We start from the raw sequence: 144,179 nt of genomic DNA, 5'->3' as shown, positions 1-144,179 counted from the left end.
CTCTCTCTCTCTCTCTCTCTCTCTCTCTCTCTCTCTCTCTCTCTCTCTCTCTCTCTCTCTCTCATCGCTCCTTCTCTGGAGCCCTACTGTGATCTCTAAAGATCTTCTTTCTTTGTTCTTTTGTTCCTCTCTCACCTAACCTCTCACTGGTGTTCCAGCATCAGGTGGTCAGTTTTCCACCTCTGCCAGTGGTCTTCACCTGATTTCTATTCCTATCTAGGAATTCTTCATTCCACGTATTCTTGGTTATTCATATCTTCCTTCACTGAAGGCCCTCCAAAGGAAGATATTAAAGTAACTAGCACCGTTCCTTATCATTCAATTGATCTGTGTGTCTTTCTCAATTTGTTAACCCTTTCTCCAGACTTCTGTTCTCCTCCTCAAGTTACATCCCTTAGCTTTCCCTTTTATGCAATGGTTGCTGGTTGACTACTGTAGGGCAGATGTAGCCCCTATCTCTCTGAGAGCTCATGGCAATTGGGTCATTATTATTAATGACCTTCTGTCTTAGCATCAATACTGTGTATTGGTTCCAAAGCAGAAGAGTGGTAAGGGCTAGGCAATGGGGGTTAAGTGACTTGCCCAGGGTCACACAGCTGGGAAGTGTCTGAGGCTAGATTTGAACCAGGACCTCCCATATTTAGACCTGGCTCTCTATCCTCTGAGTCACCTGGCTGCCCCAATGAATCATCATTTTTAAGAAATGGAAACAAGGAGAAGACTACTTATAAGAAACTTTAATAAACTAGGATATTTGCATGTGGAAATCTTTCCTCTCCTTGTACACCTTCAAGTATATGCTTAGCCATTTCAGTCGTGTCTAAATCTTTGTGACCCCATTTGGGGTTTTCTTGGCTGAGATACTGAGTGGTTTGCCAGTTCCTTCTCCAGCTCATTTTACAGATGAGGAAACTCGGGCAGTGTTGTGACTTTCCCAGGCTCACACATCTAGTAAGGGTCTGAAACCAGATTTAGACTCAGGAAGATGAGTCTTCCTGAATCCATATCTGGCCCTATCCACTGCACCACCTAGCTACTTTTTTCAGTATGTAAGCACACATACACATGCACATACACATACAGACTATACACACACATAAACACACACACACACATACACATGCTGTGAAGTCCATGCCATTTCCATTATTCTGAGCTTTGACTGACATCTCCAGGGACTCTAGTTGAGACTGGAGAGCTGACAATGACAAGTATGGAGTGCATTTCCTGGCTTTGACCTCTTTTGATAATTAATACCAAACCAGAAATGTACATTTGCCTTCATGGAACAAACACAAGGACAATTTCTGCTTTAATTTCCTATTAGCCACTCCGAAAAATCTGCTGCTCAAGGCGAGCTCTCATGGAAGGAAGGGTTGGAGCTGACCATTTTAAGGAGCCAGACCCACTGTCTATCTACTTTCCAAGGTCACCTAAGGGGAATAACTCAAATTCCAGAAAGAGGCCTCAGCCTAGATGGCCCTAAGTTTAGTGAATCACAGATGGAAGGGACCTCAAAGGTCTAACCCCTCATTTTGTAGATGAGAAAATTTGAGGTATATGGAAGAATTTGGATTTTAATCCAGGTCCTCCTCCTGCAAATCTAGTGCCATTTCCCTTTACTGACCACCCTTTATCTAGTTGGATTCAGAAGATATGAATCTGGGTGAGAGCTCTAATACTTAGGACCGAGAGGAGAATTAGGCAAGTGTCAACCTTTCTGACCCTCAGTTTCCTTATCTATAAGATGGAAATAATAATACTGTACAATCTGTAGTAGAGAAGAAAATGGCAAACTATTGCTGAATCTTTGCCAAGAAAATCCCAAATGACATTGTACACAGAGACATTGTGGTACAATCAAATGTAATGGACTCTCCATTAGTAGCAATGCAGTGATCCTGAACAACCCGGAGGAATCTATGAGAAAGAACACTATCCACATTCAGAAAAAGAACTGTGGGAGTAGAAACACAGAAGAAAAACAACTGCTTGAATACATGGATCGAAGGGATATGGCTGGGGATGTAGACTCTAAATGAACATCCTAATGCAAACACCAACAACATGGAAATAGGTTCTGATCAAGGACACATGTAATACCCAGTGGAATTGTGCGTCAGCTATGGGAGGAGTTTGGGAAGGAGAGGGAGGAATAGAAAATCATTTTTGTAACCTAGGAATAATGTTCCAAATTGACTAAATAAAGAAAGAAAGAAAAAAGAAAACCCCAAATGGGGTCTCAAAGATTCAGACATGACTGAAAAAGACTGAAAAACAAAAACATAGCCATGTGGGCTGTAAATGCTTTGTATATTTATCAAGTGTTAAATGAGCAATTATTATTTCAGTAATCTCCTGGTCTTAATCAGTGTAAATTCAACTTTTTTTTCTTTTTTTCCTAGAAGGAATAAAAGGGGGGGAAAGGGGGTAATTATAAAAACACAGGAGGTCCTAATTCTTAGTTAAAAAGGAACTTCAGGAGGCAGTCATCTGGCTCTGTGAATTGAAAGCTAGTCCTAAAGACAGGAGGTCCTGGTTTCAAATTTGATCTCAGATACTTCTAGCTATGTAACCCCGGGTAAGTCACTTAGTCTCCATTGCCTAGTCTTTACCATTCTTCTGCCTTAGAAATAATACATACTACTGATTCTAAGATGGAAGGTTAAGAGTTTTTAAGAAAAAGAAAGCAAGGAAGAAAAGAAGTAAAAAAAAAAGAAAGAGAGAAGAGAGAGAGAGAGAAGGAAGAAAGAAAGAAAAGAAGAAAGAAAAAGAAAGAAAGAAAGAAAGAAAGAAAGAAAGAAAGAAAGAAAGAAAGAAAGAAAGAAAGAAAGAAAAGAAGAAAGAAAGAAAGAAAGAAAAGAAAGAAAGAAAAGAAAGAAAGAAGAAAGAAAGAAAGAAAGAAAGAAAGGAAGGAAGGAAGGAAGGAAGGAAGAAAGAAAGAAAGAAAGGAAGAAAGGAAGGAAGGAAGAAGAAGAAAGAAAGAAAAGAAAGAAAGAAAGAAAGAAAGAAAGAAAGAAAAGAAAGAAAGAAAGAAAGAAAGAAAGAAAGAAAGAAAGAAAGAAAGAAGAAAGAAAGAAAAGAAAGAAAGAAGGAAGGAAGGAAGGAAGGAAGGAAGGAAGGAAGGAAGGAAGGAAGGAAGGAAAGAAAGAAAGAAAGAAAGAAAGAAAGAAAGAAAGAAAGAAAGAAAGAAAGAAAGAGAAAGAAAGAAAGAAAGAAAGAAAGAAAGAAAGAAAGAAAGAAAGAAAGGAAGAAAGAAAGGAAGAAAGGAAGGAAGGAAGGAAGGAAGGAAGGAAGAGGAAGGAAGGAAAGGAAGGAAGGAAGGAAGGAAGGAAGGAAGGAAGGAAGGAAGGAAGGAAGAAAAAGAGAGAGAAAGAGAGAGAGAAAGAGAGAGAGAAAGAAAGAGAGAAAGAGAGAAAGAAAGAGAGAAAGAAAAGAAAGAAAGAGAGAAAGAAAGAAAGAAAGAAAGAAAGAAAGAAAGAAAGAAAGAAAGAAAGAAAGAAAGAAAGAAAGAAAGAAAGAAGAAGGAAGGAAGGAAGGAAGGAAGGAAGGAAGGAAGGAAGGAAGGAAGGAAGGAAGGAAGGAAGGAAGGAAGGAAGGAAGGAAGGAAGGAAGGAAGGAAGGGAAAAAAAGAAACAAACAAAAGAGAACTCAAAGGTTAGCCTTTGAGCTATAATTACATAACTTCTCATACCTGGACAGGAATCTTCCCTAAAATAATCTCCCAATGTAGTCATCAAATCTCCATTTTGATATCTCCAGTGATAAGGAACTCACTGCCTCCTGAGATGGGCCTTCCAACTTTGGGACAATTTTAATTGCTAAGAAGCTTTGGGGTGTTTGTTTTTTTTATTCCTAGCTGAAACATGCCTTTTTGCACATTTGATCCATTGTTTTTAGTCTCGTCTTCTGGACCAGGAAGCAAGTCTAATATCTCTTCTACTTGTCATATTGTCTAATATTTGAAGATAGATATCTGTCTTTTCTTCTGCAGACTAAACACTCCTAGTTCCTTCAACTAATCCTTGTCTGGCACAGTTCCTAAGCTTCTTGCCACCCTGGTAGCTCTGGCCCAAATATGCTCTGACTCTCTCATGGTGTTCTTAGAATGTAGTGGCTAGAGGTCAGTGCAGGATCCCAGATGTGGCCTGTCCTGCAAGAAGCACCGCTAGACCAACACCCCCTCAATTTGAACAATTGACTTTTTTTTAAATGTAGCCCTGGAAACCAGGCCTGAGTATAAAACCTGGCCAGAATAACAAGAAGCTGAGAAGAGATGCTTTGTTTCCCCTTGGTCCTACCAGGGGATTTCTGGAAAAAGCAAACTGAATTTTTGACTTCTGAAGGCTAGATTAGAAGTGAAATTCAGGGAGAGATAGACTCTGGCTCCAGGAAACCACAGTATCCTTAGCCACAGGGACCTCAGTACTGGGAAGGAAGAATCAGATAGTCTTTGGAATTCCCCTTTCTAGATTTGGAGGGTAAAAAATATCTCATAGTTTGGTCCCTCCCCCCCCCCCCCCCCCCCCCCCCGCCCTCCAAGGTTTCTAAGCTGCCACTATCCTGCAGGAACATATGGTTTAAATTCATACTGGATCAGTTGTTCAGATGCTTCTGAGATGGTCACTAGGGTCATGGTTACCTTCTCTGATCCTTTCCTTTAGCCATATTGAATGTTTGCATGTTTATTTGAGCTGTGCCAAGAGATAGGGGCTTTCAGGCAACATCTGGTTCCTGAAGAGTTTTTGATTGTTATCCCTCAACTGCATCATTTCAATCAGATGTTTGAAGTCTATAATAACCCTTTCATTCTGGTTCTCAAGACTCATGTACCTAGATGCATGCTAGGTTCACACCAATATCATGAGGTTTCTTTTGCAGGTCATTGTGCTGGAAGTCATAGATATTAACTAGCTTTTAAAAAAACAAAACAACTTATCTTCCATCTTAGAATAATTCTAAGGCAGGAGAGTGGTAAGGGCTAGGCAATGGGAGTTAAGTGACTTGCCCAGGGTCACACAGCTGGGAGGTGTCTGAGGCCAAATTTGAACCCAAGATCTTCTATCTCTCTGTCTCTCTATTCACTCATAGCTGGCTGCATTATTAAATGACTCGTAAAGCCATGCATCTAGTTAAAGCTCTAGCTAGGGCAAGGCCACATAAATTGGAATTTAAAGCACCAAACTTTTAGAGGGCCAGAACAATTTAAAGCAAACACTTCTTTAGAAGAATAGAAGGAACTGAGAGGAACACAAGTCTGAAGTCATGATGCTAGTTTTTGAGAATTTTTCCCTTAAGAAGACTCTAGCTTTCTTCAGGAACAGAGAAGAGGAGGGTTCAGGTTTCAGGGACATCATTATGAGGACAGCAAAATGCATATTTCCTTTTTAATAAAGAAATCTCCAAAGTATCCTATCCTTTCTCTTCTCCAGCCTCCTTCCTGCCCTCTTTTCAGTGAGACATCATTGGATCATTGTTTTTTAATTAAATGGGAATTTTAATGGTCATTTAGTCCAGCTCCAACTTATCTTTCCAATCTTATTATTTATTACTCTGCTTCCTTTTCTCTATAGTCTAGCCAAACTACTGTACACAACACTCTCACTCTACCTCACATCTCCATGCCTTTGCAATGGCTAGCCTCCATTCCCGAAACATTTTCTGGCCCTACCGCAGCCTCTATGAATCCCTAATTTCCTTCCAAAATCACCTCCAAGTGCCATTCTCTTTGTGAAGCCTTTCTTGAGTCTCCTAGCCACTTTCTGCCTCAAGTTGTTGTTTTTCATTGATTTCAGACATGTCTGACACTTAGTGAACCCATTTGGGACTTTCTTGGCAAAGATCGTGGAGTGATTTGCCATTTCCTTATCTAGCTCATTACTTTGCAATTATTTTGAATAGACCTAAGCAAAATATATAGATCAGTCTGATGAGAAAACAAACACACAAATAAGTATGAAGAAAAATGCCTTCAAATATAAGACAAGTCCTGTCTCTGAAGTAGACAAGTAATATCTCTTAGTGTTTTAGACAATGCTTTAAGACTATATGATGCAGAGAATGTGTCAACTTGCATTGGTAGATTAATGGCTTAGTTGCCTATATGAAATTGTAGCTCCAGTCCCTGTCCCTATATATGTACCTGAAAGGATGTAAACTTCTTGAAGGTAGGAACTGCTTAATTTTTTCTTTGAATCCTCAAAAATGACATTATGAAAATCAAAGACTATCAAAATTGAAATCAAACAAACATAGAATTGATAAATTAAACTTGGAACTTTGGGCATGGTGAGGCAGGGAAGACCCCAATAAAATAGATAAATAGCTAACCTGATGAAGATAAGCTAATTTGATAAGAGAAAAGAAAACCAAATTGTTGATATTAAAAATAAAAAAGGAGAAATTCACAATTGAAGATGAAATAAAATAAATTATGAGAAATTATCTAGCCCAATTTTAAGTAAAAAAATGACAACTTTAATGAAATAGTTGAATATTTTAAAATATGTAAAAATCAAAGTACAAAATTTGAATACCCATCTCAGAAAAATAAATGGAAATAGCCATAAATAATATTTTTTAAAACTGCAAGACCAAATGGATTTACTAGTAAATTCTAACATTCAAAGAAAATTGAATTCCAAAGTTATACAAACTGTTTGCAAAAATAGGAAGAGAGCATCCTACCAAATTCCTTTTATGATATAAATATAGTATCAATATCTAAGTCAAGGAAAGACAAGACCTAGAAAGAAAGCTATAGAATAAATATCACTATAAATTTTTTAAATGAAGTAATAATTAAGAAATTATAGCAACACATCAAAAATGTTGTACACTATGATAATATTATACTTATACTAGGAATGAAGGGTTGGTTAAAAAATACAAATGTAATAGACCTTTATAATAACAAAAGCAACAAAATAAATGATTAGGTAAATATATTGCAGAAAAACATTTTCTTAAAATACATCCATTTTCTGTATTAAAAAATCATAAAATAAATTAAATTTTCCTTAATATGATAAATAGTACCTATCTGAAACCACAAATCAGCATTATATAGAATGCAGATAAACTAAAGGTCTTTCCAAAGAGATCAGAGGTAAAGATGTTCATTACCTTGTGCTATAAATGTTATTTATGACAATAAGAGAAGAAAAATAAATTGAATGAATACTCATAGAAAAAGGAGAAATAAGTGGTATTCTAAATAGAAAGAAAACCCTATAGAATCAACAAAAATCAAGCAAATCAGCAAAGTTCAGTTGTACTAACTGTCTTTTAGGTGACCACTAAGATCTTCTCCTGCACCAGACCTATGAGGTAGATGATAGATTCTATAACCCGTCAAGAATATTTTGAAAAGGAAATGAGGAGACTAAACTATCACTCTTTGCAAATGTTATGATGACCTACTTAAAGTATCCTAGAGAATCAACTAAAAAGTGAGTAGAAATAATCAATAACTTTAACAAAGTTGTAGGATATAAAATAAACCCACATAAATCATCAATATATTTCCAACACTTCTCAGCAGCAAGAGTTAGAAAGAGAAATTCCATTTAAAATAACCCTAGACAATATAAAATATTTAGAAATCTATTTGCCAAGACAAACACAGGAATTATATGAACACAATTACAAAACACACCCCACTCAATTAAAACTAGATCTAAACAACTGGAAAAATATTAATTGCTCATGGGTAGGATGAGCTAACATAATAAAAATGACTCCTACCCAAATTAACTTACTTATCAAACTATCAAGAAATATTTTTACTGAATTAGAAAAAAATTATAATAAATTTCATTTGGAAGAACAAAAGATCAAGAATATTAAGGGAAATAATGAAAAAAATGTGAAGGATGGGGGCCTAGCAGTATCAGATCTTAAACTATATTATAAAGCAATAGTCATCAAAACAATAAGAGGCAGAAGGGAGGATCAGTGGAATATATTTGGGGTAAATTACCTCAGCAAGATAGTGTATGATAAACCCAAAGATCCCAGCTTTGGGGACAAACACCCACTATTTGACAAAAACTGCTGGGAAAACTGGAAGACAGTGTGGGAGAGACTAGGTCTGGATCAACACCTCACACCCTACACCAAGATAAACTTAGAATGGGTGAATGACCTGAACATAAAGAAGAAAACTATAAGTAAATTAGGTGAACACAGAATAGTATACATGTAAGACCTTTGGGAAGGGAAAGACTTTAAAACCAAGCAAGAGCTAGAAAAAAATCACAAAATGTAAAATCAATAATTTTGATTACATCAAATTAAAAAGGTTTGGTACAAATAAAACCAGTGTAACCAAAATTAGAAGGGAAGCAACAAATTGGGAAACAATCTTCATAACAAAAACCTCTGACAAAGGCCTAATTACTCAAATTTATAAAGAGCTAAAGCAATTGTACAAAAAAATCAAGCCATTCTCCAATTGATAAATGGGCGAGAGACAGGAATAGGCAGTTTTCAGCCAAAGAAATCAACACCATTAATAAGCACATGAAAAAGGGTTCTAAATCTCTTATAATCAGAGTGATGCAAATCAAAACAACTCTGAGGTATCACCTCACACCCAACAGACTGGCTAACAGGACAGTGAAGGAAAGTAATGAATGCTGGAGGGGATGTGGCAAACTCGGGACATTAATTCATTGCTGGTGGATTGTGAAATGATCCAACCATTCTGGAGGGCAATTTGGAACTATGCCCAAAGGGCACTGAAAGACTGCCTGCCCTTTGATCCAGCCATACCACTGCTAGGTTTATACTCCAAAGAGGTAATAAGGAAAAAGACTTGTACAAGAATATTCATAGCTGCACTCTTTGTGGTGGTAAAAAAATTGGAAAATGAGGGGATGCCCTTTGATTGGAGAATGACTGAACAAATTGTAGTATCTGTTGGTGATGAAATACTATTGTGCTCAAAGGAATAATGAACTGAAGGAATTCCATGTGAACTGGAATGACCTCCAGGAATTGATGCAGAGCGAAAGAAGCAGAACCAGGAGAATGTTGTACACAGACTGATATACACTGTGGCACAATCAAATCTAATGGACTTCTCTACTAGCAGCAATGAAATGACCCAGGACAATTCAGAGGGACTTATGAGAAAGATTCTATTCACATCCAGAGAAAGGACTGTGGGAGTAGAAACACAGAAAAAAAACAATTACTTGATCACATGGTTTGATAGGGATATTATTGGGGATGTAGACTCTAAACAATCACTCTAGTGCAAATATTAATAATATGGAAATAGGCCTTGATCAATGACATGTAAAACCCAGTGGAATTGCTCATTGGTTATGGCTGGAAGGTGCAAGGAAAGAACATGAGTCATGTAACCATGGAAAAATCTTCTAAATTAATTTAATTAAATAAATAAACTTTTAAAAAAAGACTATTCCTAAGTTAATTTATTTCTCAGTTTCTAGAAGTCCCTAAATATAAACTTTATAAAAACTGATATCAGTTTTTGAAAAGGTAAGATATATGCTTGTCTTAAAACACATTTAAGGCATCTAAATGGGCACAGTGGATGGAAGAGTATATCTGGAATCAGGAAGACCTGATTCTTATATATATTAGCCATGAGCCATTTAAGCTGACTAAGTCTCAGTTTCCCCATCAGTAAAATGTGTAGTATAATAATAATATCTACCTCACAGGGAGGAGCAAATGAGATTTTATATCTATCTCTGTCTTCTACAGATACATAGTTATAATTTTGCAAGCTTTAAAGTGTTATATAAATGTTAACTATTATTACCCATTACTAAAAGCAATAGAAAAAATGTTTGCTTACTTTAAAGTTTTCTTTAGGTACTTTCTTTTTACAGGCACCTAGGAACCACAACGGATAGAGTGCCAGGCCTGGAGGAAGGAATTTTCATCTTTCTGAGTTCAAAACTCACCTCAGACACTTACTAGCTGTGTGACTCTGGACAAACTACTTAACCCTGCTTGCTTTAGTATCTTTAGCTGTCAAATTAGCTGGAGAAGGAAATTTCTTTGCCAAGAAAACCTCACACAGAATCACGAAGGCTTGGACATGACTGAAAATGACTAAACAACAATTTCTTTTTATACAGATATGACCATTATTGCTAATGATCTTTATTTAAGACAGTATACATGACCTCAACTACATTTTAGCTTTGAGTATACCATAGAGAAGGCATAGAGAGGGAAAAAAATGATACCTTAGGTATAAATGAAGAAGTTTAGATAGTTTTTTTTAAAACCATATTCTCATCTTCTTTATTTCTTTTTCATGGTTACCCAATAAGCAACTAGAACGGTGTAGTCTGACATTTTCTTCATTTAAGTACGGGAGAACATAAAGAGAAATCTTATGGTGCTGGTAAGAGCTTTTAAGGAGATGATGCCTAGAATGTTCTTCCTCTTCTCCGCCCATGGGTTTCCCTGTCTTCTTTTAAGTGCCAACTAAAATCTCATATTTTACAAGAAGCCTTTCCCAAGCCTGTTTACTTCTGGTCTTGTTTCTTTTGCTCCCCCCCCCCCATTTATTCTGGATCTAGCTTGTGCATATTTGTTTGCTTCTTGTCTCCCCCAATGTATTATGAACTCGAGAGCAGCAACTGACTGTTGACTCTTTTTATACCCCTAGCACTTAGCACCGTGCCAGCAGGTTATGGAATAAACCCACACAAATCATCAACCTTCCTCTATATTACCAACAAATCTCGGCAGTAGGAGAGAGAACTAGAAATTCCTTTCACATGAACTACAGAATGTATAAAATATTTAGGAGTCTGTTTGCCAAGGCACACACAGGAACATTGGGAAGAGAATTACAAAACACTCACTCCCCAAACAAAGCCAGGATAAAATAATCAGAGGGATATTAATTACTTATGGTTGGCCTATGCCACTATAATGAAAATGACAATATTACCCAAATTAATTTACTCATCTGGTGCCATACTAGTCAAACTACCAAAGGAATACTTTTCAATTTTGAAAAATAGAAACAAAATTCATAAGGAAGAATAAGTAGCAAAAGATTTCAAGGCAGATATTAGAAGAAATATGGGAAGGAAGGGAAGCCACTAGTACTACAGAGCAATAATCACCAAAACTATATGGTACTTGTTATGAAATAGAGGAATTGATCAATGGAGCAAATTAGGTGGATACCGTAAAGAACCATACAAACATGACAGAATAGTATTTGATGAAGTCAAGCACTCTCAGCAACTGGAATAAGAATTCTAGTCAGTAAAGACAGCTGGGAAAACTGGAAAGCAATCTGGTAGAAATGAGGTTTTGATTAACCTCTCCTACAACAGAATAAGTTAAGCTCCAAAGAGAAACATGGCAGTTTTAAAAAGGTCACATCATAAACAAATTAGAATAAGGGAGGAAATATCTTTTGCAACTATGGATAGGGAAAGAATACAGGAACAAAAAAAGAAACAGAAGATTGCAAGATAATAATTTAATTATACAAATTTAAACTATTTGGCACAAACAAAATCAATGAAGTTAAAATTAGAAGGGAACAGATTAATTGAGAAAAATCCTTGCAGCAAATTTCTTCCCAAATATCTGATATCTAATCTACATAAAGAATAAATTCAAATACATAATAACAAAAAAAAACATTCCCCAATAGATAAATAGTGAATGGATATGAATGGAAATTTCCCAAAGGAAGAAATGCAAATTATCAAAGCCATATAAAAATATTCCTAAACCACAAATAATTAAGGGAAATTCAAATTAAAACAACCTTGAGCTTCCATTTTATTTCTCTCAGGTTGTTAAGATTAAAGGAAAGTTCTCTCTTAGAACTGATACTCAGACAGAAGGTAAGGGTTTTAAATAAATGCTTGGACGAGAACAGAATGAAGAGCAGAAGGAAACATAGAGAAGCAGGATAGCTTTGCAAATCACATGTTGAATTTTTGCATATTCAAAAGGAAAACCAAGCTGTACTTGACACAGATTTGTGGTTTCATGTGTACTTCTTTTGTTTTGGGTATATTTTGCATATGGAAATGAGTACATGAATGACTGAATTAAGTACATTTTTTAAGATCTTATATGCCAAACACTGTGCTAAGTGATCGCGGATAGAAATAAAAAAGCAAGACAGCTTCTGCTTTCAAGGAGCTCACATTCTCTGGTGGAATAACAACACACACACACACACACACACACACACACACACACACACACACATGGTTTTGACTTCAAGATAGAAGGAAGGTCCTTAGAATGCATTGGCAAAGCAGATGGTAATGATTCTCTTTTAATTTAATTTCCAGTGTCAAACGATTTCCATTTCTGATTTTGAACCATTTGACAATGCCAAGGACTGAAGAAGGGCCAGGGGGTATTTGAGGATTTTCCCTTTTCCAGGTCTTCAGTAGCTTGGGTTTCTGAAAAGATGGGGACTAGCAATACAATGGACCAGGACAATCCTGAATGTTATCCATCTCTAGAGAAGAGATTGTTGGAATCAGATGCAGATCAAAGCATACTAGCTTTCACCTTAATTTAGTTATGACTCTATTTGAAGGTTTTGGTTTGATAGGAGTATTCTCTTACAACAATGACCAATATGGAAGCATGGTTTCCCAGATCAAATTGCTGATCATCTCTGGAAGGGGGGTAGGGAAGGGAGGGAGGGAGAGAGAAAATTTGGATCTTATAATTTGGAAAATGTATGTTGAAAATTGTTATGTATAATTGGGAAAATGGGATATCTTTGGGGGGAAAAGCTGTAAGGCTGCAGTGCTCTAGAAGTAGTTGCCAGGTTGAATCTACAACAGGAAATTACTTCCCTGAACAATGGCTGGGGGGTGGGGTGGGCTAGAAGCATCACTAGTGATCTGGGGGACATTCTTAATCCTTGGGCTCTTAGCCTCGAATATCAACTGACCACTGGTTGAATATTTGTATATATGGTAGTGAGGAGGGTAGACTGGTTCTCAACTGAAGCTGCTCCCACTGATTATGTTTGGTAAGTGGGAGGCAAGCTGGGCTTAATGGGCTGGGGTGGAGGGGTGCTGCCATTTCCAAGGCTCTTGGGATCAAGGCCTGGAGCTGCTTCTGCAGGAGTTTATGGAGAGGTGATAGTTGAGATGGAGTTGATAGTTGTACTGCCTCCCATATAGCTCTTCTTGTCTTTTCCTTTAGATGTCTTAATTGCCTCATCAGTGGCAGTTGGTAGAAATATTTGGCATCTGATAAAAATATTTTTACATTCAGAATAAAAGAATTTCATGACATTTAATTTTTTTTAAAATATATTTTATTTGATCATTTCCAAGCATTATTCGTTAAAGACATAGATCATTTTCTTTTCCTCCCCCCCACCCCCCATAGCCGACGCGTAAGTCCACTGGGTATCACATGTTTTCTTGATTTGAACCCATTGCTTTGTTGATAGTATTTGCATTAGAGTGTTCATTTAGAGTCTCTCCTCTGTCATGTCCCCTCAACCTCTGAATTCAGGCAGTTGCTTTTTCTCGGTGTTTCCACTCCCATAGTTTATCCTTTGCTTATGAATGGTGTTTTTTTCTCCTGGATCCCTGCAAGTTGTTCAGGGACATTACACCACCATTTATGGAGAAGTCCATTACGTTCGATTGTACCACAGTGGATCAGTCTCTGCGTACAATGTTCTCCTGGTTCTGCTCCTCTCGCTCTGCATCACTTCCTGGAAGTCTTTCCAGTCTCCATGGAATTCCTCCACTTTATTATTCCTTTTAGCACAATAGTACTCCATCACCAACATATACCACAGTTTGTTCAGCCATTCCCCAATTGAAGGGCATCCCCTCGTTTTCCAGTTTTTGGCCACCACAAAGAGCGCAGCTATTTCATGACATTTTAAAAGAAAAACATTTACAAAACACTTTAAGCAGTGCAAGTATCATAGCTCCATTTTCCAGATGGGATAACTGAGACTCAGAAAAAATTAAGTAATATTGCCCAGTCACAAGGCTAATTGGGGTCAGAGCCAGGATTCCAACTCAGGTTTTCTGACTCAGCCTAGTCAGCATAGTATTCATTCCATTACCCTCAAGCTGCCTAATATATAAGATTGTTTTTAGGGGGCAGCTGGGTGTCTCAGTAGATTGAGAGTCAGGCCTAGAGACAGGAGGTCCTGAGTTCAAATCTGGCCTCAGCTACTTTCCAACTATGTGACCCTGGGAAAGGCACTTAACCCCCATTGCCTAGCCCTTTTGCCTTGAAACAATACACAGTATTGATTCTAAGATGGAAGGTAAGTTTAAAAAAAAGATTTATTTTATTTTGGAAAGGAATATTAGCAGTAGCTAGCTTGCTGACACATAGCCAGAACTTTTGAATGACCATTACCCTTGGAATGAAATTTATCTATTATTGTACTTCTCAAAAACAAAAGGATATAGAAAAAACGTAGTATAGAGGATAGAGAGCAAGTCCTAGGTTCAGGTAGAGTTTTGTTCATGTTTTCTGCATTTGACACTTGTTACCTATGTGGCCATGAGAAACTCACTTAGTTGATCTGAGACTCAGTTTTCCCATGTGTAAAATGGGGATAATGAAACAGTAATACCTAACTGATTGGTTGTCATAAGACTCAAATGATATACAAAGGGGGGCAGCTAGGTGACTCAGTGGATTGAGAGCCAAGCCTAGAGATGGGAGGTCCTAGGTTCAAATCTGACCTCAAAAACAGTTGTGTGACCCTGGGCAAGTCATTTAACCCCCATTGCTTAGCCCTTACCACTCTTCTGCCTTGGAGCCAATACACACTATTGACTCCAAGATGGAAGGTAAGGGTTCTAAAAAAATGATATACAAAAGTTTCTTTGAAAATATTGAAAGTACTACCCTATTAGCCCAAATATAATATGACCTGAATATAATGCAATCCAAAGTATTTTGAAGGGTAACTCAGAAAGAGGAAACACTCATTTTATTTTCTCCTTTTAAATTATAACTTTCTCTTGTGAATAAAGCAAGCACTTAACATTTGAAGTTTTTTCAAGATCCTAAAAACAAGTTAAAGAAGTTTTAATGCCAACACTTTTATTAAATATGTATTATTTTTATAGATACTGTGTCAAGGAAGTTCATGCCCTCCCCCTCCTGAGTAGCTTGACCTGTCCATCAAACATTCCTGACATAACACAGTTGCACCAGGTTTGCATCCCTGTATGTGCTGTACATCAATAAAAGCCAAGGGATTGGGCGTGAGGGGAGAAGCGAGAAGAGAACAAAGAAGGAAGAAGTAGGGAACAGAGCAGGCAGGTAAAGGGGGAAGGAGGAAGAGACTTGCAGGCTAGGCACCATGTGGTCAGGTTACTTAGAGTAATAATTGTCTACCCTTTCTAATAAACTTTATAAAATATGTAGCTGGTAGAAATATTATTTCGATTCTTACAATAATTGTGAGAAACTACCTTCCAATATTTAATCATGTTCTCCTAGCTCTTAGATTTCCTCATCTCCCAAAGTGGAAACATCATTCGAGTCCTCACCATTACTTTCTTCTTTCCACAAAACACCATCTTCACTACCATTCATAATGTTTGATATACAACATTTTTAATATCCAAGCATTTGTCCCAAATATTTTGTCCCAAGAGGTTTTGATCCAGTTTCCTAATACAGTGACCAATGGTTTCTTTATTTTTCCTGATGGAGCAAATTCATGGTTTCTGGCCAGCATCCACTCATTATATTCTTTCCTTAAATGATCTTTGAATGGCTTATTAATTACTACATCTAACTCTTGTAATTGCAATGTCATTCCTCCTGGAATAACAACTAGGTTTGTGCTCATTTCAGCAATTCTCTTTTTCACATTCACAACATGTCAAGTACGAGCATTCCTCTCTGATGCATTAACGCACTCTGAAGCCTACCCCAGACCACATCCAACCAATCTAACACAAGTTCTTCACTCATCCATCCCTTTTCCTGAACATGAAAGATCACTCCTGATGGTAACTTTTCCTTAGGTGATATTTTACGCCTTAAAATTACATAAGGAGTCAGTTTTTGCCTGTCAGCAGTGACTGCGAGCATCACAGTCATTCTAGTTTTCTCATTTCCAGTAGTTTTAATCAACAATGATTTAGTGCCTTTTGTATGAATGGTGACAATTGCCAGAATATCAAAACAAATAGGCATTTGGTCGGCATTTCTCATCGCCCCAGGAGACAGCCATGCTTCTTACACATGCTGAGGCACACAATGCACAACTTATGGTTTCAAAGCTGGAAGTGCTCAAATATAGTGTGGATGTGATTTTCAGAGGTACATATTGGGAGAAAATCTGCACTATATTTGGGCTAATATGGCACATGAATACCAGTTTTTATTTTTTCAAAGGAAGGCACATAACATCCTTCAATATTATTCCTCTGCAATGCTCCAAAATCTATTTTTTTCTTCCATTTTATAACTTAGCTTTTTAAAGGGCATAGATGCTTCTGAAAATTTCATGATCACCAAAGGAGAGGATGGTTTAAACCAGAACTCATAGATTTCTTCGTCAAAGAAATGCAGACATTACATTTCAAGGGACAAGAAGATAAAAATGTGTTATAAAAAGCAACAACTCCCCAAAAGATTATTTGGCAATAAGAATCTAATGACCAATTTAGAATTTGAATCCATCAACCCAGAGAACTTAGTAATTTAGAATTAGAGTCTCCCTATTCATATTCCCATTCTATTATTTTTATAAAATAATTTTCTAGATTGACTGCACCAAGTTTTTCTTTGTGAAAAGAAGACTTAGTAGTTAGAGAATCTGAGACTGAGCCCAATTACTTATTAACTGTGTGATCTTGAGCAAATCGATTTATTTCTCTGGTCATCAGTTTTCTCATCTGTAAAATGAAGCCATTGAAGGTTTTGAACATAGTAGGTGAAAGAAGTAGGGAGATATAGTCAGAAAAAGTGAAGTTAGAAGAATGCAATGATTTTGGGGAAAAGATCATAAACTGAGTTGTAAACATGTTCAATAATGGGACACCCAAATAGAAGTGTTCCATAGGTAGTTGGAGATATGGCTCTATAGCTAAAAACAGAAGTGAGGACTGGAGACCCGACAATTATTCACATAGAATTGGTAGATGAATCCAAAAGATATGAGGGAATTAGGAAAAGATATCCAAAAAGAGAAAAGAGAAGTGAGTCAAGGATTAGAACTTTACAGAATAACCACTTTAAGAAACTGTTAAGAGAGAAGGGTCAATGAAAGAGAGAGAGAGAAGGGGCAATTATAAAGTTAGTAGGAAAACTAGGAGAGTATAGTTCCTGTGACATCATTTTCCTTCTTTAGCCTCATTTTAAAGATGGAGAACTGAAGCAAATAAGGATAAAGTGATTTGCCTAGGAAATAGAGCTAATAAGTGTTTGAGGTCATATTTGAACCCAGGTCCTCATGACATTAGAGCTAGTACTCCATCCATTGCACCACTGATGCTATCAGCTGGAGTTGGAGAACTTGGGTTCAAATTCTGACTTAGCCACTTAGCTCTGTGACCTTGGACAAGTTTTCTCATCTATAAAATGAAAAGGTTGGACTAGAAAGAACAAGTTCCTTTCTAGATATAAATCTATGAATAAGTAGGCATATTATATATTATATCATGTAAAATTATATGATCTTAATTCCATTTTAAAAAGCTTATCTTAGTATACTGATTTCATTGATCCAAAGTATTTATCTTTTATCAATTTCATGATAAAATTTCTTAATTTTATAAGAAATTTGAGATTTGAAGAAAATTCAATAGATTTTCCAAGTTGATACAGCAAAAACAATTATAGAATCTCCATAAATGTTAAATAACTGAAGCAAGTCTTTTGGAAACACAATTGTTTTTTAAAGAAATAGAACTATGTGAAATAAAGAAGTAACATTTTTCAACATTTCTATGGAAATGAGACCCCAATGTTATAGGTACTTCCTCTACTGGTAGAAATCACAACCTATTCACAACTCATCCTATGTGAAGTCTGTGCTCTTCCACAGATTCTTTATCAAGGATCTCACAAAAATGCTGGAGGGTTTTTCCCCCCATAGATGTATTTTAACATTTTGTGCATACTATGGGCATAAGTTGCCTATCTGTGGACTTCCATTCTCTTTGCATGATTTCTTTTAAGTTTATTCATTTTCTGGTTGATTTCCCTTGTGGTCAGTTAGTCAATAAACATGAAACACCAGTTATATGCTAGACACTATGCTAAGGTCTGGGGATAGAAAAGGAAGTTAAAAAAAAAACAGTCCCTATCCTCAAGGACCTCATAACTCTAATGGCAGAGATCACAATCAAATATATATAAATAGGCCATATAGAGGATAAATAGGAAATAATTAAAAGGAAAGTACTAGAATTAAGAGGGTTTGGGAAAGACTTCCTTTAGAGGGGGACTTTCGCTGAGAATTAAAGGGAGTAGAAGAACCCAGGAAGAAGGAATAAAGCAGAACATTCTAGACATATACCATTTCTATTTAAATCTTCAGGCATTTATTAATATCTACACTGTCTATCATACATACTTTATCCTAGGCAGTTGAATACAAAGACATCAATGAACTTGTGCCTGCTTTCAGAGAACCTATATTCTACTGAAGCAAACATATGTGTGTGTATACACATATATGTAAATACAAAAGATATTTTTAAAAATACAAAGCTATTTGCAGTTGAAATGGGGAGAGTTATAATAGCTGGAAGCTAGAGATTCTGGAAAGGCCTCCTGTAGAAGATGTTATCCAAGTTGGGTTTTGAAAGAAGCTAAGGATCTAATATAGCTGAAAGGAAAAGCATTTCAAGTAAGTACACAATTATAGATTTGAGAGAGGGAATGTTATATACAGAAAATAATAATTGGGTCAACTTGTCTGGACCCTTGGTGATGAACCTATGGCATATGTGCCATAGGGAGCACTCAAAATCCTCTCTGTGAGCATGTACACTGTTGCTCCAGCAGAGTTCACCAGTTCATTACTAGAAAGTCAGGAGGATGCTCCCCATCTCCACCTGTGCCTGAGGACATCTCACCTGTCCTGCTAAAGGGTTTGCCATCACTGATCTAGCCTATATTAAGGAGAGTACTGTGCAACAAGCATGGAAAGATAGCCTGGAGAAAGATTATGAAGGAATGTCAGAGAGAAAAATTAATCCTTTTTACTATGGACAAAAGGGAGCCAAAGCAGTTTCTTTCATGATGGATGATCAGATTTTTGGCTTTAGAAAGTTTATTATTTTAGTTGTTCTGTGGAAGATAGCTTGGAAGAGACAGAGAATGGAAACAGGGTACCAGTTAAGAATATGTTTATTGCAATGATCCAGGTGAGAGTTCCTGAACTAGAGTAATGACTACAATAGTAGAGAAAAGGAGGCTATAGAGATGCCATGTAAGTAAAATTAATAGGACTTAGTAACTAATTGAGTGTGGGAGCTTGTTGGTAGTGGGAATTTGATAATAAAGGGTCCAGGTTGACTCTCATATTTCAAACTTGGAAGACTTGGTACTCAATAAAATCAGGGAGGGAGGTTTTGTGGGGGAAGCTATTGCATTCCTTTCTGGACATGTTGAACTTAAGATACCTGTAGGGCATCTAAGAAAACAATTTCTAACAAGCAGTTGGTGATGTTGGATGAGGGTTTAGGAGAGAAATGAGAACTGTATCTGTAGTTATGGGAGTTATTTGCACAGAGGTAAGTGAAAAGAAGAAGACCATAAAGCCCATCAATTGGAGAATGGCTAAATAAATTGTGGTCCTTGAATATAATATAATATTACTGGGCTATAGGAAATTGCAACCATGATGAAGAGAGTATAACTTAGCAAAGCAGTTTAGGGCATGGATTATAAACCATAAAAAGAGACTGAGAGGCAGTGTTTGTTGTGTTTGGGGCTTTTCTTTTTATCAATGACTTTCTTGGGATGTAGGTCTCATAGCAGAATCTCTGGGTCACAGAGCATGGATATTTTAGGCACTTTATTTGTATAATTCCAAATTGTTTTCCCAAATGATGATGCCAATTCACAACTTTACCAAGGATGCACCAATGCATCTACCTTTCCATAAATCTTCCAACATTGACCATTCCTGTTTTTCTTCTTCTTTGACAATTTGTTGGTTGTGATGTGAGATCTAATGACTTGTCTCAATTTGTATTTTTTTTATTATTATTAGTGATTTGAAACATTCATACAGTAGCCAATCTGCAATTTTTTTGAGAACTAGCCTTGTCCTTTGATAAATGTCTATTGGCCTTAAATGTTTCCGTTTGTCATCTACATATCTTGGATGTAAAATTCTTTTCAGAGAAATCTGATTCAAAAGGAAAAACATTTATTAAGGTACTTAATATTCACAAAGCATTGGAGATAGAAATACAACCTTAGAGATGGTCTTTGTTTTCAAGAATCTTAGATTCTAATAGGAGGAGACAACCCAATTTGGGGAAGGAAGTTTTGACCTAGGAAGTCACAGAGAATGTGAGTGGAACAATATGAAAGTAATTCAACATACCTATTCTAGTAACAATGTCAGTATTGATTTATAAAGATGAGATCTAGAATAATAGGGCATGAATTTTTCCAATAAAGATCTTTAATTGTAATAAAAAGAATATCTAATATAACAAAGTAAGGGAGTTGGAATAGATGATCCCTCTCCATCCTGTTGCCATTTTATTTTGACTTCTCTTTAATTTCTTCTTAATTTAAAAATCTCTGGAGCCTTGAGTTCTCAGATCCCTGTTTGGTCTGAGTCTGAGGACGACTTCTTAAAGAAAAGTTACCTCCCAGCTCAGGAGAGTAATATACATGTTACCCTTCCATACAACAATGCTTAGCTCTGCGGTTTGACTTGAAGCTCTCCTTGTGAAATCCTACCATATGTACCACCACCCTTTGAAAGCTGAACTTTGTTCTCCATGGGGTGCTGGCCAGCAGCTAAATTAGATTGCTGGTGGGTGTTCTGGTCTTCTCTGAATTGGCTGTTCCAAATATACTTCAGTTCAGGCAATTACAAATGAAGATGAAGCAGCTGTGTACAGGCTTACCACTTCATAGGCAAACCAATCCTTTAAATCACTTGAAAAATGCTGCTGAACAGGACCACTGAGATCCCAACCAGGTAAATGGTTGTTCTATTGATCTTTAGCCAATTTTGCCTTTCCTCAGGGAATGAAACTGTACTCTGTCACCCTTGCTGCTTTTCAGAGCCAGATAATCTCTGCTGCTATCCCAGAAACATTAATGGAATCCTTGGGTTTTTCCTGTTCATTTGGAGTTGGGTGCAGATAAGCTCAAGCTGAGAACTAGTCCCTGGGACTTCTAGAGATCTCTCACTCCTTCTTATCAGCCCTCTTTGTCCTGCCCACCCCCAACCTTTAGGATACTGACTAAGTACAGCCCCTACCTGCCCTAACTTACACTAAAAATCTTATATTATGTTTCAGGAGCACCCAGTGGCTTACCAAATTCTCTGCTATTTCCTGGATGGGAAATAGCCTGTGAATACAGAGGGCAACAGATGTCTCAGTGGAAGCTCTTCCCCAAGGGACCATCTTCTGATTTCCCTGTTTCTGTTAATGGCTATGTCGCCTGAGGCTAACTTTACCAGTCAAACTGACTTTTTCCTCTGCCTCATCCATGGGGCTCCATCTCTCACCTTATGCTTTTGTACTTGCCATTTCCCATGCCTAGAATTTACTTTCTCCTCATAGGCCTTCTCCTCTCGCCAACCTCCTTTACTTCCTTCAAGCTCTAACGCCACCTTTTTATACAATGCCATTCCCAATCTCTCCAATCTCTGATGCCTGCCCACCTGAACTACCACATTGTTATGGAAGGCATGATCTGAATCTGTCTTCCTTAGACATTGGGGTCTGAGTGTTTCATTATGGATAGAGGATTCATGCTAACTGGTTCTATTAATAAAAATGCTTCTACTTGATCTTCAACATTTGATTACACACATACATACATACACAGTTGGTTAAAAACCAACACTAAAGTAACCTGTGACTCATTTTTGCATAAAACTGTCCACTTTGATGGAGATTGTTTTCTTAATACTTCACATCAGGGAGAGGGGTGGAATTGATGAGTGCTAGAGAGAACTGAGAACTTGGTCTTCTGGCTTCCAGCTTCCAGAAGGCATGAGGTTCTGGACTCTGGCAAGAAGCCAATGTGTAGGGGAGCTGGAACCTTCTATTTCTGTTTCATTATTGACTTGGATAAATGGGCTTATTCATTATTTACTACAGGTGTTCATTGTGGGATTAGTATTTGGAGTGAAGGGAGTCACACTGTGAATATATAGCCTGGGGCTCTCTTTCCCTGTTAAGGGATAGCTGTCAGTAGCACAGCCTGAACCTAAAAATTATTTCCCTCAGATCCGTGGTGGCAAACTTATGACACATGTGCTAGCGATTGCACTCAGAACCCTCTCTGTGGGCATGTGCTCCATCACCCTAGCACAGAGTTTGCCAGAGTTCATTACTAGAAATCCTGAAGGACCCGGAGCCAGGCTGCTCCCCTTCCCTTCTCCACACATGCATGAGAATAGTTCTCACAACACTCACCCCTCTAAAATGTTCATCATCATTGCCTTAGACTAATAATATTTAAGGGGGCAGAAAATACAGTACTACCCTGGTATCCCTTCTCTATGAGAATAGCTGAGTGGCCAGTCTCTGACCATAATCTCTTACTTCTTTTCCTGGCAGGAATTAAAATATTTCTTGGAAAAATAATGGAGAAGAAGATTTTACATACATCTATTCATGCCTTCCTATAAACCACATCTAGGCACCATATGGACACATGTAACCTACACAGACAAAAAACACAGCAAACATACCTTTCACATTAGCAAAACACCTGGTCCTAAGTCATTTACCAAGGTTTCTGATTTTGTGCAAAGTGAACACAACACTCACAAAATAAAGAAAAAGCCAGGTCATCCACAAGTTCAAGTAGTATGATAGACTGGTCCAGAAGTCTTGCTTCTGTAGAATTTTCTTGAGGCGAGTGAGGCTCAATGTTTCTACCAAAGAATATGGAAAAAGTGGGAAGATCCCAAACCAGGACAGGGTTGTTCTACACAACTAGTTCTTATGGTACCTATTAAAATAAAGATGACTAGGTGCCATCTCTCTGTTCCTATTGAAAGGTAAATTAGCTCTGCAAAGAGGTATATACTTCTATCAGTACAGATGTGGCATGGCTCTGACAGCTACTTTGGGAGATATATGCTACTCCAGGTGGTGAAGAGTGCCTGCCAACTTGAGTCTACATCAGTGTCAATCGAGTCATCAGCAATTGAAACAATACTGATTCAGTACACTCTTCCAGTGCCCCATACTTGAACTCTTAAAGTAATCTTTGATGCCTCCCTCTCTCCTTTACAAGTCCAAGCAATTCTTGTGTCATTTTTCTTGGATCTGCTCTTTCTTTACTATTCATACTACTACTTCCCAAGGCCATGATAATGATCCTTAATGAGTTTCACTGCCTCCATCTAGCCTACTTCATTCCAGATATTACTTTTTTTTTTCTTTTTTTCTTTTGCACTTTTTTTAAAAAATATATTTTATTTGATCATTTCCAAGCATTATTCGTTAAAGACATAGATCATTTTCTTTTCCTCCCCCCCCACCCCCCATAGCCGACGCGTAAGTCCACTGGGCATTAGATGTTTTCTTGATTTGAACCCATTGCTTTGTTGATAGTATTTGCATTAGAGTGTTCATTTAAAGTCTATCCTCTGTCATGTCCCCTCAACCTCTGTATTCAGGCAGTTGCTTTTTCTCGGTGTTTCCACTCCCATAGTTTATCCTTTGCTTATGAATGGTGTTTTTTTTCTCCTGGATCCCTGAAAGTTGTTCAGGGACATTACACCGCCCCTAATGTAGAAGTCCATTACGTTCGATTATACCACAGTGTATTAGTCTCTGTGTACAATGTTCTCCTGGTTCTGCTCCTCTCGCTCTGCATCACTTCCTGGAGGTTGTTCCAGTCTCCATGGAACTTCTCCACTTTATTATTCCTTTGAGCACAATAGTATTCCATCACCAACATATACCACAGTTTGTTCAGCCATTCCCCAATTGATGGGCATCCCCTCGTTTTCCAGTTTTGGGCCACCACAAAGAGCGCAGCTATGAATATTTTTGTACAAGTCTTTGTGTCCATTATCTCTTTGGGGTACAGACCCAGCAGTGCTATGGCTGGGTCAAAGGGTAGATATTCTTTTGTCGCCCTTTGGGCATAGTTCCAAATTGCCCTCCAGAATGGTTGGATCAGTTCACAACTCCACCAGCAATGAATTAATGTCCCTACTTTGCCACATCCCCTCCAGCATTCATTACTTTCCTTTGCTGTTATGTTAGCCAATCTGCTAGGTGTGAGGTGATACCTCAGAGTTGTTTTGATTTGCATCTCGCTGATTATAAGAGATGTAGAACACTTCTTCATGTGCTTGTTAATAGTTTTGATTTCTTTATCTGAGAACTGCCTATCCATTTCCCTTGCCCATTTATCAATTGGAGAATGGCTTGATTTTTTGTACAATTGATTTAGCTCATTATAAATATGAGTAATTAAACCTTTGTCAGAGGTTTCTATGAAGATTTTTTCCCAATTTGTTGTTTCCCTTCTGATTTTAGTTATATTGGTTTTGTTTGTACAAAAGCTTTTTAGTTTGATGTAGTCAAAATTATTTATTTTACATTTTGTGATTCTTTCTATATCTTGCTTGGTTTTAAAGCCTTTCCCCTCCCAAAGGTCTGACATGTATACTATTCTGTGTTTACCCAATTTACTTATGGTTTCCTTCTTTATGTTTAAGTCACTCACCCATTTTGAATTTATCTTGGTGTAGGGTGTGAGGTGTTGATCTATTCCTAGTCTCTCCCACACTGTCTTCCAATTTTCCCAGCAGTTTTTATCAAATAGTGGATTTTTGTCCCAAAAGCTGGGATCTTTGGGTTTATCGTATACTGTCTTGCTGAGGTCGTTTTCCCCCAGTCTATTCCACTGATCTTCCTTTCTGTTTCTTAGCCAGTACCAAATTGTTTTGATGACTGCTGCTTTGTAATATAGTTTGAGGTCTGGGACTGCAAGGCCCCCATCATATGTGTTTTTTTTCATTATTTCCCTGGATATCCTTGATCTTTTGTTCTTCCAAATGAACTTTGTTATGGTTTTTTCTAAATCAGTGAAGAAGTATTTTGGTAGTTCAATGGGTATGGCACTAAATAGATAAATAAGTTTGGGTAGGATGGTCATTTTTATTATATTGGCTCGTCCTATCCATGAGCAGTTAATGTTTTTCCAATTGTTCAAGTCTAGTTTTAGTTGTGTGGCGAGTGTTTTGTAGTTGTGTTCATATAGTTCCTGTGTTTGTCTTGGGAGATAGATTCCTAGGTATTTTATTTTGTCTAAGGTGATTTTGAATGGGATTTCTCTTTCTAGTTCTTGCTGCTGAGCTGTGTTGGAGATATATAGAAAAGCTGATGATTTATGTGGGTTTATTTTGTATCCTGCAACTTTGCTAAAGTTGTTGATTATTTCAATTAGCTTTTTGGTTGAATCTCTAGGATTCTTTAAGTAGACCATCATGTCATCCGCAAAGAGTGATAACTTGGTCTCCTCCTTGCCTATTCTGATGCCTTCAATTTCTTTATCTTCTCTAATTGCTACTGCTAGTGTTTCTAGTATAATGTCAAATAGTAGAGGTGATAATGGGCATCCTTGTTTCACTCCTGATCTTATTGGGAATGCATCTAGTTTATCCCCATTGCAGATGATATTAGCTGTTGGTTTTAGATATATACTGTTTATTATTTTTAGGAATGACCCTTCTATTCCTATGCTTTCTAGTGTTTTTAATAGGAATGGGTGTTGTATTTTATCAAAGGCTTTTTCTGCATCTATTGAAATAATCATGTGGTTCTTGCTAGTTTGCTTGTTGATGTGGTCAATTATGTGGATGGTTTTCCTAATGTTGAACCAGCCCTGCATCCCTGGTATGAATCCTACTTGATCATGGTGAATGATCCTTCTGATCACTTGCTGGAGTCTTTTTGCTAGTATCCTATTTAAAATTTTTGCATCTATATTCATTAGGGAGATTGGTCTATAGTTTTCTTTCTCTGTTTTTGACCTGCCTGGTTTTGGAATCAGTACCATGTTTGTGTCGTAAAAGGAGTTTGGTAGAACTCCCTCTTTGCTTATTATGTCAAATAGTTTGTATAGTATTGGGGTTAACTGTTCTCTGAATGTTTGATAGAATTCACAGGTGAATCCATCAGGCCCTGGGGATTTTTTCTTACGAAGTTCTTTGATGGCTTGATGGATTTCAATTTCTGATATAGGATTATTTAAGAATTCTATTTCCTCTTCTGTTAGTCTAGGCAGTTTGTATTTTTGTATATATTCATCCATTTCTCCTAAATTGGTGTATTTATTGCCATATAATTGGGCAAAGTAATTTCTAATGATTGCCTTAATTTCCTCCTCATTGGAGGTGCTGTCCCCCTTTTCATCTTTAATGCTGTGAATTTGCTTTTCTTCCTTCCTTTTTTTAATTAGATTGACCAGTACTTTGTCTATTTTGTTTGTTTTTTCAAAGTACCAGCTTCTTGTCTTATTTATTAAATCAATAGTTCTATCACTTTCGATTTTATTAATTTCTCCCTTAATTTTTAGGATTTCTAATTTGGTTTTCTGCTGGGGGTTTTTAATTTGATCGCTTTCGAGTTTTTTCAATTGCATTTCCAATTGATTGATCTCTGCTCTCCCTTGTTTGTTAATATGAGCTTTCAGGGATATGAATTTGCCTCTGATTACCGCTTTGGCTGCATCCCAAAAGGTTTGAAAGGATGTTTCGCCATTGTCATTTTCCTTGATGAAATTATTAATTGTTTCTATGATTTCTTCTTTAGCTAAACGGTTTTGGAGTATCATATTGTTTAATTTCCAATTGGTTTTAGATTTGGTTTTCCATGTACCATTACTAATCATTATTTTTATTGCCTTGTGATCTGAGAAGGCTGCATTCATTATTTCTGCTTTTTTGCATTTGTGTGCTATGTTTCTGTGACCTAATGTATGGTCAATTTTTGTGAATGTGCCATGTGGTGCTGAGAAGAAGGTGTATTCCTTTTTATCCCTATTTATTTTTCTCCATATGTCTATTAATTCTAATTTTTCTAAGATTTCATTCACTTCTTTTACCTCTTTCTTATTTATTTTTTGATTTGATTTATCTAAATTTGATAATGGTTGGTTTAAGTCTCCCACTAGTATGGTTTTATTGTCTATTTCTTCCTTCAATTCTCCTAGTTTCTCCATTAGAAATTTGGGTGCTATATTATTTGGTGCATACATGTTGATTAATGATATTTCCTCATTGTCTAGAGTCCCTTTTAACAAAATATAATTACCTTCCCTATCCCTTTTGATCAGGTCTATTTTTGCATTGGCTTTATCAGATATCATGATTACCACTCCTGCCTTCTTTCTATCAGTTGAGGCCCAGAAGGTCTTACTCCATCCTTTAATTCTGACCTTGTGGGTGTCAACCCGCCTCATGTGTGTTTCTTGAAGACAACATATGGTAGGGTTTTGGATTCTAATCCATTCAGCTATTCGTCTACGTTTTATGGGTGAGTTCATCCCATTCACGTTCAAAGTTATGATTGTCATTTGTGGACTCCCTGGCATTTTGATTGCCTTCCCTAATTCTAACCTTTTCTTCTTCGGCTCTACCTTTTAGTCCAGTGATTTACTTTGAATCAGTCCCCCTTGTCCCCTCCCTTGATGTTTCCCTTTTTAGTCCCTCCCTTTTTGTTCTCTCCCCCTCCCCCCTCTCTTTCCCTCCCTTTTTGTTCTCCCTCTCCCCCTCCCCCCCTTGGTTTTCCCTTCTCCTTACCCTTGTTGGGTAAGATAGAATTCAAGATCCCAATGGATCTGGATGTTTTTCCCTCTCAGAGTTGATTTCCCTGAGATTGAGGTTTAAGTAAACCCCCCCCCCTCTCTTCCTCTCCTTCTTATAGGAGTTTTCTTCCCCTCCCCTTCCCCTGTGAATCTTTGTGTGAGAACCATTATTCTATTTGGTCTTTCTTTACCCCCTATTTATACATTACATTTTCCCCACATATTAGTATACATAGGTTGATATAAATGTAGTCCTTATAGAAGAGAGTTTGAGTAAAAGAAGATAACATTTTTCCCCTTTCCTTAATATTTACCTTTTCAGGTATTCCTTGCTCTTTGATTTTCGGTATCAAACTTTCCACAGAGCTCTGGTCTTTTCTTTGCAAAAAGTTGGAAGTCTTCTATTTTGTTGAATGCCCATACTTTCCCTTGGAAGTATATAGTCAGTTTTGCTGGGTAGCTGATTCTTGGTTGGAGACCCAGCTCTCTTGCCTTTCTGAAGATCATGTTCCATGCCTTACGATCATTCAGCGTAGAACTTGCAAGGTCTTGTGTGACCCTGATTGGCATTCCTTTATATCTAAATTGTCTTTTTCTGGCTTCCTGTAGGATTTTTTCTTTTGTTTGATAGCTTTGGAATTTGGCAATTACATTCCTGGGAGTTGTCTTTTGGGGGTTTAGTGTAGAAGGTGTTCTGTGAGCTCTGTCGGTGGATGTATTGCCCCCTTGTTCTAGAATCTCTGGGCAATTTTCTTTGATTATATCTTGTATCACCATGTCCAGTTTGGTGTTTATTTCTGGCTTTTCTGGGAGTCCAATTATTCTTAAGTTTTCTCTTCTCCCCCTGTTTTCCAGATCTATCACCTTGTCGGTGAGATATTTTATGTTCTCTTCTAATTTCTTGGTGTTTTGGCTTTGCTTTATTAGTTCTTGCTTTAAAGCCTGGTTTTCTTTTACAGTTTGGTCAAACTGGTTTTGTAGATGCGTGAATTTCTTTTGCATCATTTCCCACTTTTCCTCCCAGAGGGCTTCCATCTTTTTGGTCCTTTCTGATTCAAATTCTTCATGGGTTTGTGGAGAGTTTCTATTTCCTTTGGAAGATTTTGGAGAATTTTCTTGTATATCTTCTTCTATCTGCTCTGTATTTTGTATTTTGGCTCCATAGAATGTGTCCAGAGTCACCCCTTTCTTCTTATTTTTCTTGGTATTTTGGGGCTTCTGTGCTTCTGTGGAGTTTGTCATCTCTGAACGTGGAGGATTGGCTTTTCTTGTCTTTGTCTGGTGATCAGAGGCTTTAGTCCTGGGCAGATGTTGGTTCTATGAGCGTTCCCTGGGTTAAACTGAATATGCCTCACTGGAACTGGAATGGAAGGGTAGGACCACGAGGCCACACTCTCCCCCTGGCTCGATTTCCGGAAGTTGCCTTCAGAATCCCTGGCCGTGAGGCTGTTTCGTCGGCCTGCGGGGGGATGGGCTGCCGCTTCCCCAAGCTCCGAGAGCACAGACTTTCACTGAGACTTGGATAGCAGGATCCAGCCCGTGAGGCTGTCTTGCCCGCCCTGAGGGTTGCTGTTGTTTTGACCAGCTCTCTGCAGCGGAGGCCCCAGGCAGTAACTTTCCCCAGGACCTACCGGCTCTTTGCAGCGGAAGCCCCAGGCAGTAACTTTCACCCAGACTGGGACTTGGGTAGAAGACCCTGAGGGTTGTTGTTCCTCAGACCCTGCTCTCTGAGCCCGGCGCGGCTGCCGCTTCCGGGAGCCTTGGACTCTGCGCTCCTACCCCTGAGGTCCGAGGGATCTCGGGTTCTGGCTTTTAAGGGGAGCCGTACCTTTTGAACCGGGTCCAGGTCCAGGAGGAGGGTTCCCAGGGTCTGTGCTGTTGATCGTTTTGAATTTCGGCGCCTTAGGAGCTTCTAGTTTGAGATCGGTAGGGAAGGGTTTTCCGGAGATCTGAACTTCAGCTTTCTCTAAGCCGCCATCTTAACCGGAAGTCTCCAGATATTACTTTTAAGCCTTTCTTCTATATTGCTGCCAAATTAGTCTTCACAAAAGACTAATTTTGTGATCTTAATCTTTTGTTCATAGATCTTTGATCACTCCAAATTATTTACTAACTAAAGTCAAAACTTGTCTGCCAGGATTTATGGTTTTGTAGAATCATAGCATCTCATTGGTAAAAAGGATCTGGACATGCTTTAACCCAAACCATACATGATTAAATATTCTCTCTATAACATTCCTCCCAAATAACCATCCAGTCATCACATCAATGCCTCAAATCTGGAAACAACTTGATAACTTGATAGATTTTTTCATTTGTAATCTAGGTTTCTATTAGTCTTGGTTTTAGGAAGATAAATGTAATAATTTGAAAAATTTAAGGAAAAGATACATCTTTCACTCTCCCTTCAAAAATCCACCCAATTGCATCCCACTCATTCTCAATTACCTTGTTGTTTACTAAAGAGAGCCCAAAATATTCAAAGGAAGGTCATTGCAATTTTGGACAGTTCTAATTGTTAGACAGTTATTTATGTAATGGGGTCACATCTTGGAACATGTGCAGAGCTGGCCTTCTTCTAGTCCTGTACATGTGTGACTCAGCACTTGAGAGCTCTGGGAATAAGCCCCTAAATGATTTTAACCATGTGTAATTCAGCACTGAAGGGCTCGCTCTTTTAAGAAAAAACTTGACTCATTAATTTAGAGACCACTGATCCAGATTTTTGTGAGTCCAGAACTGAAAGGTGTCCATCAGTAGAGAAGGAGAAGGTTCTTACTATCTGAGGTTCTAGCAGAGATTATTGTTACAGATGTATCTGCTTCCTAGAAATGAGAGAAATATAGTCTAGGTTCTTCCATATTTCATATATGAAATAGCCTCATGTATCTAGCTCTTATTCAACCATTTACCATCTCAGCTGCTTCTTTTTCATTTTTAATCTAGGTTTCTATTAGACATCGTTTTAGGAAGATAAATGTAATAATTTGAAAAACTTAAGGAAAAGATATATCTTTCACTCTCCCTTCAACAATCCACCCAATTGCATTCCACTCATTCTCAATTACCTTGTTATTTACTAAAGAGAGCCCACAATATTCAAAGGAAAGTCATTTTAATTTTGGACAATTCTAATTGTTGGGCAGCTCTCTTCTTTATGTAATGGGGCCACATCTTGGAATGTGTGCAGAGTTGTATCTTGGGGATTTTCCAGTCTTCTCTCCCCAGGACTTAGTGTCTGTCACTTTGAGGTTCTTTAGCTACCAGAAATATTACTTTCCACATTTGGTTGTCTAGCCAATGGCTCTACCCTTGTTTCATGCCAGAATAAGTTCTTAAAGCAGCTGTTCACATTATCTACATTTTCTTTTCTCTGTATTTTGTCCAATCCTGATCAGTCTGAATATTTGAGATTTTTTTTCCTATTTGGATATTATTTCCTAATTTACTAGATTTTTTTTTTCATTTTCAGTTTTTTTCGGGTTTCTATTTGATCTGGTTTTAGGAAGATAAATGTAATAATTTGAAAATTTTAAGGAAAAGATGCATCTTTTACTCCCCCCTTCAACAATTTACCCTATTGCATTCCATTCACTTTCAATTACTTTGTTGTTTGTTAAAATTAAGTTGCTTATTTTAAATAAAATAGGCTAAATATTGAGGTTATAGTTGCATCTGTTGTGACTTAAATTTGAATTGGTTTCTGCCAGGTGAAGTACAATTTTACTTTGTTTGCAAAATAGGCATTTTGGGAATTGCCCAACTTCTGGAGGCACTGAATATTCAATACACTTGAGGTGCCACTAATGAAAATTCAGGCATCTTACTCTGAAAATTTCTCTTATTTTCATAGTCTCTGAATTTTTTCTCCTAAACAGACTTCTAGTACTATCTTTTTTGTCTTCTTTCTTACTGCAACTAAGAGAACTTTATCTGCTATCTCTCTAGTTCCCCAGTTGTGGGTGAGGGAAGAAAATCCTGGCTTCTCTGTTGCTCTGGTGAAAGCAGCTATCACATCTTAGCAGTCCCCTTGCCTGGAATGCAAAATTGACCAAAAAGAATTGGGATATTTGGAAAGTGGCACAGGAGAGCAAGGAAGAAACTTACAAAAGAGAAGCATCCAGGAGGAAACAGGAAATTCAGAAATGAAGAAGGGAAAATTTGAGTAGCAAAGTGGAACCGAATGGACAGATTAAAGATATTTCTGCATTGGCTCTATTTAATTGAACTTTAAATCTGTACTGTGTACACAACACTGGGCTAGGTTCTGGAGAAGATATAAAATTTAAGTAATAATAAAAAGGAAGCATCCAATATTTTAATTCTTCTTATGACTGATGGATTAATTGCTAAAGCACCTGGGCATTTTAACTTTTCAAATTAAATAACCAATTTTACTTGTATAAGAAACATTATAATCTTGGAGTTGGGTTTTTTTTTTCCTGTAATACAGTTTGGTTGTCCTGAAAAAGTAGTCTCAGAAATCCAGTGCTGGGAAATAAAAATCAGATAGGAATAAAAAGGACTGAAACAATATAGTTTGGGAAAATTTGGACAAATGAGCATGTCATTAATTCAACAAATATTATTAAACACCTTCTGTATGCAAGATGATTTGTACTAGCAGCTAGGATGGGATGGTGTTCCCTGTGGCTTTGAGATGGTTGCCTCTTTTAAGAGGAAAGCTGCCATAAGCTGCAAGAACCTGGGCAGGTACATATTGATGTTTTCTCTTGCCCTGATATTTGTTGACATTTAGTCATTTTTCAGTAATGTTTAACTTTTTGTAACCCCATTTGGAGTTGGGGTTGGTTTTTTTTTTTTAGTAAAGATACTAGAGTCATTTGCCATTTCCTTCTCCAGCTTATTTTACATATGAGTAAACTAAGGCAAACTGGTTTTAGTAACTTACCCAGGGTCACATGACTAGTAAGTATCTGAGGCCAGATTTAATATTTCCCAGATATAAATAGCCCTAAGCCCACAAAACTACAATGAACTCTAGTTGGAACTCTTTATATTCTCTTAGTTTGAGATTCTTTCCCTGTTTGCGAGTCCAGGGATGGTGAACCTTTTAGAGACCTCATAGTGTGCCCTGCCCCACCCCCAGACAGTGTGCTATACCCTGTCCCTCAGACTGTGTGCCCTGTTCCTGTCTCCTCACCTCCCTCTTACCCCAGATAGGGGAGGGAGAAAGTGCTCCCATTGGGCTGCTAGGCAGAGGGGCAGGTAAAGTGAAAAAAAAAAATGTTCGTAGGCATGGTGCAGAAGGGGAAGGGAATGATTCTGCCCTGAGTTCCTTTGGCTTTATAGTGAACTCTGGTGGGTGAGAGGGTGTGTGTCCATAGAGAGGGCTCACCATGCCCTCTTTGGCACACATGCCATAGGTTAGCCACCACGATCCTAGTCCATATCTTTCATTTACTCCTCAAATCTGTTGATCTTGGTATTATGTTATACAAGGAGTGCTGAATTGGAAGTCAGAGGACATAAATTTGAATCCTAGAATTTCCTATTTCTACTTGTTTGTCCTTTGACTAGTTATTTGACCTTTCTGGTCCTCAGTTTCTTCATCTGTAAAATAAAGAATTTGAACTAGTTGACCTCTAAGGTCTCTTTAATTCTAAACCTACAATCCTCAGGTCCCTGGCTTAGGACATGCTATATCTAGAAACCAACCCAAGGCTCTTCATGACTTAACCCTTTTGTAGCCTTGATGCCATGCTTTCTATATATCCAGGCTAGAAAGGCTTCCTGGGGGACCCTCATCACTTGACCATTGGCAGGTGCCAGTTAGGGTGTAAAGCACAGTAAAGAATAACAGATTTTTAATACAATAGCTACTTTGAAGGATCTTGTGGTCTGGTGGAAGAGAAAAATAATTATCTTCAACATTATAATCACAAGTTTATAGCATATAAGGTTTGCAAAGCTCTTTAAATATTTTAACCCATTTGATCCTTACAACAAGCTTATGAGGTGGGTGCTATTATTATCATCAATCTTGTAGCTGAGGAAACTAAAGCTGAGAGAAAATAACTTGTCTAGGGTCTCACATATAGGATTCAAATCCTTGTCTGAGATAGGATTCAAACTTAAGTCTTCCTGACTTCAAGTCCTACACTCTATCTGCTATTCCACCTAGTTGCAAACTTGCCTTATATCAAGTTGCCACTAAGGCACTTTCCAATAATAGCCTTGACAAAGTCCCACCTATAATGTCTTTCAGACTGCTGTTAAACTCTCTAATTGGTAGAAAATTGTAAATGAACAATTAGAAAATGATTAAATATATTAAAAAGCATTTATTAAGCACTTGCTAGGGGCAAAGCAGTGTACTAAGTTCTAGTGACTCAAATATAAATGAGGGACATCTAGGTATCTCAGTGGGTTGAGAGCCAGGCCTAGATATGGGAGGTCCTGGGTTCAAATTTGACCTCAGAAGCTTCCTAGCTGTGTGACCCAGGGCAAGTCATTTAACCCCCATTGCCTAGCCCTTACCACTCTTCTGCCTTGGAACCAGTACACAGTGTTGATTCTAAGATAGGAAGTTAGGGTTTAAAAATGTATTTGTCATTGCTCTTAAGGTGCTCATAGTTTAATTGGAAGAGACAGCACATTTACAAGAATACAGTTCAGGGCAGGTAGAAAGGCCCAGGAGTGCCCAAAGTGTAACAACAGGTAGATTGGCAAGGTCCAGAGATATTTAAGATGCATCAACAGGTCAGATAAAAATGCTTGGGTTCTTGAGGACATGTGCTAAAACTTTAGGACAGAGTGGCAGGGCATATTGTGAAGTTAAGTTCATCTAATTAGCATGATGAGACATATTAATTCTAATAATATTTTAACTATCAGGGACAGGTCAAAAAGGAGGCAAAGGGAAAGAACATCCCCCTTTCCTGTCTATCCTCCCTATTATTTGTTATAAAGGCAAAGGCTTTAAAGACTTATCCTTCTAATTGATGAAGAGCAGTGAATCCATTCTATCACAAAATGGCTCTTGGACAATGCTATAATTTTTTTTTATATTCTTGGGATGCAAAAAGAGAGATCTCAGGGAGCACATGTGAATGGCTGAAATGAAGGGAATGGGAGGGACTGAGGAGAAGGCAGTAAAACAATCCTTGGATTTGTAATCTGAGAATCCCGAAAGTTGGAAAAGATGGAACCCAAGGTTCCTTTTTTCTCCAAGTTTGAGGTCCTAAGATGAAATTATAAGACTTCAGGACCCAGAACAGCTCCTACTGACATGCTAACCCTAAAACCTAGAATCTAAAGGTGATGTGTGGAAATGGCTTTCCTTTACTACTTTCTTCCCCAAGTTTCTGGGGATGGGAAAGAGGAAAGATTATGGGAAGAGGTTTGATGGGAGTGAGAAATCAGTAGTGTAATTAAGATATTTAATATCAATCTGAATCTTGACAACTTAGTAAGAACTCTTCCTCTTATATCATTGTTGCTAAAGAACTACTGATGCCCTTAACCACCCATCCCCACCATGTTTTCACCTAAAAACACTTTGGAAACAAATAAGGATGTTTTGTGGAATATAATGAGGGGGCATGCTGGTAAATGTTTCTCAACAGGCTCTCTAGACAATCAACAGAATGACTTATTGAGCCCCAATTTGTAGACTTTGCTGATTGCTGAGATATAAATGCTAACTTAACAACCTGAAGAGCCTAGAGAACTTAATTCCTACACATCCTTGGATACAAAGTAGTATTCATAAGTTCTATTGTCATGAAAACAAAGCCATAGGAGATGAGAGGTAGGGAGTAGGAACATGAAAAACTCAGACATTAAATTAAAAGAATGAAGAGCTGGAAGCATTTGCAGCATCTGTGATTCATGACTACATAATTATAAATTTAGGGCTGGAAAGGATCTTGGGGGTCATCTAATGCAGCCTCATTTTAAAGGTGAGGAAATGAAGGTCTGGAGAGGTTGTGGCTTGCCCACAGTAATACAACTAGTGTCAGAGATAAGATTCGAACTGTAAATTCAGTGTACATACCTTTGATAAAAAGATGACAAGTTTGAAACTTATATATAGTCAATCCTCAATTGTCTAGTGGGTAACATTCCTAGAAAATGGTGAGAAAATCAATAACATGAATATGGATGTAATGAACCAATGGAAATTGAGGGTTAGGATTCTGTGACCATCAATAACTGTAATTTTTCACTAGGGATCACTGAAAATATACTTTTCTGCCTATTATTCTTTATAATAAAACATTAATTCTAATAATATGTGATTTCCCTAATGGAGTAACTATGAAACAAACCATACTTTTCCGTAACTATGAAACAAACCATACCTTTCCATCTCTAATCTCTTTCAGTTCTGTGGATGAGCTGTTTTCAGAATCTTGGGGTGACTCCTTGGGTTCTATCTGAGCTCAGATCTTTCTCATTCTGGGCCAAGCTGAGCTTGAGCTGAGCCCAGTGGCAAGGACAGCCAGGGAGGCAGGATTTGCTTGGTCACTTGAATGTAGGTGAGGGAGAGAGTGACCAACATCTCATTTACTCACAAATTTAGCATGCATATCCCCAACTCAGCATAATGTTTTGCACATGTTCTGACTTCCCTACCATCCCACATTAAATCACTTATTCATTCTTATATTAATGGCTTGGGGGCTATCCTGAGTAGAGTCCAAATGAAATTAGAATTCCAAATAATAAGACCTTCTCATTTCTCATGTTTGCAGATGACACACAAAGCCCCCAAAGCTTACAGGTACTTTTCTCCCCCCCCCCTTCTCCTCACTGGTTTATTTATTTCTAACTAAGGTTAAATTAATTCTTAAATAAAATTTTTATTGTAATAATTTAATTATTCTTGTTTTTTAAATTAATTAAAATAAATAAATAAATAATTTATTTAAAAATTATTTTAAAAAAATAAAATAAATAAATAAATAAAATAAATAAATTAAGAAAATAAAAGTTTAATTTAATTGAAATCTGGCTAATTGCTAATGCAAAGCACATCACTGGGTGGGGGGGCATTCAAGTTAAAAACCTAAACCCTTAAGATTACCCACAGAATCCTGAAACTAATAGTTTCTATCCCTAGGGACCCAGTCACATATAGCTGGAAGGAGAAGCCAGAAAGGGGGTACTACAGTCAGAAAGAGAAGCATCTGACGTATAGGAATGGCTATGAACTGAGGAAGGCATTTTGTTTCAGCAGAAAATGAGATAGGCTTTGAAATAAAAGGACCTAGATTCAAAGGGTAATTTTGCCTTTTACTACCTGCCTTGGTTTTCAGCAAATTGTCTCATTTCTATGAGTCTTATAAATTCCAGTTATCTGTAAAATGAAGAGGTTGTCTTAGAAGGTCTTTTAAATCCCTCTTAGTTTTAAACCTATCACCCTGATACATTTAATGCAAAGAGAAAAAGATGCCCAACAGATCAATTATATATAATTTACTACCATTTGCCATCAGATGGCAGTGTTTCAAAACACTCAAGTGGTTTCCAAGCTTTCCCATCTGGAGGCAATCTATCTAAACCAACTGAATTCAGAAAATCACGTTTTAGTGCTCATGCCTAGGCTTCTCTTCTGATACCATTTCTTACCTTCTTCTGGCAAGTCAACAGCTATACCTACTTTGGGTAAATCCCTATGCCCGGACTTTAGGGGTCTCTGATAGCTTATGATCTGATTAGGGAGATAAACCATGGACTCATACTAGCACCATGGACAGTGCCAGGCACACCATAAATAATTTCAACTGATCCTTTAATTTCACTAAGACCAACACCTGATTCAAAATGTCTAGTCCCAAATTGTTGCCTGAAGGCCGCAAAAGGTTAAGTGATTTGCCAAGGTCACATAGCCAGGATGTGTCAGAAACAAAGTTTGAATTCAGGTTTTAATGTCTTTGAGGTCTGCTCTTTATCCACCATAGCAGTGGTTTCCCAAAGAGAGGGCAGGCAGCAGCCTGACCCCAGGAGTGTTTAATCAACCAATTAAGTGGGTAGGAAAGGGGTTCACTTTACTTGTCCCACAGTGGCAATTTCTGGGACTTGACTCTACCACCTTCCCTTATCTCCCAGCATTCTCCTACTCTATCCTCTTCTCTGCTCTTCCCTTTTCCCTTTTCACTCCCTTCCCTTTGGGAAGTTATAACATATGTTAACATAGAAATAACTCAGAACTACCAAATTAGTCAGAAAATCCAAGTCTTTAATCAGGAAAGGGATAAGTCCAATATTTGGCCCTTTACTCAGTCTGGCACCACAACTTTCACAAGGTTTACACCCTGGACTCTGGGCATATTATCTTTGGGAGTGACACGACATAGAAGACAACTCCAAGGAACAAAAGAATTTGGGGGACCTATATATCATTTGGGGGATCCAGGGGCAGGGAAAGATGACTGATTGACATTATCATGGTTACAAGGAAATGGAAGTGTTCAAACTATACTGACAGAATACAAATTGGAAAAAGAATCATAGCTAGAGGCTAGGGTATAAGGGAAGGGGCTGCTTACAATGGATACTAAAAGGGTGGTCCGTGCCCTGGTGTGGGTCTTTTTGGGAAAGGGTCTCTGATACAATTGGGTTCATTATTCAGTCTGAAACTGCTGGCCTGAGATTCCCTTCAGGGTGGATCTTCACAGGAACTGGGAACAAGAACAAACTTTGGGGTTTCCAAATTGCAATCTAGTAGGGAAACTTGACATTCATCAGCTCTTACTAGGCTACAAGGTTGGGGTTTCTAGATTCCATGTTGACACATAATTAATACCTAGGAACCCATGGCAATAGCTATGTAGGTGACATTAAGAAAATTCCCTGGCCTTCTAGATTCCTACCTCCCCCAGATTACTACATAGGTATGGCAGGAGCCCCTCAGAAAGCATGAGTTGATTATAGAGACTACTTACTAGGAGCTTTCCCTTTCTTCACCTCTACTTTTTCCTTTGTGTGGGATTAGGTAAGTCTCAAAAGGTCAGCAGGCCTGTATGGGTTATGATCATTATATTATTTTTCTTTGAAAATTCCTCCTTCTTCCAAATTTTCCTCCTAACTGTTGAGGGAACCACTAGGTCTCACAATCTTTTTTTTTTCCTTCTGTTTAAAAAAATATTTATTCAGTTACATGTAGAAGCAATTTTTGACAACTGTTTTCTGACATTTTAGGATTCAACCCCCCCACACACACTACTTCCAAGACAGTAAATAGTATAGTTTATATCAGTGAATTCATGCAATCCATATTTCCATATTGCTCATGCCGTGACAGAAGACACTTATCACACATATAACAAAACACTAAGGAAGGAAATAAAGTGGAAAATAGCAGGCTTTGATCTGCAGTCAGACTTCAATAGTTCCTTATTTGGCTTAAAAAAAAAATTGTATCAATAGCCTAAAATTTCTCCTGTATCCTGCTTCCTCCTAGCAGTCTTTCCATATAATCATAAATCAAAACATAAAACATGGCACTATATGCAATGTACCACACCTGTAGATTCCTCCATCCTTCTCCATCACCCTCCCTCCTCCTCACCTCTGGGTAGTAGGTCTCACAATCTTGAGATTATCTCTGACTGCTCACTCTTTCTCACTCAATATATTCAATCATTTTTCAAATCTTATTTTTCCACCTTGTACTACATCTGTCAGTCAGGTGTCCTCTCTATTTACCCAGGCCCCAGGATAATTTAATCATTTCCCTGGACTACTGAAATAGCCTTTTGATTGGTCTCCCTGATTCAAGCCTGTCCCATTTTAATCCATCTTCCATTCAGCTGCCAATGACTTTCCTAGAATGTAGATCTGCCCCACAGCTCCCTACTGTGGGAATTTTAGTAGCTCCCCATCAAATCTAGGATCAAATATTATCTCATCTTTATCCCATCCCTCTTTAATTTCTATCCTTACATGAGTTTTGTAATACATATACCTATATTATTTATAAATAAATATGCACATATTTATTTTGTGCTAAATTTCTTTTCTGAAAGGAATGCATGATCAAAAAGGTTCAGAGGTCACTATATAGTACACCCATCTCCTCCCAAGACATTATTATTTGAATGCAAGTCAAAAACCACAAAGCTGAATGATTTAAAACAAATGGAAGATTTCTGTTCACCCCACCTCAGTGAGTGCATTGTAATTCACAAACAAAAATGACGAGACTGTGCCATGTGCAGTGGGACTTACACTTTGATTCATTTTTCAACTCAGCTGACCTCACTCTTTTGCCAGATCTGTTGGTTAAGAAGTTGTAATTTGAAGCCCTGGAAGTTCACTGGCCTGTACCAGGGCTCTAGGGCCTTCAGTCTTATTGGCAAGTACTTGAAGCTTCACCACTGCCATCTATTCCACCCCCACTAAATCCAGAGCAAGCAGAGATCTTTGAAGTAGAAATAGATATTTGAGTACAACAAAGGCTTTTTTCCTTTGCCCATTAAAGAAAGAGAAAGGGAGAGTCATTTCAAAATCAAAGCGGAAGGCTGGCTGAACTGCTGGTGATATGGAGTGAATGGCTTTGCACAAGGTCAGAGCTTGGGGGTGGGGACTTGCCCTGACCCCTAAGGCACTCCCTCCAGTGCATTGTACTTTGGGATGGGACACCAGTCCTAGGAGAACAACACTCCTTGTTTCTTCAGACAGACCTTGCCCTTTGCTATTGTGTGGGCCCTAATTGCTTGCTGATCAGTGGGCCACTAAATATGGCAGCCTCCAATCAACCAGAAAGGACCTGGGCAAAGTCAGTCTTAGAAAGCCGGGTTTTACTAAGAATATGAAAGTGAGCTTTCCTGTGGGAATCTGGAGTCCAGTATTCTTCTTGGCTAAGCAAACAAATGCCAGAGACTTTCTTCTTTCGGTTTTAATTCCTCTGGCCATTCACCCCAAGCTGATTTCTCCAAAAAAGCAATGGAAATGAGACAGCAAGCACACTGTCCTCAAATTACTGATCTGAAGACCTTGATTATGTGTGCATAGTGCCCAGAAAGAGAGAGAACAAAAGTAGTCAGTGTGGTCTGGTTAAGAATTCTATCTTCTTTTATTTTCATCCTTAAATCCAGATTCATATTCCTTCTGCAACCTCTCACCCTGGTAAGCCCTCCATCCTTAAGCCTCTCTTCCAATTGGTGATTCCCTGATCTGGACTACTATTTCATGAAATTCCCAGACCATACTGACTTAATTTCTCACTCTATGAATGTTGTTCTTCCTTCCTTCCTTCCTTCCTTCCTTCCTTCCTTCCTTCCTTCCTTCCTTCCTTCCTTCCTTCCTTCCTTCCTTCCTTCCTTCCTTCCTTCCTTCCTTCCTTCCTTCCTTCCTTCCTCCCTCCCTCCTACCTCCCTCCCTCCCTCTTTTTTTGTTTCTTTCTGTCTTTGTTTCTCTCTGCCTGTCTTCTGTCTGTCTGTTTCTATTTCTGTATTATCTCTGTTTCTATCTCTCTACATTTTCTTTCTAGCTATTTATTGATCTATTATCTCTGTTTCTATCTCAGAAAATTATTGGACAGTGTCCAATATCATTCTATCTTTCCCCTAAATATCATCTATATCTAACAATTACAAGCTGCTTCTCAGCTTGAACTGTGTCTTGGAGGGGCAGACTAGGGGGGAAAGGAACTTCTCTCATGCCATCTCAGCAGTGGCTTTGTGTTAAATTGATCAGATTCAGTACTTCTATTCTTCCATACTGAGTGTGATCAGAAGGGCTCCAAATTGTTGATTGTGACACCCTGGGTGATTGGAACTTCCATTTGACTTCCATTGACTTCCAGTCAATTCAACAACATTTGCTAAGAACATGCCATTTGTAAGGCACTGGGAAAATGAAGACCAAAATGAAGTAGTCTATCCTCAAGGAATTTATATTTTACTGAGGGGATATAGTGTTTACACAAATAAACACAGTACATAGAAATTGAGGAGATAAGGAGCACAAATACCCGAGATGATCAGAGAAGGCTTTCCAGAAGACTCTCTGAGCTAAGTCTTCATGATTCTAAGAGATGTTGGCAAAAAGAGTGCATTTCAGTCATGGGAAATTACTTGTCCAAATGCATGGAGGTGGGATTAGGAATATGAGTGCAAGGAAGAGTAAGTAGTTCAGTTTGGCTAGAATATAGAGTTCATGAAAGGAAAAAGGTGGAAACAAATTTAGAAATGTAGGTGAGAGCCAAATTATGAAGGGCCTGATAGGTTAAACTAAGAAATTTTCATTTTGTCCTAGAGGCAAAGACTTTTTGCATTAGGGTGGGATGAAGCCAGATCTATCCATTAGGAAGATCATCTCAGCAACATCTAGCATGTAGATTGGAAAGGGGAGAAACTGGAGAGATGAAGTCCAAATAGGAGGTTATTGAAATGGTACAGGCAATCAGTGATGAGTCTGAACTATGGTGCTATGTATGACAGAAGTGGACAAATGTGAGAAGTGTAGAAGCAGAATCAAGAAGACAAACTAATTGGTTAAAAAGGGTTAGAAAAGGGAATATGCATGAGTTGCCAAGCCCTAGTTTTCTGGCTCTTGGAATGTTATCTGAGGCCCTAGCTGAGGGGTATTTGGCACTAATGAACAGTTTAGAACTTGTTTTGCTACTGAGCTTGCAGAGAAAGTCAGTCTGACTCTCCCTCCTTTCCTCCCTCCCTCCCTCCCTCCATCTGTCTGTCTGTCTGTCTCACACACACACACACACACACACACACATACACACACATACACACACATACTTCCCTAGTTTCTTCCTTTCAGGGAGAACAAGTGCAATGCCAGAAGCCAGTAGAGATATTCTTGGATCTTTGATGCCCTCTGATGGATGATGTGAGAAGCAATTCCAAAGTTTATATTTCAGAAGTTTGAATGATGGGTGTTAAGAGATTTGCCTAGCATTTTCCTGTAAAATCACATTATGAAAAAAAAAATCACATTATATTCAAATGGAGGTTAGGGTCCCAAGATAACTTACAAAAGGCTTTATAACCCAATAACAAGCTAATCTATCTTTTCCCGAGTTTTATGTTCTGGAGCCAGAGAATCTGGGTTCAAATCCTGCTTCTAACTTTGGGCAAGTCACTTAAGCATCTTTGATCTCATTGATCAGTTAATTTGAGTTTTGGTCTATGTCACTTCTGATGTCTTTTTCAACTAAAACTATGATTTTATGACCAGAAACTCACATAGGTTTAGAAGACAGGAAAGGTCGAAGTGGAAGGAGAAGAATAAAAGCAAAGTTGTTGGTTTTTTTTTAATCTTTTCATGGGTGCAGAAGTGGTCCTCGGAAAATCTTTTAAACAAGTCAAGTTGGTCTTTAGCATTTTCTTGTTATTTTTTATGCATCCTACTATTTCTGACCAAATCTTTTGTGCTGCCTTAAACTCCTTGCTTTACTCTACTAAGTCCTGCCTGACCCTTTCAAGAACTTCACACTAGAATGACAGATTTCTCCTATCCTTTTTGTTTTTATTTTTTAAATTTTTAATTAATTAAGACTATTTTTCCATTGTTACATGATTCATGTTCTTTCTCTCACCTCCTCCATCCCCTCTCCCAGAGCTGATGAGCAATTCCACTGGGTTTTACATGTACCTTTGTTCAAAACATTTTTCTATATTATTCATATTTACAATAGAGTGATCTTTTAAAGTCAAAATCCCCAATCATATACCTACCAAACCATGTGATCAATCATATGTTTTTCTTCTGCATTTTTATTCCCACAGCTCTTTCTCTGGATGATCTCCCATCCTTTTTTAACATGAAGTTATTCTTCCTCCTCCCCTCCTCCCCCTCCAATCTCTGAAGACCATGTGTCTTATATTCCCTTCCCAATCTATCCAGGGTTCTCTAGTTCCCTGAGGAACTTGGAGGTATCTTTTCTCTGCCTTTGGCTAGAGCTCCCATTGATTTCACTGCCCCAATTTTAGGGGCCAGTAACTAGCACTCCAGTTCCATTTGTCATTTAACATCAGATTAGCTTTTACAATGGAATATTTACTTCAAAATATAGCAAAAATAAATATATAAATATTTCCCCTCAACACTTCATGGGCATAATCCCTACTCTCTAAAGAGAGGAGGAAGAGTAGGTTCATAACTTAATTAAGTTCTTAAGCATTAGTCCCACCAAATTCAAATTCAATGCCCCATTGGGCTACTTCTTTGGACCCTTGCTTCTTGGGGCTTCCTTGTTCAGATGGCTATAGCATCCAGCCTGGAATCCTAGAACTTCAAGACCTTTGGCTAGAGCTAGCTGGTGGGACATTCTACTCTGTACCTGGAACTGAAAAGGACATGTGACAAAATAATCTTCCCAAACTATGAAGAACATTGTCTCTTTACACACACACACACACACACACACACACACACACACACACACACAATTTGAAAGTCTGTTCATCATGGCTACATTTAGAGAAGGGGGTTGGGTAGCCTTCAGGACTTTCCTCTTTACTGCATGATATCACTTGCCATTAGTGAATGAGCATTTCCCCCGGACCCAAAATACAGAAAGAGAGTAACTGTGCTTAATTAGTAGAGTGAATTTAAAGACTTAGATAATTTTGGCTATGTAGTCAATAAAAAAGGATGCTCTTAATCATATGGTAGATCAATGCAGAATGTCCATTCCTGTGCTGATTTTCCTGATTCCCAGGAGCAGATTCCAAGCATCTTCCATGTGAGTGATGCCATTTTAGGGACTCTGGGCTTGGGCCAACCCCTTGTTATACTCCACTTAAAATACTATTCTGGCAGTATAACTGATCTTACTTAAATGTTAGGAAGAAAGGTTTGTTTAATAAATATGTAGCTCCCCTTCATTCTTCTGAGGTTCCCCAGAGGAATTCTGTTCTCAATAAGCCATTGGTAAACCATGGGGATTGGGATTCTTATTGCAGTCATTCTCAAGACCCTATCTATAAAGTCCCTGGACACCTATCTAGTAGGTATCAACCATTTTATTAACCAATTAGATTTTTTACAAGAGGTATTTTCTAATAACAATAGTAACAAAACAATCTACATTGAGAGGAACATTGTTTTGTGATCAGTAGGTCATTTTCAGTTGTGTCAGATTCTTTAAGACAACTGTATCAAGGGAAGATAAAGACTGCAAAATGATTGACAGGAGCATGTGGCTGGAATCTTATGAGCCTGGGAGTGTTGGAATCTTTGGGACTCAGTTGAGAGAGAAACTCTCCCTATGCAGCTGAAAAGGAAAGGAGAGAAAACGTGTGGCTGAATCTGTCAGAAGATCAATTCCCAAGACACTAGCCTGTGAAGAGCCTTTGGTTGTGGTGAAGATTTATTCTTCAGTCATCTGCTGGTCAGGGATTGAGGAACTATCTTTGAAGGACCATCCTGGGAACCTATTTCCTCCCTGACCCCTAACCCCAGGAGTTCCTCTCCCTCCCCCTTCTGACATATGCCAGGAGCCATAAAGACCCTAACCCCAGAAGTTCCTGTCCCTCCCCTTCCTGACATATGCCAGGAACTGATAACACCTCAGCCCTAGGAGTTCCTGTTCACTCACCCCACCCCAGGAATTCCTCTGCACTACCCCTACCACAAAAATGTATAAAAAGCCTACAAACCCCAGACTCAGGGCCAGCCACTTTTAGGGCTGAGCCCCAAACTGCAGTTTGGTTAATAAAACTCCCTTCTGTGTGTTACATCTGGTTTCATCTTTGGGATCAATATCCGGGCACTTCATCTTTAACTTGGAGGAGTTATCATCTGTGGACATTTCACCTTGGATTCCTGTTTTAGCTCCCAGAGACTCTATTGTAAGATCCACCTTCCCTGCTTGATTTGCCTTTAGGATATTAGTGTTGTTAGGTAGAATTATTAATTTAGGAGTTAAAATCAAGGGTTTAAAGATAAGATCACCTTATCTCTCAATCTTCTTCCCCAAAACCCTCTCACCAATCTCAAATAAACTCAAAATATTTATATGTTAATCCTTATGTGTTTTCCCTTTCTAAAATCCCATAATAACACCCCTCATGGGGTTTTATTGTTAAAGACACTGGAGTCATTTGCCATGTGTAAGACACACATATAGAGAATGCATGGGACTGAGGATAACCTCCAACTTCTGGCCCCTTTAAAAAAAAATTCTATTCCTAGAGTTAAGCATGGTACTTAAAAAATAGTAGACCCTTAAAAATGTTTGCTGAATTGAATTGAACATTTTTCGTTCCCCTAATGTTGATATTTTCCCCAAATTAGTTTATTGGTTGATAGCAATTAGCTTTTACAAAAGGATATTTACTGACTGTATAGCAAGGACAGATGTACAAAGTATCCTTCCCCAAACCAGGATGTGCATTCTTCCTTCTCTCTCTATTAAATCCCTAGAGATAATGGTTCCAAACTTTAAATGGTAAGAATGAATGAATATCACCCCCTCTCAGTTGGGTGCATTCCACCTTGCTGAATGGAATTAAAGTTTCCCAGGAAGAGTACAGTCACACTTGAAGCAAAGTGTACTGAAACATACATATTGGTTACATATGTATCCAAAGGGTAACCCTTGGCACTGGGAGCCCTTTTCTGCCTCTTCAGAGTCCCCATTAACTTGACTTTTGGGTATGGCATAGCTAATGGATAAATTTCTCATTTCATTTCAGGACACAATATTTTGACTTCTCCCATGACTGACAATGGACTGGGTCAAGTAGATTGCATCTCTTGAACTCAGCTATTGTCATTCAATGGCTCTGCATTTTGGAGAGGACCTTTGATGGCATTTCCAACCTCCTGAAGCTCATAAAACTTCATCTGTTTCATCTTTGCTTTTCATTCACGTAATATCAGGAAAAAATAAACCCAAAGAAACAAAAGAAATGGAAATATCAACTATTCACAACCATAGCAGTGGATGGGGAGGGACGAAATGGAGTGGAGTAGATTTCCCATCTAGAAGCTAGCCACAAACAGGCCTCTCTAGAAGACAGCCAAAGGGAGAGGGATTATAGGCTCAAACTTTTTGTATGTACATTCAGTTATGACTCAGCAGTAAATTAAAAGGCTTTTTAAATACTGTGCAATAAGTCAATAGGAAAGAGGCAGAGAATACTCACCTTTGCTCTTAAGTAGAAAGAAGGGTTTTATTTCACACACACTTGGATGAAGCTGGCTCACCGATCCTCCACTTGAGATGAAACCAAGCACAATCTATACACAAGTTCTGTCAACCCTGAAAAGCGCAGAACCACCAAGTAGTTAGAAAGAACAAAGTCTTTAATCAGGAGAAGGAAGACAATGCTCTTTCAGCCACTACACAGAGTCATGGGTCATGTGCAAGATACCCCACAGAGACAAGCTAGGGGACTCTGGGAACCCTGTTTCTGGGGAAAAGCACCTCAAAAGGAGATTTTTCCAATGAATTGAAGAACTTGGGGTCTAATATATCTTTTGGGGAATAAAGAACAGGAAAGACAATTGATTGTCTTACAATGGAAAATAGAGAAGGAGGATTTCAGTCAGGGGCTGGACTACCTGAGAGAGGCTTAGATACAATGGGAGAAACTTCCAAGATAAAAGGGTGCTTAAAATTTGCTTATATCTACTAGTTCTATCTAAACTGAGACCTTTGGCTACTTTTAGGGTTTATTGTTCAGTCTAGACAAGGATCAGTCTGGGATTTCCCCAAAGGCAAATTCTGAAGGGACAAAGGTAAATTTGTGGGTTCCATAAAACAAAGTCATCAGTTCTAAGGAATGATCCTTCACCCACTACAAATGTCTGTATACATATATGTTCCTCATGGACATTATAAAAATAAGAAACCAAGCTTCTAGGTTGCAGTTGTTGCTGATGTCTGAGAGAACCTTATATTGAAAATAATACTAGTAATTTGAGATTCCTTCCTCCAATTGTTTAATATCTTCTCCATTTTAAGATATCTTGAAAATCCAACCTTTCACATTTTCAAAATCACATTACCCTATGAATGACAGCTATTCTCAGCAATAAAGTGATCCAAGACAACTCAGGGTCTCCTGATGAAAAATGCTATTTATTTACCTCCAGGGAAAGAACTGATTGAATCAAAATGCAAATTGAAACATATTTATTATTGCCTTTTTTTTGTATGTGTGTTTTTGTTTTGGTCTGTATTTTCTTTCATAATATAAAATGAAAATATGTTTTGCATGGTTGCATATGTATAACCTATATCAAATTGTCTGCTGTCTCAAAGAGAAAGGAGTGTAGAGAGAGAGAGAGAAGATTTGGAACTCCAAATTTGTAAAACTGAATGTTAAAATTTATTCTTATATGTAATTGGGAAAAATAAAATCCTATTAAAAAACTAAGCAAAACTCCAAAATTATCATATCTATAGGACTGGTCTGTCCAATCACTTTTTCTTTAATTGATTTTTTAGGTGTCTTTTCTACTTCTTCAGTTAGTATATTGGGTACCTTAGTTGTCCAGCTTTGTGGTTACACTGTTTCTGATCTGAAGAAATCATTATAGAAACACTGAGTGTATAGCAGAATACAGTGAATACACTGAATATATATATTTCATTTTTCTATTTGCCACCCTCCTCTAAGTTTTATCTGTGAGTATATTTCAGATGATTTGGTTTTATTGGATTTCATGCTCAATTTTTTGAAGATTTATTTTCTATTTCTCCCTTCATTGCTTTTTTGCTTTTTGTTATTTGAAAGGCTACAACTAGTGATGGCATACCTTTTAGAGACTGTGTGCCATGCCTCACTCCACCCCAGAGACCGGATGCTGGCCCCCCTGCCCCTGCTTCCTTGTTCTAGACAGGATAGGGAGAAAGGGAGAGGAGTAGCCTGGGTACTCCACTCAGGGGAGGGTATATGCTCATCCTTTGGCCTACTGGGCAGAGGATTGGGGATGCACACTGGAGAAGGAGAAGGAGAAGGGAGCAGCTCTGCCAGAGTCCCTGTGCCTTTCTAGTAACTAATTCTAGCAGGAGCCTGTGTACCTGCCCACAGAGAGGTCTCTGCCATCTTTGGCACATATGCCATAGGTTCACCATCACAGGGTTATACTATATTTCTGGGGCATTTCTATAATATATTTATGTGACTCTGGGAAAGCCATTTCAGTCTGTTTGCCTCAGTTTTCTCATCTATAAAGTGAATTGGAGAAGGAAAAAGCAAACCACTCTAGTATCTTTGCCAAGAAAACCCTAAATTGGGTCCTAAAGAGTTGGACCTAACCAAAAACTATTTTTACTGGATTTTTTGGTGGGATACTTCTCTCAGTGTGTACAAGCTTCTAGTCTTTTTCCTGTAGCCCTAAATTGGATTAAGGCATTTACCATAGATTCTGTATGGACTTCTCTTTTAGCTTGGTATTCCTTTTAGATCTTTGCTGCAGTGCAGTTGTGAGGGCTCAGCTCCTTGGCAACTGTTCACAGTCATCTAAAAGGAAGTACTACCTCTTTTAGACTTAATTTCTACTACTATTCCACTCTACATTCTGAACATTCCAGATCCTCTGGATTACTTCTGATTCTATTTCTGTGCTATTATTTTTTGAACCCTTACCTTCCACCTTAGAATCAATACTTTGCATTAGTTCTAAGACAAAAGAACAGTAAGGGCCAGGCAATAGGGGTTAAGTGACTGGTGCCCACGGCCACACAACTAGGAAGTGTTTGAGGCCAGATTTGAAACTACGACTTTCTATCTCTAAGCCTGGCTCTTAATCCACTGAACTACCCAGCTTCTCCCTCTGTGCTTTTGATCAGGCTATAGTCTATGTTTAGGAAGCCCATCTACCCTCTGTTCCTTCTTTGAATTCCTTCATTTCAGTTACTATGGCCTCCTTTCAGGTTTTCTTAGTTTCCTTTTCCAGTTTGTTTTTCAGAAAAAGATACTGAGGCAAATAGAGTTAAGTGACTTTTCAAGGGTCACACAGTTAGCAAGTGACTGAGGTCAGATTTAAAATTGGGAAGATGAGTCTTCTTGACTCCAAGTCTAGTACTCTATCTGTTATGCCAGCTAGCTGCCCCTTTGAATTACTTCTCCTTCAAAACTAAATTCAAAGACCCACTCCTTAAGAGTGTCCTCCCTGATTCTTCAGTTTTCCCTCCTTAGATCTCTAACAGCACTTTGCTTGAAGCTCTTTTGTAAACTAGAGATATGAACTGGATCTTTCATTTCATTGGTCTGGGGAACTCCTGGATGAGTAATTCCCCCTGTTGATGTAGGTCAACATTACAACTTACAGCTTTAGAGTTACCCAGAGTACTGAGAAGTTAGGTGACCTCCCTATGGCCACAGATACTACTAAATGCATTTCTCCGTGATTTTGAAACATCAGCAGCATCTTGGAGGATTGAAATTAACTGAGCAACTCCTATTAGAGTAGTCTACTTAGTAGACAGTGATATTATCCAATATACTCAATGGAATCTGTCTTACTGTCTGGGGTTAATAACCTTGCGTTTCAGAAAAAAGTCTTATGGGATTACTTATTGCATATTTAATAAGTGGTTTATCTTTCATAGTCAAGAAAAGCCAGAGCTTACTACTTATCCTGATTAAAAAAAACAAACAAGCAAAAAACAAAATACAAAACTCTAAGGGGGCAGCTAGGTGGCTCAGTGGGTTGAGTCAGGCCTAGAGACAGGATGTCCTGGGTTCAAATCTGGCCTCAGACACTTCCTAGCAGAGTGACCCTGGGTAAATCACTTAATCCCATTGTTTAGTCCTTACCACTCTTCTGCCTTGTAACTAATATGTGGTATTGATTCCAAGATGGAAGGTAAGAGGTCTCCTCAGAGTATCCTCAGAAGGTCAAGGAAAAGGGGGATCAGCTTTCTCACTCACTAAATCTGATTCAGGGAAATTGCCTCACCTAGATCACACTATAGAGCTCCTCGCAGTATACTCCAACGTCAAGTCTGCCAAAGCTGCAAGCATGCCAAATGCCGTCAAAAGCTTTGACAAAGAATGTTATCCACCTCCAGAGAAAGAACTATTGGACTCAGAATACAGAAGAAAGCATATGAGTTTTCACGTTCATTTATTTAGTTTTATTTAGGGATTTTGGTTTTATATGAGTGTTCTCTTACAACAATGACCAACATTGAAGTATGTTTTGCATGATAATCCATATTTAATTTAGATCAAATTGCTTACTATCTCTGAGAAGAGGGAAGGAAGGGTGAGAGGGAGACAATTTGGATCTTAGAATTTCAGAAAACCTAAGTTGAAAAACATTATTATATGTAATTGAGAAAATAAAATATCTTTGAATAAAAAATAAATAAGAAAAATAAGAGTTGAGCTTATTTAGAAAGGTTAGTATAATAGAGACAGAGTCAAGATGGCGATGTGAGTCAGCGAAAGTTCAGACCTCTGAAAACCCTTCCTTACAGATTACAAACTAAATGCCCCTAGGGGGCTGAAAATCAAACCTAACAACAAGACAGAGCCAAGGAACCCTCCTGCTGGACTCAACATAAAAGCTACATCCCCAAAAGCTGGAATTAGAGAACACTTGGGTTTAAGGGGAAGGAAGAAGGAAGGTCCTGGGTCTCCTCTCCCACCTAGAGCCCTAAGCCTCCAGCAGCAGCTGGAACCTCTGGGCAGGCAAGGGTACTGGTGTGGAGGGAGTACCTTGTGGACAAATCTGTGCCAGGCCCAGAGCATCAAACAAAGGTGGTGGGAAAGCAGTTAGAGAAGAAGCACAGAGCTCAGAGCAGGCAGCCTAGTTGCAGCAGCAGAGACACTCCATATTGCCCCCCCCCCGAGGTTTTGGCCTCAGGGCACATCCAGCTCAACCCAGCTGGACTTAATCCCATCAAAGCCTTTGGAGGGCAGGGAAGCTCAAACTCCAACACCCTCCCCAACAGACTGTGCTGAGAGATTTGCTGACAAAGCTCCAAAGGTGAAGGCTGACACAAAAGACCAAAACCACAAAAAAATGAGAGGAGCAAAAGTGCAGGCAACTATAGGGAGTAAAGAAGGGGGTAAATATGAGCAAACAACAGAAAATGAAAAAAGAAATAATCTCACAGCTTCTATCCAGGCAATGAACAAAGAGCAAACAGAACAGAGAAGGATAAGGGAACACCAAGCAAAAACAAACAAACAAACAAACAAACAAAAAACAGGAACCCCAGCAAATTGGGTACAGGCTTTGGAAGAACTCAAAATACAATTCAAAGCACAATTAAGAGAGGCTGAAAACAACCAGGAAAAGAACTTAAAAAGCAAGATAAGTCATCTGGAAACAGAAAACAGTGTCTTGAAATCCAAAATTAATCAGTTTGAAAATGAGGCAAAGAATATGAAAAATGAGGCAAAGAAAATGAAAGATGAGGCAGAGAAGATGAAACATGACCTCCAAAGAAAATCAGACCAGAATGAGAAGGATGACCAAAAAGCCAGGGATGAAATCCAGTCTTTAAGAACCAGAATACAACAACTAGAATTAAGTGACCTCACAAGGCAGCAGGACACTATAAAACAAAATCAAAAGAATGAAAAAATTGAGGAAAATTTGAATCACCTCATTCACAAAACAGAAGATTTAGAAAATCATACTAAGAGAGACAACTTAAGAATCATTGGTCTATTGGAAGACCATGACAAAAGAAAAAGCCTGGACATCATTCTACAGGAAATTATCCAAGAAAACTGCCCCTATATTCTAGAACAAGAGGGAAAAGTAGAAATGGAAAGAATCCACAGACCACCTCCTGTACTTAATCCCCAACTGACAATACCCAGGAATGTTATAGCCAAATTCAAGAACTATCAGACCAAGGAAAAAATATTACAAGCTGCTAAAAAGAAGTCATTCAGATACCATGGAACCACAGTGAGGATAACACAGGAGCTGGCTGCATCTACACTGAAGGACCGAAAGGCTTAGAATATGATATTCCAGAAAGCAGGGGAACTAGGTCTACAACAAATAATCAACTACCCAGCAAAACTGACTATATTCTTGTAGGGGAAAGTATGGTCATTTAATGAAAGTGAAGACTTCCAAGCATTCATGGAAAAAAGACCAGACCTGAACAGAAAAATTGATGCCCAAGCATAGAACTCAAGATAATCACCAAAAGGTAATTCAGAAAGGGGAAACAAACAACTTATTTAAGGGACCAAATAAATTAAAATTATTAGTATCCCTATAAGAAAAGATATTTGTAACTCTTAAAAATTGTTTTTATCACCTGGGTAGCTAGAAGAATTATACTTACAGGGAACAATGACAAACTATATAGGATGAAATGCTGATATATATATAACTAGAGGTAAAAAAGAGGTTAATACTAAGAGAAATGGGGAAAGAGACAAAATGGGGTAAATTTATATTTCATAAAGAAGCTCATGGCAGGAGTGGGGAAGTACACAAATAGAGTGGATAGGTAAAGAGGTTGGAGATAGTAAATACTCAATTCTTACACGCGTTGGAATTGACTCAGAGAGGGAAGAACAATCAGATCCATTGGGGCAGAGAATTGATTTGAATCCTATAGAGAAGTAGAAGGATAACAGACTGGTGAGGAGGGAAATAATACAAGGTAGGGAAAGTGAATGGGGGGTTTAAAAAGATCCTAAAGAAAAACAGGAGATGAATAAGAAGGGGGGGGAGAAGGGAAGCAAAATAAGGGTGGGAATTAGGAGGACTGAGTAAAAACAAAACACTGGTGTAGAAGGGAATAGTGAAAGAAGAAAGGGCAGGAAGAGGAGTAGAAATCAAAATGTTGGGAAATCACAGCTGGTAATCATAACTCTGAATGTGAATGGGATGAATTCACCCAGAAAACACAAGCAAATAGCAGAGTGGATTAGAAACCAAAACCCTACCATATTTGTCTATAAGAAACACACATGAGGAAGGTAGACACATATAGGGTAAAGGTAAGCGAATGGAGCCAAATCTATTGGGCATCAACTGATTAAAAAGAAGGCAGGAGTCACAATCATGATATCCGACAAAGCCAAAGTAAAAATAGATCTAGTTAAAAGAGATAGGGAAGCTAATTACATCCTGATAAAAGGCAGTATAGACAATGAGGAAATATCAGTACTCAACATGTATGCACCAAATGGCATAGCATCCAAATTTCTGAAGGAGAAACTAGTGGAGCTCAAGGATGAAATAGATAGAAAAACTATACTAGTGGGAGACCTGAACTTTCTGCTATCAGAACTAGATAAATCAAACCAAAAAATAAATAAGAAAGAGGTCAGAGAAGTAAATGAAATCTTAGAAAAAATAGAGTTGGCAGATATGTGGAGAAAAATTAATGGGGGCAAAAAGGAATACACCTTTTCAGCAGCACATGGTACATTCACAAAGATTGACCATGTACTAGGGCATAAAAACATGGCAAACAAGTACAAAAGAGCAGAAATAATAAATGCAACCTTTTCAGATCACAATGCAATGAAAATAATGATTAGTAAGGGTACATGGAGAGGCAAATAAAAAATTAATTGAACATTAAATAATACGATTCTCCAAAATTGGTTAAAGAACAAATAATAGAAACAATTAATAACTACATTGAAGAAAATTACAATGATAAGTCATCCTTTAAAAATCTATGGGATCAAAGTAGGGACATTAATTCATTGCTGGTGGAGTTGTGAATTGATCCAACCATTCTGGAGGGCAATTTGGAACTATGCCCAAAGGGCAACAAAAGAATATCTACCCTTTGACCCAGCCATAGCACTGCTGGGTCTGTACCCCAAAGAGATAATGGACACAAAGACTTGTACAAAAATATTCATAGCTGCGCTCTTTGTGGTGGCCCAAAACTGGAAAACGAGGGGATGCCCATCAATTGGGGAATGGCTGAACAAACTGTGGTATATGTTGGTGATGGAGTACTATTGTGCTAAAAGGAATAATAAAGTGGAGAAGTTCCATGGAGACTGGAACAACCTCCAGGAAGTGATGCAGAGCAAGAGGAGCAGAACCAGGAGAACATTGTACACAGAGACTAATACACTGTGGTATAATCGAACGTAATGGACTTCTCCATTAGTGGTGGTGTAATGTCCCTGAACAACTTGCAGGGATCCAGGAGAAAAAAACACCATTCATAAGCAAAGGATAAACTATGGGAGTGGAAACACCGAGAAAAAGCAACTGCCTGAATACAGAGGTTGAGGGGACATGACAGAGGATAGACTCTAAATGAACACTCTAATGCAAATACTATCAACAAAGCAATGGGTTCAAATCAAGAAAACATCTAATGCCCAGTGGACTTACGCATCGGCTATGGGGGGTGGGGGGGAGGAAAAGAAAATGATCTATGTCTTTAACGAATAATGCTTGGAAATGATCAAATAAAATATATTAAATAAAAAAATAAAAATAAAAAAATAAAAATAAAAAAAATCTATGGGATACAGCCAAAGCAGTACTTAGGGGGAAGTTTATATCCTTGAATTCATAATTTAACAAATTAGGGAGGGCAGAGGTCAATGAATTGGGCACGCAAGTTAAAAAACTAGAAAGCGAACAAATTAAAAATCCTCAGATGAAAACTCAATTAAATATCCTAAAAATTAAAGGAGAAATTAATAAAATGGAAAGTAAAAGAACTATTGAGTTAAAAAAAAACAAGAATAGAAGCTGGTACTTAAAAAAAAACAAATAAAATAGACAAAGTACTGGTTAATCTAATTTTAAAAAAAGGAAGGAAGAAAACCAAATGAACAGTATCCAAGATGAAAAGGGAGACCTCACCTCTAATGAAGAGGAAATTAAGGCAATCATTAAAAACTATTATGCCCAATTATATGGCAATAAATATGGCGATCTAGGTGATATGGATGAATGTTTACAAAAAGTAAATTTCCTAGATTAACAGAAGAAGAAATCGAATACCTAAATAATCCCATATCAGAAAAAGAAATTGAACAAGCCATCAAAGAACTCCCTAAGAAAAAATCCCCAGGTCCAGATGGTTTCACAAATGAATTCTTTTTTTTTTTTTAAACCCTTACCTTCCATCTTGAAGTCAATACTGTGTATTGGTTCCAAGGCAGAAGAGTGGTAAGGGCTAGGCAATGGGGGTCAAGTGACTTGCCCAGAGTCACACAGTCACAAATAAATTCTATCAAACATTCAAGAACAACTAACCCCAATATTACACAAACTATTTGACAGAATAAGCAAAGAAGGAGTTCTACAAAATTCCTTTTACACCACAAATATGGTACTTATTCCAAAGCCAGGCAGGTCAAAAACAGAGAAAGAAAACTATAGATCAATCTCCTTAATGAATATAGATGCAAAAATCTTAAATAGGATACGAGCAAAAAGACTTCAGCAAGTGATCACAAGGGTTATTCATTATGACCAGGTAGGATTTATACCAGGAATGCAATGATAGTTCAATGTTAGGAAAACCATCCACAGAATTGACCATATTAACAAGCAAACTGACAAAAAGCACATGATTATCTCAATAGATGCAGAAAAAGCCTTTGACAAAATACAACACTCATTCCTATTGAAAACACTAGAAAGCATAGGAATAGAAGAGCGTTTCCTAAAAATAACAAACAGTATATATCTAAAACCATTAGCAAACATCATCTGCAATGGGGATAAACTATAAACCTTCCTAATAAGATCAGGAGTGAAAAAAGGGATGCTCATTATCACCTCTACTATTTAATATTGTACTAGAAACACTAGCTGTAGTGATTAAAGAAGAAAAAGAAATTGAAGGTATTAAAATAGACAATGAGGAGACCAAGCTATCACTCTTTGCAGATGAGATGATGGTTTACTTCAATAATCCTAGAGAATCAACCAAAAAGCTAGTGGAAATAATCAAAACTTTAGCAAAGTTTCAGGATACAAAATAAACCTGCATAAATCATCAGCATTTCTATATATCTCCAACTCATTTCAGCAGCAAGAATTAGAGAAATTCCATTCTAAATCACCCTAGACAATATAAAATACTTAGGAATCTATCTTCTGAGACAAACACAGGAACTATATGAACACAACTACAAAACACTCTCCACACAATTAAAACTAGATCTAAACAATTGGAGAAACATTGATTGCTCATGGGTGGGACCAGCTAACATAATAAAAATGACAATCCTGCCCAAATTAATTTACTTATTTAATGCCATACCCATTAAACTACCAAAAAACATTGTTACTGAATTAGAAAAAAAAAACACAACAAAGTTCATTTGGAAGAACAAAAGATCAAGGATATCCAGGGAAATCATGAAAAAAATGCAAAGGAAGGAGGACCTGTAATCCCAGATCTCAAACTATACTATAAAGCAATGGTTATCAAAACAATTTGGTACTGGCTAAGAGACAGAAAGGAGGATCAGTGGAATAGACGAGGGGTAAATGACCTCAGCAAGACAGTCTATGATAAGGCCTAAGATTCCAGTTTTGGGGACCAAAACCCAGTATTTGATAAAAACTGCTGGGAAAAATTGGAAGGCAGTATGGGAGAGATTAGGTTTGGTTCAACATCTCACACTTGAATATAAAGAAGGAAACTATAAGCAAATTAGGTGTATACTTGTCAGATCTTTGGGAAAAGAAAGACTTTAAAACCAAGCAAGAGCTAGAAAAAAATCACAAAATATAAAATCAATAATTTTGATTACATCAAATTAAAAAGTTTTTGTACAAACAAAACCAATGCAACCAAAATTAGAAGGGAAGCAACAAATTGCAAAACAATCTTTATTATAAAAACCTATGACAAAGGTCAAATTAATCAAATTTATGAAGAACTAAGCCAATTGTACAAAAAATCAAGCCATTCTCCAATTGATAAATGGACAACGGACATTAATAGGCAATTGTCAATTAAAGAAATAAAACTATTAATAAGCACATGAAACAGTGTTCTAAATCTCTTATAATCAGAGTGATGCAAATCAAAACAACTCCACTGGGTTATACATCACCTCACATCTACCAGATTGGCTATTATGACAGTAACGGAAAGTAATGAATGTTGGAGGGGATGTGGTAAAGTTGAGACATTAATGCACTGCTGGTGGAGTTGTGAATTGATCCAACCATTCTGGACGGCAATTTGGAACTATGCCCAAGGGTGCTAAAAGACTGTCTGCCCTTTGATCCAGCCATAGCACTGCTGGGTTTGTACCCCAAAGAGATAATAAGGAAAAAATACATGTACAAGAATATTCATAGCTGTGCTCTTTGTGGTGGCAAAAAATTGGGAAATGAGAGGATGCCCTCCAATTGGGTAATGGCTGAACAAATTGTGGTATATGTTGGTGATGGAATACTATTGTGCTCAAAGAAATAATAAACTGGAGGAATTCCATGTGAACTGGAATGACCTCCAGGAACTGATGCAGAGTGAAAGGAGCAGAACCAGGAGAACATTGTACACAGAGACTGACACACTGTGGTACAATCAAATGTAGTGGACTTCTCCATTAGTGGCAATGCAGTGATCCTGAACAACTTGGAGGGGTCTATGAGAAAAAACACTCTCCACATTCAGAGGAAAAACTTTGGGAGTAGAAACACAGAAGTAAAACAACTGCTTGAATACATGGGTCGAAGGGATATGGTTGGGGATGTAGATTCTAAATGAACATGCTAGTGCAAACACCAACAACATGGAAATAGGTTTTGATGAAGGACACATGTATTACCCAGTGGAATTGCGCATCAGCTACGGGAAGGGTGAAGGGAAGGAAGGGAGGTAAATAATATGATTCTTGTAACCAAAAAATAATGTTATAAATTGACTAAATAAATTAATTTAAATTTTAAAAAATATACTAGGCATATGAAGATTACTGATGGTGAGGGTAATCTTGGCTTAGGCACTGTATGTGATCAGCTATGTGATCCTGGGTGAAGCACTTAATTGTAAATTATTTACCTCATTTGTAAAATGAACAGGCTGGTGTTGTCTCATTGAACATTTTTTCTTTTTAAAAATTTTATTTATTTGATTAATTCATGTATAATATTTTTACATGATTACATAATTCATATTATTTCTCTCTTCCTTCCTCCCCCCACCCCATCCCCAGAGCCAACAAGTAATTCCACTGGATTATACATGTAGCATTGTTCAAAACCTATTTCTATGTTATTACTATTTGCAATAGAGTGATCATTGAAAGTCAACATCTCCAATCATAACCCCACAAAAGCATGTGATCAATTATATGTTCATCTTCTGTGTTTCTACTCCCACAGTTCTTTCTCTTGATGTGGACAGCATTCTTTCTCATAAGTCTCTTAGAATTGTCTTGGGTCATTGCATTGCTGCTAGTAGAGAAGTCCGTTACCTTTAATTGTGCCACAGTGTATCAGTCTCTGTGTACAATGTTCTCCTGGTTCTGCTCCTCTCACTCTGCATCACTTCCTGGAGGTCATTCCAGTTCACATGGAATTCTTCCAGTTCATTATTCCTTTGAGCACAATAGTATTCCATCACCAACAGATACCACAATTTCATTAGCCATTCCCCAATTGAAGGGCATCCCCTCATTTTCCAATTTTTTGCCACCACAAAGAGCACAGCTATGAATATTCTTGTACATGTATTTTTTCCTTATTATCTCTTTGGGGTACAAACCCAGCAGTGCTATGGCTGGATCAAAGGGCAGGCAGTCTTTTAAAGTCCTTTGGGCAAAGTTTCAAATTGCCTTCCAGAATGGTTGGATCAATTCACAACTCCGCTAGTCATACATGTGTCCTTCATTGAACATTTTCAAATAAAGGCTAGAGGACCATGTGTCAGGCATGACCAGGGGATAGTGGTTTTGGAGGTAAAAGGCATCTTAGTGATCATTTGATGAAATCCTCAGCATTTTACAAAGATGAAAACTGAGATCAAGATTGGTCTGGTGACTTATCCAAGGTAACACAGTAGTAAGTGGCAGGGCTGGGATTCGAACCTAGGTCTTCTGGTTCCACATCCGGGACACATTTCACTGTAACTACTGGCTGCAGAGAAATATCTTATTTTAGTCAAGTCAACAAACATTTATTAAGCACCTTATGTATACCAAGAATTGTACTAAGTACTAAAGGTTCAAGGAAAAGCCAAAAAGAACCCATGTAGTCTTGCCCTCAAAGAGCTCACATTTTAAGGGGGAGACAATAGGCAAACTGTATACAAACTATTTATATACAGGATAAATAGGAAATAATCAGTATAAGGAAAGTACTAGAATTAAGGGTTATTGGAAAAGGCTTCTGTAGAATGTGGGATTTAATTGGGACATGAAAGAAATCAGGGAAGCCTAGAGGCAGAGGGTAAGGAGAGAAAGCATTCTAGGCAAAGAGTGAATATGCCCAGTCAGGAGAATTGACTTGTTTGAGGAACAACAAGGAGGCCAGTGTTACTACATAGCAGAATACATGAAGGGTAATAAGATATAAGAGCAATAAATTGGGAGGTAGCTGTTATTATTATTTCCATTTTATAGATGAGGAAACTGAGGCAGGGACACACAACTAGTATCTGTGATTTGATCTCAGGGCTTCCTGACTCCAGGTCCAATGTTCCATAATAAGTAATACTATTCACATACTACAGGTTGAACTAGATTATCTCTGAAGTCCTTTCCAATTCAGGTACTGTTGTATTGTGATGAGATAATCTCTTTGGTTTCTTCTCTAACATTTGGTGACTCTAGGATTCTGTCATTTATAGGTAAAGAAGTAGCTCTTATCCCTTTAGAAGTCTCAAGAAGTCTCAGGCAAGGATACAGATCTGTCTGGAGTGTTTTGTGCTTTCTTTCCACCAAGGATGAAGAGCCATTCTTGGATTTGGCACAAAGGTTAAAGAATTGTTCAGGAAAATATGGACTATTTGCAAGTAGAGCTTAAATCTTCTTGATGTCCAGTTTTGAAACCAGGATCAGTTCATTCTGGTGGGGGTTTACCCAACAGCCGGACTGACGATTGCAGTCAAGGATTTTATTCAATAAAAAGAGAATGTGGGCAAGGCAATTCATTATAAACATGGATATCACCTCCTTCTAAAAATGCGATGAGCTTGCTCTTCATGAGAATTACATAGATTCTAAGAAAGCTGATTTTCTCACTGCGTGTACTGTCAAACCTGACTGGTATGCTAAGTTTTGCCAAACTGCTTTTTTTTTTATCCCTTCCTTTTCAAAAAATCTTTATTACAATAGATTACACTGGGGAGTAGAGGGCAAGGGACATATTTGTAAATGAAGATGATCCAACAACAAAAAGATTATCAATAACAAGTAAGATTTTTTAAAAAGCTGATACCTTAGTATTCTACTTAATTCTTTTCTAAAATGCGGCTAAGATGGTGAAGGGTCTGCTATGTGGGGAGTTCGTGATGTAGGGGGATTGCTTGAATGAAGAAATGGAGGTATTTCATCTAGAGAAGAGAAGACAATGATGACATGAGGATTGTCATTTGAAGGAGACTTGTTTGGCTTTGGGCTCAGGAGGAAAGCAATGGATGCAAGTGACAGGAAACAGATTTTAAGTTTGATGTAAAGAAAAACATCCTGGCAATCAGTGACATCCAGCAGTGTGACAGGCTACTCCAGGAGGTAGAGGATTCTCCTTAGGAGGTCTTTAAGTAGAGGCCTATAAATGAATGGCCACTTATCTGGGATGGCATTGAGGGATTTTTGTTCCTTTGTGGGCCAGACTAGGTGCCTTTCTAGGTGTTCCTTTCTTATGCTCAGATTCTGATTCTGAAACTACTCTTAGCCAAGTAGTAATGGGTCTTGTCTTCAATACAACAATACCGACCCTTTTCCCATTATAGTAAGGCTCCATTCAACTTCTACCCCAATTCCCATTGCCATGCAGTCTCCTATCCTGTCTTTCTTCTCAAACAATGTCTCTCAAAAGAGCTATAACCTAACCATTACCTGGGTATCAACAGCAGCAACTGTGCAAATGATGTATGGAAAATTCCTTCTACCATATTCCCCTCTCCACTGCCATTTCAGGAATTAAGTTAAATGTCAAGGAGTGTAATAGAGGGGTTTTATGTGGGGAGAGAGGAGAGGGAGAGAATGGAATCTTCCCTCCCTCTAGGCAAGAACAAAGGGAGGAGAAATTGATGGTGGTCTTGACCCAAGAGATAGAAGGAGGGAGAGTCTATTGTTTTCTCCCTTTCTAATCCTCTTTAGTTATGGCTTCTCACTAAGCCTGGGGTTCACTCCCCACAGTTAGTTTTTCTTCTAAATATCAGGCTTCTTTTATCTGGGGAGAGAGACCCCTTTTCAGTTGTAGCTGCCCTTCCCTCAGTCTTGAGTCAGTTGAGTTTGCTAATAAGTTTATTCTAACAACAGGGATAAAAGAGAAGGTTGAATATCTGGTAAATGGGGGTCAGGAGGGAAGGGGGAAAAAGGGGTTCCCTAGCTGTCTAAACTCTTCCCCCCAAAGTTAGGTAATCCAGACTTGGTGTCCTGAGCTGCTGAGAGGTTCAGTATTGAACCCTGACTGTTGACCCAGAACAGCAGGTGTCCTTAAGTTCAGGGTAAAGTGAGATTGGGATAAATCTTCTAGTAGATTCCTTTTCTCTCCAATTCTCTGTCCACTCATTGGTTTGGGAGATTGGTGATTAGATTCAGGGAAAGGAAAGATTTCTGAGATTGGGATCCAGTTAGATATTGACCTTCTCCTCAGAAGGTCTCCAGTCAAGAGAACACAGACCAAAAGCCTCTTTCTGGGTTGTTGCTTTCCCAAGGTTCCAAATCCTCTCTGCCCATCTCCCCTTGCTGGTGATGGAATCTTTCCAGTTTCTTCTTTGCTTTTCAATTTCCAAAAGTCTCTGGGTTTGTCTCTCTCACAGTAGTCATCTTTTTTTTTCTTTAAAAAAAACCACATTCCTTTCATTGATATCTTTTTGTGGTGATATCATCCTTTTTTTCCTCCCTTCTCCAGCAAACTATTCCTTAGAACAAAGATTTAAAAAAAAAAAACAGCAGGTCTGGAAAACCAATGAATGTTTCAATTGTGTCTGATAATATTTGCAAAAAGGAATCATCTTTCTGATAATCTGCATATTCCCTCAGACAGAGCAAGCTCAACATACTTTTAAAAATATGGCTATACGCAGCTTCACAATGTCCTTTTTGTTGAATAAAATAACATAGAAGGGAGAAGGGATAGGCAGCTTCTCAAATAGAATTTGCTGAGGCAGAGGGGATGCTGAAGATAAGTCTTACCTGATGTATAATTTCTTTTAGGACCAGCCTTATAATTAGCTACCATTTATCTGCCTGCTTAATGCAACCTGCCAAATTATTTATCATATAACCTCAAGACTGGAAGGAACTTAGAGATGTTCTAGAACAAGAGTTCTTAAACTTTTTCTTATGTCATGGACTTGTTTGGCAGATGGGTGCAGTCTATGAATCCCTCTTAGAAGAATAGTTTTAAATGCATAAAATAAAATAGAAAGGATTGCAAAAGAAACCAATTAGATGGAACTATAGGTATCAAAATAATAAGAGTTTCAAGTTCATAGGCCCAAAGTTATCTGTCAATCTCTTATCATCTATCGATCACCTTATTTTTCAGATCAGTAAATTAATAAATATCTATTAAATGGCTACCATGTGTCTATGCCAGGTGCCAGGCATACAAAGACAGGAATAAAATAGTCTCTTATGCCAAGAAGTTTATATTATTTTAATAGAGAAAACATATACATACAAAAGAATATGAATGTTATTTCACATCCAGGGGGCACTAACAGCAACAGGGAAATAGGAAAATAAAGAAACTGATATCTAGATAAATGAAATGACTTGCCCAGAGTCTTACAACTAGTTAGTGGCAGAAGCAGGCTTCAGCCCACTACCACAGAGTTTGTTGCCTTCCTTTTCAGAGATCTAAGGCTGATCTGGAGGCACTTAAACTGAGAAAACTGTTGCTTATTCTTAATAGAAGCACCAGAGGGCGCTCTCATCATTCCAAAAAAGACCAAGTCTATTTTAAACATCTAAAAATGAATTTGTGTTTTTGAAATTCTCTTTTATCTAGCATTTTTTAAAAGTCTGAACATGCTTTAAGGGAAAAAAAAACTCTCTTTTTCTTCAAAATCTCTCTTTTTGAGCTCTCCTAGCCTGATCATCCTTAGTTTCTTGATCAGCTGTGATGCAGATGTTGGGGGGGGGGGGTTGGACTCTTGCTGAGCATGTACTATATAAAAGGGAAATTCAACATCCTGGCTGAGCCAGAGCACGCACAAAAGATGCTAAACACAACAGGGTTTGATTATTTGTTGCTGCGGACACAATGCATGTGGCTCCTGTTTCCAGCAGACTGTATCTATAAGCTCAAAGAGAGATAAAAAGGGGAAATGAGCATGGACACAGGAGTCTGGGAAATAGAAGAGGGAAAGGGCAGAGGAGAGGGGTCATGTGAAAATTATCATCTCTGTTGGAGTGGTGGCTACCACCTCTATATAATCCCTGTTACTTGGAGGCTGAGGCGGATGAACCACTTGAGTTTGGGAATTCTGAGCTTCTGGAGGACTAAAGCCAATCAGAGCTGCCCGAATTAAGTTTAGTATTCATCTGATGAGTTACTATGAGGCTACCTAAGAAAGAACAAACCCGGCCAGGTCAGAAATGGAGCAGGTCAAAGCTCTCTGTATTGGGGTTATATCTGTGAAGTAGATTTCAATATTTGGGAGAGTCAGTTCCCAAAACAAATGAAACACCCCTGAGTCAGTCCCCTTCCTCTCCCTTTTCTTACCTGCTTTTATACTGAATGAGCCTGAAGAGGAATTTAGGACTGACTTACTGAAATGCTATCTCCTAAATCCCTCCAAAATAGATGGAAAAGTGGACTGTCTCCTTGGTGTCATTTTTTTCATCTTAAATTTTTTTATTTGTTAGTTTACACAATGCTGAGCCTTTAGTTTAGTAGACACTGAAAAAACTAACTCATCATGTAGACAGTGCTAAATTTAATGTGGTTCATAGTGTCCATTTTCACCTCAGCTCACATAATCCCCCATTTTTCCTTTTCAGTTAAAATTTCCTTTTACATGTGTCTCAAAATAAGCCCCACAGCAACTATAGCCAAAACCAATGTTTTCATTCCAGCTTTAGATGAAAATGCTTATACTGAAGCATTGAGACTTTTCCCTTTGGTCTTTGAATTGCTGCATCAGAGTCCAAGTGAACCCACCTTCCTCATCTCTAGTGTGTGCCCAACCACAGGCTTAGGAGCCTACAGTGATGAGATTATGAGTTTCTAAGAAGGTTTCCCCTATCCTGAATTTATCTTTCCTAAATTGTCTGAAGTTCTTCACTTCTCTTTTCCGGAAGTTTAATTTTTTGTTTTGTTTTACCAATTAGGAACTTAGCAAACACCCTCTTTTAAAATATAAACAAATTTGAGACAATTGGGAATTATCAGTCATTTGTATCTTAGTCTAAATTACTTTAATCAACTGAAGGAATGGAGGTCTGGTTTTGAGGAAGGCAGTGAGTAGGAAGGGGAAGGAAGTAATTTTGAATTCTAAAACTTTGGGGATCAGAAAACACAGGGAGGGACCCAGTGGTTGGCTTTGAGCAACCAGATGACTGCTTGAAGACTTTGAGAGGCTAGAGGATGGAGAGTGAGGTGAACAAGAGGGTAGTGAGAGAGCCTGGGAGAAAGGACAATAAAAAGTGTGAGAAAGAACATAGAGACAATGCTAACTGTTTGAACTTGCATTTCTAAATGGTTTAGAAAGCCCTTTCTTCATAACAACCAATGAGGTGCAAGAATTATCATTCCCTTTTTACAAATGAGATTAAAATTTGCCTAGTTTAAATTTTTAAAAAAATCATCACCTACTTCACAATTTGCCCTGTGTCAGCCTGGGCTGTAGCAGAATATATACCAGAAATTCCTGCTACCAGGGAGGCTGACACTGAAGGGTCTTTTGAGTTCTAGAGTTCTGCACTAGGTCTGGCATCAGTATCATAAGCTTCTAGGAAGAGAGGGGCTTAAGGCTGCTTAAGGAGGAGGTGGACTAGCCCAGGTCATAAACAGAAGAGGTTAATATCCAATGAAGATAACTCTGTGAGTAGCCAGTTTGCTTCTAAACTGGGCAAGTTAAGGAGATGCAGTATGAATGGGGGGAAAATACTCTGTGCCCAAGAAAGAAGTCATTACATGTCTTCCCATTTGGGGGTTCAGTCCAGTCACTGCTTCTGTTTCTGTTTCTCTCCAGGTCTCATTACTCCAGTCCTTCCCAACAGTTCTTGAAGGGAATGCTTGGGCTATGAGTTCTCATACTTGGTTTCTTCAGCTAAAGGTAGACATGCCACTCAAACTCATCTTGTTGGCACTCCATTGCTAAAGATGCAGCTTTAGCCCTCCAAATTCTTCCTCTTCCTAGGCACCCTCTCAGATTCTCTCAACAGGAGCATGGAAATGGCCTGAAGATCTGGGCGACTTAGGAATGGCAGAAATAAGTAAGACATAGTTTTGTATATACATATATCTTTTTATTTGGCAAATGACACCTTCTCTAATGGAAGTGGGGGAGGGAGGAAGTTAAATGGATATTTTAATGTAACAAATTAACAAATAAATTTTTCCAAAAAGGTACAACCTGCTTCTGAGTGAAGCTGGTGATCAGCATGAGAGCCTTGGATGATTTGAATGACCTTCCTTTAGTGCAGAAGAGGAAATTAGGGATCAGCTGCATGCTTTGTCAGTCCCTCAACCAGTGGGACATATTCCTTTGGGTAAATAATGCCCCTCTCTTACATCAAAAGTATGACAGACTTACTTACAGGTCTGTCCCAGATCTAGCCTAAAAGGGGCCTAAAGAGGGCATCTAGTCCAACCCCCTCATTTTACAGATGAGGAAACTAAAGCTCATAGAATTAAAAGACTTCCCCAAGACTATAGCTATAAAGTAGCCAAGCTATCTTGAATTCAATGTTTGATTGTCATATATATATATATATATATATATATATATATATATATATATATATATGGTCTCAAGTAGTAGAATGGAGGGGGGGGCAGTCTCCAAGGAACAGGTCCAAAGATGGAAAGTATGTTATTCATTAAAAGTGATAAGAGCATCCTTCTGTATACATTTCAATAAAGAGAGCCCCCTGTCTGGTGTGTTGTTAGAGTCATTAGTTCTTTGTGTTAGATTTTAGAGGGACCCTTTAGACTTACCCAGGTTTGTGTCAACTAGTATATAAGTGGTACATAGTCAGGGAATAATGGTATCCTGATGGCCACAAAAGGATAATCGTTCTTCCAGTAAATTCCAGATGATGTCACAAGAGGCCTGTAGCTCAAATTAGAGGACATACCTGTAGGCTGCATCTGGGGTCATGAAAGATATTAATGAAGAGGAAGCAAATTATGAGTCAGTTACAAAGTATGGCTCATAGTTCTTAGTTCTTTTTTGTTCTTGCTCCCCTCTGCTCCCCACCTCCTTTTCCTCTCCCTTCTCTTTTCTTTCTTTCCTATAATAGCCCTTAGTTGATGTGGGACTTTATGGAATTTGCAAATCAGCTTAGATGTCCCAGAGATGTCACAAACTCAATATATCCCAAACAGAACGCTTTATTTTCCCTCCAAATAGTTCCAAACTCCCTTTCTTTTCCCTACCTAATGGTGCCACAATCTTTCCAGTCTCCCAGGTTTGTAATTTGGCATTCTCTTCTACTCCAAAAGTATCAAACTTGCCGTCCACACATTCTGGAGTATAGCCCAAACCAGATTAAAATATAACTGTGAGATATGTAGCAAAATAAATAAAAAGATAACAAAACATTGATAATATTAATATGCAATGTTCTATCAGTATATGACCCATATGGATCATAATGTACACTTTAGTAACCCCATTTCTGTATGAATTTGACACTACAATTTTTGCCCACTCCCCCTAGTTGAACAGCTTGCTATTTCTAACCAACTGCCAAATCTTGCTATTTCTATCTTTACAATGTCTCTCACATGGTCTTCATTCTCCTTTATTCTCCTTATAATTTTGTTCTTGATTTCCTTTGAACTTCAAAACCACTCCTCTCCCCTCAGCATTTTAGCTCCTCTTTATGTATTATCTTCTCCCATTAAAATGTAAACTCCTCCTTCTGGGCCATATAAAGAACAATATGGAGAATGAGATTTTTTTCTGATTCCCATTATCTCTCAAACCTCTTTAAAATAGAAATTGTGGGGGGCAGCTGGATGGCTCAGTGGATTGAGAGCCAGGCCTAGAGAAGGGAGGTCCTAGGTTCAAATATGACCTCAGACACTTCCCACCTGGGTGACCCTGGGCAAGTCACTTGACCCCCCCTTGCCTAGCCCTTACTGCTCTTCTGCCTTGAAACCAATACACAGTATTAATTCTAAGACAGTAGGTAAGGGTTTAAAAAAAAAACAAACCAAACAGAAATTGTGTACCAAAGATAAAGAAACTTCATCAACTTCAGTGGTCTGGGACAGTGAGAACTGAAAAGATGTTTAAAAACAACAAGCAAACCCCAAATTCATACACTGATACTTACTCAGCCTGAACTCACTTAGCAATCCTCTCTTATCTCTTGGGCTACTAGATACACTACCAGATCAAAGGCCAGTTCACAGGCTAACAACAACCCCCCACACACACACACACACACCCCAGACTCAGTCTTTTGAGTGTCATAGAGATTTCAACTGCAGGGTATAGAAATTCGCCCTGGCCACAACAGACAACCAGGTGGCCACAGCTCCACAGGAGCAAAAGCACTGAGTGCTCCAACCCCATAACCCCAGGGACACATAGGTCTGAACTGCTAGTACCAGAGCAGATAACCCTGTAGCACCACATGGAGTCAAAAAATGAATGATAAGGAAAATTGAAATTAGCAAAGATCTCAGGAAGAAGAAAATTCAAAGACCTTGAACATAAGCACATAAAACAGGTGGGGTGGGAGAGGGGTTGGAGAGGTGGGGGGGGGGGAGTAACAACAGAAGGAAATATGGCCTCCAGATCTAGGAAATAAATGAGTTCAGGCACTTATGAATACATACTGTGAAACAAAGAAAAATGATCCACACTTAAGGAGATAGAGAGCTCTGTGGGATGTGAGAAAAACGTGGAACTATAACGTACTTTCCTGAGGGGTTTAAGAGAGAAATGAGAATTGTGAGAGCAGAATTTATGTCCTGCATAGCAAAAACAATGGGCAGAATAGGATGATTGGAATCTGCAAAGGGAAGCCTCAGCAAAGAATGTAAATACCTTGTGACCATCTTTCTCTTTGCTTCTTTGTATCCCCAGGGTCTAGTATAGCTCCTGGTATGCAGTAAGTGCTTAGTAAATGTTTCTTTCTTTTCTCCTTCCATATAAGACACCTGCCTGGGTCTCTGCACCAAGGGATTTCTAGATAGTCAATATGGGACCCATTTACACACACACACACACACACACACAGAATTCTATCCTGGTATATGCTGTTTTCTCTTCTTACCTTTAAATTATATTATTGCAACAGTTTGCTACTTGATCTCCCACCTCAAATCTCTTCTCTCTTTTAAGTATAGATCTGATTCTGTCATCCCTCTTAATCATTCAATTGCCTCTCTATTGCTTCAGGGTTCAAATATAAATTTGTCTTTTTTATCTTTATCTTTCACAACCCTTTTCCCACCTATCTTTCTGTTCTGCTTTACAGTCAAACTGGTCTCCCTGTTCCTCAGTAGATTGATATTGATTTGACCTGAAGTCATGAAGATTTTAATTCAGATCTGGCCTTAGACACTTAACATACATGATCATGGGCAAGTCACTTAACTTCTGCTTGCCTCAGTTTTCTCATCTGTAAAATGAGGATAATACCACCTCCAGAGAAAGAACTATTGGAGTCTGATAGATGCGGATCAAAGCTTACTATCTTTCACATCAATGTTTTTATGGTTTTATTTTGGGGTTTTGGTTTTGTATGAGTGTGCTCTTGCAACAAGGACCAATATGGAAGTGTGTTTTGCATGATAATAAAAATAAAAATTTTAAAAAGAGATAATAATTGCATCTGACTCAGAGTTGTTGTGAGAATCAAATGAGGCATATAGTAAGCATTATATAAACATTAGCTATTATTTGCTATTATTATCCTCTGTCTTTGTACCAGCCATCTCCTGTTTCTGGAATATATTTCTCTCTACTCACTCCCACCTCACAGAATTCCTCTCTTCATTCCAGATACATTTCAGAGGCCTCTTTCTATACAAATTTGCCTGGTGCCCCTTCCCATTGGTAGGTATCCTCTCTCCCAAAGCAGCTTCTATTTAGATACTTTGTATTTATCATCTTCATACTTCTTCCGTATTTTTTATACATTCATTTTTGTCTCTCCCACTGAATGTAACTTCCTTGAGGGGAGGGATTGTTTCATTCTTTGTATTTGTATCTCTCATGCCTGACCACTAGTGAGGCTTATTGATGGGTGCGGAGTTTATGCCACTCTTTTATTTTCTTTCTTCCCTTACAATAGTTGCTTGGACATATCATATAATTCTTGCAAGTGTAGTATTGATGCTCATATGCTAGGTTGTTCAATTAAAAGACTTTCTAGGGTTTCTGGGTAGGGCTTTGAGTCAGGAGTATGTACTAAGGCCCAAATTCTCCCCTACCCTCTACAAAATGCAGCAACATAATCTGGACCTTTTTTTCTTTCAGCCGTCTGTGACACAACCAAGTTTTTGGACAAGGAAGTCCCTTGATGAAGAAGCTGTTTAGGGAGAGCCATCTGGTGGTGATGTTCAGGTTGGATTGGAAAGTGGAGACACAGAGGGCAATATTAGAAGATTTCTATGGTCATGAAGACCTGACAATACAGTCCTGTATTATGATCAGAGCAATAGGGATAGAGAGGAAGTGGGAAATGGGAAGGACATTTTTAAGGAGTAAATAGAAGGGACGTTTTGAAGAATCAATCTAGGTATCTTCTTCCTACACTTAATATTGCAACAACTAAACAAATAATGAGAGCTTAAAAAGAAGTCACGTAGGGGACAGTTAGGTGACTCAGAAGATCGAGAGCCAGGCCTAGATGGAAGGTCCTGGGTTCAAATCTGGCCTTAGACATTTCCTTGCTGTTTGACCCTGGGCAATTCACGTACCCCCCATTGTGTAGCCCTTATCACTCTTCTGCCTTGGAGCCAATACACAATACTTCCAAGATGGAAGGTAAGGGTTTTGTTTTTTTTTTTTAAAGGTCAGGCAGATGAAGTTAATTGATGGATTCCAGAAATTTCCTAAGGCACTTAGACTTTACCTGATCTCTTGAGGTAGTGTGGTATAGTAGACAGAATGCTTGGCTTGAGGTCAGAAAGACCAAGTTTCAGATCTGCTCTTATACACTAGGTGTGTAGCCCTGAGTAAATCACTTAACCTCTCTGGGTCTCATTTTTCTCATCTGCAAAATAAAGGGGTTGAACTTGACTTCTCAGGCATATTCCAGCTATAAATCAATGGTCCTTTGGGAATGCATAACATTCCTACAGGAAAGGTGATTTGTTTACTCAGAAGGACAGCTTGTTGACAATCATTATTCTAATAATACCCATCTGTACTTGTTCTCCAATCTTCCTCTCTACTAAAGCAAGTTGTTTTGTTAAAAATTAGCAGGAAAAGGTTGACTCTCAGCCCTTCTCCCAAAGAAGCAGATGTTGCTAATCAGATTCTATCTGTGCTGGAGACTATTCCAGACTGAGATTCTCAGTTGGTGGGAGCAGTTGTGTAATGTGCTACAACAGCTGGAATGTTTTCTTTTTCTATGTGGGAAGGGTCTTTTGCTCAGGACAAAGCAGACATAGGAGCCAAGCTGCTTTTATGGAATCCTAGGGATTGTATACTGGCGCAGATGGTGCCATGGAAATTAGGAAGTGAGAACTTTCTCCCTTTTCCCCTTTTCCCATCCAGGACAGACTTCTAAATTTTCAAGGGTTTACTACCACTCAGGTGGCGAGAATTTACTGCTTCTTGGGAAAAGACTGGACAGCTTGAGGAAGAATGAATGATGATATGTGTATTGTTTGACATTCTGGGCCCCTAAACTATAAATTCTAGAAAGTATCCCTTGTCTTCTGTTAATCACAACACAAATAGATCACTGATGAGAAGAGGAGGAAAAGAGGGAAATTACCTGCAATTCAGGTATTGAACTATATACATACATATATATACACACACACACACACACACACACACACACATGCAGACACACATCTAGGAAGAAAGAAACCAGGCAGGATTCATAGTTGTCTATTCTCTTCTTGAAGATGGCCAGGAGAAGACTCCACACCCTTCTTTAATTAGTTGTCAAAGGGTTTTATATCCCTTTTGGCTTAAAAGTCCTTTCTGATGTTCAGTCACAATCTCTTTTCATTTTAGCTCATTTCCTCTTTACCAGTCTTCCATGGACAGCTCTTCATCAGCCTTCTCATGAAAACTTTTCCTAATATAGGCACAGGAGGTAGACAGCCTGCTTGGCCATTTGAAAGCCAGTTTCCTAGTGCTAGTGGAAGCAGCTGCAAAATGATTTGTCTTGCATTAGCAGCTAGAAGCAAACACCCTAGCTCAATGGAAAGTCTCAAGTTTCTAGCAAGCAACCCAGTATGCTGCATATTTGCCCTTTATGTGCAAGACAAAATGATTCTTCCAGATGCTTCTGCAAAAGCTAGAGACATCTTAAAGTGAGCAGCCATCTGAGATGGACTTGTCTGAATCTTAGATCCTGAAGCTCACCTGCTAGTTAGTCCTTGACCTATGATTACTCAATCAACCAATGAACATTTATTAAGTGCTTTCTAAAGTGTCAGGTACTGTGTGAGGTATTGGGGAATTCAAAGACAAAGTGAAAAAAATCTCTATTCTTAAGGAGTTATGTCTTTGAGGTCTCTTCTGCACTAGATATGTGATCCCAAGATCCTCTGATTTGGCTTAATCCATATCCAAAAAGATTTCCCATTACAAAATATTCAACAGGTGGTCCCTCAATCTTTGCTTTAAGACTTCTGATGTGATGGAAACTACTATCTCACAAGTCTAGCTTACATCTCTCTCTCTCTCTCAATCAGTGTGTCTGTGTCTAGATAGCTATCAATAGAAATCCATATATGTATACATACATATATTGTTTGTCCTTTGTTTTTTAAGAGGACCAATGATATCATGGGGTGGCGTTTTGACACATATAATCTACTACTGTACACATACATACATAAATACAGATGTGCATGTGTGTGTATACATATACATGTTGTGCAATGTGAATGGTTCAAGATAATGAGAGGGCTTCAGCCACCCAATATCTTTATCTCCCTAGCCTTGACTTTTCAGATGATTGTTCTCTTTTAGTCTATGTTCTCTTTAGTCAATAAAGGTCCTTATTAAGGAGAACTATGGAATAGACTCTGGGTTCTGGGATCTATTTTCATATTTTTAAGTACCACCTATTATATGAGGTACTTAGCTTTGTCAAATAGTTTTTTATAAAAGATTCCTAGCCCATAGATCCAGAGATTGTAGATCAATCAACAAGCAATTTATTAAGTGTAGGTAAGTCAATCTAATCTTCTCTTCATTTTTAAGGCTGGAGAAACTGAAACTCAAGGAGATTGATGTGTACAAGTGAAACAGGTAGATTCAGAGGCAGGATTTGAATCATAGACCTCTGACTCCAGACCCATTGTGCTTTCCACTGTGCAAAGTTGCTTTATTATATTAGTCCTTGAGGTTGCATGGAAATTCCATTCTTAAAGAATAAAATAGGAAATGCATTAGGTCAAAGTCTGTATCTGAATAGCTGGATACAATTGTCACTAACTACATAGAACATCAGTCAGCTGCCAAGACAGACTTGACAATTCCAACCAACTGCTCAGATCCACTGAATAAATTGCCTTGTTAAATCATGTCTATAACTGAGAAAAAAAAAACTTTCTTCCTCATCAGCCCCCGCCCTTTCTCCATCCATCACATGGGGATGCCCCTAAAATATTTCAGTTTCAGTAAATTATCCTGTGAGTGAACAACTGCAAGGATAAGAAACAGCTGGAAGCTGTAATACAATGATAAGTCTTTATCTTTGAATAATTTGATCTGGGAAGTTCACTGTTCCCAGGGACCAAGTCATAAGCCTGTCTAGCTCCCCACAGTCTATGTAAATAAAATACTGAACCACACAACCAAATCCATCAGTTTGACTTAAAACAATTAACACTTAAGGAATCCAACAATAAAGACAACAAAATCAGATAAGACTTGTTCAGTGTTGGGTTGATACAATATACAATTGCTCAGTTCCATTCTGCATTTCTCAGTGTGGTATCATTTATTATCTCAGAGGCTATAGGATCATAGATTCAGAACTAAAAGGGGATTTAAAAGGCTAGATAGTCCAAACCCTTTATTTTATAGATAAGGAAACTGAGATCCAAATAGATTGTCTCTTGCCCAAATACACAGATAGTAGGCATCAAAGTGAGGATTTGAACCCAGATCCCCTACCTCAAAATACAGTGCTCTTTTTGGAATATGTGAAATTTCTTACATATAAGTAGTATATAGTACATGTATTGGTGTGGTTCACATGCATATACACCTAGAAAGAGGGTTAAGGTCTTTATTATCTATTTGCCCAAGAGATCTAGTCTTCAATTGATGTGAAGGGTACAAGATGGTTGGTTACTAATTTGTCACAATTTTTGATTGTGACACTAAAGAGGGAGAAAAACATGCTGATCCTCTTTTGGAACTTGTTCATATCTAGGTCACATAGAGGTTAGTAATGATATTGTTGTATGGAAGAAAGAAAAATGATTTTAAAGTCAGAGAATCCGGTAAGGAATAATCCAAAGAGTTTTTGGCTTCTTTATTAGATGGTGACTTTGTGGAAGACAGTTTCACCTCTCTGGGTCTGTTTCCTCATTTGTTAAATGACAGAGTTGAACTAGATGACCTCAAAGGTCTCTTCCAGCTCTAAATTTATGATCCTTTGTTTTCTGTGAAGTAGTAGAAACCAGAGCAGACTGGGAGTCAAAAGATCCAAATTCTTGCCCTGCTGGATCATAGCTGGAACAGATCTCAGATGCCATTTTATCCAACCCTATACCTGAAATGAAAAAAAAATTAAATAACTGAGCAAAATCAACCCACCATAACTACCACATCTGTCAGAATATTCAATGTTTAACTTCAATAATCCCTCACCACTACAAGGGAAAGTAGCATTTTAAAATAATTTAAAAATAAATATGACTTTATTAACTGCATTTAAAAAATTCTGGGATAATATAGGTGTTAAGCAGATGTCTCAGACAAGTCAGGAAATTTGGGACTAAAAGATTCTTCTTAATCTCCTAAGTAAAACCACAACTCCTTCAATTTAAGTAGACAAACTTAAATGAGGACCTTGGAGAGAAGAGAGAACTATTTTTAAGTTTTTATTTTTCAGTCAATTAGCATAATAATATCATTTAATGAGTTGAAAGATCCTAGAATCTTCTTCTCTTTGGGATATCTTAAAAACTGACTACTATTTTCTTTGAGATTTTCATCATCATGTCCATCATGAATTCCTTCTGCAAGTCCTTAGTAAGGTCCTTCTGCTCCTCCTGACTTCATCTTCTTAAATGCAATGGCCCTTTTCTCACATAATGCATTGTCTGTCTACTGAGGCAATGATGTTCAAATGGGGTAGCTCTGCTCTCATTAGAGTATCATAGATTCAGAGCAGATAGGGGCCTTAGTAGATCTGTTCTATGTCATAGCTATGTGTTGTCCTCCAATTTCATCTGCAAATATTCTTGGAATGATTTGTTTTGACTCTCTCATTACAGATGTTATTCAGGCTGCATCATTTCCCTCCTTAATCATCTTTAATTCTTTTTGGACTAGACCTGTGATTTGAATATCCCACAAGGAAACTCTTTTTGCCCCTGCAAATTGGCACCTGTTTTGAACTTAGGACTTTCCCAGTGGGAACACAGAGAGGCCAAATGACTTGACGACATACTGACTCTGTTGTGTCTGAGGCAGAACTTGAACCTCCAAGAATGTCTTCTGACATTTTGTGATCCATGTTCTGCCTCCAAATCCAGCTAGGCCATGATGCTATCCTTGAATTCTTTTTGCTGCTTTGTATAGTGATACTGCTGCTCACAATCTTCCATCATCCCCAAGTAAATAATTTTGAGCTATAAAAGCATTATTATCTTTTACTGCTTCATATCTCTTTTTTAGCAAAGAGATGCTGGTTAAGGCAAATTCTGAAATCTTTCTATGTTCTTCTCATTGTGGTGACTGTTCTACACTAATTTAGAAAACAATGATAAAGTCTTAATATTTGTTAGAGTGAGAAGTGGGTTAAAATAAACTATACTGTAGAGATTATAATCACATGTATTGTTTTCTTTCATTTTTATTTTATCATCTAATTTGAAGTTTATTTTGGTCTATTCTCTGAGCCTAGGCATGTTCCAGGAATTGAGCATTTCCTCCCTCTTCTGCTCCCTGAACAAAGGAGAAATTCTCTAGGTAAGGTGGGAATTCTCTTTGCCCTGGATCCTGATTGTTTCCACTGGTAAGGTATTGACTCATGTTCATAGTTAAATTACATGCTTGAGCTATCTCCTTAGACTAATCCTTCAAGAAGGAAGAGAGAGAGAGAGAGACAGAGAGAGAGAGAGAAGGAGAGAGAGAGAGAAGGAGAGAGAGAGAGAAGGAGAGAGAGAGAGGCATAGAAGGAGAGAGAGAGAGAGAGAGAGAGAGAGAGAGAGAGAGAGAGAGAGAGAGAGAGAGAGAGAGAGAGAGAGAGAGAGAGAATGGAGGGAGTGAAGGAGAGAGAGAGAGAGAGAGAGAGAGAGAGAGAGAGAGAGAGAGAGAGAGAGAGAGAGAGAGAGAAATGGAGGGAAATGAATGGGAAAGGGAGGAAGTGAGGAGGAAGATAAGGAAAGAGATGTCAAAAAGCAAGGAGAGTGGAAGGGAAAAGGGAGAAGGAACAGAGATCTTAGGTGTTGGATGAACTAATTATCCTAGGTAGAGGACTGTGTCTCTACCCATCCCTTCTGGGAATTACACACATCAAGGAACTGATGCTAGATGAAGACATACATCCTAAGACTCAGAGGAATGCCTGTGTAGGTACATGAATTCTTTCTTTTTTTAATCCTTACCTTCTGTCTTAGAATCAATACTGTCTATTACTTCCAAGGCAGGAGAGTGGCAAGAGCCTAGTAGGCAGTGTGGGTTAAATGACTGTCCAGGGTCACACAGTTAACTAGGAAATGTCTGAGTTCAGATTTGAACCCAGAACCTCCCATATCTAAGCTTGGTTCTCAATCCACTGAGTCACCTAACTGCTCCAAAATCACATGAATTCTTAGGAGAGAACATGCTAACACCAAATGGAAGCATGGTCTTAAAGCAAGAGGTGAGAAAAAATGTTCAGCTCAACAAGGGAAAAGGAGAGGTCTTGAAAGAGATTGTTAGGCCACATCATCTGCATTCTCTCAAAGTTGAAGAAGAACCAGGAAGTCAGGGATTGAAGAACTACCTGGACTTAATCCTTTTCTAGTACTATGAGTCATGTGGACTGTAGGGGTTGAGGGAAATGGGGACCACCAGAAGAAAAGGTTCCTTGTATGAGAAAGCCTCAATTCTACATTGTCACTAAAGTAAAAGTGACTATATGAGAATCAAAGTGGTGGCCATCAGAAGGAAGATTTATTTTGACTCTTCATGGACTTTAGCGTAAATCCTCTGCATTTTTTGTTGGGTTAAATAAAACCTTTCCTTGAGTAATAATTAATATTTCTAAAACACTTCAAGTTTGTGAGAGGTCCTACATATATGATCTCAATGAATTCTTACAGTTATCCTGGGAGATAGGTATTATTATTATTTCCAAAGTATAGATGAAGAAATTCAAGATGAGAAATATTCAGTGATTTTTCCCAGCACTGCACAGCTGTTAAATGTCTGAAATAAGATTCAATCTCTTTCTACTTTGTGTCCTTAATTCCTTTTCCATGTTTTCCTCATATCATATCATGTCCCTACTTAATTTTTTGTTAGCCTGAATACTTGCATGACTAGAGGCTCTTTCAAAGAAGAATATGAACCATATCCTTATATTCTCAAAGGAAAACACAGATGGAGGCCTGATTGAAACATGGGTTGCACTGAAATGACTCCCACATCAGTAACCAGAAATTTCCTGTCTCTTAAAAAAAAAAAAAAGCAAATTTTATCTTTTTGTGATGTTATTAGATAGCTTCCAATTTCCTTCTTAAAAAACATAGTTGTGATCTGAAACAATGAGGGAGGGAGACTTCTGAAAACCCTTCAGGTCTTTCACATTTTGATTTTCAAGGAAATTTTCCCACATCTTCTGAACTCCATTGATTCTCCTCTACTTTAATGCACATGAGAACATATACACACAAACATAAAGATCCACGTGTGTGCACACACAGACACACATACATACAGCTCAAAGGTTTGATTGATTTCAGTGACCAGTGAAAGATAAAAATACAAAATATTATTATAGAATGTTCAGATTTAAATAACACCTTTACTGTTGTTAGTTGTTCAGTTATGTTCTACTCTTTGTGACCTCATGGACCATAGCACCCAAGGTCTTTCTATCCCCAACTATTTCCCAAAGTCTGTCCAAGATCATGCTCCTTGCTTCCATGACACTATCTATCCATTTCAACCTCTACTGTCCCCTTCTCCTTTTGCCTTCAATCTTTCCCGACCTCAGGTTCTTTTCCAGTGAGTTCTGTCTTCTCATTATGTGGCCAGAGTATTTAAGATTCAGATTTAATTGATCTTCCAGTGAATTCTCTGAATTGATTTTTTTACATATTGAATGATTTGATCTCTTAGCTGTCCAAGGAGCTCTCCAAAGTCAGCACCAGCAATTTGAAAGTTGATTTTTTTAAGGAGAAAATAATACTTGTTAATTATCATTCTACCATTAAAAGGCCACTATTTTCTTTTTTAAGACTGGAGCAGGCATTACTAGGCTCCTCCCTCTTACCAGAGCCCAAATGTTGTGGTTGTGGTAGAATCAGAAACAACGGAATAAGCAGCAGGCTAATAGAGCCTTCTGAGACAAAGATATATTTTCTGCCAAAGTCCCATTATGGAGTGCTTTGGTGTCTCTCTCCAAAGAAGAAGCAGCAGCTTCATTCTCTGCCATAAAAAAGGCTTGTGGATATCCTGGTTGTCTTTGAGAGTTCTTCTGCTGAGGAAGTAGACCCTTTTTAAGTGTGGATAGTCAGGCAATGAAAATGAAATCTTCTAGATAGGAACAGATGTCTTGTATACATTTTCATGAGTCTCTCCTTGAATTTCCTGGCAGAAAAGGAATTGGGGCCACTGCTTGACTGAAAGGGTGTGTCTAATATGGAGACAGTGAGTTATAGAAACCCAGACAGCATGTTGCGGTTTCTGTGGTTTCTTCAGTGGGCTTAGAAAGTCTGGACTCTACAGTTAAACACTCTTTCAGACTTTAAGTTTGGCCAACATAATGGGAGGAGGGAGAGGGAACTGAGTTTGCTTGCCAGGTGAGATTTCCAGCTTCTCACTGCTCTAGTATGCATTCATGACCAGCCAAGCCTCATTGCCTTTCCCCATCCTTTTAATTTTGTAGACTTTTGCTTGAGCTATGAAGTACTAAATTCTGGTAAAAATGTTATTTCTGAGCTCCCCTGAAGAGTTGGAAACTTACTCAGGGTGGTCACCTGATATGCCATGAAGATAAGATGGGTCAAAAGACTTCCCTTTAGTCCCCTTTGGAATAAAATGGGTAGATAGTCCCACACACCCTTCCTACCTCCCCCAGCATTAGCATTATTCAATATTGACAGAGTCCAAGTGTGGGGAGCAATAAGGCCTTACCGTGTTTCTGAGAAGAGGAATGAGGGATTTGGAAATTAAGGAAGGGAGAAAAACAGGTCTTGAACTGAAGGAAACACCAATCAGCGTCTAACAAGGAAGTCAATATTATGGACAACAAGAATCAGAGGCAATACAGAGTAAATCATAGGCAACATATTCTTCTCTGTATCTAGTTGCTCAAGGTCCATGTTCAAGCAAACTGGACACATGGATAGAACAGTCCAAGACACTCAAATTCAGTTTCACGTCTGGGTCAGATTCAGTACTCAGAGGCCAGAATAGAAGGTAAGATCAGAAGACTTGAAGAGAGATAGGAACAGGGAGACGTACTGGAGTCTGGGGAACCCTTCATACAGAACAGCTAAGGACTTTGCCTCAAAAGTCTTAAACTAAAAGCTACCATCAACACTGGTTTATATGAGGAAAGAAGCATTGCTATGGTTATATTTAAGGAAGTGGGGAAATCCATGAACATCAAGTCTTACTTGCCTCTAAAGAGTCAGTTCCCCAGCAATAGCCATACTGTGGTGCCTTGAATATTTGTCCTAAGCTGACTCTTGATAGTTGCCTGGCTAAGTACTTTACTCCATTGATGAATCCTACTCACCCCCCCCCCCCCCAACATCTTCATGTTCAAATGAACAAAACTTTTTCAGGAGATTTATTTTTCCTCAAAGGAAATCAGTTTTGCCATCGGGACACTACTGTGTGAACTGGTTCACTGAGTGAATTAGAATCTGTTTTGAGAGGACACATAGATACAATCTTGGACTCACTGCTGTTATTATTGCTTTTACTGTTTTATTTCTCTTTTCCTCCCCAACATTACTTCCTTTGTAGCTAAATAGAAAACTTTCTTCTTGTCAGAAAATCTTTCCACATTCTTTCCCTCATTGGTCATCTCTAGGCTGAGTATCAATAATAATCTTTTCTATGAAATATGCCATTTTACTTTCCTATGAGATACACTTCTTTGTTTTCCTCCTTGAGAGATATAGCAAAATTAAATCTTGAGAATTGGTGTTGAGGTTGGAGGCAAGAAACGTTTTCATCCCATTACTGTACTCCTCTAACTTCTGACCATTTTGAGATGACAGTGGGTGCAGTGCCAAGAAGGAATGCAAGTGCTCAAAGGATGAGTTAGGCAGTTTATTACTCCTAGGAATACAAATGTGCAGCTCCATTGCCCATCAGTCCCATGGGTGAGCACAGGCAACAGGGTTGGGACTGGCATGTGGGGAAATATGTAACTACTTGAAGACACAAAACTCTGGGTCTTTTTCTGTTATTGTTGCTGGGCATATTCACAAAGACCTTGTAGGAGGAACACATTAAGGACAGTCAAAAATCAGGTGGTCTGAATTGCAAACCCATTCCTTTATCAATCACCAGGGTAATATGATTAGAAAAGTTTGCCAATATTGTGTTCATGGATTACATTAATATTGATCAACTAATTATGACCAGAAGATCCATGCACTCCTTCCATAAATCAAGCTGACTAAACTGGTTGTGGGACACATAGGAACTTTATGGTATGTGGGTAGATCAATCAGTCATTTCTGTCAGCTAGGAACTAGAAATAGGCTAGCTGTCAAATCATTCCCATTCTACATTCTTCTTAGTGTTTCATAATCAATTTCCTTTAAATAGTAGTATGGTATTAGGGAGAAGGGGGAGGAATGAGATGAAGAAGACCCCACAGTCTTCTTCCCTGGTAGCATATAGTTTTTTAAAGAATTCTAACAAAAAGGATAGTAGCAAGAGTTAGTATCAGTGGTCTGATTGGTAGTAAACTCATGAGATAAACTAACTAGAGCCACAGATATTCCTTATTAATAATATCAATCAATTGATAAACATTTATCATGTGCCTACTTTCTACCCAACTTGGTAGAAATGAAGTAGTCCCTAAATGCAGGGAATTTACATTCTAAATAATATTTCAGATCCTCAGGGATCAGTGATGTCATTTGTATGATCATTCCTAACACCAATGCAGATTGTCACCCTGCCTTGTTTTCATAAACTGTGTTCAGAAATTTCAGTGGCTAAAAATGATCTTCAAATGCTGGCCAAGTTTTGATGGTGAGCCTCTCCAAACATTGTCTGTCTGGTCTTTGAGCAATAGATATTCATTTGTCTATGGATAGAGCCTCCCAGAACTTAGTCTTCATTTTATGACAGCCCTAAGTTCAATTTCCCCAGGAGGGAGTTGATGAGTTATTCATTTACCTAAAATGCTTTTTTTAAGTTGGTTTATGGGCTCCTTTGAGTCATTTACACCTTCTACATCAGGGAGAAAGAAGAAAAATGGTCTTGTACCTAATGTACATGTTAGTCCCTTGAGTGCTTATATGAGAACTGGAGATTTTCTTCCTCCTTGCTTCTTTTACTCACAGTTGAAGACTCTTAAATGTTCTCAGTGCATGCATAGTAGGAGATTTTCTCAGAGAAGCAAAAAGAAAAACTCATTCTCTTACTCTATCCCCAGGATTGACCCATAAGAGCCTTGGAAGAGGTGTCCTAAACTACAAGCTATACCTACTATGTGCAAAGTGCTGTACTAGGTGCTGGGGGATATACAAAGATAAGTATGGATGCTGACCTCATGGAGGGCAGAAGGGGAGAACCTTGTGAAATCTCATGGGTAAACTTCCAAAGACAATCAATAAATTAATAAAAAGTTTACCTTTTAAGAGCTATTTAGAGATTTCACATGTATTTTCTCCACTTATCATCACAATAGCACCATGAGGAGGATAGATATTACTCATCCCATAAGATATATTATAAAAATCAAGAACATAAAGGTTAAATGATTTACCTGAGGCCACACATAAATAATGGTAGAGCAAGTATTGCAACCAGATCTTCTGTGACCTATGTCAGTTCTTTTGTTGTGAAACCATATATGTCACTGAAAATGGAATAAAAAGGGGAAAAGCATATTGGACCTCTGACTTTTTTCAATCATAGTGGGGTGCCAATGAAATACTTTTCCATTTTTACGATTTTTATAAAATTAAAAAACCAAACAAACCTTGAATTCTCTTGACCATAAAGATTAGGCCATGTAGATTACACCACGGTCTAGGAACTACCCCCATACTATCAGAGGAGGAAGGAATGAGTATAGCCCTAGTTGTTCATGGAGAAGACACATAACCATAAGGACTTTGCAGCTGTTGTCCAGCTGTTGTGGTTCAGGGGTGAGAAAATATTTATGTAGAATTGACTTCACAAGTGATTGCATTTGGGAAATATGAGATTTTTGTGGAGATTATTGCCAGAGAACTGCATCTGCAACAACAGTTTCATAACTCTGGCTATCTAGCATAGTTGAGTTGTAAGTTAGTGTCAAATGATACAGAAACAGCTCCATGCCTTCTATAGGGGACTGAAAATTATTTTGCAGTCAAAGAATAGGAAAGAAGGAAGGAAGGAAGGAAGGAAGGAAGGAAGGAAGGAAGGAAGGAAGGAAGGAAGGAAGGAAGAAGGAAGGAAGGAAGGAAGGAAGGAAGGAAGGAAGGAAGGAAGGAAGGAAGGAAGGAAGGAAGGAAGGAAGGAAGGAAGGAAGGAAGGAAGGAAGGATATAAAAAGAAGATGGAAAGATGAAAGGAAAGACAGAAGGATGGATGGAAGGAAAGAAGGGTGGAAGGGAGGAAGGAAGGATAGAAGGAAGGAAAGATGGAAGGATGAAAGGAAGGACAGAAGGATGAATGACTGGAAGGAAGGGTGGAAGGGTGGAAGGGAGGAAGAATTGAAGGAAGGATGAAAAGGAGGGAGGGAGGGAGGGAGGGAGGGAAGAAGGAAGGAAAGACAGGAGGATGGATGGAAGGATGGAAAGGAGTATGGAAGAAAGGAAGGAAAAACAGAAGGATGGATGGAAGGAAGGGAAGAAGGATGGAAGGAAGAAGTGAAGGAAGGAAAGAAGGAAGGGAGAAAGGGAGGAAGGAAGGAAAGAAGGAAGGATATAAAAAGAAGATGGAAAGATGAAAGGAAAGACAGAAGGATGGATGGAAGGAAAGAAGGGTAGAAGGATGGAAGGGAGGAAGGAAGGAAAGATGGAAGGATGAAAGGAAAGACAGAAGGATGAATGAATGTAAGGAAGGGTGGAAGGGAGGAAGAATTGAAGGAAGGATGAAAAGGAGAGAGGGAGGGAGGGAAGAAGGAAGGAAAGACAGGAGGATGGATGGAAGGAAGGATGGAAAGGAGTATGGAAGAAAGGAAGGAAAAACAGAAGGATGGATGGAAGGAAGGGAAGAAGGATGGAAGGAAGAAGTGAAGGAAGGAAAGAATGATGGAAGGAAGGAAGGGAGGGATAAAGAGAGGGAAGGATGGAAGGAATGAAGAATTGTAGGGAGGAAGGAAGAATGAAAAGTAAAGAGGGAGAGAGGAAGGAAAGATGGAAGGAAAGAGAAGAAAGGATGGAAGGAAGGATGGAAGAAAGGGGGAAAGAAAGAAGGAAGGGAGGGAGGGAGGAAGGAAGGAAGGAAATAAGGGAGGGAGGGAGGAAGGAAAGAAGGAAGGAAGAAAGGATGGAAGGAAATATCTTTTTCAGACAGGATTCTGAAAAGAAAATTTTTTCTTTAAGGAAGGAAAGGCTGATACATTTGTCTTAGACCTCTGACATTCTAAAAGGACTGGAAGAAGGGAAAGGAATAGGCACTAATCCTCATAACAAACCCTGAAAGGTAGATTCTATTATTATTCTTATTTTACAGTTGGAGAAACTGAAGCAAACAGAAATTAAATTAATCCACTTATCAACCAATAAACATTCATTAAGCAATTACTATGTGCCAAACACTATGCTAAGTGCTTCATAAATATTATCTAATTTTATCCTCATCACAACCCTGGAAAGTAAGTGTTATTATTAATCTCATTTTATAATTGAGGAAACTGAGGCAAACAGAGATTAAATGACTTGTCCTGAGGCACACAGCTAGGAAGTGTCCAAGGCTGGATTTAAGCTTACATCTTTCTGACTCCAGGGCCAGAACTTCGTCTACTGTACTAACTAGATGCTTCAAAGCTGACTGTAGCTAATCTGTGGGCTTTAAACTAAAAGAGAGATAGTAAATCCCATTCTTCTGGGTAAGAGCTAGGTCCTCAACTGATAAATGAGATCTTCTTTATATGAATTTTGTTTATACATGTTCCCTCCATAGGTTTTCCCTTTATTCATCCTCTCTTTTCAATGATAACATATGAATTTCTGGGAGAATATATACTCCAAGTTTATGATAGTTAATAGCTAACAACTGATAAATTGATATTGGGGAAATATTAACATTGGGGACACAAAAGATGCATAATTCAATTCAGCAAATTTTTATTAAGTACCTACTATGTCTAGGCACTGTACTAAACACTAGGGATCTAAATAAGGGGGTGGGGGTGGGAGACAATCTCTGCCCTCAAGGAAGGACAGCTAGGTAGTGAAGTAGATTGGACCTGGAGTAAGTAAGAAGACTCATCTTCTTGAGTTCAAAAATGGCCTCAGATACTTATTACTTACCTAAGTTTCCTCATCTGTAAAATGGGCTGGAGTAAGAAATGGCGAACCATGCCAATTTCTTTGCCAAGCAAACCCCAAAAATAGTCATAAAGATTTAGACATTACTAAAATGAATGGATAGCAGCTTTATCAATACTTTTCTTATTATATTATTTCATTCAATGCCTTTGCTTTGAATTAACAGAAGAAAGTAAATGTAGTCATGAAGATTTGAACACAACTAAAACAAATGAACAACTTTATTGATACTTTTTCTTATTATATTATTTCATTTGATGCTTTTGCTTTGAATTAAGGTAAAAAAGTAAACTCATTAGTGGTTATGAGTCATTGTTTTGAGTGGGCTATGGACATACAGAATATCTTTATTTGCCTTGTTTGGAGGCAAACAATATATAGCTGTATATGTTAGTAGAAAGCAAACTCTCTGAGCCCAGGTTTGGTCTCACTTTTGCATTTGCATCTCCACTGTCTACTACATAGTGGACACAATAAATTTTAATAAGTTGGAATATCCCAGGTACAATAGCAAAAAGCCCAGTCTCCACCCAGAGCTTATATTCTCTCTGAGAAAAGTAAAACATTATGCAGAGAAATAAGCAGGAGAGAGAAATCACTATCAGGAACAATCCTCATGGAGGCACCTAACCTGAAGAAAGTTAGGGCTTTCAGCATGTGGACACGAGGAAGGAATTATGGGGCCTACACAGAAGACAATCTGTATAGAGGCAAAGAAATGGGAGAGGTTCATGAAGGAAAAGTCTTCCATCTTTGAAATCACAGATTTGTTTGAAAAAAATATTTTGCCTGTGCTTTTTATTGTTGGGTTAGTAACGATGGAAAATGGATAGAGCATATTTGAAATAGGACTCATACTAGGATTATTATGAATTTAAATTTCATTTCTTTGGATTCCAAATATTTCTCAAAAATTTTAAACCAATAGTGAGTGACTTCTTCCAAAAGGCTCCTCTCGGGGAAGAACTTGATCCTCAGTTTAGATAGATTAGTGTCATGTAGTGGAAAGAATTGTGGTTGGAAGATACATCTTGGATGCCTGTGTGACTGTGGATGAATTGCATGAGTCCTTTGAATATCAGTTTCCTTATCTGCAAATTATCATAACAAAAACACTTGTGCTCTCTACCTCAAAGGTAGGGGAAGAAAACACTTTATATTTTATGAAATTTAATAAACGGGGGTTATCATCCTTCACGCTCTCAGTTGATTCAAGTACATTTGCGTCTCTTGGAACCACAGTCATAGAATTATTAAAGCTGGAAGGTTCCTTAAGGCCCCCTCCAATACTACCATAGAACAGATGTACAAATCTTGACCAATAGAACCTCAGGAAAATAAACTCAAGAAAGGCAAGAAGGGCTCTTCTTGAACTGAGCTCCCATTGAATAGTAGAGTGCCTTACTTTTTCCTTGCTTTGAAGTTCCAGAATGAGTACTTTTCTCTTGAGAGTTAGCTCTAGACTTTATTTAAAAAATACATTGAATGGGGAGCAATTCCCCCTTCCCACTCTGCCCTCCTTATGTGGTTTTGGGCAGAGAGCCCTGAATCAGCATTACTCACTTGGAAAAATTTTGTTCCTTAAGGCTTCAGGAAGCCCCTGGAACAGGCTGTGGCAAACCATGAAAGCAGTCATGGGAGCTGGAAAGATCAGGTCTATTCTCTGATTTGCTGAATCAAATGGTTAAGTTGTATGATGGATGAATGGTTTTTCAGGAAGCCACTCTTAAGCTTAGAGAGTTCAATCACTCCAAGTTGCTTTTCTGTTTTCTTTTTTTTTTAATATAGAACACTGCAAAAATTGCATGTCATCTTTGCACAAAGGCCATGCTCATCTTTTCTCTGTCATTCCAGTTTTAGTATCTATGCTGCTTAAGTGTGCTCAAGCTTCTTTGGCATCAGGGCAGTTTGTGTCTGCTATAAAAAATTAACTTTATGCAATAAAAATGATGTGTACAAGTTGTAGAAAAGGCAATAATGGAAATAAAACATTTTCTCCATTGAATCATTGAGGAAGGGAAAAAAAGTTGTTTTTCATTCACTCGAAGTCCTTTGATGTGTTAAAAAATCTAATATTAACTTTTTAATTTATTTTATTTTTTAATTTTTTCCAGGGTTACACAATTTCTGTTGTCTCCTTCCCCTCTTCCCTCCTCCCTTCCAGAGCTGACAAGCAATTTCACTGGGTTACACATATATTATCACTTAAATCCTATTTCCATATTATTCAATATCTAATATTAATTTTGTGCAATAACTAATCAAAACAGCAAGGAATGTGGGAAATTTTAGGACATCTAGTTAGTTATTCGCTGCTTTTTTTCTCTCCTACGTCAGGAAACTTTTGGGGACCAGAGGAAATGTGAAGAGGAATTAAGCACCAATTTAGCACATGGGATAGAGTGCTGGGCTGAGAATCAAAGAGATCAAAATTCAAATCCTGCCTCAGATATTTACTAGCCATATGATCCTGGGTAAGTCAATTAATTTTACTAGACCTCAGTTCCCTCATTTGCAAAATGATAGTGTTGAAAGCAGTGATCTCTAATGTCCCTTCCATCCCTAAATCCATAATTGCATGATCATCAGCCTTTCCCACTGCTTCTCCTTCACCTCCTCTTGTCCATTGGTATCATTCTCTACAAGCTCACACTGCAATTATTCAATGAGTAAAACATTTATTCATTCACTCAAAGATTTAATGGATGAATGAGCGAATGACATTAATCACCTGCCACTTTCAAGTAACTATACTATTGGAGTATACAAAACAATATGGCACAGAACCTTCCTCAAAGAGTTTATAATCAATGTCAAATATAACATAGTCATTATCATTAACAAACAGTACCACATAGGTAATTCCATTTTCATTGGAAAAATATAATTTTCCAGCCTTCCCTAAAAGGAAATGCTTTGCACTATTTCTGCCCCAAAGCTTTCTATTATATGAGAATTGAGACCATTTGATGTACAAGGTAACAGAATTTTTTTGTTTTGGTTTTATCACCACCATTTCATTAAAGCAAGGAGTCACATCAGCTAGCTAGAACCTGCCCTCAGATTGAGACATTATTTACAGTCCTGGTGCTACTCTAGTTACTTTCTGCTTTGTCTCTACAAAATTCTCTATTTTAGCTTTAGTTCTGGTGTTTGCTGAACAGTTTATTTTCTCCTATTATATTTGTTTATATATATATATATATATATATATATATATATATATATAATTTTACCTTTTCTTTTCCCCTTCTGTAAAAAAAAATGTCTTGTTCATTGTCAAATTTTTAAAAATGCTACTTGCCGCCCATTATTTTTTTGTGACCATGGAACTGGGGCATATGGAATGTTCAGGAAGGATTAGCATCTCTGATCTGAGGACTTTCTTAGTCCTTTTCAGCGCTGCTCATCCACCTTTGGAGTTGGCCTTTTACCCAACTCTTACCTATGGCTCTGAGAAGCTGTGCCATGCACAAATGATCACATTTCAGCAAACTGTCTCAGAAGATGGGCTAAACAAGGGTGAGGGAAACCAATAGTCCTCAAACCTTCTGTGAGTGAAGAGGATGTTTGTTTACCCCAGATATTTGAAGACTTCCTCTGGCAGAATGGACCGATGACAGTAATTTGTTCTAATGGCCATGAAGGTAGCTGAAATAGGTGCTGAGGAAAGCTTAGAGCTTGATCAGGCATCAAAGTCACTAAGGTCTTCCACTGCATGCAGGTCATCATCATCAGTAGCCCTGACTTTTGACTTGCCACTGGACTTTTGTGACTGGAAGAGAGAGCGAGACTACTGATTCTATGCAACTCTGCCTCACTAAACCCAATTTACTCTCAAGCCAAGCCATCTCTCTGTGATGTCATCTGTCTTCTTTTTTTTTTAACATTATTTTATTTGGTCATTTTCATACATTATTCATTGGAAACCAAGATCATTTTCTTTTCCTCCCATCCCCCCCCCCCCACCTCTCCCCTAGCCGACACGCGATTTGTCTGGGTATCACATGTGTCCTTGCTCCGAACCCATTTCCATGTTGTTGGTATTTGCATTAGAGTGTTCATTTAGCATCTCTCCTCAATCATATCCCCTCCACCCCTGTAGTCAAGCAGTTGCCTTTTCTAGGTGTTTTTACTCCCACAGTTTGTCCTCTGCTTGTGGATAGTGTTTTTCCTCCTAGATCCCTGCAGATTATTCAGGGACACACTAATGGAGAAGTTGTCATCTGTCTTCTTGGAAATGACCAACTAATGAATGCCATGGGACTCTACTCAGAGTACGTAATGTCGTGGCTAATAGAATGTCTTTTTGTTGATGAAATGATTGGCAGCTGTCCCCTTCAACTCTCTATGAATATTTCCATATTATCTCTTATAAATCAGCTTCTCCACCTGAAAAAATAGGAATGAGCAAAACTGTTCCACTATTGAATTGTGAATTAGGAAATATTGGTGCTTCCTGGCACTAGCTTCCATTGATAAATTCGTCTGTGGGCCTCTGTCTTATCCCCATAAATTACCCATTGGCCTCATGTTCCATTCTCCCTCTGTCCTACCACAACTTGCTTTTAGGGTAGAATCGGATGAGTTAATTTGCAATTAGGTATTAAAGACTCAGAAGGTTTTAATGTGTTGATCCTTCCAAGAACATATCACACTCTCCTAAGAATCTCCCAGAGTGGCTGGAAATCTCATTTGACTTGCAGGACTGGTATGAGGAAAGACTTTTACAGACCGTTAAATACCAGGGAAATGTGAGCTGTAGTTTTTGCCAATGCTACTGTTAGACATCATTATATTCAATGTATGAACTGGGCTCTACATCATGCCTGACTAGTGGGTGTCCATCCTCTACTTAAATACCTTCAGTGATAATGAACTTATTGTCTTAGGCAGCCTCTGTTTTCAGACAGGTCAAATTGTTAGGAAGTTCTTCCTTTTATCTAGCTGAAATGTGTTTCCTTGCAACTTTTACCAACTGGCCTTTGTTTTGCCCTCTGAAATTAAAGTAGAACAAAACCAAACCCAAACCTTCTAATTCCTAGTTCATAAGCTATGAGTTATGCTCATGTTGTTTAAGGGTGGGAGATGCATCATGACAGGGGTACAGGGAAGAGAGAACCAGAAAATGTAGGTTCTTGTCCCAATATAGGAACTTGGGTAGGGAATTTTAAATTTTCTCTGCTTCAGTTTCCTTTTTGGAAAATGGAACTGTACTAGGTGACTTCTAAAGTCCCTTCTAATATAGATAGACATTCTGAGATTCAATGATTATTTGAATCCATAAGTTAATTGGACTTTATGATTCCTAGTAAGCACAGGACAAAATATCTGTGTCCCTCATCCAGAGCAATTAAGTGTGAGGTTGTTGGTTAAATGTCACAATAATGGCGGTAGGTGATGGAGGGAAAGGATGCTCAAATTTATAAATTCTACAAGCTAAAGGAGATTCCTGGGAAAGAGGAAAGAGAAATTATATAATGAGTGTACAAACCAATCAGTCAATTGTCAATTGTGTTATTCAGTCGTTGTAATTATGTCCGACTCTTTGGGGTTTTCTTGGCAGAGATACTAGAGTGGTTTGCTAGTTCCTTCTCCAGCTTATTTTACAGATGAGGAAACTGAGGTATACACGGTTAAGTAACTTGCCCAGGGTCACACAGCTAGTAAGACTGAGGTCAGATTTGATTTCAGGAAGATGAGTCTTTTTGACTTCAGGCTTAGCACGCTATCCATGTCAAGTTGCCAAGTCCGTACACACTGACGTAAGTGAGATCAGTCCCTAGGTAGGTATGGGGAAACTCTGGTTTTGGAGTCAGAGGGCCTAGGTTTAAATCTCAACTCATCTCAATAGACACCTAAGAGGTTGTGTATTTCATAACAACTTTGAGTCAGAAGATCTGAGTTCAGATCTCCTCTCTGATTCTATGTTACATCTTACATTCTTAATCTAACATTAAGAAATTCACTTAATCTTCCTGGGACTCAGGAGGTTGCACTCAATGTCCTCAGAGATTTCTTCTAGGTCTAGATCTATGATCCCATGATAAATCTAGAGATGGCTAAGTAATTCAGTGGATAGAGTAATGGACCTGAAGTTAGGAAGACTCAAGTTCAAAGCCAGTCTCTGATACATATTAGCTGTGTAACCCTGGGCTAGGACCTTAACCCCTGTGCCTCAGTTTCCTCAACTGTAAAATGGGGGTCATAATAGCACTGAATTGACAGGATTGTTGAGAGGATCAAATTAACTCATATTTGTTAAATGCTTAGCACAGTAGCTGGGACATCATAGGTGTTCAATAAATGCTTATTTCCTTCCTCTCAGGCTGCAGAGCTGCTAATACCTTCTGGTGACATTATTTTACTACTCCCAGTAGAGTTTCTCTCTACTGTCTCTTCCAGAGTCACTGTCTCTGAATGCATGATCTCTGTCAGAGATTGTTTCCAGTGGATCATCTCCACAAAACACCACACTGCCATATATATTATTTTTGCTGACTGTTGCCAGGCATGGCTCCAGTGGACATGTGATGGTGGAGCTCCTCTTATTTTCAACTTTAATTAGAGTCTTGTCTATAATGTTTCTCTGGAGAAGAGCAAACTGTCCAGTTTTTTTTTTCATTTAAAAGTTTTGAAGCTTTATACAGCACTTTTAGAAGAAGCAGTAACCTTTACATTCAGTCAAAAGATCAGAAAATTCCTCCCTGGACAACAGGGTGGGTTTTGCCACAGAGATGACCTTTGCTATTCTAAAGAGTTTAATGCCTGGGACAAAGAGTCTGCTGGAGAAAAAAAAAAGCCTCCTCTAGAGAGGTGCTGAACACAGCTAAAGGTTAAAGAAGAGGGAAAAAAAGAACAATACATCCATCCCTACCTTCTTCCCCAACTCGAATCCAGGATTACCAACTGCCTTTTGAACAATTGGAATTGTTATCTCATAGGCATCTCCAACTCAGTGCGCCCATAACAGAATTCTTTATCTTGCCTATCCTTCCCATCATGCTAACTTCCATGTTATTGTGGAGGACGTGGCCATCCTCCAAGTCTTCGAGGTTCAGACTTGGCATCCTCCTAGACATATCCAACATATGCAATCCATTGTCAATGTTTTCATTTCTAGGTTCCCAGAACCTCTCATCTATCTCCTGTTTTCTCCATGTACATAGCCATGATCCTACTTGTCTCTTTTTCCTACTTGCCTTGACTATTTAAGTAAGTGAGATGTCTCTCTAACTCCAGTCTTCCCATATTCCAATCCATTCTCCATGCATCTGCCAAGGTGGTTTTTCTACCTTAGCTTAGATCTAATTATGACCCCCTCCTGCTCTGTGAATGGGCTTACGAATACTTCCATCATAAAAACATGGACTCTTTTGTTGTGGCATTTAGATGTCTTCATAAACTGACTTCTTTCTACCTTTCCAGTCTTCTTATATTCACTTCACTGCCCTCAGTGAAATCTATAATCTGGCAATACTGGCCTATTTTTAGTTCTGTTGGAAACAGCAATCCATCTGCTATCTCCTTTGCACTGTGGTCTCCCTTAGCCAAAATGCTTTGGATCCTCACATCTGCTTCTTAGCTTCCCTGGCTGTGTTCAAGATTCAAGTCCTACCTCCTCCAGAAGGCGTCTTCCAGGCCTTCCAGATGCTAATAGCTTCCCCTCTCAGATTGCCTTCCATCTAGTTTGTGTGTGTCTGGTGCGTGCTAATTATTTACATGCCATCCCCCACCAGTAAAATGTGAGTCCCTTGAAGGCAGGGGTTGTTTTTTGCCTTTGCATCCTAGTGCTTAGCACAGGGGCTGGCACATACTGGTATTTATTGGCATAAACACTGACCAGATTCTGGTTATTGACCAGCTCAGGGAATGTACGCACATCAAGGGCAGCTGCAGAGCAAGGAGAGCTCTCTTTCATTTCTTTCCCTAACAGGTTAAGAAAGCAGTTTCTTTTAGAAAGCATAAGACACTGTGTCTTCACTTGGCAGTTAGGAATGATAAGTTTGGGGTCAGCCTAGAAATCTGGCACTCTGTGGGGAAAAGGGGAAAAGTGGTCACTGTGTCTGTTGTAGAAAAACCAACATGGAACCCAGAGGCGCAGCCTGAAGCCGAAGTCAGCTTAGTGGTTAGTGTTTATGTCCCTGCCGGCTCTTGCTGGTGGTTAGAAAAGAGAAATAAAGTTCTCCCCAAAGGATGGTGTGGGACTTCAGTTCAAGTAGAGTCAGGATCTTGCCTGGGCTGAAGCTTCCCTGGACTGTTCTTGATGCAATCCCTTTCCTTCTGATGGAATTGACACAGTTGTGTCTGACTTTCCTGGCAAGCAACTGGGTGGCTTTTTCCAAAAGATGTTTCAGACCGTTAGTAAATTCCCAGCCTCTCCATGTCTAATCAAGGAAAGCAGTCAGTCCATTAGACATGAATTCTCCAATTCCTGAATTGGTGTGTGTGTGTGTGTGTGTGTGTGTGTGTGTGTGTGTGTGTGTGTGAGTGAGTGAGTGTGTTAATGTGTACGGGTATCTTTTCACACTTAAATGGAAATGCATACTTGGGAACAGGAGCTGTATGTACAAATCCCTTCTGCCAGCCTATGTGGGAAAGTAATGAATGGGGGCCGTTCTGTGTCAGGAGGCATGACCGATTTTGGAGGAAGGATGCTGTCACTCTGGCATCCGAGCAGCTTTATTTATGACACGCCAAAGTATAAAACCACAGGGCTGGCTGTAGCCTGGCTCTCCAGCCCTAGTGATCGCCTGCAGGGACCACGCAAACTGAAGCCTCCAGAGAGGTCGTCTTCTCCAGGGTGCTTGGAGGCTCTTTTTGAGAACTATGGCAGGGAAAGAGCTCCTCCATTGGCACCTGCTGGCTTTGTTTCTCCTCCCTTTTTGCCTGGGTCAAGAAGAATACATGGAGGTGAGCGGAAGAGCTAATAAAGCGGTGGCAAGAATAGTGCAAAGCCACCACCAGACTGGCAGGAGGGAAAAAGTGAGAGAGCGGAGCCATCCTATAGAGGGGACTGTGGATAATAACACGTCTCCAGGCCCAGAGTCCCTGAGGCCAGATGTTCTGTCGCACCCTGACTTAAATGATCTGGCCCAGATCACCTCATACAGGGTCCAGGTACTCTGAATTCCTCTTCTAAGCCTAACTTTGAAGCTTAATGAGGTTAATAACTTTATTTATGCTGATAACTTTAACATCTTTTTTCAAAATCTGTATTATTTCAGCAGAGGCTGCTAGTTATTTTATTTTATTTTAATGTTTCTTAAGCTGCTTATGGGGATGGGAGGTGGCTAGGTGGGGAGGTGGGTCCCAACAGGATGGTAATGATGTGGTTTGACTTTTAAAAAAGACAAATGGTCAATTCACTGGGATGGGAAGGATTTGATACAGAATAGCCTCCTTTTGTAGAAGGCAGACAGCTCCTTGCTATGCAGTCATTTGAGTCTTTGACTTTCTCTTTCTCCCTCCCCCCTCTCCTTTGACTGTCTCTCTCTCTCTCTCTCTCTCTCTCTCTCTCTCTCTCTCTCTCTCTCTCTCTCTCTCTCTCTCTCTCCTCCTCTCCATCTGTCTCTCATCTCCTTCCTCTGTCTGTCTTTTTCCCCTTCTCCTTGTTTCTGTCTTTTTGTCTCTTCTTTCTCATCTCCGTCCTCTCTTTCTGTCTCTCTGTCTCTTTCTCATCTCTCATCTCCCTCTCTCTCTCTCCCTCTCTCTTTCTCTCTCTCTGTCTGTCTCTGTCTCTGTCTCTCTCTGTCTCTCATCTCCCTCTCTCTCTCTCTCTCACCTCTCTTCTCTTTCTCTGTCTCTCATCTCCTTCCTCAGTCTGTCTGGTTTTCTCCCCTTCTCTTTGTTTCTGTCTTTTTGTCTCTTCTTTCTCATCTCCGTCCTCTCTTTCTATCTCTCTGTCTTTTTCTCATCTCTCATCTCCCTCTCTCCCCCCACCTCTCTCTCTGTCTCTGTCTCTGTCTGTCTCTGTCTGTCTCTCTCTGTCTCTCTCTCTGTCTCTGTCTCTGTCTCTCTCTGTCTCTCATCTCTCTCTCTCTCTCTCTCTCTCTCTCTCTCTCTCTCTCTCTCTCTCTCTCACCTCTCTTCTCTTTCTCTGTCTCTCATCTCCTTCCTCAGTCTGTCTGGCTTTCTCCCCTTCTCTTTGTTTCTGTCTTTTTGTCTCTTCTTTCTCATCTCCGTCCTCTCTTTCTATCTCTCTGACTGTCTCTTTCTCATCTCTCATCTCCTTCTCTCTGTCTCTCTTTCTTACTCCATCTCAGTCTCTCGGTCTCTGTGTCTGTCTTTCTATTCACCTCTCTCTCCAGTCCTGTATCTGAACTGGATGTTTGGGCAGAAAGAGGGAACTTTCAACATCTTCAATCAGAGGAAACACTCAAGACAATTCTAAGAAAGTTTCCACTCCACTCCCAGTCATTTAAAAAAATGATTGCATATAGTGCCATGCATCTTTTGGCAACTACTTCTCTAGGTAATATGATGGATATGCAGACCATTGAACCCCAGTGCTTATTTTGCTCGAGAAGTACCAAGTAAAAAAGTGAGGGCTAGTTCTCAAGTGCAGCCTTAGGGACTTGAGTTGGCATTTGCCAATCTGGTCATTAAGGAGGACTTCCCTTCTTTAGAGTTCTTGCCCCTCAGAAAACTTCACTAATACTTTTGGGTCAAGAAAATGTTTCCTTTATGGGGATAGAACTCTAATGAATGGGACATTGACAATAAAGCCTTGGTCATTTGGAATCCAACTTTTGAATTAATTGAGGCATGCGCTATATTCATTTTTTTAAACCCTTAACCATTTGTTTTAGAATCGATACAAGTGTAAGTTCCAAGGCAGAAGAGCAGTAAGGAGTAGACAACTGGAATAAAAGTGACTTGCCACTAGTCACATAGCTAGGAAGTGTCTGAGGGCAGATTTGAATCCAGGACCTCCCATTTCTAGGCCTGACTCTGAAATCACTGAGTCCCTTTGAAGCTTAATAAGGTTAATAACTTCATTTTAATAACTTTAACATCTTTTTTTAAAATCCATATTATTTCTGTAGAAACAGTTAAGGATTTTATTTTTTAAAATGTTTTCTTTTTCTTTTTTCTTTTTTTTTTACTTGAGTATTTTTCCATGATTCTTGTTCTTTCCCTCCCTTTTCTCTCCCCCTTCCTAGAGCTGACAAGCCATTCCACCGGGTTATACATGTATTATCACTCAAAACCTATTTCCATATTATTCATTTTTGTAATAATCTTTTATTTCAAAACCCCACATTCAATACCCAGTAAGCAAGTGAAAAATTAAATGTTTTCCTTCTTCTTAAAATGTCTTCTAAGCTGCTTATGGGGATGGGAGGTGGCTAGAGGGGGAGGTAGACATCTTTTAGGGCCCCTTAGCAATACCTCTTTTTGTATCCCCAGAGCTTAGCATAGTACCTAACACAGAGTAGGCATTTTAATGTTTTTGGATTGATTGATTACATATAGTCAGCTATAATGAGGAAGCTGAAGGTCAAATTATTCCAATTTATGAGCTATTTTAAACAAAACAGTTCACCGTCTTTTAGTAGAGAAAGGTCCTTTTTCTTTCACTAAATAGCAGCAGATTGGAAGAAAACACACATTGTCAAATGCCTATTTATTATGTGCTAGACATTGTACTAAGCATCTTGCAAATAACTCATTCGATCCTCATCACAATGTGGGATTCCAGGGTCACAGCTAGTTGTCCTCTTTAAATCCAGGCATAATGAGAACTGTAGCTCACTAACCCATCTCCAGGTATGGAATTAGCTGTGTATGCTCTGGAGCTCCAGGATTATATAGCACAATGAAGCAGAAATGGATTTGAGATTTTAGCAGCCTAGTTTGTTGTGGTTTGTCATGTAGTCATTAACCTTGTTGACCCACATCTGCCTCATTCCACTCTGGAAACTCAAGAGGACCCTGTCATCTCAAGGGCAAAGCCATAGAGAAAGGGAGAAATGAATTAGCTAGTAATTCACTCATATCTTATGTTTTTCATCAAAGATGTTTTATTTCCTCAATTATATGTAATAACAATTTTCAACATACCTTTTCCTGAAATTATATGATTCAAATTATCTCCCTTCCTGACTTCCCTTTCCCTTCCCAGAGATGGTAAACAATTTTATCTGGGTTATACATGTATTATCATGCAAAAGATACTATTTTATTGGTCATCGTTGTAAGAGAATATGCATATAAAACTAAACCCCCCAAATAAAAACCCAAATAAATTAAAGTGAAAAATCCCATGCTTTGATCTGCATTTTGACTCCAGCAGTTCTTTCTCTGGAGGTGGATAGTATTTTGTCAATAAGCCCCTCAGAATTGTCCTGGATCATTATTGTATTGCTGAGAGTAGCTAAAGTCTTTCACAGTTGATCATCGTCCAATATTGCTGTTACTATGTACAATGTTCTCCCAGTTCTGCTTATTTTGCTCAGCATCGGTTCATGTAGCTCTTTCCACAGCTGATAGTAATTAAAAATGCAACTAGCATATGTTGACTTGAGAGAGGAGATTTCAGCTCTCTAGACTCTTGGCAGTGCCCAGATAAGCCCTGGGTTTGAATTCATGTGGCTATACATTTTAGAGCTGAAAGGAAATCTTAGAGGACCTTCTCAGTCAACCCCTTCATTATTTGGATAAGAAAATCAAGGTTCTGATGGGTTAAATGACTTGTCCAAAGTCACATGTGTTGTATTTACCAGAGGTGGGATTTGAACCTAGATCCTCTGACACTCAAACCAATTATCTTTCCAGTGTTGGAGAATCAGGAATTGAATGCCACTCCTTAGCCAAATTATTAAACTTGGGTTTCATTTTCTTCCCTTCTACAATGAAAGGGCAGTGGATAGAGCACCAGACTTGGAGCCTGGAACTTATTTTATGAGTTCAAATCTGGTCTCAGATACTTACTAACTGTGTGACCTTGGACAAATCACTTAGCCTCAGTTTTTTCCTCATCTATAAAAAGGAGGAAATGGCAAGTGCCTATGCCAAGAAAATCCCAAATGGGGCCGTAAAGAGTTGGGCATGATTGTAATGGATGAATAACAAAATGAAAGGGCTGTACCAGAAGATCACCTCAGATTCCTTCAAATTTTGTCATGTAGGTGGTTACTCAATGGGTAGCAAGTAAGCAGGGAAATCCTTTCTTTCCCTGAATGACCCAGAAAAATAGCCAAGCACCCAAATAAGATAAGAGTAGTACTTGGCCATGTCCAGGGTCCAAGTCAAGCCCAGATGAGTAGTATGGTTTCTCTACCAAACAGCAGAACAGGATTCCAGACTCAGTGAACAATCTCATTCATTGGGAGCTCTTCTTGTCACTAATTCTACTTTCCTTCCTCCCTCACTAGGGCCCTAGAAATAGAGTTGTTGTTTTATATGAATAAATAAATATAATATGTATAATATATAATGTATATCATATAAATATACACATCACATATTATACATAGAGGCATTCCCTCACTAGGGTCCTAGGAATAGAATTGTTGTTTTATACATAAATATATTTTTATTATATATAGGTACTCTTTCACTAGAGTTCTAAGAATAAAATTGTTTCATATAACTATATATAATATGTAATTTTATGTATATTGTGTATAATATATATTATATTATGTATAGATACTCCCTCACTAGGGTCCTAGGAATAGAGTTTTTATTTAAATATATGTATATGATATATAATAAATATACATATTATATATTGTATTATATATAGATACTCCTTCACTAGGGTCCTAGGAATAGAGTTTTTATATAAACATATGTATATACTATATAATATAAGTATACATTATATTATCTATAGATACTTCCTCACTAGGGACCTAGGAATAAAGTTGTTTTATATATAATATAAATATGTAATATATGTATATATGTACATTAGTCTATATTTAGTTTCATCATCATAAATTATATAAGAAATATAAATATATATACACATATGTTTATATGTGCACATATATCTTAAAGGATTGATTTATAATCCTGGGCATATGGCATATATTTCCTTGCCTCAAGCAGTTAAGAGGAAGCCTGCTGGGAAGTCCATAGATGGTCTAGGAGATCTCCTGAGTTCTATTTAGCTGCAAGGCTCTTCCAAAAGTCACTTAAGAGCTTTTACAATTGTCCAGAGCCTTGAAAGGAAAGAGTGGAAGTGAGAAAGCTTTTGCATGAAGATGTCACAAGATCATAGGTTTAAGACTGAAGGGACTTTAGAGGTAATTGAGTCCAACTCCCTCATTTTACAGATGAAGAGACGGAAGCCCAGAGACCTTAAGGGATTTAGTCATACAAATATTAAGTGTCAGAGGCAAAATTTAAAGCCAGTTCCTCTCATGCCGAATCCAATCCTTCGTCTGGCTGCACCCTGCTGCCTTAGTGTCCTCCTTGAGCCATTTCTGCAAAGTTGTGCCTCAAAAAAGAACTGTGTTTTCCTGCTTCAGCCACTGTTTTCTCAATATAATGCTATCCTCATCTTTCCTGCTTTCAGAGAAAAAAACTTTCTTCCCTAAGTCTGGGGGCATTTCAAGATGCTTTAACTGAGACCCAGGTAAAACCTTGTAAACATGTAAAAAGAACGTCCTCTTGGAGCTGCTGTTGCCACTCTTCCAGTCCCAGCACCTCCTGGCTGTTTCCCTTAACCATCTGCTTTTGCTACCAACCTGAATTCCTAGTGGCTAAGAAAGCTGGCAAAAGCCCACCAGGGAAATCTGGATAATTACTTTTCGGATTAGTGGGATGACTCAGTTGACATCTTTAGCTTTCCAGGCTGCCCCAGATCTCCCTAGTGCTCCTTAACCAATCAAATATGGCTGATTTTTTTCCTCACCAATTTGACAACTGGGGCCTGGCAGGTGGCCACTTTCACACAGGGTTGGTGCTGGCTGGATTAGGAGAAATTTTCTCTGGCTCACTGGAGGGCTGCTTCAGGACCTGGAAATAATGTTCTTCTCTCTCTTGGGGCAACTTAATAGCAATCTTTAAAGCAACAAGGGGGAAAAGATGAAGGAGATAGGAGAAGTCTGTCTCTATTTCTGAATAAAGGCCTGAGGAAATTAGAGAGGACATCACTGATTTTCAGCTCAGAATGCCTCTCTCCAGAATCATTAGGATATCATTATGATAAAGAAACAGCTGAGAGAAATTTGGAGTTCAGTCTCTTTCTTTCTGTTTCTTCTTGACCAGAAGCCCCTTAACAATAAACATTGTTTTAGAGAAATCAATGTATTATTAAATGTATTATTAATGTATATTAATGTATTATTAAAATATACATAGGAAGTTTTTCGTCAGACAATTTTTCACATTACACAGTTGATGAGAGTTTCGTCAACTTGGGTTTGATCCTAATGAATTGGCAAGTAGCACTAATTCTCCAGCCACTCAAATTCCTTTTTGGAATCATTCTATTCATTTTTTTAAAACACTTGCCTTTTGTTTTAGAATTGATACTAAGTATTGGTTCCAAGGCAGAATGGCAAGGGCTAGGACATTGGGGTTAAGTGACTTACCCAGGAACACACATCTAGGAAGTATCTGAGACTTCCTGTTTCTAGGTGGCTGTCCATCTGCTGAGCCACCCAGCTATCCCTCACTCTATTAATTTACAATCAAGATAAAGAGACAGAAATGATCACTAGTTGATCAGATCATAGAGATCATCTGTCTCATCTAGTTCATTTATTACTCCCTGAGAAAACTGAACCTCAGGGAGGGGAAGATACTCTTTTAACGAGAATGTCCTGTTTTTAATGGCAGAACCAGGATAGGACTTGGACATTTAAAAGAGAAATCACCAAGTGAAAATTAGAAGACCTCAGTGGTCTCCTTTTGAATTTGAAGCTGCTTTGGAGAATATAGTGAACTTCTTTCCTCAGGGAAATAAATAGAATTCATTTAGTATAGGATGGGTTTTTTAAAAGAGGGATTTTTCCCCTTGGGGGTTTACAAACCACTAAATGCGAATGATTATTCTAATCCACCAAGATTTTTTGGCTCTGGTCTTTATCATCTAATGCACTAGCTCTCCTTCCAAGCTTCATTTCACTTAACAGATTTTTATAAGTGTTCCATCTATGCCTTCATCAATAATTCACTAAGTAGGCATTTATTAAGTGCTTACTACTATGGAAGAAAATATCTAGGACTCTTTAGTTGTGCCAAGCACTGGACTAAGCATTGAGAATACAAGAAGGAAATAGCAAAAACAGTCCTTGCCCTCAAGGAGCTTAAATTCTGAGCTTCTCCTAAGTCAAGGGTTCTTGACCTGGGGTCTATGAACTTGTTTTTTTTTTTAACTTTGTCAATAAAAATATTTGGATATAATTGAAAAAATAGAGATTTTTATTATTATTGGGCAGATGATTGCAAATAGTTGAGAAATACCCAAGGACCTATTTCTGGAGCTTAGTGGGGCTCTATAAGCATCCATTAATATTAATGCCTCTTCCATCTGGGAGGGTCATGCTTCTAGGCTGGTTGGCTTCAGGGACTGTTGGCATTTGGGGAAGAAAAAGATCTCAGGATTCTGGTTTAGGTCTGGAAAGTATAGCAAGTTCATGTGCCCTCTCCACTGTTGTACTCCTTCTCATTTTAGACATGAAGAACATGATGTTTAGCCAGAGAGATTAAGTCACCTACCCAAGGTCACACCTGGAGCCAGGAACAGGGCTGAGATCTGAACCTAGGTCCTCTGGCTCCAAATCCAATGCTCTTGGGGATCCCAACAGACGTTCACAATCCAGGAGGATTGCTGATATCAGTGGCAAAAGGAGAAACTTTCCAATGGACTCCTTTATAAGGTCACAGGATTTAGAGTTAGAAGAAAACTTAAAAGGTCATCTAGTGCAACCTCTGCATTTTAATAGATAAAGAGAGTGACCCAGACAGGGAATGTGACTTGCAAAAGACCATAAAATTAGTAAACAACTGAATTGGGATTCACTTGTAGCTCCTCTAACTCAAAATCCAGTTTTCTTTCTGCTACCTGTTGGTTGTCTTGTTCTCTTTTCTCTTCCTGGGGTTACACAGTCACTGGAATGACTGCCTCTTCCCTCTGCCATATTTGTTTTATTAGCTTGGAATTAGACCCCAAACTATTTAGATGCCAAAACCCCATAGAAACCAAGAATGAATGGGAAACCTCCATTGAATCTTCTGTTTTGTATCTTTTTAAAGACATCTCAAGCTGGATCACTTCCACCTGACTGCAGCAAGTGCTGCCATGGAGATTTTGGGTACCGTGGCTACCAAGGCCCTCCTGGACCCCCTGGACCTCCTGGAATCCCAGGTAAGGATGAAAAGTAGAAAGCACTGCATTATATCGATCTCATTCCTGACAGAACTAGAGGTTGAGATGCTCCCTACCTTTTGATCTAACATGTTTAATAGTACATATATAATTTATATACTAATGGTATATTTTATTTGTTTTTTACATTTATTTATATTTATATACTAATAGTATATAATTTTATGTTTATATACTAATAATATATATATGTTTATATATATATAGTATGTAATATATATATATATATATATGTGGGCAGCTAGGCAGCACTTAGAGTGGCAGGCTTAAAAAGCTTCCCAACTCTGGCCTCAAACACTTCCTGGTTTTGTGACCCTGGCTAAATCACTTAACTCTGTTTGCCTTAATTTCCTCATTTGTAAAATGAGCTAGAAAAGGAAATGGCAAGTCACTCTAGCATCTTTGCCAAGAAATTCCCAAATGAGGTTATGAAGAGACCAAATCTGAATTCAGACACATACTAATTGTATGATTCTGGGCAAGTCAACACTGTTTGCCTCAGTTTCTTCATCTGCAAAATGAGCTAGAGAAGAAAATGGCAAACCACTCCAGGATCTTTGCCAAGAAAACCCCAAATGGCATCATGAAGAGTCAGACACGACTGAAACAAATGACAACAATAACAAAACAACAACAATAACAACCTATGTATAAGTCCAGCAGATAATGGGTCAGGCAGCAGAAAATAAGTTTTAAAGTGGAGAACATACTCTGCAGCAGACACTGTTCTGTTGGATCTACTCTCACACTACCTACAATTATTCTTTGTGGCTAGTTGTGTGCATGGCTTATTTTTTCACTTAGAAAATAAGCTCTGAAAATCAAGAGACCAAATCTTATGCTCATTGTATCTTCTATAATTCTTAGCATAGTTCCTTCTATGTAGCAGGTGCTGAAGTAATAAAACTAATTTTTTAAAAATCATCTTATTTATGTTTCATTCTTACATAACATTTTGCTCTCTGTGTCCCTCCATCATACTTAGTCTGGACAGCTGTATCTTTTGACAAAAATGAAAAACCAGAAAAAAAGATCAGTCTAACAAAATCATTCTCTAGGACTTCTCACCTTATCACCAGCATTTATAAAAATATTGAAAGTGTGCAAAGTACTTTTAAAATATAATTTCATTTTATCCTCATAACAACCTTGGTAAGTGGTCACTACTGGTGGCCACATCTTACAGATGAGGAAACTGAGGCAGGCAGAGGTTAAATGACTTGACCAGGGTCATAGAGCTAGAAATTCTCAGGAAGGAGATTTGAGCTCAGGTTTTTCTGACTCTGGGTTGAGGATGTTATCCACTGTGTCACCTCTAGTTGCCTCTGTACACTGTCTACTAGTAAATTCCATGCCCAGAGTCTCTAACAGATTGCCTCTTTGCTTCTTACCAATTTGTACTTACTATTTGCATGACCCTGGACAAGTCACGTCCATCCCACTGGATCTCAGTTTCCTCATGAAAAGAAGGCTGGATTCGATAATCTCTTAGGTCTTTCTTCCTCCAACACTCTCAGTCTACATCTTGGTTTTAAAATGAACCTGCTGCTCCCAAGCATGCAGGAGTCACCACTTAGTGCATCAATGTCTATAAGAAGCATCGTTTGGTTTGGGGAGTGCCTTACTTGCCAAACTATGTTCAGAATGGAAGAGTCTAAGTGTGTCCATACTATCTAATCCAATCTAATCCTTATTTATAAAGCACCTACTTTGTGCCCAGGGCTACTCTAAGGAGATACGGTGAATAAAAAGTCCTTCCTGCCTTTGAGAAGTTTACAGTCTAATGAGAGGGACAACAGGCAAAAAGAGGCAGGAAAGGGAGAGGTGAGGCAGGTCAAGATATCAGGGTGCCCAGCATGGGAACATCTTGTTTCACAGAGTTGAAATCAGGCAGGGCAGCAGATGCAGAGTGGAGTGTTAGCACTTAAGGGGAGGCATTCCCTTCCCCTCCCAGAGGGTCTCTGGAGACGTCAGGCTATGGCATGAGCTCTGTGGATATTGTACGACAGTGTGTTTCCCATTGGCAGACCATCCCGTTTTCAAGCACTTCTCCCACCAAAAGAGAAGGAGGTTGAAATTCTATCCTCAAAAAGACCCCAGGGATGGGACTTGGGAGGCTTCTTTCTTTTCAAAGGGCTGTTATTAAAAGGCACAATCCCTGAAAGGTCAAATACTGTCATCAATTAATTCGTTATGTGGAAGCATTAGGATGGCAAGATTTTTGAGCTGAAAAGAACCTTGGAAATCACCAAGTCCAACTCCATTATTAATGAAGGGGTGGGGGACAGTGGATAAGAGCACTGGACTGAGAGTCAGGAAGACCTGAGATCAATTCTGTATGATTCTCGGCAAGTTATTTAACTTCTTTCATCCTTAGTTGGCTCATCTGTAATATGGAAATAATAATACACTTACCTCTTAGGTTGGTGTGAGGATTGAGTGAGGAAATATATGTTCAAAACTTTGCAAACTTTAAAACACTATATAAATAGGGGCAGGTGGGTGACTTAAGAGTCAGGCCTGAAGGTTCTGAGGTTCTGAGTTCAAGCCTAGCCTCAGACACTTTCTAAGTGTGTGACCCTGATTAAGTTACTTAATCCCCACCATCTTACCCTTACTACTCTTCTGCCTTGGAACCAACATACAATATAGATTCTAGAATGGAAGGTAGGGTTTTTTTTAATTTTTAATCACTATATGATTGCCGATTATTATTATTCAGAAAAAAACTGAGATACAGAAAGAAGGGATTTGCTTCAGAGATAGGATTTGAAGCCAGATTTTCTGATGCCAGATTTAGCAACCAGTCTACTATAACAAATACAGCAACTATAGTAGAGAGAGAAAAAATACTGAAAACCAACCTTGGGGAGAAAAAAGAAAGATGAGGGAGTAGTGAGCAAGATGCTGGAGAGAATACTGAAATGGAAGGAGGGTACTTGCACATTTTTTTCAAGGGTGGTTCTAGACAAGAAGTAATTTGGGTTACTCTGTCTAAGCATTTTTTAATAGCTAAGAAGAAAGAACAGTGAGCATTTTAAAAAGTACTGTTAACATATGTTCTCTCATTATATCCTTACAACAATTGTATGGAGTAGGGGCTATTATGATTTCCATTTTATAGATGAGAAAATTGAGTCTAGTAAAGGTATAGTAACTTGTCTAGAGTTACACACTGAATAAATGTATGAGACAGGATTAGAACTCATCTTTCTGACTTCAGGTATAATACTCTTTCCACTTTGACACATAGTTATGCTCTAAAAGGCCTCTCTCTATTCCGACATTCTTTTTTTTATTGAAAATATTTATTTAATTAATTAATTTAGAATATTTTTCCATGGTTATGTGATTCATGTTCTTTCCCTCTCCTCATCACCTCCCCCATCCAACAAGTAGTTCCACTGGGTTTTCCATGTGTCATTGATCAAGACCTATTTCCATATTATTGATATTTGCACTTGGAGTCTATATCCCCAATCATATCCCCATCAAACCATGTGAGCAAGCAGTTGTTTTTCTTCTGTGTTTCTGCTCCCACAGTTCTTTCTCTGGATGTGGATAGTGTTCTTTCTCATAGATCCCTCAGAAATGTTCTTTCTGATAAGTCCCTCAGAATTGTCCTGGATCATTGCATTGCTACTAGAAGAAAAGTCCATTACATTCAATTGTACCACAGTGTATCAGCCTTTGTGTACAATGTTCTCCTGGCTCTGCTCCTTTTGCTCTGTATCAGTTCCTAGAGGTCGTTCCAGTTCACATGGAATTCCTCCAGTTCATCATTCTTTTGAACACAATAGTATTCCATCACCAACATATACCACAATTTGTTCAGCCATTCCCCAATGGAAGGGCATCCCCTCATTTTCCAATTTTTTGCCACCACAAAGAGCAAGGCTATAAATATTTTTGTACACATATTTTTCCTTGTTATCTCTTTGGGGTACAAACTCAGCAGTGGTATGGCTATCTATTCCAACATTCTATTCATTGAGAGGCTGTAATGTTCCTAACTGTGTGACTTTCTAGACTTCTATGTGTGACTTTAAGCAAGTCACTTTGAAGCATGAATACTTTCATTTGTGATGGGGAGATAAAATATTTACATTACCACCCTCTAGTGTTGTGAAAATCAATGATAAAATGTTTTTAATGTAGTTTAACCATTAAACACCATATAGATGTGAATTATTTGTTATCTGTAATCCCCCCCCCATATGATAGCTAAAAGTTAAACCTCGACTAGAGTTGATTTATATTTTAACAGGAGTTAAAAATTAACAGGAGTTAAAACAGGAGTTTAGCTTAAACTAAAATGATTTTACAGCCAAAGAGGCAGACTATCAGGCATCTGGAACCAGGTAAGGGGTGGTTTTTAGGGACCACTTTTCTGGTGTGGATGAGTGTGATACAAAATGCACTGCAAGGACTTGATTTACAAGGAAACATCATGCAGGAAGGAAATGGAACTTTGACTGACAATGGGTGATGGGACTAGAACTTCTACCTAAGAAAAGCAGACGGGAAGTTGAAAAGGAGTTCTTATTCCCTTCTGAACTGAAAGGGAGAAGATCATTTCACTGAGCTTAACCTGCTGTGATCCCTCATTGATCTGAAGAACTCAAATTAGCTATCTTTCCTCAGAAGTGATGGATAGAGACTTTTTCCCTTTGGGGAAGACAAAAGACTATCCACCCAGAAGATTTTCCATTGATATATTTAATAGCTGTATCTCTCTATATTAGGAAATTACACCAGCCTAACTCCACAACATCCTCAGGGACCCAGGTCCCCATACCTGAGCCCTCAAACCCCTGAAGGGACTTTAGGTTGAAATAGAAATACCAATCATGAATCTCCAAGCAATAAATAGATCTTACAAATTACAGAAGAACTAAACATCTCATTCTTTAAATGTACTAAGGGGATCAAGATAATATCCATTCAGAAAAGAAAACAGAAACCAGAGACTGAAGGGGATTTCCTCTTTACCTTTCAGGTGTGGACATTAATCCAATTTCACCTTCTCTGGGACAACTCTGCCTGGGAGAGAAAGTGGTGTTTCTCTTTATCTATTCCCTCCTTCTCTAAGACCTGTCAAGCTTTGGCTCCTGATCCCCAGCTAGTACATGTACCACTGAAATAATATATAACCCCAACCACACCCAACTCTGGATGTATGTGGATTCCTGGATTTAATGTGGCATGTACTAGATGATACCTAGGTGGCATAGTAATGAGCCCTGGGCCCAGAATCAGGAAAACCAAAGTTCAAATTTACCCTCAGATACATGTTGTATGACCCTGGACCAGTCATTTAATATCTATTTGCCTTTATCCTCTGGAGAAAGGAAATGACAAATAACTCTAGTATCTTTGCCAAGAAAAGCCCACGGATGGTATTGGCATTCTATGGTCCACTGAGTCACAAAGAGTTGGATGTAACTAAATACCTGAAACACACTGGATGACAGCGGCTGTGGTGACAGAGCCAGCCTGGGCTCAAGTTCTACCAACCCATGAAGGCTGTGTGAATCTGAGCAAGCTGTGTAACCTCCTAGTGCTCTGGGCAATTATCTAAAACTATACAAGTGGAGAACAGTTTGCTTTGGGAGAAGTTTCCTTATGAGGAATTCTTAATGTCAGTGAAATCCCCAGGTCCAACTAAAAAAAAAATATATTGGATGACAAGCTTCCCTTTATGACTTATGAGACTGATAATGAGTATCCAGTTGGCAAGTACAAATGCTCTCAAACAAATGCTGTTTGGTTATTTTAAGGAAATCATGGAAACAATGGCAATAATGGAGCCACTGGTCATGATGGGGCAAAAGGTGCTTCCCTTTACATAAGCTCCCATACAACTGTTCTCTCCTTTCCTGCCTGGGACGTCACCAATCACCTCCCTTTCCTTGTGGTGCCATTGTTGTTGTTCAACCCCTCCAATCCCCTCCAATTCTCTGTGACCTCATTTGGGATTTTCTTGGCAAAGTTACTAGAGTAGTTTGCCATTTTCTTTTCTAGCTCATTTGACAGATGTGGAAACTGAAGTAAATGGGGTTAAGTGACTTGCCCAGGGTCACACAGCTAGTAAGTGTCTAAGTGTCTGAGACCAGATTTGAAATCACAAAGATGAGTGTTTCTGACTCCAGGTCCGGCAGTCTATGTACAGTGGCACCCCCTAGTTGCCCATGTGGTGCCCACTCTTATCCTGTCACCTTCCTGACACTGTCACTCTGTACCCCAGGTATATAATTTCCTAAGGGTTGGAGTCCTGGGAATTTCAATCAGGTCAGTCTTTGAGACTCAAAGTCTAATGGGAAAGAGTTGTTTTCCTCACAGGTTTTCCATTCCACCTAAAGAGACAGTTTCCTCTTTTATTTAAAGTTTCATTTTGGAAACTTTTTGGTCATCATCCATATTGGCCACAGACTTAATTCATTCCTGGAAGAACTTGGAAACTGCTACCATATATTACTTTAAAAGATGGAAACAAAGTTAAAGTGTGAATAACTCCAAAAAATGAGAAAATAAATTCAGCATGCATTCCATTCAATTAAATGGCCATTTATCAATTTTTTTTTCATGTTCAAGGCAGCCGGGGGAGCAATGGTGGTAGGATGGTTTCTAGTTCTGGACCCATCCATTAATATTCTATGACTGCCCATACTCCATATGAAGACCTGAGAGACAGAACTGGATGCTACAATTATAGATTTAGAAAGGAACTAAGAACCCATCTCATTCAACTTCATTTCACAGATGAGAAATTAGTGCCTCAGGGTCCTGAAGATAGTAATAGTCATAGGCAGGATTTGGACTCAGCTTGTCTGTCTCCAGAGTCAATATTCTTTCTACTGTGCCACAATGATCTCTAAGGGCACTTTCCATCTTTTATATTGTATGTTTATGGTTCATTATATAAATATTTACAGGGTGTTCAGAGATTAAAAATAACATAGTTCCTGCAGGCAGAGTTTACAGCTTAGAAGAGGTTCTAAGGCAAACACACAAATAGCTAAACTGAGGCAGAATGGGATAAGTACTTAAGGAGAATTTGGAGTACCTTATTAGTTGAGAACAAGTAGAAGCCCTGGAAGCCTGCAAATAATTATTCATATTTCCATGTGGTGTTAAGGGGTCCAGAGTGCTTTCCTCATACCAATCATCCAAAGAGGAAAGGTTTATAAGCATTGTTATGCTACCTTGATGCCTAGCATGATGTCTGGCACATAGTAGGCACTTAATAAATGTTAATTGATTGATGACCATTTTACAGAGGAGGAAATTGAAGCTCATAGATGGATTGTTTTGTCCAGAGTTCAACAGGTGGTAAATGTCAATTCTGGAATTTCAAGACAGGTTAGGTCCCTTGATTTAAACAACAGCAGGGCTCTTTTGTCTAAAACAAGATTAGAATAGAAAGTACAATCCATATAAAGATGTCACTGGAGGGTACGTCCATTGGTGAAATGAAATAGAGATTTAAAGCACTTTTATAAAACTGTTTTTAGGGCTAGTAAGAGTTCTAGAGCTTGAGTCATTTGGACTGGGGTAGTGTTTGGATTTTTCCCCCAGCTCAACAGTGGATTAGGTTCTTAGCCCTTGATGGTTTCTGGGCATTTTTGTTCTTGGGTGAGATCTAGGCAATACAGATTTGGAGAATTATCTCTAGAAGGGTGCTACATTTGTAATAGAAAGATCCATTTTAAGCAGTTAGCATGCTTGTCATTGGAACTGTTTTGAAAGAGTTGTTTGAAGCATTTTCGATTTCTGACATTTTGTAGGAGAAAATTCATCTTGTCTGTTGGCTTCCTTAAGGAAGGAAGACTTATGAGACTGATATTGAGTATCCAGTTGGCAAGTACAAATGCTCTCAAACAAATGCTGTTTGGTTATTTTAAGGAAATCATGGAAACAATGGCAATAATGGAGCCACTGGTCATGATGGGGCAAAAGGTGAGAAAGGAGACAAAGGAGATCTGGGCCCCAGAGGAGAGCGAGGACAGCATGGCCCTAAAGGAGAGAAGGGCTATCCTGGCATTCCTCCTGAGCTACAGGTAGGTGATCTTTAAGGATTTGGTAAGGTCTGGGCAGTGGGAAGAATGCTAGAGGAGGAACCTGGGAGACCCATCTCTGTTCCCTCCCTCCATCAACCCCTGACCTTGGAAAGATGGGCACATGGTACTTTTCCACTCCAAAGTGCAGGGCTTTTCTGAGAATCTATCTAGTGTGTACGTAGTGTGCATTTAATAAATGCTTGTTGATTGAGCAATTGATGTAATATAACTACCAAGATAAAAGATTTGAATTATGCCTCCCTCTCTTGATGTCAACAAAGATTATGTTGCTTTTTTGTTCACTACATTGACTCATATTGAGTTTGCAATTAATTATAGACTCCTTGACAGGCTAGATGACAAGCCCAAGAAGATAATATTTTATAGAGATACAGGCAAAATCAATCACATCTTTAAAAAAAAAACAGCTGCTAACAGAGAGGATAGAGAAGGTACAGATAGATATCAACTAGCTTATAAAGTTGGATGAGAATTAATAGTGAGAGTTAGCAAATAAAGAAGCTGACTTGATCAAAGGTTGTGCATCAGCAGTGTGATGACTCCTTAAGCTCTGGGTTTCTGTGGGAAATTGCATGGTGGGAAGTAATTTAGAACCTTGCTAAACCTTCTGGGTTTTGTAATTTTTGACTCATCTTGGTAGCCAAAAAATCTGTTGGCGATGGGGGAGTCAGAGAGAGAGGAAAGAGGGCCCTTGTGGGTGGGAGGGAAGGGAGTGTGAAGCAGAAGCAGCAATGGAAACCTGGCTGGGGGTGGGAGGGTGAGAGTGGAGCCGGCACAGCTGTGCAGAACTGGAGCTGATGTGGCAGAGCTACATGGTCTACGATTCTGTTTTCTCTTTCCAGGCTATGGGGAAAGGTAGTCAAGAGAAGGGGGCAGCTAAAAGCATGATTGCAAAGCCAACTATTTGTAATTTCTCTCTTTACAATTGGTTGCCACTGATATTGGCTTCTAAGCATGTTTCTTTATTCTCCTGTAAATTGTGTTATGGAACTAACTTTTCTTCTTATGCTTCTAGACTTAACGAGGAGTGTATATATTTCCTTGTTTTCATTGGTTTGGGGCATGAGTATTCAGGGGACAGATCTGGAAATAAGAAAGATTTTAACTTCTCCTAGTACAAAGCTGAGATCCCAAATTTCAGTCTTTTGTTAGAGACTGTCTAACTGGGAGCATAATTAGGAGCCATTCATTTGTTGCATAGCTACAGTCTCAAGGATAGGATTAATGTGAATCTAGGCTTTTCAAAGACTCCATTGTACTAATTAGGGTTAGAGCTACATTAAGGGAGACTCTCTGTCTTTCTCTTTCTCTCTATCCTCTACTTATCTTCTTAATGCCTTCTTCCCATCCTTTCTTCATCCCTCCCTTTCTTCATCCCTCCCTTTCTCCCTCCCTTCCTCCTTCCTTTCCATCCTTCCTTCCTTCCTTCCTTCCTTCCTTCCTTCCTTCCTTCCTTCCTTCCTTCCTTCCTTCCTTCCTTCCTTCCTTCCTTCCATCTTTTTGTACCTCCTTCATTTCTTCCATTCTTTCATCCTTCCTTCCTTCCTTCCTCCCGCCCCCCCCCCCCCTCCTTCCTTCCTTTTGCAAGCCAACCTGCAGACTGCAAAGCCGATGGCTCCTCCTGACTGAGTGTGGAGACTTAGGCAATAATGATAAATGTGAGACAGCTTTCATATTCAACCCACAGCACAGGTTTCACAGGATAAACTGTAATGCCTTGGCTGAGGCTTAGGTTTATTTTATACCCTCATGATCACACATCTACTTGGCACACAATTCATTCTCTACATACATATTTAAATAGAACCTAACAACAGATGTGAAGCCTAAGGAGATAGTCAACAAAACATTGTTGCTAAGTGCAGGGTCAGAGGGTAGAATCAACATTACACAGATTTGCCAGAAGTTTTTATGCAAAGAAAAGAGGGTCCTATCTAAGTGAGTATATAAGAATCTTTAGGTTTAATTTTGTAGGTGGAATCTCCTGGTAATATTCTGGGGGGTCATCTGTATTAACCCTGCAAGTATGTTGCTCTCATCTATTTTTCCTGGGGCTAAGTAAGAATAATAATCATAGCAATTCCAATAATAAGAGGATATTAATTAGGAAAGTTACTCAGGGGGGTTTCAGTGGGTGTTTCCATCCTTTCTGGGGGCTGCTTTGAAGACCCCAGTTTTCATGTTTGACATTGTCAAACAGTGTGGTCTTCGATGGCTCCCGACACCTTCCTTCCTTTCCTTCTCCTCCTTCCTTCCTTCCTTCTTTTCTTCCTTCCTTGCTCTCTTCCTTCCTTTGCTAAATAACTTGATTAATTTTTTCCCCTTTACTTGTGATTTCAGGAGTGAGTAGCTTTCCTGTGAGCAAGCTCCTTCTCCTAATGCAGATTGGCAAATTCTAGTCTTTGAGAGTTTCCTGAGAGCATTGAGAGTTAAATGATTTAACCAGAGTCACACATCCACATTGGTGTCAGAGGCAGGACTCAATCCCAAGTCTTCTTGACTCTAAGGACAGCCCTCTTTACCCAATGAACCAGATAGCTTATCAATTAAATTGCCTTTGCTTATTTGTATATTCTTTCCAAAGTCTCTATTCAAGAGAAGATGCCTTTAGCAATTTATAGAAGCCTTTTTAGAAGGTCTCAGGTAAAAATGCTATTAATAGCTACTTTTCTGTTTTGCCTATATTTTTTATCTTTTTTTCCATTAATCAAACTTCAGACACTTCTTGACATTGGCATCCTCTCAACAAAGGCCTTTTCATTCCAAGTTCAATGTTTATCCCATTAAACTAGTTTGCCTTAGCCAGTGTATTCTATTCATCAGAATACCTTTCCAAAGTCATTTTATTCTATGAAAAAAAAGGAATTACTTAGAATTCATAGAGTATATAGAGAATATATAGAATAAAAGAAATAAATAGAAATAAAAGAAATTTGTAGAATTTGTAGAGTGTATATATAGAATAAAAGAAAAATATATAGAATAAGAAAAATTTAGAAATTGTTTTACACAGTCACATTGCTAAAACAGCAAGTAAATCACTTCAGATTGTTTTAGATATCAATGCATGATAGTATCACTGGTATATTAAAATTATTCCCTATATCTACCTATGATCTAGTTACCTATAACTTCCATGTTTCCATAAATAATGTATACCTGATTAAAATCTATCCTAGCCCTAAAGGTTGGTATGTAAATGACATCTCTGATGCTGATATAACATAAAACAAAAGTTGTCCACATGTTATTCTGTGATGAAATGTCTACATTGGTGGAATCACTCCACTAGGTTTTAGAGAAACAAAACCAAATAAGAAACGCACACCCTGACTTAAGAAATTTCCAATTCTTAATATATTTGTATAAAACTTTACAATTTTCAAAATGCTTTTTCACATATGATCACATTTGATTTTTATAACAACTCCATGCAGTGGAAAGGGTCAATGTTATTATTATTCCTGTAGGTAGGCACCATCCATATTATTGTTCCTGCCTCACAGATGGGGAAATTGAGGTTCAGTAAGGGTAACATATCCATGAACATGTAACTGGTCAGTGTTGGAATCAGGTTCTGCATCCAAAGTCCATGTTCTTTTTATAATACTACATTCAGAAGATCTTAAATATACCTTAGATGCCATCCTCTCTTTCCAATGCTGCCCCTCTAGAGGAGGACCTCATAACCCCTCCCTATACTACTTTGATCTTGACATTTGTGTTGTCTCCCTGCACAATCCATCCTTCATTTTACCACCAGACTCATTTTTATGCATGTATCTGATGGCGTTACTTCACTGCTCAAAAATCTCCAATAGCCCTCTTTTGCCTACCAAGTGAAATTTAATCTTTTGTTACCCACATTCAAGGCTTTTCACAATGCCATATATAGTGCTCTGGTCAAAATGGACTATTTTGCTGCCCTCACTTCCCTTACTCCTAACAAATATGCCCCACTCTTTGTCTCCTCCTACCTGGGTATTTATTATTCCCTATTTCTGAAGTATCTTCCCTCTACTTCTTTCCCTTTGAGAGGCAGCATGACATGGTAGGAAGTACGCTAGATGTGAAGTCACGAGAAATCCAGGTTGGTAACCTACTCTCCCATTCCTGACATTTTTCTTGCTGTCTCTGAACCTCAGTTTCCCCATCTGTGAGGCAGGAACAATAATACGGATGGTACCCACCTCATAGTGTTGTGATATAGCCAAAAGTAGTTCTCTCCAGAACTCTTTAAAGAAAAGTCATTGTGAAAAAGCTGTATCATTCGATGGAAAATCAGAGTATCCCAGTCATGGATAAAAGCCCAGAATCAGAATCAGGAAGATGTGGGTTTAAAAGTGCTGCCTCTGATCATTCCTGGCTGTACAGTCACAGGTGAGGTCCAGGCAGCTCTCTAATATGATATGTGACATAGGAGCCAGGCTGCATCCAGAGAAGGGAGTTTGCATAAAAGGAGACAGTAAATCAGAGGGGAGTTCCAAATACAACAGTAAAAGCATTATGTGGCAATTATTATTTGATGGTTAAATTTGTACCGTTCTTTTAAATCCCAGCTCAGATCGTGATATCCTGCCACGAAGCTTTCCCTTTTTTCCCTCCCCTGCCCTAGTAGCAACTTCTCAGATCTCACATTTTTGCTCCTCTCAGATATACTTATCATGCATTATTTCACAGCATAGTTATCAGTGTTGGCATTTCAGCTCTCAAAAAACTATGACCTTCTTGAAAGAGACCATTTTTAAACTTTTATTTCCTTCAGAGTCAAGTCTGGCACCTATCTAGATGGTATCAAACATAGGAAACAGTAAATATTTGTTGATAGAAAAACATGAGTGAACTTTCTTGCTATATTTGGAGGCATTGGACCTGGGTTCAAATTCACACTCTCTCACTGACTACTTGGGGGGCCTTAGACAAGTTGCTTAAGCTTTCTGGGCTCCAATCTCCTCATTTGTAAGATGAGGGGGTTGGACTTGAGGTAATATAGGCCCCTGAATATAATGCTGGAAGTGGAGTCAGAATCTTTCTCAGACACTTTATTGGCTATATGCCTGTCCCTAGACATGTCAATTAACTGCTCTTTGCCTCAGTTTCCTCATCTGTATAGTTACGGGATTTGGATTCCATGGCCTCTAAGTGCTCCTCTTGCTCTGAGTTTATGATTTTGCTAATTGAATAGTGAAAGAACTGAAATGTGGTTGAGCCCCCAGGATCCTTTTCATGTCCTTCCTTTGTCCATTCCTTAACCAAGGCTGTTTCCACAGATTGCCTTCATGGCATCCATGGCCACTCACTTCAGCAACCAAAACAGTGGAATAATCTTCAGCAGCGTAGAAACCAACATTGGAAACTTCTTTGATGTCATGACGGGGAGATTTGGGGCCCCAGTGACAGGTGAGTGAATTCTGCTTTGTTTTTTTAAAGGTCAGTAAGATAGGAAGGAATTCTTTGTCTCAATCAATTCTATCTCCCCCAAAAAGCCATTTATTAACAACTTTTTGATGGACCTCAATATAGAGGAATTATTAGGACCTGACTGTTAAGACCCAAAATCAATCACAAAATTTGAGGGGAAAAGGACTTAAGGGGACATCTAGGTCAACCCATGGCCCAACAGGAATATTCTCTATAGTAGAAGTATCAAACACCTACCATTCCTGAGTGTGAGAACCAGATTACAATATTATTAGGAAACACTTAATAAAATAAATTAAAATACAATACAATATGAGCAATGTTAATATGTGGCTTTCTTTTTTTTAACTGAGAATACTGATCATAACTGAACATACAGACTCACAAGTAAATGCAAAAAAGCAGAAAGATTAAAGGCATCTTTTTCTGACCATAATGCAATAAGAATTGCATTTAAGAAAAGATCTTTGAAGTATAGATTAAAATGTAATTGGAAGCTAAATAACTCAATCCCAAAGAATGGGTGGTTCAAAGAACAAATAATAGAAATAAGCAATACATAACAAGAAGACAATATACCAAATTCTGTGAAATATAGCCAAAGCAGCACTTGGGGAGAAATTCATATCTCCAAGTGCCTAAATCAATAAAAGAGAGAAAGAACAGATAAACAAACAGGGCATTCAATTAAAAAATTATGAAATCAGCAAATAAAAAAAACCTGCAAATGGAATCCCAAAATAAATTCTTGAAAATCAAGGAGTAAGTGGTTTTTCAAGCCAATATATGACTACAAGGATTCTTATATGATTTAATGACCCTTATTCTATGTGGGCAGTTAGGTGGCATATTGGATAGAATAATGGACTGCCTATGTTCAAATCCACTCTCAGATACTTACTGGGTGTGTGATCCTGGGCAAGTCACATAATCATATTTGCCTCAGTTTCCTCATCCGTAAAATGAACTGGAGAAGGAAATGGCAACTCCAATATCTTTCCCATGAAAACCCAAAATGGGGTCATGAAGAATCAGTGTGATTGAAAGAACTCTTCAATAACAATTCTATTTGAGTTTAACACCAATGGTCTAGTCCATAGCAATTTCTGACAAATAAATCATTATCCAACCTCTGCTTGAAGCCCTCTAATGAGGGGGAATCTCTTACCTCCTGAGATGGCCCATTCCACAGATAACCAGACCTGATATTTCTCATAAAAAAGATAAGCCGCCCCCCCCCAGCACAAAAGAAATGGGAAGTAGTCTTCGATTTCCTCCAAACCTATTAAAGCGTAAGGTAAGTAAGTGATCATTCTTGTTTTCTCTCCACCTCCATCTCCAACCCCTACAATAAAGTGTTTCTCTTTTTCCTTCCCTGAAAATGAAGTTTCTCTACTTCACTGAATAGCTTCTCTATTCAAGAACATTCAGCAGCTCTTTATTGTCCACTTAATTAAGCTTAGAATCCTTACTCCACCTTGGTCAAATTACTGTATAGCTTTAGATTTCTGTTTGTTTATTTTCAAAACTTAAGGAATAGATGAGATGATCCCTGGGATACCTACCAGCTCTAAAAGTGTCTGAAATTTTCTTGGCTCTGCTACCTACTGTGTGACATTGGGTCCAAGTTTGCTCAAGATAAAATAGCATAAGAATACTTGCATCACTTATCTCATGGGGTTATTGCCAGCAGAGGTGTAAACCGGTAAGGTAGAAACTTTTGTTTCAAAGACAGAGAATTTAGAAAGTACTTCCTAGCACCATCCCAGAGAATATTTAGCTGGCTGGTGTAATGGATAGAGTGCTTGGTCTAGAGTGAAAAATGACTAATACTATCTGAGAGACCCTGGGCAAGTCACTGAATCCCTGACTATATTTCCTGATCTAGAAACTGGACATAATAATAGTACCCATCTTCCAGGTTTGTTGTGAGGACAAAAAGGTATAGCAATGCCAATTATATTCTTCCCTCCTTGCCCTGTTTGCAAGGATTGTGAGAGATTCGATTCAATAACCCTAAACAAGCACTTACTAAGTGCCATCAGCAGTCATGTAGCCATCATGACCCTTTTGGGCTTAGACTATTAAACTCTGTAAAAAGCCAGTAGATGGGGCAGCTAGGTGGTTCAGTGGATAGAGTACCGGGCCTGGAATCAAGTGGGCCAGGGTTCAAATTTGGCCTCAGACACTTCCTAGTTGTGTGGCCCTGGGCAAGTCACTTAACCCCTATTGTCTAGCTCTTACCGTTCTGCTTTGGAACCAATACACTGTATTGATACTAAGATAGAAGGTAAGAGTTAAAAAGAAAAATCCTGCAGAGCAATCTTCCTGCCTTTTCCAGTGTATGCCTACTTGGACACACAAATGTGTGCCACCCAAGACACTCTGGTCTGTTCATGTAACTTGAGTAACGAACCTCTGACTGTGGCTGACTTGAAAATACTTCTCTCCTTTTGTCACTGCAGCCCAGCCCATGCACTGACATACATGGATGTTATGGAGATTTCCTCCTTAATCCCAGATCTCTGCTTTTATGTTCTTCTCAGTTTAGGTTTTAGAAACCAGCTTTAGAAAGTTTCCGTTGACTTTAAATGAATGACATGGAATTAAAGGAAGCCCTAGGCTATTTTCCAGGAAAAAACAGTCCTCTGGCACATATTTAGTTTTTTTTTTAAAAAGATAGTGATCTGGATTTGGATAGACAGGATCCTTTGTTGGATCATTTAACCTGGCTGCTGTGTGATTTCTACATCTTTTCAATATACAAGAAAACACACCAAAAACGTTTCTTACAGGATTATTTATAGATTGTGTTTGCTGGAAGGAATTTTAGAGCCCATCTAAGTAGAACCTTCTCATTTCCCATTCTTCATTTTCCAGATGAAGAAACTGAGGTTCAGCATGGTGATAGTGTCATTCAGACCTTAGGACCCCAAACCCCATGCATCCTAGGATTTTTCAGGACTTTTGGTTCTAGTCTAAGATCTACAGAGCTTTTAGTCATCCAGTCCCTCATTATTAAGCAATTTCTAAGTGCTTGTCAGGCCAGGAGATCTCTATTGCCAGGCTCAAGATAGTTCCCTTCGCTTACCATGAGTAAGATTTAGTCTATTGGCAGAATGGGTTCCACAGAAGATGTAGGGGCAGGAATCTGTCTGCAGATGCCAATGTGAGGCAGCTAGATGGCCCAGTGGGTAGAATGCTGGGCTTGAAGTCAGGAAGACCTGAGTTAAACTGCGACCTCAGCTTAGGCACTGATTACTACTATCTGTGTGACTTTGGGTAAATCATAACCTCTGCTTGCCTTAATTCATTGAAAGAAGGAAATGGCAAACCCCTCCAGTATCTTTGCCAAGAAAACCCCATAAACTATATAATCCACAGGGTCATGAAGAGTCAGATAGGACTGAACAACAATACAATATTAAATTTAACAAGGTAGTAAAATTTCCCTTTTTATGTTCCCTTCTGAACATTTTTTTCTTTTGTGTAATTTTTTTAAAATCCTTGATGCTTTTTCTTTTTTTCTTTTCTTTGGCCATCTCTCTCCCTTCTTGTGACATCTTTTCTAGGGGTCTATTTCTTTACGTTCAGCATGATGAAGCATGAAGATGTAGAGGAAGTATACGTGTACCTGATGCACAATGGCAATACGGTCTTCAGCATGTACAGGTACCCTGGCTTAGTTCATCAAGGTCTTCAAATGTATTCCTATTTAATGCCTTGCCAAGACTACCTTGTGAAGATACGACTCTTTTCTTTGCAGGTTCACCTACATTTAGAACATTTTTTCATCATAGTTTGATTTCATCTGAAAAGTGCTTGTTCTTATCCTTGGCCATTTGTCAATTGGGGAATGGCTTATATTCTTATAAATTTGACATAGTTCTCTACATATTTGAGAAATGAGACCTTTATCAGGGAAATTTGCTGCAAAATGTTTTTTTCCAGTTTATTGTTTCCCTTTGATAATATCACTTGTCAAGAAAAAGATTAGTAGTAATGCTAGATAAATTTGCTATCATTTCTCACTTTAGCTATCTTTCTGTGTTCTCTTCCTTCAACTTTCTCCCTCCTTTTTCCTATTGAAAAACACTTGTTCATTTTCCTTCTTCTGTTTCTTTTCTTTGACCAAGCCATCTGGTTTCCAGTTCCCCTCCCCCAGCCTAACTCCCTCCCCCTCCCCCCAGCACCCAGGGATCTTTTTCTTTGATTAAGAACAGAATCACCTCTTAACGTGACTATTTATTAGCCCCAACCTGGCCTTCCTATCTCAAATCTTTCTCGTCTCTAACCTTTCCTCTATTATATGGCTAGCAGATTGATTTTCCTAAAGTACAGATCTGTTTGTGTCACTTTGTGGGTCAATAAACTGGAGGCTATTATCTCTAGTATCAAATACAAACTCCTCTGATATTTAAAACTTTTTATTTACAGTCTAGCTCCAAACTACCATTCCAGGCTGATTCTACATTATTCCCCTTCACACTCTCTCTAGTACATCCATCTTAGCCTTCTTACTGTTCATCTCCCATTCCCATGCCTTTTCCTGGAATGCCCTTTCTTCTTATTGCTAACTTTTAGAATTCTTACTTTCCTTCAAAGTTCTGCTCAAATTCTTCTTCTTTTCTATTTGCTAATCTTTTCCCTGCTAAGGACCACCCCACCCCTCTCCAATTATCTTGTGTTTATGTCATGCATATTTTATATACAATTATTTTTAAGTGTTATCTATTAGCATTCTCTCCCTCTATAGATCCTAAACTCTTTGTGGGACTTTTTCACTGTCTTTTTATCACTCCTTCCTCCTACAGTCAGGTTCATAGTAGGTACTTACTACTTATGCTTTCATGATTTTGTAATTATGTTAGCTTAGGAGAGTTCCTCTTTGGGTTAAGGATTAGCATTTTCCATAATTGGAATCCAGTTAGTCCCATTTAAGTTCCAGGACCTACCTTGGGCCATCTGGCACTTCTTTAGGCAAGTTGGTGCTGGGCCATTAAGGTGAAGTGTATTCCTGAGAAAGGACACTCAGATTTGGGTGATGAGATGTGAGTTTCCCAAGACATAGGGCTTTAAAAAGCTAGTGTCTAATATTATTCCCTCTTCTCTCTGTCAAAGAATAAAACAAGTTAATACACACTCACACTTTCCCCCAGATAGAAATATTGAAAATCTTTCCTATGCAAAATTGAAATAAGTCTATAGGCCTTCGACTCAGAAAGCACAGAACAATTTCCTGATGGTTTCTTTTTCATTTCAACTGATACCTTGAGAAAATTGCCAGGTTGTTTTTTTCTGACCTGGTCTGTATGGGAGGGCTGCTTTTTGAAATGCCAAATGACAGTAAGATCTCACCTTCTCCTCTGTAGCTATGAGTCAAAAGGAAAATCGGATACATCAAGCAATACTGCCGTGCTGAAACTGGCCAAGGGAGATGAGGTTTGGCTGCGGATGGGGAATGGAGCTCTGCATGGAGATCACCAACGCTTCTCCACCTTTGCAGGCTTCCTGCTCTTTGAAACTAAGTAAAGAAAAAAAAATGAAGAAAGCATCTGCATGGGGGTGGGGGGAAGGTTTTGTTGTCCTGGGGTGATAATTCTTATGATATTTCTTACGGTCTGAGGAAGATTTGAGAGTTGTGGAATAATATGTCAGGATCAAGAATTACAAGACAAGCATCATCATAGGCAGCCAACACTTTGGGGGACTGATATAGGTTTAGGGGCCCAGGATGATACCACCAACCTGTGAAACAGTCACCAAAGACAGCCTGTGCTAAAATGCTCTGCATTGTACTCATATTCCATAAAACACCGAAAAGAGAATTCCATTTTGCCAGGTGGTAGGGGTAAAGAAGACTATTTAAAAGTCATTAGGCAAGAGCATCGAAGGGTCAGTCTACCCTGTCTGAGGCCTCCGCATTGATCATTTCCGTATAAGCCAATGCTTGTAATAACCATATCCAGATATCTGCCCCTACCAGACTGGCACGCTCCTAAAGAAAGGACAAGAAAAACAGAAAGTTCCTAAAGATGAGTTCTGGGAAGATTCCGTATCAAGATATAAGCTGTTTCTGTGAGATTCAGGTCCAACTCATTTCAGCGCAAAACAGAAATGAACATGGTGCTCGTGTATCCTGCTAGACTAGATGTCTGTGTCTTAAGAATCAATCAATTAACAAGCACTTAGTAAGTACCCCCTATGTGCCAGGCACAGTGCCCAGTGCTGTAGATACAGGGTGGGAGAAGAATGAAACAATCCCAGAAAAATGAATTTAAATGTAAATGAAAGAAGAAGCTGGCAAGAGCTTAATCAATAAAAGTTTATAGGTCTAATAGGATTTGGGGGGGGTGGTGCGAGGGGAGTGTTGATCAGCCTAGCCCTTCTGGGGGCTCTGGCACATGGAAGCTAGTCAGTTCTTTCTCATCAAGCCAGCAGAGAGAAATCCTTATGACCTGGCTTTTGTAAAAAGATGGGGATGCAGGAGTTAGGGAAGGGAGTTGCCATATTCCAGTGACTTTTCTAGAAATGGAGGTTCAGAAGTAACTTGAGTTATTGAATGTCTATATTTTAAATCATCTCGACTTTTGAAGGTCTCAGATGAGAAAGAGAAAATGGCAACAAGTGAGATGGAGTTGTTTGGGGCCAAAAGACTAAACTGTAGGAGAAAGAGCAGGGACTTTGGTATTGATGGTGAGTCAGAGCTGTAGGAAGCACCTAGACTCTCAGGACCTACATACATGCCAGGCAATTTGGCAGATTCAGGGAAAGTCCATCAGGAAGTGATTTTTTTAAATCTTATGGACTGCTAATCAATGAATATAGCACAATTGTTTAAGAGTCTTAACCTTTCTTAACCTTACATTCTTTATCTGTAAGACAAGGGAATTGGACAAGATGGCATCTGAGGTCCCTTCTAGCCTTAGCTCTACAAACCAATGAAGATAATGAAGATAATTCAAGGTAGCTTTTATTAGGACTCTTAATGTAGTGATATTATTTTAAAATATTCTCAAGGCCTAATATTCAATTTCTGTTTTTTGAACATTATTAATTTAAATTTTTTTGATATCTTTTGTTTTAATAGCATCTTTATTTCTAACTAGAGCCCTGACTTCTCTCCTAGCTATTGATCCAAATGATGTAACAAAAAAAAAACAAAGAAAAGGGAGGAAAAAAATTAACACAATCTTCCTTTTAAAAATTAAAAAGAAAAGAAAACATTACTATACCAAAATTTTGCCTTTCCAGTGGGTTATAGTTTTTTTAAAGGATCTTTTACATCATGATCCAGACCTAGGGCCATCATATAATATAGTTCTGATAATTGACTCTTTAGTCTTAGTGCTGGGGTTTGGTATCCATTCAAAGGATTTGTGTGTGTGTGTGTGTGTGTGTGTGTGTGTGTGTGTGTGTGTGTGTGTGTGTGCGCGCGCAAGCGCGCCCTAAGAATAGATATTGAGTGACTCTAGCCTAGGGAATTAGGTGAGAGAAGCAAGAGTACAAACATACAGTCTCTAGGTACTGCAGATAACATAAAAGTTTGTTTTTTTCCAAAATCACTTTAATAACCACTGCCAATAGATATCTATCTATCTTTTCTATATATAGTTATAGAAGAACCTCTCAGCATGCAAAATGCAACTAAATAATTAAGCTCATAAATCCTAATTTCATTTACATTTTAGAGTAAGGGAAAATAAAATATGATTATAAAGCAAATAGAGGAACAACTTAAAAACAAAATAAAACATCACAATTCACCAGAACCAGAAATGCATGACTTGCTTTTGGGAGACCATCCATTGATTCCAACAATGACTCCAAGGTCTCATCATTTCTGGGACTTTTTTTGCAAAAACTGCTTTCAGAGATAGTTTATGAGCAATACACAAACCAGCTAATCTTACCACTTTCTAGTCAAGGCTGGACTTCTTTCTTAAACTTAAGAGAGAATATTATCCAACTTGGCTTTTGGATTCTGGAAATCATATTCTTCTAAAATTCAAAGCACATATATTTGCTACCACTGAGAGCATCAAAAAAATGTGCCACAAACTTTGAAAGCAATGTCAAAGAGTTTCCTAAATGAACAGAAGAAGGATGACAAGGCATTGGATTTCACAAATAGTCATATTTGTGCCTGATTTAAGATATACTGGATGAGGTGGTACACCTTCTGCTGCTGGAGAGGCAGAGAGTAATGAATTGATTGAGTTCAGTAGTTCTGAGTTGCAGTGGGCTAAGCCAATCAGATGTTCAAACCAAGTCTAGACCAAATATGTTGAGCCCCCAGGAAAATGAGTGGCCCACCAAGATACCTAAGGAATGGCACACCAGCCTAGGCTAGAAACAGAGTAGCTCAAAGATCCCAGATTAATCAGAATTGGCACTAGGCTGTGAGTGGTCACCATAATTCTAGCCCAAGTGAGACAAGGAGATTTAGCCTAACGAATAATAATAATAATAAGTAAAAATAAAACTACAAAGGGAAAAGGAATGGGAGGTACACAGATGATACAGTATCACTGAATTTGAGAGTTAGAAGGGACCTTAGCAGTCACCTAAGTCTAATCTATAACTGAAAAAGAATCCTTCCACTATAATATTCTAGATACAACCTAGGAAGATAATTTGAAAACTTTTCTTCTATTGTTCTTTCCTCTAGCCAACACATATACATATATTTGAGTTACTCCACAATTATTCTTGGGTCTTGACCCTAATACACAATTGTTACTTCTTATAGTCCCATTGGACTCATTCCAGGAATTGTGACAACAGAAGGTTGAAAGCCATTTTCTTCTTGCTCCTTACCTCACTTGATATATATGTACACATGTACGCATATATATGTGTATTTTTTAAAATCTGCATAAATTGGTAATTTTCAAACTGAATGGAAATTTAAATTCACTAGAATTCTAAGGAGTCCTTGAGTGACTGTTTTTTAGAATGAAAAACCAGGCTCTAATTTATTTTTTGTATTCATCTGGCCTTTATTTTTTAAATGAGGGTGTGTTTTTATTGCTTCCCTCTCCTACTGGGGGGAGGGGGGGACCAAAGCTGGCTTTCCTAAATTATGGTCTTAAAACTAGTAAAAGCTCCATAGACATGCTGCCTGGGAGTAGAGGGCCACATCAGGGCTATCCTAGTAACTTTCCTAATGTCCTTTTCTCTTTTATGTTATGCTCCTTGAGTTTCTAGCTAGACTTACTAAACACTTTAAAAATCTTTCCTTTGACCCATAAAAATGTGCATGTTCTTTCTTCATCTATATATGATGATTTTAAAAGTGAAGGCATGTTAGCCACAATATACTTGACATACTATTTTTGTGAATTTTTCTATGCCAATACTGTAGAAAAATTTCTTATGAATTTGCAGTCAACAAGTGTAATAAGAAGTTCAAGAGAGCCCCAAGGGGATCTCACAATCACAAAGTTCACTGCATTATAACTAAAATGCCTTACTGAAATTTTGGGTTGCCTCCAGAAGAAACTTTTGATGCATGTTCATGATAAATGTGTCCTACAAATGTTATGAGCCAAAAATATATAGCAATGCATGTCAAGTAAATATGTATCAACAAATCCACTGTGTTCCATTTTTGTTTAATGTACTATTTCTTGATATTTTAAATAAATACTCAGTTATGAAAAATGGTTAACTATAGCATTGTTTACTTAATGTTAAAATAATTTAAGAATAGGATACACCTAGGGACCATAGAATGCACCTGTAGGTATAGGCTATGGGAGCGGGGTTCCCAATACAAAATATCTACAGATCACTATATCATTTTAACAAATAGTTGAAACATGACAAATGTTTATTTTTAAGATTGTAACTTCATTTCTTGCATTTCTAAGTTTGCTGGCTTTTGAGAAGGAGTTAGTTAATACACTTAATCCTCAGCTTCCCAATGTTCCTAGTGTAATATTTATTGGGAGAGATGGGGAACTAGACTGACATTTGGTGGGGGAAGGGGCATCTGGGAGTGGCAGTTGGGTCTTGTGACTAGCACTTCCTTCCTACTGGGTTGGACTTGCTTCCTGGTGTTGGAGGAGGGAGGAGCTTGTTCAGCCCAGTCTCCTGTGGTGTGCCTCTTCTTGGTTCAGCCCAAAGATTCAGACCCAATCACTTCTGAAGGTGAGACCTGTTCTTGTTTGCTTTCTGTCTACTGCTAAAATTCTGAATTAGACAAAGCAAGGACTGATATAGAGTAGACAGGAGTGGGAGAAACCCTCTGCCAGCCTCTGGGCCTGGCCTCAGCACTGAAGCTGAGAAAAAACTCTAATCCCAACTGGTTAATAAACTTTATATTATTTGAATTCGCAGTCAGACAAATGGACTATCTTTTCTGGGCATAGAGGGAGCTGAACATCAGTTCAATCATTCAAAGACAAACAGACCTTATTGGACCCCTGCTGCTTCCTCTCCTTTGCCTCACCAAGCAATATTCCCTCTCTCCCCTTAACTCCTCCATATGCCCATACAAACCTCACTTTATCCCCAGTTTTTCCTATCCTCCCCATCTCTCCCAATAAATATTACACTAGAAAATAGGACAAAAGCAAAAATGTGAGTGTTGATACATTGAACCTATGGGAAATAGTGGATTAGGTTGACAGCCAAAACCTGTAATCTTTCACTAGAAATTGCTGAAAATACACTTTTCTGCATATAGTTCTTCATTACAAAATGTTAGTTTTGATAATATACACTTTTTACTATACAGTAACCATAAAATAACCCATAAAATGCAATATACAAAATAAAACTGGAAACATGCAAAACATTTTTTCTCTAGCAAGTACTTAGAATTCTTGTAATCTTTTGTGTTAACATCTCCATAAAAAAAAAAAAACCATTGATTTCAGATAATATTCACTTATTATGGTCCTCCAATGTACCACATCTCCACCCTTTCCATTTTCCCACTCTAGAAGGGCAGCAAGATCTCTCCCGCTTTGACACATGATGACAAGGTGGACAATGAAGGAACATGGAACCTGTGCTCTGAGGACTCTGTCATTTCAGAAAAATCTTCCAATCCCCCATTCGCAATGCTTTTTATTCCCTATGGCAACAAACCTCAAATATATCTCCACTTGAGTTTGGAAAGTAGATTCTAAGCTACCAGATCCCTAATAAATAGGCCAACCCTGATCCACAGGGTTTGGAAGCTGTTGCTCTACAATGAAAACTGCCACTCTATGAGTAGAAGCTCCACTCCTTGGAGGAAGCTGCCACTCTACAGAGGAGCTGTTGCTCAATAGTATCAGCTCCAAAGAGGCTACTCTACTAGCCCCTGGCTTGTCAATCAGCCCTAAGGCTACCTGATTAGCTCCCAAACTATTCCAACTGCTATTAGGCTATTATACCACCAAAATCACTTCTTCAAATAAAATTCTTTTCTCACTTGTAGATTGAAAAGAGTTTGAGTCTCCCATTCTTGGGGAGAGACCCTTAGGTGTATTTCTTAGGTGTGTACAAACTTAGGTGTGTTTCTCCCACATCAATTCCAGTTATTCCACAAACTTGTGGGGATCATGCCTCTCATTTTTTTCTCTATTGCACATAGCTGTGAATGTGTGCAGTTACCAATGCAAAAGTGAAAATGAAGTTACTAGTAACATCATGTGAATGCTTGAAATCAGGAAAGTTAAATGTGCAAATATTGAGGATTGACTATGTCTATATCAATACAGAATTTGGGGAAACAGGAGACACTAAAGAGGAGGCAGAACCCCTGCTGGGATTGAGGCAAGCAAGTATTGACAAACTCTAATGACAGAATACACTGCTTCAAATTAGCTTTGTTTATATAGACCCTTGATAATCTCTCCATTTCTCAACTTTAGGCATTATCTCTAACATTGAAGGATGGTACTAAATGCAAATTTTATCTGGGAAAGGTAACAGATTATATAAGCTACCATTAAGGAAATTAAAATTGAATAATTTTAATATTTAAAAATACCTGCGAATATCACAATTGTTAAAAATTCACAAATGCTTGTAAGGATAAGAATGGAAATATACATGACAAATATAGATAGGCTATAAAATATTAACAATGATTTATGGTAGAGAACTGGCATAAAATATCATAAAAATTGAGTATAATTAGAAAAGGAAGTGAGTAGGTACTCTTGGCTAAGTCTGTCTCAGGAGTGTCTCTAGTTGTTCAGATTCAATACTGGTACAAAATAAGGCACTCATAGGTCATTCAATAGTTAACACAAGGATATTTACTGGACCATAGCAAAAGAGGGATATTCAACAAGAATCAATATTAAGGAAACTCCCAAGATGGCTTAGTTGAACATCACAGCATACCTGGAGCTTCTCTTGTCAGTTATGTTCTTAGGTGACTGAGAAGTGATGTTAAAAGCCTAAACCTTTTGTCTTTTGAGCCAATCAAGTCCTGAGGATGGTTTTTATATCATTGAAGGGAAAATTAGCCTAACTTACATGAGGGACAGATGTTTGGATATTACTGTCATTACTAGGAATCAAGTGGAGAAAGAGAGAGAACAAATGGATGGTTCAAGCATTGTTTTGGTATCCTTGAAATATATACATACATATATACATGTGTATATAATTATGTATGTGTATGTGTGCATGTATATATACATATATATTTATATACACACATACATACATAAAAGGGCTTCTGGTTGTAAGGGTTAAAATTATGGCTGAGACTGAATGTAATAATATTTTTTGGTTGCCAAGGATTTTATTTATAAAATCCTAATGAACACCCAAGTCAGCTGGAAATCTTATGTTGATTTTATTGATAGTGGAGGAGATTAAGGAGAAGGAAGAAGGAAAGGAGTAGGTTCCTTCCCCTCTCTCCCTCCCGCCTGGCTGGTACGGAGTGGGGAGATTAGGAGATGAGGCTTTGGAGTATGAAGGAGGAAAGAATCAGCCTGACCTCCAAAGGGGCTCAGCTAAGATGCCTAAACCTGAAATCAGCTCCAGGGCAAAACTTACCACCAAACCCAGACAATAGCTGCCACTATGCAAAGATGTCGGAATGCTTAGCACGCTGCCAGCCAGAGTCATCTCTCCAGGGAAAGAGGAGGAGAGAAGAAGTGATGTGCCTTATATAGACAGTTTTACGTCACTTTCCTGCTTCTCATCTGTACCAACAATGACTTAGCTTGACTTAGGACATCCCAGAGGTCTGTCCCTTTTTCTGCACATGTCTATGGAAGGCCATCTCCTCAGATAATTAAATCTTGAGTTTGATGCAGACCTTCCTAATCTTGTTAAACTAAGAAGGGTGGAGATCTGATTCTGTTATTCCAAGTATCTCCATTGTTATTGATCAGGAAATAGCTAAATCAGATCTTCTAAATAAGATTAGATCTTATTAGGGTGGAATAGTTTTAAAATTCACATGGTGCAGTCATGGATAAAAATCACAGAGGATGAAAAGGCATGGCTAGTTTGCCATTTATACCAATAGATGCTATGATTATTAGGAACCTATGTTCCTCAAATTATTCAAACAAGGTAGTAATTATGGAACTAATACTATTAGTTTAACTGTGAGGAGGAATAACCTAAAGGAAAGAGCAAAATGGCCTAATTAATAAAGTTCCAGTCAAGGGGGCAGTTGGGTAGCACAGTGGATTGAGAACCAGTCCTAGAGACGGGAGGTCCTAGGTTCAAATCTGGCTTCAGCCACTTCCCAGCTGTGTGACCCTGGGCAAGTCACTTGACCCCCATTGCCTAGCCCTTACCACTCTTCTGCCTTGGAGCCAATACACAGTATTGACTCCAAGATGGAAGGTAAGGGTTTTTAAAAAATAAAAAATAAAAAAAATAAAGTTCCAGTCTTTAGATCTTATCAAATGACAAGAACAATCTCTTCCTACTTGCCTTATAAGCTGTTGTGAAGATAAAATGAGAAAATGGGTATGAAAACAGAAATAAATTTTTAAAAATGATAACAACCATTGGCAATAAGATTGTTTTCTAATTACCTCAAAAGACAATTGGAATGGGGACAGGACATAAGACTAGTAAGTTTTTATTTTTATTTTTATTTTTAAATCCTTACCTTCCATTTTAGAATCATTGCTATGTATTGAGTCCAAGGCAGAAGAGTAGTAAGGGCTAGGCAATGCAAGGAAAGTGATTTAAGACTAGTAAGTTTTGAAAGGAGAGAGTCAGACAAAATGTGCAAAAGGCAATGAATGAAAAGGGCTGGAGAACCAAGGTAGGCATTAGGTGGGAGGGTTGTGTGGCAAGAGGACATTTGGGAAATGGGGTGAAGGTATAGGTTTGGAAAGAGGGAAAGGGGTGTTGAAAAGGAGAAGAAAGAGCAATGACCACAGGCTTGGCTTTACATAGTAAACAGTTTTTCCTGAGCCCAGTCTTGTTCTGTCAGCCAACCATTTTGAAGCATCTACTCTGCGCCAGGCACTTTTTTTTTTTTTAATATATTTTATTTGATCATTTCCAAGCATTATTCGTTAAAGACATAGATCATTTTCTTTTCCTCCCCCCCACCCCCCCTAGCCGACGCGTAAGTCCACTGGGCATTAGATGTTTTCTTGATTTGAACCCATTGCTTTGTTGATAGTATTTGCATTAGAGTGTTCATTTAAAGTCTATCCTCTGTCATGTCCCCTCAACCTCTGTATTCAGGCAGTTGCTTTTTCTCGGTGTTTCCACTCCCATAGTTTATCCTTTGCTTATGAATGGTGTTTTTTTTTTCTCCTGGATCCCTGAAAGTTGTTCAGGGACATTACACCGCCCCTAATGGAGAAGTCCATTACGTTCGATTATACCACAGTGTATTAGTCTCTGTGTACAATGTTCTCCTGGTTCTGCTCCTCTCGCTCTGCATCACTTCCTGGAGGTTGTTCCAGTCTCCATGGAACTTCTCCACTTTATTATTCCTTTGAGCACAATAGTATTCCATCACCAACATATACCACAGTTTGTTCAGCCATTCCCCAATTGATGGGCATCCCCTCGTTTTCCAGTTTTGGGCCACCACAAAGAGCGCAGCTATGAATATTTTTGTACAAGTCTTTGTGTCCATTATCTCTTTGGGATACAGACCCAGCAGTGCTATGTGTGCCAGGCACTTTTAAGTGCTAGTGATATAACAAAATGAAGCAAGTCTATTCTAATGGAGTTTCCATGACAAAGTTTTAGAGATCCTGGATTTAAAAATGTGAATAGTCATTCATTCTGCAGTAACTGTGTCTTATGTTTCTACTTCCATCTATTTTTCTCCTGTAGCAACATCGTAGACATTCACCACTTGGAATAGTAATAAATACTGTAATAGGAATGTCCTATGAACGAAGGACCACAGATATTCTTTTTTTCTTACACAGTTATAAGAGAATTACTCACCACCATGTCTCATATCAACCAATCAGAGATTGGTTCGACCCAGAGATGGGTTGAAAGATAAAGTGTAATACCACACTGCCATCTAGTGCAAAGTTCATTAAGAAGAGAAAGGAGCCAAAGCAATCCTATCTGAGCAAATTTTCTTTTGGATTCCAAACAGGGATCATAGGTGTGGCTAAATGACCAAACCAATTAATGCAGTGCTTGGACCCCATCATGATGGGGGTTGTTTGGCAAAGATGGGGTAGGTAATATAATCAGGAAAGGGGAAATTCAACATTATTACCAAGATACCATTCAACTTTCCAGATGTCCAGCCTCAACAAAATTCAATACCAATATACTTTTCCTTTTCTTAGAAATACTTCAAAATGAAAGGCATTTTAAAGTAATTGAGTGGATACAAGAGTTAAGAAAACCTAGGAATCAGGAAGACTTAGAATCAAGTCTTGATGCAGATACTTCTCAGTCTTCCAAGCAACTCTCTAAGATTCTAAATTATAGATGAAACTCAGAATCGTATCAGGGGAGGAAATATCTCCAGAAATTTCCTCAAATTTAAAAACCACAGATTTGGATAAAAAATTCTGATTCAGTTAGCATGTAATAAGTGTCTGAGGTCAGATTTGAACTCGGGAAGATGAATCTTCCTGACTCCAGAATTAGCACACTCTAGCCAGTGCACCACCTAGCCGCTCCCTCAAATGTTAAATTATCCAAAATCCTGTTTGTATTCATCAGTTAATCCACAAACATTTTTAAGACCCACTTAAAGATATGGCACTTGAGTTGAACCTCAAATGTACACTCCCCAACCCCACCCTGCTCCAGTTCATTACTAGAAAGGCAGAGGGCCTCAGGCAGAGCTGCTCTCCTCCCTCTCTCCACCCTGCCTGAGCATTTTTTTCCATCCCCCTCCCCTCTCCCCAGCAACCAATGGGAGAGCACATGGGGTAAGGTGGGTGGCTCACAGGCGGCAGAGTTGGAGGGGAGCAGAGCACTTGGGCCACTACTCTCTCCCTCTCTATACTCGCTATGGCCATTCCTCACTTCACCTGCCCCTCCTCCCAGCAGCCCAAAGGGAACGCCTCCTCCCTCCCCTGTGTGGGGTAAAGGCCAAGCAGCACCTGCTACAATTTCATGTAGAATGGGGACTTTAATAGCACCTACCTCCCCGGGTTGTTGTGAGGATCAATAATGAGATAATAACTGTAAAAGTGCTAGCACACCTGGAATATAGCATTATATGATGTTAGCTATTTATTATTGTGATTATTATGTATATTATTATTTTATTTTATATATTTATATTATTGTAAAAAGGAAGTTTTGAAAAACAAAGTGTGTAATATGAGATTATGAATGGACAGGGTTGGCAATAGATAGACTCAGAGAGGCAGTCAGGTGGGAGGGTAATACGGCAAGAGGATTGGGGTGGAGGAGTTAGGTTTAGAAAGAACATTTCACTTTCCCCTGAGTGCAGCATAGTCAGAACAGCTTCCTTAAAACTTGTTATATTATATTTATAGTATGTATGTATGTATATGTGTATTATTATTATTATAGGTTAGTTTTTACAAAGCATTTCCATGTATCTTGCTTGCTCCCTCCTATTGGTGTACTTTAACCCACATCCTTGGATGTCAGAGACCATATTTGGGGACAACTTGACCTGAAACAAGATTAAGGATCCTTGGGAAACTGAACAAACAAGTTACCTCCAGAAAACAGGCGTCGCCAAGACCAACAGCCACAAACCATAACAATAACCATTCTTCATGTTCCCTCCTGGTACAAACCGTCTTTAATCACCACCACCCCCCCTTTACCTCAAACATATATATTCTTGCCTTGCACCTGCAATAAACGGAGCCTTGACACTACCAGATTGACTCTGTCTCTCTATTGTGTGCTTGGTCTCCCCCTCTCTCCCCCTATGGTCTCTTTTTAGGTGGCTGCTTCCCGGACCCCACTGTTGCAATTCCGGCAGGCCCGGATAGATGGCGCTCAACGTGTTGGGGTTTGAGTAAGACAGCTTACCGGACAACTGAGAAACAGATTCCTCGGACAAAGTAATGGTAGAGGCTGAACGGACAGCCTTGAGATAAGGGTAAGTCGTCCCATCCCCCATAGGCATAAAAAATTGAGAGTGATTACCCCAGAGTGACTGTGTGTGTGACTGTGTGTATGATTGCAGAGAGGAGAGGAAAACTCAGTCCACGATTCGCATACGAGTAACAGGGCGATCTCCTGATGGGGGCTTAAACCATCCGCCTAAGCTCAAGCGACGTGGTCCATCCCGTTTCCGGGGTGAGTGAAAGGCCTTGGCCGGACCGACTCTGACTGAGCCCTCAAATCGCTGGCGAGTGTTGACCCATTAGTATCCGGTTCTATACCCTCGAGAGAGGATTGGCGAGAAAATGGGAAAGCGAATGTAATAATTGTGTGAATGAGATGGGGAAGACACTCTCAAAAGAAACTCTATTTGTTAAAGAGTTAAAAAATAGTCTCAGGGAGAGAGGTATTAGGGTAAAAAAGAAAAATTTATTTAAGTTCTTCTGCTTCATAGAGGAACATTGCCCCTGGCTCATTCTACATGGCCCGGGAATTCACCCCCTTACTTGGAACAAAGTGGGCAAAGAATTGAATAGCCTAATAAAATCAGGCCAAGAGATCTCCGATGAATATTTTTCTTACTACGGACTAATCCGTGATATTCTTAAAGAAGACGACACTAATAAACAGGTCTCCCACCTCCTTAGCTTAGCTGAAGATGCTATCTTAGACCATAAAACAAAAATTGAGGAGGAGGAAATACCACCAGAAAAAGACAAACGCCCTCCTTCCCTCTTAGATGAACCAATTGAAAATTCCTCCCTTAGGGAACCCCTTGTCCCTTCCAAACCCCGCCTTTATCCTGTTCCATATACAAACCCTGAATCAGAGGATATACTTAAACCCAATTATCAGACAGAGCTAGAAGAAGAGGCCCCCCACTATCAGGACAGCAATCGCCTGGAAAACAGGCCCCTCCTGCAGTATAAAAACAAGTCTCCCCCGCACAATCTCTGTGGCAACCTCACTCCTCCTGTTTTTTCCGTACTCCCTGGCTCCGAGAATCTTAAAGAGGCCACAAAAAAACTCAAGCAACAAGTTACTGAACTTAAAAATTTCCTAGGACTTCAAAAGGAGGTGCATACATTAACTAACCAATTACATGAGCTGCAAATAGATATTTTTCGGCCTCTGATCCCTAAGTCCAAGCCAACTCGATTAAAAGATAAGACCGCTCTTGCCTTCCCGGTTGTTACTAGGCAACAACAAGCTGCTCAGATTCTACCCGAGGACATTTCCCTCCCCCCTTCTGCCGAATCCTCTGACTCCGAAGGAGCAGAGGGAAATGAGACCGAAGGAAAAAACCCTAGGGGGGCTGATATTTCAACCTCACTACAATCCTGTAACCCGATCTATAAAAAATTAAAATTCAAACACATTAAAGACCTCCATTCAGCTGTTAAAAATTATGGCCTTAACGCTCCTTTCACACTCTCCATTCTGGAGGGGCTTGGAGGAGAAAGACACATGCTCCCCTCCGAATGGTCCAAGGTAGTGCAGTCCATCCTCTCCAGGGGACAATTCTTAATTTGGAAGGCAGAATTCCTTGAAAGGGCAGAAAATCAGGCTAAACTTAACTGGAAAAATGCCCAGACAGCCACTTGGAAGATTGACAAAATCGTCGGCCGTAACCACTTTGCATCAGAAAACCAGCAAATGAGACTACCCCCTGGCTTGCTCATGCAAACTGCACATGCTGCTATGGCTGCTTGGCGGGCAGTTCCTGCTGCTGGGTCAGTCACAGCACCCCTCTCAAAAATTCTCCAGGGACCCAATGAGCCATATGCTCAATTTGTTGCAAAACTTTTAGAAACCGCTGAAAGGGTCTTGGGCCAAGATGGAGCAGATAACCTGATGGTGAGACATTTGGCAATCGAAAATGCTAATTCTGCCTGTAAGGCCGCCCTAAGAGGAAAAGCAAGAGATCTTGATCTAGATGGAATGATCCGCTTATGCAATGATATTGACGCTTATGATCACAAAATAAACAAGTCTATCTCCTTAGCCATCGGGGCAGCCATCCAGGCTTCTTGCCCCAACACCCCCCGTAACTGCTTTAAATGTGGACAACCTGGTCATTTTGCACGTCAATGCCCTTCTGGACAAAATCCTAGGCAGGCCCCCGCACCAATAATAGCCCCCCCCAAACCACCGCCTAGCATTTGCCCAAAGTGTAGGAAGGGCCGACACTGGGCCCGAGACTGCCGATCCAGAACCACCTTTAATGGGCAGATATTTCCCCCGGTACAGGGAAATGGGATGCGGGGTTCCTTCGGGAGCCCCTGTCCAGCTCCCTTACTCGAGCCACAGCAGGTAGCGCAGGCTTGGACCTCTGTGCCTCCACCACCAGAATACTGACACCTGAGGAGGGCCCAATAGTCCTCCCTACTGGCAAATTCGGACCACCACCCCCTGGTATGTTTTTCTTGGTCATCGGTAGAGCACTTACCACCCTGCAAGGTGTCGTAGTACATCCCACCCTTGTCGATAATGATTACACAGGAGAAATAAAAATTATCATAGAATCTCCACATGGCCCTGTTACCATCCCTGCAGGCAAACGCTTAGCCCAAGCCCTCCCCCTCCCCATGATTGGCAATTTTCCTGCGGTAGCCCACACACGGGGCCCCTCCTCCCCAGGCTCCTCCAATATTTACTGGGTGCAGCAACTTACTGAGTCCCGGCCCACACTCCAGTTGAAAATCGAAGGGAAAACCTTCACTGGATTACTAGATACAGGAGTGGATTCTACTGTTATTTCTCAGGCTCACTGGCCCCGCTCCTGGCCCCTTCAACCTTCATCTACCCATCTATCAGGAATAGGCCAAGTCCAAGACACCCTTCAGAGCTCTAAGATCCTTAATTGGCAAGATACTGAGGGCAATAGAGGCACCACACGCCCATATGTAGTTGCAGGGCTTCCTGTCAATCTCTGGGGCAGAGACATCCTAGCCCAAATGAGACTTCTCATGGTTAGCCCTAGTGACCCTGTCACCACCATGATGTTAAAATCTGGATACCTTCCAGGAAAGGGCCTTGGAAAAAGGGAACAAGGCCTCCCCCACCCCATTTCCTTTCGACCTCATAAGGACAGGGAAGGTCTGGGGTTGCAAAGTTTTTCACAAAATTTTTCATAAGGGTCACTGATCCTCCTGCACTCCAGGCTGATAAAATTACATGGAAATCTGACTCCCCTGTCTGGATTGATCAGTGGCCTTTAACATCTGAGAAGGTTCAGGCTGCCATAACGCTGGTGCAGGAGCAACTTTCATTGGGTCACCTCGAACCCTCTACCTCCCCCTGGAACACGCCCATTTTCGTCATCAAAAAGAAATCTGGGGGATGGAGGCTCTTACAGGACCTAAGAGAGGTCAATAAAACTATGCTTCCCATGGGGGCTTTACAACCAGGCCTTCCATCTCCAACTGCCATCCCAAAAGGTTTTAGTAAAATAGTCATCGATATCAAGGACTGTTTCTTTTCCATTCCCCTTGACCCAGCCGACAGTCCCCGCTTCGCATTTTCTATCCCCATAGTCAATCACATTGGGCCCAACCCTCGGTTCCAATGGCGTGTCCTCCCCCAGGGAATGGCTAACTCCCCGACCCTATGTCAAAAGTTTGTAGCTCAGTCCATTGACCCTGTAAGGACACGATACCCTTCGGCTTACATCATTCATTATATGGATGACCTCCTGATAGCAGCTCCATCCTCCCCCTTAGCGCAAACTATAGCTCAGACCATCGTATGCACACTCCAGGCTGGGGGCTTCAGAATAGCCCCTGACAAGGTCCAGACCCAGTACCCCTTCACCTTCCTGGGATTCCGCCTTGAGCTTGACTCCTTATTTTCACATAAGGTTTCACTCACACTCTCCACTCTCAAAACCCTTAATGATTTCCAGAAACTTCTAGGGGACATCAATTGGCTACGCCCCTATCTACAACTTGCCAAGGCGGACCTTCGCCCTCTGGAAGACATCCTTCGAGGGGATGCTGACCCCTCCTCCCCTCGTTCCCTGACCCCAGCAGGCGAAGCTTCCCTTAAGAAAGTAGAACAAGCTATAGCTACACAGAACATTGGGTATTTTTCTCCCCACCTTCCCCTTTACCTTCTCATCTTTCCCACTGAATTCTCCCCCACGGGACTTCTATGGCAAGATCCCTCTCCCCTCATCTGGATCCACCTCCCTATTTATAACCGGAAGATTCTGGCCCCTTATCCCGACCTGATCGCCCGATTAGCAATGATGGGCATCCGTCTCTCCACCCGGCATTTCGGCCGCTCCCCTGACCATGTGGTTTCCCCCTATAACAAGGAGCAGCTTGACTGGCTCAAATCTCAAAATGATAATTGGGCTATACTTATCTCTACCTACCAGGGCATCTTGGACAACCACATGCCCAGTAATAAATTGTTGCAGTTTTTCACTCTTACCCCCTTCATACTTACAAGCCAAACCCGATCCTCGCCTATCCCGGGGGCACCCACGGTCTTCGTGGACGGCTCTAAAACTGGCCTTGCCGCCATAGTTATGAATAACCTCCCCCGCTCTATCAAAACCCCTTATGAGTCTGCACAGCTGGTAGAGCTTTATGCAGCTCTAAATGTCTTTCATTCCCTGCCCGATACCCCATTTAACCTCTACTCGGATAGCAGATACGTTGTTCAATCTCTGCTCCAACTCGAGATTGTTCCCGCTGTTCAGCCAACAACCGCCACCTTTTCCCTTTTTTCCCAACTTCAACAAGCCATTAGACGGCGGTCCTGTCCCTTTTTCGCGGGTCACATACGTGTCCACTCTGGCCTCCCGGGCCCTTTGTCTTTCGGGAACGATCTTGCGGATCAACACACTCGCTTAGCTGCTTTGGTTGCCACAACTACCTCTCCCCATCCCTCAACTGACCCTGTCTCCCTTGCAACAGAGGCACATAGACTGCACCACCTCAACTCTCAAACCCTTCGCCTGGCCTACAAAATCACCAGGGAACAGGCCAGGTCAATTGTTAAAGGTTGCAAGAATTGTGTTACGCTCTTGCCTGAGCCCCATCTGGGGATCAACCCCCGAGGTCTTCTCCCCGGCCACCTATGGCAGATGGACGTTACTCACGTCCCCTCTTTCGCTAGACTCAAGTATGTCCATGTCTCCATTGATACGTTTAGCGGCTTTCTTTTTGCATCTGCACAATCCGGCGAAGCCACAAAGCACGTTATCAAACATGTATTCCTTGCTATGTCCATGATGGGGAAACCCCTCTCCATCAAAACAGACAATGGCCCTGGCTACACCAGCCAGGCCTTTAAACAATTCTGTTCCCAGTTAGGCATAAAACATGTTACAGGTATCCCTTACAACCCACAAGGACAAGGTATTGTTGAACGAGCACACCAAACCCTCAAGAACACCCTCTTCAAACTTAAGACCCCGGAGACCCTTTACCCACTGTGTGGCAATCAGACCCTGCTTCTTGTGCATGCCCTTTTTGTTCTTAACTTCCTCACTCTGGACGAGGAGGGGTGCTCCGCTGCTGATTGCCACTGGCATCCACACACCACATCTGATCTGGCAAAAGTCCTTTGGCGAGACCCCCTTACAGGCCTTTGGCAAGGCCCTGACCCTGTCCTCACTTGGGGAAAAGGCTCAGCTTGTATCTTTGATGCCAAAGCAAACAACGCCCGCTGGGTCCCGTCTCGATTGATCAAAACCACGAATGCCCCCCCCCCCACCCCGCGCGCTTATCCCCTCCCCCTAACCACCTTCCAGGGCCCATCCCTGAGAAAATATTCTGTTCTCTTTCAGCTACTTCACAACGGAACATATGGCGACCGTTCTGACAGTAACCCTCATCTGTATCCTGCTACCAGCCACCAGATCAGGAAGCCCACACATCCCCGTTCATCAAGTATGGGAGATTGTCAATCCAGTGAACCAAGCCGTTCTTGCCTCTGTCTCCAGTTCCCAGTGGCCGCGCCTTACATGGTTCCCCCAACTGACCATCGCCCTTTGTGTCCTCGGTATCCCGTACCAGTCATCAATGCACTATTGCGCCCCAAATGTGCCCGGCCTCCCGATTCAGGACCATTGGACCCAATATACCCAGTTCCCTCTATATGGCTGCCCTGGGTTCGGCCAGCCAGACCACTGCGGGGACCAGTCAGATGGATTCTGTGCCACATGGGGCTGTGTGACTTTTGGCACTGCTCATTGGATCACCAACAAAGATTTGATTACCATCGCCCGAAATTCCTCCCGCCCTCAGACCTGCTCCTTTAATCCCCCCAATTGCAACCCCCTTATTATTAAATTCACCAACAAGGGCAAAACGGATCCCCGTTGGACGGAAGGACTCACCTGGGGACTGCGCCTTTATAAAAGGGGCCCCGATGATGTCCTTCTCTTCACACTCCGACTGCGCGTGACCCCTATTACCACCTCTATGGGTCCTAATCTTGTTCTCACCAACCAACACCGCCCTTCATATCAGTTCCCCCAGCCCCCCCGACCCCTCTCCCCCACCCAATTCCCCTCCTTTACTCTCTCACCTACCCCTATTCCCAAAGTACCTCCTGGTACCACTGATAGACTCCTCAACCTCATTGATAGCTCCTATTTGGTTCTGAATGCTACCGCCCCAAACCTTAGGATCAGCTGTTGGCTATGTCTCCACTCGCAGCCCCCATACTATGAAGGAATCGCCTTTACCGATCACCCTCACAACACCTCTGCCCCTTCCCCTCGCTGCGCCCGGTTCCCCCACCGCTTCACCCTTGCCGAAGTCTCCGGAAAAGGCCTTTGCCTAGGTCACCCCCCTTTCTCTCACTCCCATCTTTGTAATGTTACCCTTCCCATCTCCCACTCCCCTTATTATCTAGAAGCCCCCAATAACACCTTTTGGACCTGCAACACTGGCCTCACCCCCTGCATCTCTCTTCAGGTCTTTAATACCTCCTCAGAATTCTGTGTACTTATACAATTATGGCCCAGAATTACCTATCACACAGACACCGCTTTAGATAAAATTTTGTCTCCGTTCCCTCGGATTGTACGGGAACCCCTCTCTACTATTGCCATTATTCTAGGTATTGGTGGTCTTGCTGCCGGCATGGGTACCGGCACCACCGCTCTCCTACAGACCCAACACCTTACAGCTTTACATTCTGCTATGACATCTGACCTTGATGTCCTAGAAAAGTCTGTCTCTGCTTTAGAAAAATCCCTATCCTCCCTCTCAGAAGTTGTACTGCAGAACAGACGTGGCCTCGACCTGCTTTTTTTAAAAAAAATATGGGGGATTATGTGTAGCCATTAAAGAAGAATGTTGCTTTTATGCTGACCACACGGGCATGGTCAGAGAATCAATGGCAAAATTAAGAGAACGCCTAGCCCTTAGAAAAAAGGAGGCCGAGGCCCAAGAAGGATGGTACAACAATCTTTTAAGAAAATCCCCTTGGCTCTCTACCCTAATCCCCACAATAATAGCTCCCTTTATTATCATCCTCCTAATACTCACCTTTGGCCCTTGGGCTTTCCAACGCCTGACTGGATTTATCAAAGGATTTATTAAATCAAACATTGACTCAGCCCTTACTAAGTTCCCTACGGTCCAATATCCAATATCATCGTATCAAAATAACAGATACTGACCAACCACACACCCCTACCGATCGTCTCCAATTTACTAGCAGGGCGGTAACCCAATGACGGGAATAGCACAGGTCCTTGACCCTTGATGGTCAAGCAACTCCCCCTGTGTAGCCTAAGACAGGGGCCATCGCTGCGGTCCTGACTTAAAACCTTCCCTCTATAAAAAAGAAAGGGGGAATTGTCAGAGACCATATTCGGGGACAACTTGACCTGAAACAAGATTTAGGATCTTTGGGAAACTGAACAAACAAGTTACTTCCTGAAAACAGGCGTCGCCAAGACCAACAGCCACAAACCATAACAATAACCATTCTTCATGTTCCCTCCTGGTACAAACCGTCTTTAATCACCACCACCCCCCCCTTTACCTCAAGCATATATATTCTTGCCTTGCACCTGCAATAAAGGGAGCCTTGACACTACCAGATTGACTCTGTCTCTCTATTGTGTGCTTGGTCTCCCCTCTCTCCCCCTATGGTCTTTTTTAGGTGGCTGCCCCCCGGACCCCACCGTTGCAATTCCGGCAGGCCCGGATACTTGGAGGTTGTCACAACCTGAGCTGTCCCTTGTCACCCTGCTGTCTTTTCTACAGATAAAACAATGAACACAAGATATGATATAAATGGAAGTGTGGATGGGAACAAAAGGTGCATTAAGCAGTGAGAGGGTGAGTGTGGGTAGGACGAGGAATCCTGGTGGACTCTTATCTCCCCACCACAGCTGGTGCCTTTTCTGTAAAAAAATGAATGTCTCCCTTCATATTTTTAGGTTTTTGTCTCTATCTCAGAAAGATAATAATTGAACTTACAATAACAGCAATCTTCAAAATTGCTAATAGCATAAATGTATTTGTTCCCCAGGTAAAAATTACCTCTTATCTTATATTCAGATGGTGACTGCCTAGGTACTCAGCTGTGAAAGAATAAAAGAGCTGGGGATATGATCTTTTCAGCACCTGACAAAAATGTAATTGTAGGGAAATATAGTTTCTTAAGTTAAAACTTCTCTGGTCACAGAACAATAGGCCTGAGATCTGGTGATGAAAAATGTTTTGAGGCTGAGCATGATCTTAATGCCCAGCACTAGGAAGTTTTATTTCATGAAATAAATGATCATTTTCCACAAGGACTCATCTTCAGGGAGGCAGTGTGGTATAGTGGAAAGAGCAATAAATTTGAATAACTGATTCCAACATTCTTTCTAAGGCTGTAATCTTAAGTATCAATTAACAAGCATATATTCTATTGTTTATTTCAAATATTTTGCTAAATTTATTTTTTTCAATTACACATAGAAACAATTTTTGACACTTTTCTGACATTTTGCAATTCAGATTCTCTCCCTCTCTCCTTCCCTCCTCTCCCCAAGGCAGTAAATAGTCTGAAATACCAGTGCATATAAGTCTTTCCAGGTTTTTCTGAACTCATCCTGCTCATTCATCATTTCTTTTGGCACAATAGTTTTCCATTACAATTATATATGATAGCTTGTTCAGTCTTCCCCAGTTGATAGGCGGGACCTCTTCAGTTTACAATTCTTTGCCACTACAAAAAGAGCTGCTAAAAATATTTTTATACAAATAGGTGCTTTCCCTCTATTTCATGATCTCTTTGGAATACAGACCAAGTAGTGGTATTGTTGATTCAAAAGGGTATGCATTAGTTTTATAGCTCTTTGGGCACAGTTCCATATTACTCTATAGAATGGTTGCATCAATTTGCAGTTCCATCAATAGTGCATTAGTATCCCAATTTTCCCATATCCCCTCTAATATTTATCATTTTCCTTTTTGATCATATTAACCACTCTGATAGGTATGAGATGGTATCTCAGAATTGTTCTAATTTGCATTTTTGTGGCTATAGATAGTTCTAATTTCTTCATCTGAGAATTGCCTGTTCATATCCTTTGACTATTTATCAGTTGGAGAATGCTTTGTATTTACATGAATTACACTTAGTTTCTCTACATATGTGAGAAATGAGGCCTTTGTCAAAAACCCTTACTATAACATGTTTTCCCAATTTGTTGTTTTCCTTCTAATCTTGGCTGCACTGGTTTTGTTTGTACAAAACCCTTTAAATTTAATGTAATCAAAATCATCCATTTCATATTTCAGTTCTCTAAATGTTCTTGTTCATTCATAAATCCTTCTCTTATCTATAGGTCTGGTAGATTTTCCTATGCCCTCCTAATGTGTTTATAGCATCCCTCTTTATTTCTAGATCAAGTATCCATTTTGGTTATCTTGGTGTATGGTATGAGATGTTGGTCTAAATAAGCATTTATTTTTGACATCTGTTATTTACCAAGGCATTAGGGATACAAATACATGCCACATTATTGAGATCTGTCCAGCAGCCTCTCTGAGGGTCCAAGGTTATCTCCGTCTAAGTGTGACAATCTGGTCAAGTAATGGAGATGAGAGACACTATGTGCTCAGGTCCATGTGCTTAGGTGTCACACAGTGTTCTGCCATAGCATTGTAAACCTTGAAATTTCTTAGACTTGTGAATGTTGGAAATTTCACCATTGGAAAGTTTCATACTTGGAAAAAATTTCCTACTGATAGTAAGAACTCTATTGGAATGTGAACCCCCTTGGTATGGGAGGATCCTTCTCCTCCCTACTTAAGACTACTTTAGGACAGAAACCTTTTGCTAAACAATGGAAAGGCTTTGACCTATGCTTAAGCATAGAACAGGAAGTTCTTTGAGTCATGATTGATTTTAGAATTGATA

The 144,179-nt window shown here is 39.2% G+C and overlaps 1 protein-coding gene and 1 non-coding gene across 3 annotated transcripts; one reads left to right on the top strand and one right to left on the bottom strand.

The window, feature by feature from the left end:
• Positions 1-87,208: 87,208 nt before the first annotated feature.
• Positions 87,209-87,310, bottom strand: LOC130458631 (U6 spliceosomal RNA). The gene has a single exon (XR_008918041.1). It is a non-coding gene; the product is annotated as a U6 spliceosomal RNA (small nuclear RNA).
• Positions 87,311-94,162: 6,852 nt separating this feature from the next.
• C1QTNF3 (C1q and TNF related 3) lies at positions 94,163-125,878 on the top strand. Of its 2 annotated transcripts, none has more exons than XM_007487492.2 (6): positions 94,163-94,343; positions 102,648-102,759; positions 110,686-110,840; positions 116,132-116,261; positions 119,855-119,954; positions 121,655-125,878. In XM_007487492.2, exons 1-6 carry the CDS (start codon positions 94,260-94,262, stop codon positions 121,812-121,814), a joined length of 741 nt encoding a protein of 246 aa, XP_007487554.1. In that variant the 5' UTR covers positions 94,163-94,259; the 3' UTR covers positions 121,815-125,878. The 2 variants fall into 2 exon arrangements, with proteins under 2 accessions (XP_007487554.1, XP_001373285.1); XM_001373248.3 differs by having other exon boundaries at positions 94,163-94,550.
• The last annotated feature ends 18,301 nt before the right edge of the window (positions 125,879-144,179 follow it).

The sequence above is a fragment of the Monodelphis domestica genome, chromosome 3 (assembly GCF_027887165.1).
Source record: "Monodelphis domestica isolate mMonDom1 chromosome 3, mMonDom1.pri, whole genome shotgun sequence".
Taxonomy (NCBI): Eukaryota; Metazoa; Chordata; class Mammalia; order Didelphimorphia; family Didelphidae; genus Monodelphis; species Monodelphis domestica.
Note: the sequence above shows the minus strand (reverse complement) of the source record. Positions and strands in the feature narration are given on the sequence as shown.

Coding starts and splice junctions, on each gene's coding strand:
- C1QTNF3 (XM_001373248.3), top strand. CDS start 94,260: ATGGCAGGGAAAGAGCTCCTCCATTGGCACCTGCTGGCTTTGTTTCTC. Junction 94,551..102,647: donor TCACCTCATACAGGGTCCAG/GTACTCTGAATT, acceptor ATCTTTTTAAAG/ACATCTCAAGCTGGATCACT. Junction 102,760..110,685: donor TGGACCTCCTGGAATCCCAG/GTAAGGATGAAA, acceptor GGTTATTTTAAG/GAAATCATGGAAACAATGGC.